Source organism: Microchirus variegatus (genome assembly GCF_963457635.1).
Source record: "Microchirus variegatus genome assembly, chromosome: 18".
Taxonomy (NCBI): Eukaryota; Metazoa; Chordata; class Actinopteri; order Pleuronectiformes; family Soleidae; genus Microchirus; species Microchirus variegatus.
Window position 1 is genome coordinate 9386699 of NC_139819.1, and position 144179 is coordinate 9530877.

The 144179-nt window shown below is 40.1% G+C and overlaps 10 protein-coding genes across 11 annotated transcripts in view; 5 read left to right on the plus strand and 5 right to left on the minus strand.

The window, feature by feature from the left end:
- Positions 1 to 6774: 6774 nt before the first annotated feature.
- agtpbp1 (ATP/GTP binding carboxypeptidase 1) lies at positions 6775 to 31175 on the minus strand. Its single transcript, XM_083905384.1, has 26 exons — positions 31065 to 31175; positions 28589 to 28647; positions 26530 to 26660; positions 24203 to 24270; positions 23907 to 23970; positions 23227 to 23373; positions 22536 to 22667; positions 22332 to 22425; positions 22180 to 22217; positions 21796 to 22004; positions 21531 to 21708; positions 20613 to 20713; positions 19782 to 19898; positions 18891 to 19669; positions 18559 to 18642; positions 18315 to 18404; positions 17994 to 18142; positions 17812 to 17899; positions 17093 to 17237; positions 16738 to 16888; positions 16338 to 16518; positions 16096 to 16225; positions 15519 to 15650; positions 14731 to 14907; positions 13737 to 13888; positions 6775 to 9588 (listed from the first exon to the last, which is right to left on the minus strand). Exons 2-26 carry the CDS (start codon positions 28618 to 28620, stop codon positions 9420 to 9422), a joined length of 3738 nt encoding a protein of 1245 aa, XP_083761510.1. The 5' UTR covers positions 28621 to 28647; positions 31065 to 31175; the 3' UTR covers positions 6775 to 9419.
- Positions 31176 to 31506: 331 nt separating this feature from the next.
- naa35 (N-alpha-acetyltransferase 35, NatC auxiliary subunit) lies at positions 31507 to 38600 on the plus strand. Its single transcript, XM_083904973.1, has 23 exons — positions 31507 to 31519; positions 32131 to 32256; positions 32342 to 32375; positions 32752 to 32866; positions 33004 to 33078; positions 33167 to 33334; positions 33544 to 33610; positions 33711 to 33754; positions 33865 to 33915; positions 34213 to 34296; positions 34394 to 34508; positions 34685 to 34863; positions 34948 to 35007; positions 35293 to 35399; positions 35497 to 35563; positions 36081 to 36179; positions 36301 to 36479; positions 36587 to 36723; positions 36846 to 36913; positions 37001 to 37141; positions 37241 to 37363; positions 37578 to 37658; positions 38215 to 38600. Exons 2-23 carry the CDS (start codon positions 32136 to 32138, stop codon positions 38272 to 38274), a joined length of 2175 nt encoding a protein of 724 aa, XP_083761099.1. The 5' UTR covers positions 31507 to 31519; positions 32131 to 32135; the 3' UTR covers positions 38275 to 38600.
- A 371-nt stretch (positions 38601 to 38971) lies between these two features.
- LOC310940226 (kallikrein-14-like) lies at positions 38972 to 40715 on the minus strand (the record flags this gene model as incomplete). Its single annotated transcript, XM_083905157.1, has 6 exons — positions 38972 to 39118; positions 39211 to 39344; positions 39441 to 39636; positions 39724 to 39727; positions 40379 to 40541; positions 40679 to 40715. 6 exons carry the CDS (start codon positions 40713 to 40715, stop codon positions 38972 to 38974), a joined length of 681 nt encoding a protein of 226 aa, XP_083761283.1.
- A 3654-nt stretch (positions 40716 to 44369) lies between these two features.
- On the minus strand, positions 44370 to 50334 carry golm1 (golgi membrane protein 1; the record flags this gene model as incomplete). Its single annotated transcript, XM_083904943.1, has 10 exons — positions 44370 to 44438; positions 45233 to 45331; positions 45411 to 45575; positions 45783 to 45995; positions 46118 to 46289; positions 47962 to 48085; positions 48207 to 48309; positions 48419 to 48473; positions 48662 to 48841; positions 50206 to 50334. 9 exons carry the CDS (start codon positions 50332 to 50334, stop codon positions 45234 to 45236), a joined length of 1239 nt encoding a protein of 412 aa, XP_083761069.1. The 3' UTR covers positions 44370 to 44438; position 45233.
- Positions 50335 to 52404: 2070 nt separating this feature from the next.
- Positions 52405 to 59750, minus strand: LOC310940449 (G-protein coupled receptor-associated protein LMBRD2B-like). Its single transcript, XM_083905426.1, has 18 exons — positions 59674 to 59750; positions 58698 to 58921; positions 58392 to 58492; positions 57355 to 57450; positions 57066 to 57233; positions 56770 to 56980; positions 56577 to 56651; positions 56407 to 56499; positions 56134 to 56317; positions 55413 to 55594; positions 55169 to 55302; positions 54793 to 54898; positions 54583 to 54680; positions 54180 to 54283; positions 53710 to 53756; positions 53486 to 53594; positions 53209 to 53302; positions 52405 to 53099 (listed from the first exon to the last, which is right to left on the minus strand). Exons 2-18 carry the CDS (start codon positions 58869 to 58871, stop codon positions 53030 to 53032), a joined length of 2046 nt encoding a protein of 681 aa, XP_083761552.1. The 5' UTR covers positions 58872 to 58921; positions 59674 to 59750; the 3' UTR covers positions 52405 to 53029.
- Positions 59751 to 68104: 8354 nt separating this feature from the next.
- On the plus strand, positions 68105 to 81482 carry LOC310940115 (excitatory amino acid transporter 1-like). The gene is made up of 10 exons (XM_083905045.1): positions 68105 to 68239; positions 68620 to 68917; positions 69437 to 69574; positions 75578 to 75782; positions 76035 to 76077; positions 76788 to 77056; positions 77139 to 77372; positions 77471 to 77665; positions 78217 to 78351; positions 79317 to 81482. The coding sequence occupies exons 2-10, from the start codon at positions 68734 to 68736 to the stop codon at positions 79522 to 79524; spliced, it is 1611 nt and encodes a 536-aa protein (XP_083761171.1). The 5' UTR covers positions 68105 to 68239; positions 68620 to 68733; the 3' UTR covers positions 79525 to 81482.
- A 1636-nt stretch (positions 81483 to 83118) lies between these two features.
- nipbla (NIPBL cohesin loading factor a) lies at positions 83119 to 106817 on the plus strand. The gene is made up of 49 exons (XM_083905205.1): positions 83119 to 83286; positions 84801 to 84872; positions 86052 to 86201; positions 86370 to 86535; positions 86718 to 86818; positions 86920 to 87028; positions 87209 to 87366; positions 87669 to 87817; positions 88379 to 88469; positions 88613 to 88834; positions 89056 to 89316; positions 89404 to 90155; positions 91354 to 91567; positions 91697 to 91873; positions 92011 to 92184; positions 92339 to 92500; positions 92589 to 92692; positions 92776 to 92862; positions 93556 to 93787; positions 94638 to 94789; positions 94881 to 94961; positions 95086 to 95186; positions 95319 to 95448; positions 95540 to 95622; positions 96039 to 96171; positions 97069 to 97212; positions 97399 to 97485; positions 97817 to 98037; positions 98168 to 98270; positions 98751 to 98849; positions 98973 to 99119; positions 100492 to 100626; positions 100790 to 100888; positions 100990 to 101043; positions 101142 to 101250; positions 101385 to 101515; positions 101734 to 101874; positions 102004 to 102097; positions 102321 to 102475; positions 102616 to 102706; positions 103201 to 103374; positions 103476 to 103666; positions 103915 to 104022; positions 104124 to 104324; positions 104464 to 104610; positions 104754 to 105127; positions 105235 to 105409; positions 105542 to 105739; positions 105826 to 106817. Exons 3-49 carry the CDS (start codon positions 86138 to 86140, stop codon positions 106174 to 106176), a joined length of 7632 nt encoding a protein of 2543 aa, XP_083761331.1. The 5' UTR covers positions 83119 to 83286; positions 84801 to 84872; positions 86052 to 86137; the 3' UTR covers positions 106177 to 106817.
- A 948-nt stretch (positions 106818 to 107765) lies between these two features.
- On the plus strand, positions 107766 to 115027 carry ndc80 (NDC80 kinetochore complex component; the record flags this gene model as incomplete). Its single annotated transcript, XM_083905158.1, has 17 exons — positions 107766 to 107773; positions 108257 to 108349; positions 109400 to 109480; positions 109774 to 109900; positions 110103 to 110275; positions 110365 to 110467; positions 110574 to 110663; positions 110843 to 110936; positions 111056 to 111156; positions 111475 to 111619; positions 112442 to 112647; positions 112864 to 113013; positions 113098 to 113187; positions 113271 to 113363; positions 113547 to 113677; positions 113785 to 113887; positions 114899 to 115027. The coding sequence occupies 17 exons, from the start codon at positions 107766 to 107768 to the stop codon at positions 115025 to 115027; spliced, it is 1917 nt and encodes a 638-aa protein (XP_083761284.1).
- A 14496-nt stretch (positions 115028 to 129523) lies between these two features.
- Positions 129524 to 131460, minus strand: LOC310940229 (glial cell line-derived neurotrophic factor-like; the record flags this gene model as incomplete). Its single annotated transcript, XM_083905160.1, has 2 exons — positions 129524 to 130071; positions 131241 to 131460. The coding sequence occupies 2 exons, from the start codon at positions 131458 to 131460 to the stop codon at positions 129524 to 129526; spliced, it is 768 nt and encodes a 255-aa protein (XP_083761286.1).
- A 6898-nt stretch (positions 131461 to 138358) lies between these two features.
- The window catches only part of egflam (EGF-like, fibronectin type III and laminin G domains), a gene marked incomplete at both ends in the record, with an annotated part of 24357 nt that continues 18536 nt past the window's right edge, over positions 138359 to 144179 (plus strand). For both annotated transcript variants that reach the window (XM_083904923.1, XM_083904924.1), the window contains 3 exons: positions 138359 to 138464; positions 141465 to 141574; positions 143552 to 143638. In XM_083904923.1, coding sequence (XP_083761049.1) covers positions 138359 to 138464; positions 141465 to 141574; positions 143552 to 143638 — 303 coding nt within the window. The remainder of the gene's footprint in view (positions 138465 to 141464; positions 141575 to 143551; positions 143639 to 144179) is intronic.

Consider the following 144179-nt stretch of genomic DNA (forward strand, 5'->3'; position numbering starts at 1 on the left):
TCATTTACAAGAGTGCAATACCTTATGTGCAATTCCCCGACAATGCTACACTGCAAATATCAAGTTCATGCTGTATTTAAATTGAATGTTTATCCTGTATACTCTCCCAATATTGTTCTGTATTGTATATTCATAGAGATGAAAATGCAGACCTTTACCTTGGCTGTGTTTTCTGCCGTTAAAATCTAAATGTCCCCTTTGTAGGACTAAAGACGCATCTTATCTCTTATCGTGTCGTGCTGTGCCATATCACACCGTACTGTGCCATGTATCGTACCGTACCGTGTTTCGCATCGTTCCGCGTATCGTATCGTATTGTATCATATCGTACCGTAACGTATCGTATCGTACCATACTGTACCGCGTATTGTATCGTAACGTAACATATCGTAACGTAACGATATCGTATCGTATCGTATCGTATCGTATCGTATCGTATCGTATCGTATCGTAACATAATGTATCGTATCGTACAATACCGTTCTGCGTATCGTATTGTATCATATCATACTGTACCGTATCGTACCATACCTCGTATCGTATCATATCGTATCGTATCGCATCGCATCGCATCGCATCGCATCGCATCGCATCGCATCGCATCTTATCGCATCGTATCGTATCGTATCGTATCGCATCGTATCGTAAAGTAGCGCAACGTAACGTAACGCAGCGCAACGTGACGTAGCGCAATGTAAAAAAACACACTGCATGCTTTATCAGCAGCTACTCATTCATGAGTGACTGCACCTGCTCCTACACTACCGCCTTTGTTTTGCAGGTGTCTTCATCCTGAAAATGAGTCTTTCATTGATGAGCAAACACACAGAAAAGCTCTGACACTTAAAGGTATAGATGAAGAAATGAAGTAGAGAAGAAGAACAGACGCCAGAGGAACAGGACTCTATTTGTGGACAGTATGTCATTAAACTGCAACGGCGACGTTTAGCAGTTTTGGTCACCACTAAAACGTGTATGTCTCTGTATCCATGTGAAAAGCAGCTTTGAGTGGACATCAAGACTAGAAAAATGCTATATAAATACAAACCATGCTATCATTTAACTCCTGCCGTTGACACACAGTGGTGTACGGTGTACATATTTCACTGGGGACCAAAGCAGGTTAATGTCATGTCTGTTGAATATTAAGATTGAGGCTAATGCATTTATGTTAATATTCTGCACAAACACTGACAACTTTGACAGTGACTTTGGTCCCCACTTAAAATGTTGCACTTTTTGAATTACTCAGATTTGGCAAGGTGGTTAGTAATCCATTTTCCAGTCGGGCGACAAAGTCAAAAGAGTATTTTTACCACTTAACATGGTCGTTTAATGTACAGTAATTATCTGAACTTTGCTTACACCCACTCAGAGATTTGTGTCGTATCATTATTATTTGGAAGCGTCTCGCTATGTTGCAGCCAACAAGTTTCTCAGCACCTCTGGGAACTCCTTCAACACTGTTGGAAAACCATTCCAGGTGACTGCCTCATGAAGCTGACTGAGAGAATGCCAAGAGCTGAGCAAAGCTGTTATCAAAGCAAACAGTGGCTACTCAGAAGAATAGAATATATAAACAAAAATACAGTATGTTGGTCTCTTTAACACGTTTTTGTTTACTACATAATTCCTCGTGACAAATTTATTTGTGACAAATAAAGAAAAAACATTGAATAATACTCCAAACTTTAGACTGAATGAATGTTGAGGACAGGTGAATGATAAGGACAGGTGAATGATAAGGACAGGTGAATGATAAGGACAGGTGAATGATAAGGACAGGTGAATGATGAGCACAGGTTAATAATAAGGACAGGTGAATGATAAGGACAGGTGAATGATAAGGACAGGTGAATGATGAGGACAGGTTAATAATAAGGACAGGTGAATGATGAGGACAAGCGAATGAATGTTGAGGACAGGTGAATGATAAGGACAGGTGAATGATGAGGACAGGTGAATGATGAGGACAAGCGAATGAATGTTGAGGACAGGTGAATGATGAGGACAAGGGAATGAATGTTGAGGACAGGTGAATGATAAGGACAGGTGAATGTTGAGGACAGGTGAATCATGAGGACAGGTTAATAATAAGGACAGGTGAATGATGAGGACAAGCGAATGAATGTTGAGGACAGGTGAATGATAAGGACAGGTGAATGATGAGGACAGGTGAATGATGAGGACAAGCGAATGAATGTTGAGGACAGGTGAATGATGAGGACAAGGGAATGAATGTTGAGGACAGGTGAATGATAAGGACAGGTGAATCATGAGGACAGTCGCACCATGAGGACAGGTGAATGATGAGGACAGGTGAATGATGAGGACAAGCAAATGAATGATGAGGACAGATGAATGATGAGGACAGGTGAATAATGAGAACAGGTGAACGGTGAGGACAAGTGAACGATGAGGACAGGCAAAAGATGAAGACAGGCGAACGATGAGGACAGGTGAATCATGAGGACAGTCGAACGATGAGGACAGTCGAATGAAGAGGACAGGTGAAAGATGAGGACAGGTGAATGATGAGGACAGGTGAATGATGAGGACAGGTGAATGATGAGGACAAGCAAATGAAAGATGAGGACAGATGAATGATGAGGACAGGTGAATAATGAGAACAGGTGAACGATGAGGACAAGTGAACGATGAGGACAGGTGAATGATGAGGACAGGCGAACGATGAAGACAGGCGAACGATGAGGACAGGTGAATCATGAGGACAGTCGAACGATGAGGACAGTCGAATGATGAGGACAGGTGAATGATGAGGACAGGTGAATGATGAGGACAGGTGAAAGATGAGGACAGGTGAATGATAAGGACAGGTGAATGATGAGGACAGGTGAAAGATGAGGACAGGTGAAAGATGAGGACAGGTGAATGAAGGATTAGGACAGGTGAATTGGTGTTTATTAAGGTCCCTGAGTGAGTGAGATAGTTAAAGCATTTGTGACCTTTGACCCATTTTGACTGATACATTGTGTTAACATATTTTATTTTGTCAGCACATTCATTTGTGAAGGTTTGCATTTAATTACAAACAATTAATGTGAGATTTATGTCCCCTTGTCTTTTTTGCACGACACACGAAACAAGCTATTTGTTTTTTTTCAATCAGTACTTTTACTTGTACTTAAGTAAAATCGTATCAAAGCAGTGGTAGTTTTACTTCAGTAGAATATTTCACTCGTCCTTCCAACTCTGCTAAGAGGGTGAATGTGTTTGATGTACACTTTTAACCATTCAACCATCTTCAAAAGCACTTCATATTACACTCTTTTTTTTTTGAGGACTCTCTCTCTTACGAACGCATGCACGCACGCACGCACGCACGCACGCACGCACGCACGCAAGCACGCACACACACACACACACACACAGGCACATGGTTGGTTACAGTGGTGTGTGCTGCTGTGACATTCAGCCTATACACGCAACGTCTTTGTCAGGCTGTTCTTTGTGGACTTGTACCTTTTCAGGGGGAACCATTGTGTCCCTCAGTAGGACCACCAGTAAGTTAGAGAGGCGGCCAAGTCGGACTCTGGCACTAATTGGCCACGCTATTAGAGGCCCACAGAGCCACACTTAGACTACAGAAGTAAGCTGGTCAGAGTGCAGATAGAGGCTGGGCACGGTGCCCGTGTGAATGCGCGAGACAAAGAGGTTCCAGAAGGAGAAAGATTTCTAATTGGGGGTCTCTGGAGGACATGAGAAACATACAGGAGCAGTTCAAAACCCTTCAACACACACACACACACACACACACACACACACACACACACACACACACACACACACACACACACACACACACACACACACACACACACACACACACACACACACACACACACTTGTCCTTTGAGTTGCGAGGACATTGTGAGGCGTCCTTACTGTTACCCTCACCATCTCAACTGCCCTGAAAAGGCCTTTTAAAGTTGTGAGGAGCTGCTCATAAAGACACAGAAACCTCCAATCCATAACCAGTTCATTGAATTGTTTATTGGTTTGTGGTGAGTTCAGTGTGTGTGTGTGTGTGTGTGTGTGTGTGTATGTGGCAGTGAGTCTTTTGTCTGATGCACTTCGTCTGCTTTGATTGACAGCAGGGACAGGAAGTGAGGGCGTGGGGCTGAGAGAGGGAAAATAGCTTTTTTTCCCCTCTCTCTCTCTACCCCCTTCCTCAGATTAACATTCTCCTCCACCTCTTCAAATTCCTGCTTTCTCTTCCTCTCCTCCTCCTTTCTCTCCGCGTCCCCCCCCCCTTTTGTCCATTATATCCGTTAACATTCAGCATCTCTCAGTCAGTCCTTCCTCATTGTCGCTGGCTCTTTTGTTTTGTTTTTGCTACACCACTCTCGTCATGTTCATTTCCTCAGAAGCAATAATGTATGAGGTTGCTCGGGTCTACTTGAGTTTCCACAACTGTGTCTTTGTGTTTTACTCTTACTGGCAACCCAAAAAAACCCAAAAATAATAATAATTTTTGAGCTGCAGTACTGTATTAAGAGGCGGATTGAGGAAAAGCATTTCATCATCATCACATTCTCCACACGTCAACATTTAACTGCTGCGTTTAGCCTGTGAAAATAAAAATAAAACATCCTCCCTCCTAAAACAAAACAAAAAAAAAAAAAACAGCAAACAAAAGGTCACAGGTTTGGATCCTGGAGAGTTAGATTCAGAATGTTGTACCTGTGTGCAGAGGCGATTCTAGAGTCTGTAGGGGCCCGAAGCAAAAAAGGGGGCTCTTCCAACCAGTGTTCATCACCATAATGTTATAAATAATCTGATAAAAATTTTTTTTCGAAATGAATGAAATGACATGGAAAAACCTTGTAATTAAAAAGTACGTGAAAATGTAAATGTAAAGAACAATAAAATACTGTAAATAGCTTTTAAAAAACTATATAAACTGAGTAAAAAAGATATGCATTACACTGTAAATAATCCTCTTCATTTTCCAACTTGCAGAACGATAACTTCACACAGGTTAACGTGTGGTGGGGCCACTTTAGGGAGGTTTCCGACTGAGATGTCATTGCAAATCGCCCATTGTTTTTTAAGGGGGACGGGGAGGCGGCTGGTCACTGCACATTTCAGTAAAAACAGCCCTCAGGGGCCCCAAGCAGTTGCCTGCCTTGCCTGTTCACAAGCTGCGCCTCTGCCTGTGTGTGTGTGTGTGTGTGTTTCTCCCACAGTCCAAAAACATGCAGTTGGGGGAGGGGGGGATAAAGATAAGATTGGACACTTGGACATCTGGACACTCTGACCTGGCTGTAGCTGTGAGTGCAGAGAGTGAATGGTTGTTTGTTAGCGACGGCCTTGAGCGGAGAACTCTCCAGGACAAAGCGCTAGAGAATGAATGAAAATCACGCAATCTGAGGCCTTTCAGTCAAAAAGAAGTTCTCAGCGCTTAGAGCCGGATGTATGTTCTTATAAAACTGGATGCAGTCCACCGTTGTTGCCCACTGCTGATCTGAGGACGGACAAAGAACAACGGTGCCAGGATCGGCCACATTAGGACAAATTGGAGACTAGATGTGGCCCTGTGATGGACCCCGCCTTTTACCTTATGTCAGCTGAGATTGGCACCAGCCAAGACCCTCATGTGGAGGATAAAGTGGTAGAAAATGGACGCATGGACATCCTCCTTGTTTGATCTGGCTGCTCACTCCAGTGTTTCGCTGTAACCGTAGCCGACTGGTGGAACTGGTGGTTCTGTAAGAAGCAACGACTGGGAAAGAATCAATATTGTAGCACAGTGAAGGATGAACAGCAGGGAAAATCCCCTCTAAGAACTCGACAAGTTGCTGATCTTGGAAACGGATTTGGTCAGATTTAAGGATGTGGAGATTCCCCCCCAGAGAGATTGGAGGTCTACCGCTGTCTGAGCACCGTACAACGGTCTGTTGACATGAATACAAGAGCATACATTTGGCAGCATTGAAGAAAAGTTCACGTCTCGCATATATCACATAGACGAGTTATTGCTCACTCTGAGATTGTTCCTCTCTTTCTTTACGAGCAGTGAAATCAGGTTTACTGTGGATGAGAGATAGAAAAGCAAGAGCTATTGTCTGGGAAATCGAGTCAATGTTTTCTTTTTCTTTTTATATCACATTTCTCTCTCTTTACACAGACCGTGTCCTTGCTGGCTGGTGGTTGGGAGGAATAATAATAATAGAAAAGGGGAATTTTGCACTAAAAAGACAACTACTGGACATTACAGAGTAAATGTATATGCCTAAAATGACCGAAGCCTTACTGGGATGGACTGTCCGCACAGTGGGAGGACGTCAGATTTTGTCATTTCACTGACGTTCAAGCCAAAGCCAACAAAAACATTTTATATACAACGCAAAAGAGGGCAACGAAAAACATGTTATTTATCTTAAAACAGTACACATACAACATATACATATCTATTTTCTCTCTCTAGTAAATGTGACTTTTCAACACGACTGGGAGAGAAAAAAGTGCTTAAAATGATTGTGTGTAGATGCGAGTATCGCTAATTTATTTCGTGAGAGACGTGACATTTTACGCCTCGTTAGTCGGGGTTCAAATCCTTTGCCGTACTTTTAATTTCAGTGTGTAAGTGATCATGAAAAATTGTAAAAAAAACAAACACAAAACGTGTCCCAAGTTGCATCTGGAAGAGACTTTTACCATAATTTAGGAGAATATTCGTCATGACAAAAGTCCACAGCACCACAGTTTTACCACATTCATATTTTATTTGTCACGTCTTAGCGTCCGTCTTCTGCTTCTATACAGTCAGCCTAAAAACCTGTTGCTATTTCCACCTTCAAACAAACATGTAACAAAAAGAAGCCGACACAGGTTAAGACCAACACAGATACACTGTAACAGCACCCACAATGCTCATGTGGCTCCAGCATGTTTTTCATCATATATTCCACACAAAGAAGACACACACACAACAAAAATAAAACACCTCCCCAGGTTTGCAGGACGTTCATGAGTAAATCTTAAAAAAAAAAAGGGAAGTAACTGAAAAAGACTGAACAAAACAAGAAATGAAAGAGGTTTAGAGGGAAGAGGAGAAAGCAAAAATGATTGGGGAGAGTGAGGCAAGGGATAATCAAATTGAAAGAAGAAACACTGTGTAAGAGCATTAGCTGAGCTGAATAATGGAATAACTTAAACTCCTGTGTGCACACACACACACACACACACACACACACGCATACACTCACACACAGACACACAAAAATGCCTCATATACATACAGGTTACATCCCAGAGACAATCCGTAATAAATTACAAAATAAAAACAACAGGAAATAGCCATGCGTTAGCTGTACAATCGCAAAAGAAACTCAATTTAAAAAAAATAAAACGTGTCAACACAAAGCACCGTCTCTTTTTAAGCATCAGTCTCTCAGTAATTCACAAGCGTGTTCACACGAGGAAAGAACAAAAAGAAATTCCAGTTTGCAAAAAAAGGTGAAGTTTTCCTTCCGTTTGATTCCATCTAGCAAGTATAGTGTGTTTATTGAAAGTGCAAAAGGGTTTTTTTTTCTGCTCGTCACAAGCTCGTGTAAGTGTTGATCGCTGCTGCCTAACATGATAATACTGTCTATTATTATTTTTAAAATCAATGAAAACACCAACAGTGCGTGTGGATGTTCTAACATTCCACCTCAATCTTTTTTTTTTTTACGTCTGTGCGCAACAAAGAGACAAACGACCAGTGTTAGTTTGTGTGTGTTCGTAACAGCGAGTTTTGTCTTCATAAAGACAAAAGTACATTCTACATTTGAGTGACGTTTAAGAGTTTCAGGTTAAGATACAGCAAGGCAAACAGCTTGTAGGTTTATTGGACCAAGCAACACTAGTCGTCCAAAAGGTACGGGTTACAGAGAGGAGAGGAAGTGAGGGCAAGTGTCGTCACATGATCGGCGTAGGTTTATTTAAAGGTCCCATATGATGCAAAATCAACTTTTTAATCATTTCAATCCTTCTATTTGGGACTGGAGGCCCTATCAGTAGGCAAAGTGTCCGCACTCACTAGGACGACGCAAGTGCTAAATTCCTGATTTGTCTCGGTGAGCTCCGCTTTGTCCGTAAAGCATGCGAGAGTGCTGGCGAGGACAACGGTATCCGAAAACCATTGGCTCCACAGTGCAGCACAGAGTCCTACACAAACTTCCAGCCTCAGAGGATTTATCTGTCCAGTAGATACATGTTATGACGGCAATGTGCCTGCTAAAGCCTGCAAATGATCACTTTTCCAAAAACTAACTGCTGTTAGCTCCCAGTAGCCTCTGTGGCTGATGGCATTTCCTGTCCCTTAAGTTCCATTTTCCTTTTTTTTTTTTAAGGTGGACCTAAAGAGATACTACTAAACGGAGCGTTCTGAACAGGCAGCGTTTTGGCAGGGTGATACCAAAGCATGCTACAGACATGTTCATTAGGACACCAGGGAACTAGGTTAACTTGGAGAAATAGGGTATAATATGGAACCTTTAAATGCGTTTTAACCAGCGAAGGGTGGGCGGGGTTTGTTAGTTTGACCCTCTACCACATTTAGTCACGAATACCCTGACCTGTCAGCAAGGAACAAATGCTGAAATTAACACATGGAGAGTTAAAAACTAAAAAAAAAAATGCAGGATGAGTGGATCAGATTCTACCAAACACAGAGCAGCAGTTAAAGAGGGGTTTCAAAAACAGTATAGAAAGAAGCTGCTGGCTTCGTTATTACATGGTACGTGGTTATATGTGCTGCTGCTATAATGAGAGCAGTGAGAGCATAATGGTGTCTGAGGTTTAAGTCAACGAGGGTTAGAGCGGAGGTGAAAGGTGAGAACATTCGTTGAATTCCATCCTGAATCTTACCAAGGGCTTACTGTATGATGCGTTCCATTTGTAGTCGGGACTCGGACTTTCCCCCCCGGAAAAAAACGCTGCTACTTTCACCGTTAATAGCACCTCTGTCGTATTTGTTTCACAGTTAATCAGACGTACACATAGTCGTGTGTTAAATGTTAAACCATGGACATGGTGCTACGCTGTTTTTGTTCATGACTGGAATTGCCCAATGATGCCGAGGCCAGAGAACGGTTTGCATTTCTGACTTCTCAACTGGAACTCCCGATTTCCCAAGTTCCGATGTAAATGAAACGCAACATCATATAAGGCTGTTGGAGCGACGCGGCAAAATTAATCTACCTGGGAAACGAGGACCTGACACAGCGTGACATATGTGTCTATATAGATCGGTCAAGTATATATATCTACATTTATTCATCGGTCAAAATGACAAGTATAAACACATATTTAACTTGCGATGCTTTGATCGGAGTGGAGCTAACAGTCTGAGCAGTGAATGGATAAAAGCATGAGCTGTGTGAAGGTAGATGAGACCTCATCCGTCCGCATCAATCCCTGTGATTGGTGTCAGTGTCCGACAGGTGGTCGGGATTCTTGTGGACTTCGACGGCGTCCTCGTTCTCCGGCTCGGCGTCCTCGTCGTTGCTCTCCGCGCTGTAGTCGATGGCCTCCAGGAAGGACGGCTCGTCCTCCTCCATCACGTAGGTGGTGGGGCAGCTGGGAAGGTAAAAACAAAAGCAGGTGTCACCCTAAGCTGACACCGAGAAAAGTCACCATCTATAAACTGATTGTTTTTCAGAGCTTGAAGATAAATAATGACAATTTATGAATTGATGCATATTTAATATAAAATTTTTCTACACAAACACATGGCTTCATCTACACGCACTGTATAGAATAGAACCCTCACTCAGGTTCTCATGGAAAAAACAAACACCCATGAAAATGAAACTGAAGGGAGTTTCATGGTCCTTGAAAATGTGGCGTTGAAAAGCATAAAAACACAAAACAAAACATGGCATGGATCGGTAAATCTACCATTAGGCTCTAAAAACCTGTAGCTATTTCACACTGTGATGAAGTCATACAAGGGCTGATGGTCATGTACTGATTTATTTCAGAAAGTTGAAAAAGAAAATGTATTTTTGTCCGGTTAACTATTAGAAAATGTCGAAACAGATAATATTTGACAATGATTTGTTGATAATTACCTCTGCTGAGGAGGTTCATGCTTTCAGTGCTGCCTCTCTCGTCTTTTTGTCTGGATCATTTTCATGAAATCTTGGAGCTGCTATGACTGAGGGCGTGGATGGAGGAATTGTATTTTTCTCTTTTTAACAGTCTTAATGGAGTCACTCGGTCTTAATGGAGACATGTGCCGTCACTACAGCAGCTGAGAGCAGCCAGGGTCGCTGATGTATTTTTTTTTTCAGTCCGTTATCCTGAGATCACGGAATAATCAATAATTAACGAGGTAAATTAGCGCGTTATCTCGAGATAACAAGGCTCGCTTTCCCCGCAATGACGAGATAACAAAAATTAGAGGTTGTTCCCTCTTTATCAGATCGGCAGTCGTCGTTTAAGGAGAAGATGATCCCAAGCTGGGGCTTTATGACACGTTTCCACCGAGTGGAGCAGTTTGGTACGGTATATGGTACGTATGTTTTTCATGTTTACATTAGGAATAGTACGAGAATAATCAACCCAACCATTTCATTTTTCAGGACCTTCCCTTGGGGTATCATAGTAATGGTTACAGTACGGTAGTTCAATGTCGTTGTCGCAACGGTACAACGTCACACACAAAATACTGTAACGTCAAGCTACAGCACACACCGCGCCTACCAAGTAAATGTACTGTTCACAGTCGAAACTCAAGCCTGATCTAGTGCTTAACAGTTCCAAACAGTACCCGTACCGTACTAAACCCAACTGTACCAAGATGGAAACGCGGCTTTCCAGACGATCGGACTTCAGCGACCCTGCAGGACCATGGACAGCGCCAATGTCGTTGACATTTGCAACAGACTGTTACCCTGCGATAACGAATTGATTATTCTGTGATTGCGAGACTAAAGAAAACATAGCAGCGACCGTGGCCGCTCTCGGCTTCATTGTCAGAGCAGCCTCCAGTAAGAATAGTTGCACAAACATATTAAAAATGTTATTATAAAATCATAACAAAACACAATAAAAGAGGTTGCTAACAAACTGCGCTCGTGTACTAGGACTGGCAAGGCTGGTTTTTTTTCTGAGGGGCTTAATGGTTAAATGGTTGCTGGTTCTTTGAGGTTTTAGTGGCTTTAGTGGGTTTTTAATGGTGTTAATGGGCTGAAATGTGATCCCAGGGAGACAGTCGATCAGGGGGCTCAGACAATGATCTTCCAAGTTTACTAGTGTGTGAGTGCACTGGAGAGAGGGAGGCAGGGAGTGAGTGTGTGTGTGTGTGCGTCAGTATACGTACAGTAAATGTGTGTGCGTGATAATGTTTTTTGTGTAATGATGTGAATGGACAGCATACTCTCCAAATAAATAATGAGAGTTGTGAGTTGAGCCAACCATTACAGACCATTATAGGAAGACCAGTCTCTACTTTCTTTGAGCTCCATTTTTACACTGAATCCCACTGAAGGACCGCTTTACAGTGTATATAATTGCATTAAAAGCACAATGAAACCTCCACATCTCCAAACATTCACATACAACATGCCAAAATAGATCTTTACACTCGGACAAAAGCACACCAGTGCCGGTATCCGCCCTTTAACGCACGCCGAGACACCCAGTTATCTGCAGACGCCTCCCAATGGCAACGATATTGTTGTGATGACCTATTAAACGGTAAGTGGTACCATACCAAGCCCCGCGCATCAACCCGTAAACCTGGGATGAGAGAGCAACCAATCCCAAAGGACGCTCAAACACACACACTTTGGGACTCCCTTAATGATCAGACGCATAAATGATGGATGAATATATCAATATGAGAGTAGAGAAGGTTTGTAAGAGAGAGAGAAACACTGCCAGACACACAGAGAAAGAGACATAAGTATTAAGTGGTCTTGAGTACGAGGCCGTTCTTCCAAATGTACTGCGTTAACAAATCTTTGGAGGGGAGAACGCCCAACAGCTTATGATGACCTTGGTGGTCACAAGTCAAGTTTGGCTAAGTTTAGTAATTTATTTCGAATGTTGAAGTGAGACACAGTCTAATCTGTGTGTTATTTCATATTTCTGAAGAGTGAACTTCACTGGTGATTTGATTTCTTTTAGATGAAGAAGAGTAATGTGCCGTCTTACTACTGTCTTTGAGTGAGCCTGGCTCATTTATACTCTGGTTTGGGGCTTTTTAGCTTAATTAAGAGCTAAAGAAGCATTGGTTTATCTACAGTACCTGATATTTTATGACTTTGTCTGTAATTTCATCAAATACACTGTCTGGCAAAGTACTTCATGATTTCAACTGGGTTACAATAAGCATGTTTCAAATAAGGCATCAGCAGGTGTGTATTCCTTTTAACAAACAGAGAAAAGAAGCATATCCTGACACTGGAGCAACTAGAAGCTGGAATCATTATTCCATGATAAATACAAACTTGTTTATTTTCTTCCAGATAACCAGACATATAGAGCTTTTCAGCATGAAGTGAGTGAGCATCGGTAGAAATAATAGGGCACACTCGATGTTGTTCTTTCTGCACCCTGTTATTGATTATGCTGATAAAAGAGCATTAAGCTGCAAGTTGTACAGAGCTCGATGAAGGTCCAACCGCAGACGACTGTACAGACTAGAGAGGCAGTTCGTTTACGTGTTCCGTGTGCTTTTCAGTTACACTGAATCGCCGGCGGCGGCTCGATGTCCTGAAAAACTCTAACTGAAGAAATTTGCTATTTACTTTTTTGGAGAAAAGAAATCACGCTTTACTGACAATTCTACACACCCATTATTCTCCTCTCATTTACTCCACTTTTCATTACATTCATCATTAACAACATTTCAATACTGCTTACGGGCCTTCATTTGTTTGACTGTCACACTGTTGAGTGTCAGTGCCATGGGGGACGTGAGAGGCACTAACGATGTTTGGTATATAACAAAAACAACAGTCAGTCACCATTTTAATATTTTCCAGGTACAATTTGAGCTACAGAAACCGCGTTTAAATCTCATATATGTATGAACGGTTGCATGAGGATAACACAGTAGTTGTATTATTCAAAAATACTGAGATTGTGTCTTATGTATAGTTTTAGCTTACTCATAAAATGACATTTCTGTCTTTTAAAGCAACCCTGATTGCCTGTGAATCGTCTCACCACATCTGCATGCATGAGCTAATACTGCCACTTTTAATTCAAAATGTGATTATTTAGTTTAACAGAGGATGGAGTTAATATTTGAACAGAAATGACTTGTAGAATTCAAAATGGGCACTCCAGAACTCATAAGTAAGGCCTGTGGTTTTCATTATTGTCCTCAAAGGACAATTACCACACTAAAGCATCCGCGGAAACTGTGTGCCAAAGTAACCGTTTGCCACCTACTACAAGGCCGTTAGTTGACTTTGCAACTGCTGCTGCTTTAAAGTACAACAACAAATTGGGAGGATTCACCCCCATCACCGCAGATAAACGGACCAATGTCAAGTATCCAACCTCTTCTCCCTGTCTCATTTTACACACTCAGCATTAGCAGGCTGCTTGCCAGAAGCTTGTAAATATGCCACCACGAAGAGATAACAAGATTTATACTCAAGGTTGTGTGGAGAGGTGGATTAGAGGGTGCGCAAAACAAATGTATACAATTTTTGGGAAAATATGAAACGGGATTCATTTGAGATGTACAGTGCTTGAGCATCGCTTACCTGACAACTTTGGTCTGCATCCCAATAATGTCGCTCTCCAGATCCAGCAAGTGCTGGTGGTTACGGAGCCCGGTCAGCCTCTTCAGTCTCAACAAGGCCACGCAGAACTGAGCTCCCATCTCCTCCAGCTCTCTGGTGCCGATCTGAAGACCCTGGAGATAAGATGCACGTGCACATCAGAGAGATGTTATATGCAGTTATATCCAAGGTTAAACAGCAGCCTACTTTAACATGTCAGAGCTGTAGTTACTTTTTATTGCTGCTGCTGTGTCAGTGTCCACCTTCAAACAGCCCAATTTTCAATGCTAGAAAACCCTCACTACAGAAACTTCTCACAGGGAAACAGGATCATAAATTTCAGCTGCATCAAGGACACATCCAGACAGACATGCACACATACATACAGCTCTAACAAAGTCTGCACAGCTTTATTCAATCATACAGGTACTGTGTGGTCTCTGACTCTTGGACCCCACTAAAAGTGAACAATAAAGCACAGACACACACATGCACGCAAACGTTCACGTTCCCTTTTTCTTTCAGCCAAACTCTAAACTCGGTGGCCTGGCCAGAGACCACAGTTCAGAGCATATTAGTTCCTGCACATCTGGACAAACACTTTTACAAAGAGCAGCGGGGGTGCAAATCGGGGCCAAAATGGCATCCAAGGACTACTGTTGGCTAGGTGTTGAAACTGGGATAATTCATTGGGGAAGAAACTCTTTGGGATGGAAAGTCAAGTCAGAGAAGAAGGGGAGGTAATCAGGTTAAAGGGGAAAGGGGAGAAAAGACAGAGATGAAGCAAGGAATAAAGAAAAGACTGCAGTGCCATCTGCTGGACACTTGGGTGATTTATGGACAGCCTTAAAAAGCAAATATTCTCTTTCTACACATGATTTCATATTCATAGTCATTCAAAAATAAAATTAAGCTCTACAAAAAGGTAGAAGTTTGTATCCAACTGTTTACAATGAGCAGACAAAAACACACTTACCTTATATTTACCCTGGTCACAACCACAGAGTGTGCTCTCCATAGTGTAACTGCGTTGCACTCCTATCTCTCTCCATACAACTACACGGGCAGTCGACTCTTTAGTGCGCTCCACAACAAAACTGCAACTCGCCATGCTGAAGGCCGGGGCAATCTGAGACAGGATCTTAGGAAGAGCCTAAAAAAACCATAGATGTAAAATGTAAAAAAAAAAAAAAAAAAAGCCTGAATGATTGTGTGTTCATTTATAGAAAAGGACAAATATCTTTGTAAAATTTAAGGGGAAATACTAAAGATGAGCATGTTTGTAAAATAAATGTTTGCGGGTTACAGGCAATCTTGGAACCCATCTGCTAAGCCGTCTGGTGACAAATTAGCCTTGGGCTTTCAGTGTAGACAGCAGATATATGGGCCAAGACTTTTGTTTACCATTCTTCTTCTTCTTATGCTCTGCTTGACTAGTAATGTGAGAATGAAGATGCAAGACATACGACTAAATTTCCCGCCAGATTTGTTTTTGCTTTTCTGTATTAAAAGCTAGCTACATATGATTACAGTTAAATTAAAAAAACACATTACTGATAGCCAATTCATTTCAATCCATCACCTCTTTTTCTCTCCACATGGACTGTGTGCATGTGGGCAACCATAGACAGCTCAAATGTGATTAAACTAGAAATAGAACCGATTCTGCATATTCAGAACATGCAGAATATGTTTATAGGTGTTACAGATTATGTTACAAGCACAGATGTGTGTGTGTGTGTGTGTGTGTGTGTGTGTTCTCACCCTGTATCCAAGGTCCTCCTGAAGGTCGCTGGATGTAGCAGTGATATTGGAGTGCCAGACGGTCTCCTTCACGCTGCAGCCGTACATAAAAACGTTTTTCTTTCTGGAATGACCGTGGTAGTCACAGAACACCTGCCCGAGTTCATCCACGTGTGCACACACACACACGCCGATGCATACATTGAAGGGAAGCAGAAAGAGACGGGACTGAAATCAGAATGCACTGCATATTGTGTTGTATATTCCTCATGTCTCCTTTTCTAAACTGCTGTAGTTTACTCAAATATGTAAAATGTTCTTAAATAAGGATGATATATTATAAATACATTTGATGTGCTAGGTCTGGAGGGACACCTTCAATAACTCAAATGTCAATTTTAATAAAAGGGCCAACATACACACTTGTTTAGCTCCACTTATGTCTTAATGTTGAGATACATCCGTACGGATGTGAAATTTAGTGGCCGTGCAGCTTAAGAGACTGAGCAGCTGAACAGGAGGGATGGCACCACCATTTACAACTGTGCACTTCCCAAAGGAAACATTATTATTTAGCTAAACTAATTTGAGGTCATACCAGTGGTGCCCTTTGTATGTGTACAAGGTACTGCAGCAGACTCTTAGTGTGGTAGATGGTAGGGTGGAGCTCAGGATTGGGGTTCTGCCACTGGCGATTCAAATCCTCTCCGCTAAGAGAACAGCGATGACTGCAGCGGAAAAGAGACAGTATAACACAAGAAGAGAATAAATCAACAGTCCTTCAATCTTAATATTCATACAGCTGTAACTTATACCAGACTAGAACATTACTTTACTGACTTTCCATTTACAACTCCATCAGGGTTGAGCATGGGGACTATCTTGAAGATGTAGGCCTCTCTCAGGCTGGCTGCCAGTGGGCTGGTGCCCATCAAGAACTCCAGTGTGCCCTTCATTACCCAGCTGGCATTGGTCTCTCCAGGGTGCACTCTGGCAGACAGGAAGATTATTGGACGGTTCCCTGGAGAGCGAGACAGGATGAGAGTGCACCTCAATCACAAATAGAGGAAGATGGAATAAAACAAGTTCTTTAATTTATAACACTTCAGAGCAGAGGCACAGCATAAACAAACTAAACTCGACAGCAGGAGGAACTGTTTGGAAAAGTAACAAAGGTCAACAAACCAAATCTTCAATCAATCAAGTGTACAGATGAAGAGATTTACACTGGTTCACTTACTAAACTGACAGATGTGATCATTTGAGTTGGACTCTGGCATGGCAGTGATGGTTAGAAGGGGGCAGCTGTTTCCTCCCAAGGTTTCACACAGGACGTCTTGTCTCAGGTAAATCTGAGGGGTTCGCAGGTCTTCCAGTTTGGACAGGTGCATCTGAGGATGACAGTGACCAAACATTCAAATAAGATTATCTCCAACTTCATCCCTCCTGGGCACTAAATGTAAATAACGATAATGATAGAAAAGAGAGCACAACTCAAATAAAATGTTAGAAATGGACAATGAGGACAAGAGGAGAAGACTGTGAGTGCTCTAACGTCCTCTAGATTACAACAAATAACAGGATTGTAATAGTACCTTAAGAGTGGAGTATGTATATGGGTAATGGTAGGCAAAGTAGCAGACGTCATCCTTGTGGCTGAAAGTTGTGCTGAAGGTCATTGAATAGTACGACTTTCCTTTCTGACCACCAGCTGCAACAGAGCTCCTTGCAAAATGATTCCTATGGAAAACGCGGAATCAGGACACATCGCACTCAGACACTGTATCAGATATGCTTGTACACATACTGTAAAAACTGCAATTCAATTACCTCGATTGCATATTCAATGTTAGGTTTTTAGTGTCACCGAGGTCTGTATTTGTATTAAAAATTGTGCTTCTTTCTAATATCCGGCCCTCGTAATGTAAAATTGGAATCAAAAACAGATTTGACATTACGGGGCAGAATCACATTAGACTTTATATCATCATACATGTTTAAACTTTTTATGTGGGGAACGTGCAGAAAGGCTGCGTCATCATTCCTTTCCCGAACAGACAATCACAGTGTAATACTGCCTCACAATAATTCTGTCAGGGTTGCGAGCCACATCGCAGTTGAGAGTGTTTTATAGCGATATAAAATGTAAAAAGATACGAGGCATTTAATTCAGTATCGTATAATAGGTGCTGAATGGACCATTTGTATGCTGCTTTGCATGCAGCATACAAATGGGGTATTTTTTTTACCCAAAGTAAGCCTTAACACTTCTAACAAAGGTAGTTTTTGCCTCTTTTCGTTTGAAAGAACCTACTTGTAGTAACAGATGTCTGCTCCTGTTCTGACCCAGCGAGGCCTGCCACTGATGGCCTCCTGCACAGAGTACATTAGCGGTTGCATACCTACACACACACGGTCAAAGGTCAGAGGTCAACACAGTATAATGTCATTTTTATGGAGAATTGTTTTCTGACTGGGCGTTGACGAGCATCTCACCATAGTTGAACTGGCTGTTCGACTTCTCACAGTTGATGATGTTGAAGCGGTACGTTGTTCCGACGCGCATGCCGCTCACCTCAAAGTAGAACCACTGGTGGTAGTGATTACTGTTGATATCTGAATTTAGCATCAGGTCATACTCATATCTGGAGGGGTACAAGATGTAAACACAGCTATAGTGAGAACTACAGAGACTGTGACAACTAAAGAATTTTGTTTTTATTCAAAACGTACACACTACAATGTTAAATAAATGCATGCAACACATACAGTATATATATATATGTTTATGCAGTTCATGCTGCAGTACATACTTACTTTCTAACCTGAACTGCCTTCCTGAGATTCCCACACTCAAACTGAGAGTTGAACTTAAGTGATTCGCCTTCATCTTCAATCACGGGACAACTGAAACGTGAGGAGGAACAAATGATACTTTTGAGAAGTCATTACGCCAATCGATATAAGGATGATAAATTGAGCTAACGTGAAGAGCAGCGCTCTACAGCTCCATTTACCCTGAGTGATGTTTGGGTTAGCGGACCCTGTGAGACAAACTTACCTTAACATGTCCAGGTCATAAACTACTTTATCCAGGATATCATTAGGATGAATCAACCTCTCGATGTCCTGGAATATCTTACACCTGTAGGTTTAGAGGCCACACAAATATTAATTGTTGATTTGAATTAAAATGCAACATCTTAACTGCAGCTACCAGATTGCAAAGCCAAATTCACTACAGTGAAGAACATACTGTATACTGTATATGTGTCTTCATATGTCTGGGGGCTTTTAAACTTTATTTGACTCACCTAATTTTAATGTTTTTCTTTATCTTTACCTATTTTCTTTTTTTTATAGATAATGACCAATGCTATTAAATCATCTCACCTCTGTACACCGTAGACTCTCTCCCAAAGGGGCTCTCTAAAGGTTGGTGCAACATGACCAAAGTAGTCTGGATATGCGACTTCAGCATAACGAGGTACAGAGTGCGTTCCCTTCACCATTTCCACGTACAGGTCAGGGTCATGCAGTGAGAGGAGCAATGCCGTGTCCGGCACCTCCAGAACTGCTCCTTCCCCTCCTTCATCCTCGGCACCCTCTGAACCACAATCTGAACCCCAGTTACTGCCACCTCCTCCGGAACGGCGCGTCACAATACCTTCTAAGAGCAGAGGAGACTGTATGAGTCTTGTGGAATTGACTGGAGACTCTGCTTGTTTGCCTCCCTTTATTCCATCTTCTTCATTTAGAGCCCCCTCCTCTTCTAGAGAGACACACTCTAACACACGTGCTAGCTCCTGTTCTATCATCTGCCCTTGAGAAGAAGGCTTAGCGAATGAAGACAAGGTCGCATCTCCATCTGTGGAAGGAATGTGGGACTCTGTTTTTTTGTCTTGGTCCTTGGCGAGGTGGACGTCGTCCAGTTTTAGAGGCGTTTGCGATGCAGGGGGAGGAGGAGCGGAAGCAGAGGGAGGCAGCTGAGTGTGTTGTTCTTTGGTATTATTGCAGAGCCCCTGAGAGGTTGGAATGGGGGTGTGTTTTGGGGACAGGGCTTGAGCTGTGGGCACTATGATTGGCCAAGAGGATCGACCTGAGGCTGATGATGAGAAGGATGGCGATGAAGCTGTAGTAGAGGCACTCTTTGAGCATTCAAAGTTATACCCCTGTAGGAACAGATATAATATATATGTAAGGCTTTTCCCCAACTGGCCATGTTGCATAAAATATTAATTCAATTATTGCAGGTAAATCTTAACACAAAAAAAGAAAACAGACCTGAAAGTCTTCAGATAGCTCCAGGAAGAACCTCTCATAGACTCTCAACTCCTCAAAAGAACGACCAGGACTCTTTTGGGGATGTAGTTTGTCGATGTCTGTCTCTATATCATCATTCTGGTTGTCAGACACAAAGAGAAAAAACAAGTTTGCTATACATATATAATTTGGCCCACTGCTCAAGTCTTGTTTCTCAATTATGATTTTGAGATGAAGGAATCAAGTAACAAAGAACTGTAGTGACAGCAATTAAAAAAAATAAAAAATAATTTGTGCAGACACTGATGAATAACTTAATTTCAAGTATAATGTTATAATGTTGTAACTTGGTGATTACTTTGTAATGTTTAAAAGTTCAAGGTCCATCTCACAGTATGAAGGGACAGAGCAAAAGTCTGATTTCATTAGACATCAGACATGGTGGACATGCCTGACATAGTGAAAGTGTTTGGCACTGGCTTGTGAGGTCATTGGGTTATGACTGCCCTCTGCTGGATTTTCAAAGGAGTGCGACTCGTATACACAACTGGGTCAACTTTAACAAAAACCCAAATCTTTCAGAAATTCTGCCCTCTAATGAGACAATCTGTAGAAATTAAAAGTTTCATTGAGTATTAAATGATTAACTAAATCACAAATTACTGGGATTTTAAGCCAATTGCCTTTTTACAACTACAATACATCAATCCACTGTGAATTTTCAATCACAATGTGAAAGCAATTAAAGACGTCATGGACATAAATCACTCTGCGCTGTCTCTATAACACCACGATGAAGCAGCAGCGACAAGATATGGAGCTCATGCTCTCCTGTGGATATGCGAGTATTACCGTGGTGCAGTGATTTTTCTCATCCTCCTCATTCTCGCTGTCGTTTTCTGAGTCTGCCTCCGCCTCCTCGTTGTCATCACTGTCATCTACAACATCGTCCACTGGGTCCATAACACAAAAACAGACAAAAAAAAATTGTCAGGTCAATAACAATTTATTTACCGTAGTATTTTTATATTTCGACATTTGTGTAGGGCTGGCACATGGCCAGAACAGCAGACCTTAGATGATATTGGTCACAGGGTCTCATTTGACGGGAATAAAGGAAAATGTTAACAAAGATTTGAGCAGCCATGATCAAGCAATGAGTGAGAGGCAGTGAATAAAGAGGAACTGTTGAGTATTTTGCAGAGCTCATAGTCTTACACAGTTCTCCATGTGACACCTTGTTTGGGAACAGCAGCACAATGATATATGTCATGTCTCAAGCTCAAACTCAAACAGTTATTGTGTCGCTGTTACCCAATTAGATATTTTGGAATTATGCCATAAGCCATTTTCTGTCAGATTTGGGACAATAAAAAGTATGATTTCAGTAAACCAACTAATGAATTTATCATCAAAAATAAAATAAGTTTTGTATGAGACTATTTTTTTATATTTCATGTAAAGTGAATGAGACAACAGTTGTGAGTGGCTCCATGTTGTCTGATGGGAGTTGTATCTTATGTACGTTTTACCCTTCTTTAAAAGGGCTTGTTGAAATTGTTCTTCATGTTGTTCCTGTAAGGCACATTGTGTGCAGCAGTGTCCTTATTGTTGAAATTACACTTTACTGATACGCCCTAATTAAAGGTGAATGTGTCTGTACTGTATAATTAACAATGTTAGGCATGTGTATACTAGTGTGTGAAAGATGAGGCACACACTAGCAAACTGTGTGTGTGTGTGTTGCTGAAGTTGCCTGTGTGTTCTTACCTCCAGCAGGCTGGCTGTACAGTTGCGCCACAGGTCCTACAACAGGAATTTGTGGCAACTGGTACTGGAAGGCCGACTTGATGGTGGGTAGAGGCAGACGGTTCTTGGGGAAACACTTCCTCATGATGAGACTGGATACATTCACCAGAGGATCCAGAGTCCGCACTGGGAGACATTCCTGGGGATATTATCACACAGAAAAATAGTCATTGTATGTAGGGTTCTTACAGTGTGTGGCGCATTTGTACATCATATTCTCACTCACAACGGATGAGTTGTAGAGGATTCTCATGCCATCGGCTTCTATGAACGCTCTTCTGCCCAGCTTGATATTGGTGATGTTTCTGATGCACACCAGAAACCCCTTGCGAATCAGCATATGGCGATGTCGTGTGTCATTCCGATGCCAATCCAGGTACAGAGAAAGCAAGACAGGCACATGTTTGCCGTCCACTGCACGACGGGCATTCGTTTCTGCAAGGGGAAGTGGGAGAAGAAGGACAAATCATTGACGGAAGCTAAAAGTGATAAAGATAAATACGAGTAGTTATTGAAAGGATTAATGGTGCGTATACAGCATAGACCCAAACACAAATCAAAGATCACCACTGACAGCTCAAACGTCAATACTACGAAGTAAATGACTTACTGGATTTGAGCAGTGCTCCCAGTGCATCCAGAGCTACTCTGTTGGTTTAGAAACAGAGGAAAATTGGTCCAGCGAGGTAAAAATCTATGGATGTCACTCATGTGTTAATGATATTCATGCTTTGAGATTCATCAACAGAGACAGATACTCACTTGAGCAGGGTGGTGTTCTTCTTATGGTATGGTGCAACAATCTTAATCATGAGCTCCACCACACCATTCTTGCCCAGTGAAATAGCGTTCACCACTGTACATAAAGAAATGCATAAATTGTGCAAAATCAGGCAAAGGTAGAAACAGGAGAGGAGCAACAAGGAGCATCTTAAGAAATGTATCATAAAGACTAAAATGACTCACAGTTGGTAGCGTAAACCCTGAGGACCTGCAGGCATGGCATGAGCAGTTTGGTATTCTGTAGTTTCTGTTTCATTAAGTTGACAGTGACAGTCAGAGCTCCACTCAAACGTGCCTTCACTCCAAACTTTCTGTCTGAACACAGGGGGCTGGCCATGTCAGTGTATACAAAATAATCACACACTTTATCTAACAGTTTGTTTCAAACTATTCTACTGACGTGGTGTCAATAACACAGAGAAGAGGACTATTCGCAAGGATATGAACAAAGGTAAGTTGACTTCCATATATTTTTGGAATCCAAATCATTCTAGGTGCCATATGAATACTGTCAAAATTATATATTTTTTTACAGTGAAATGCACAAAAATAGTATTCTGAGAATGATACCACAAATACACAATCACTATCCTCCAAACCATTACCCCAAAGGTTTTGCAAACGCTTCATGAGGAATGAAAATCATTTAAAATGCTTGTTGAACTCCAAATACTCAAAGTACTTTTGTGAGCGATACAAAAAAAGGTTTTACTTATTCCTAAGAAAACTCTACAAGGCACCAGCATAGATTAGGCTTCATCTGACATAATTGTGATTTAGATAGAAGACACAATTAAACTCAATTAGAGGGTCAACAAAAAAAAACTTGTGCTTGTACATAATGTTAACTATTAAGAAGTGTCATTAAGCATACCTTTTGGGCCAACCTTGGCCAGCAGTGAATGCAGCTGTAACATGAGTTCCTCACTGGGTGACAACTCCTTACTGGCAATGACCAGTATCTGGAATAATATTCCTGTTCCTCCTTTAGACACAAATACTGCTACCCTGCGACCTCTGCCTGATTGAAAAAAAATAACAAGCAATGCAACAACATTATTTCAGTCAGACAACTCACATTTGAATGTTAAACTGTTTATTGCATCAGAATACAAATGGTTATGTTTGGCGTACAGGCCCCGACTTAATTACTCCCCACACATTTTACATTGGCATATCGGGAAGTGATCAACAAACACCTTAAAGCCCTGTGGAACCTGCAGGTGGATGCTGGGTTTTAATGCATGACCAGCAATACTGGTACAGAGTAGCAGTAGCACTGACGAGCAGAGGGAGTTTTTTTATGAACATCAAAATGCAGCTCAAGTTGACTGCCTGAATTAGCCCTCAGGTGTGCTTCATTTGTGATCAACTTAAATTATGGTGGAATTAAAAAAACATAGAAGATACTTTGAATATAAAACATCCATCCATCCATTATCTACCGCTTCATCCTCCACCAGAGGGTCGCAGGGGGTGCTGTGCCCATCACAGCTGTGATAGGCGAGGTGATATAAAACATAATGGAGTAAAAAAAAACAATTAACAACTCACCCACAGTAAGCAGCTCACTGAGAATGGACAGGATGTTCAGGGTGGTCTGGACATCCTGCGTGTTCTGTCAGTCACAAACAGTGTCCTTGTTAAAATGACATACAGCTTTCAGTAGAGCAAATTGCAGAATATGGTGCAATGATTTCTTCGTCATCCCCAAAAGAGACAAATGTAAAAACCAGGAGGAGAGCCTCCTGCAGCTGGGGTATACACTTTTTACGATCTGATCGTTTCACACTTTCATAATCTGCAAATGTTGCAAAGTACAAGTGAGGTGAGTAGGTGAATGAGCTGACCTCTAATGAGGTCAGGATGACCTCCATGCCGCTGCAGCCTTTAGACATCACCTCTTTTCCACTCTTCTCTGCAATACAAACAAGGTCAAATTATCAAACAAGTTCAGAAATATCAAGGGCATATTCCAAGTAAAACAAGCTTGGTCTTAAACATAACAGATGTGTGTTGAAAGACATGTCGCAATGTTAAATAGGATCATCTTGGAATGTGTCAGCTGGTCTGATTTAACTGATAGTTAAAAAAAAGGACTGCTGTATTTCACAAACTACAGCTCTGATATCAGATTGTGTCAAATGATAGCTGTTGCGCACATGAACTTTACCATGTTCATCTTAGAAAACAAGACGTCAAGTAGGTAATGAGGTCTTCTTCCACACTTTTATTTAGACTCTTTCCTTTCACCACCTTCCCACCTCTTTAAACCTCATCCCTGCCCAGTAATTTGTGAGCTGACAGACTCCTGACCTTTTTGAAGCAGCTGCAGTGAGAGGTCCTGTCCTGAGACAAATGCAAACTCACAAATCACAAATTAATGGGTAAATGATCAGATACTAAGTATCTTTTAAGTTATACCTCCCCCTGGAACATACCTGGTGGGCAGCTTGGCAGTATCTCCTGAAGCAGTACTCCATTTCATAATAGTTCTCAAAGTTCTGGATGACATGTTTCCAGGTTCACTGCAAAGTTTTACAGGCCTGCTGTGAATCCAAATGACTGCACTGGTATCTCTCTGTCCATCTAAGGCTGGAAATAAAACTGTTCAACTTCTCCAAGTCTTTCCAAATGTGAACAAACACTGAGCTTGGGTGGGTCACTATAACCCTAATACTTTCCCTTGCATGCAACCACTAAGCCAACTACCACAAGTGGAGAGCTAACAAAGGTACAGCCAAGACACCTCACTCCTCATGTGTCCTCTCTTGTCAACGTTTTCTGAATCAGCAGGAGGGGGGAAAGAAGAGCTGCCAAACTCTCAAATGAAAACACGGACTGATTTTTTTGGACAGCAAACGGAGGGATAAACGAGGACATTAATTCTCCGAGTTGAAATTCGAAGGAATCAAACCATAACTATTGCAGTCTGAGAGATTTCTGTATTATCTGCATTTTTTCTGATATGTTCACACAACATCCTACACTCCACTAAGCACCCTGAACCTGAGACAAGAGTACAGCAAAGTCCTGATGGTGTATAGTTACCATGAATGGGGTCACAGACCCCCCGCTTCCCCAAACCAATGTCACACTGATACACTTTTCAAGTTGAGGTTGCAACCAGGGCGTGACAGTCAGCCAAGCAGGACATGAGAGAGCTGATATATGATGATTGTCAGGCTCACAGACAGGAGTTAATCCACTAAGGGCATCAATTTTACTTTAAAGAGGCATAAAGAGACCTATTATTGTGAGAGGGGACACAAAACCCAAAAAAATGACAGGAAAGAATTAGTCCAAAGACATACCCTCTTAAGAATATGCTGCTGCTCTATCACACCGACGTTAGACAGCATTTCTAGATCGGAAACTGAAGTTTGTGTCCGTAGAGAAAATCTGTATTTTTTTTTTTTACATAATGGCACACAGCAGTTGTTGAACCACTGCTGGAACTGGTAAATGTTAGCACTAATATTTGAATTGTGGTTTCATTAAGGTAGAAACTAATTAAGTTTAAGGTTAGGGACAAGGTCTTCTTTAGACTGTCCAAATGAACGAGGTCGAACAGCATCTTTTGAGGAACAAAAAAAAAATCTATAAACTGCAGGAATGGGGAAATTTTTTGAGCGTGAGGGCAATTTTGCTGGACCCCACTTTCTATCACACCTTAACCCTTTAAGATACACACCAAGAAAAAAGCAAAGGAAAAATTATTTCTTTGCATTTTTTATTATTTTCTGATTTTATGATAACAATAAGGACAATCAATATATATATATATATCTTTTTTTTAATTAGACGCTACAGTATTACAGATACAGGCCTCTACAACGGTTGAAACGTCTGTTCATAATAAACCTGGTTTGCATAATTCAAGTACAACATTCAGAACAAGTCACATTAAGTGTTAGTGAGTTCAGCTTGATGCATTTTTCAATGAGATATAGTTACTTAAAGTGTGGTCGACCAAATGGTTGAGTAGTACCTTGAAGGGTTAAAAGGGCTGTTAATGGACTTAAAAGACTTGGTTTTAGGGTTAGGTTAAGGTTTAGGGTGCAGCATTAAGTAGTGGTGGTAAAGGTTCAGGTAAGGGGCTAGAGAATGCATTATATCCATCATAGTCCTCACTAAGAATGCTGTAGGGTCTGGGTTAGAATGTGTGTGCTCTCACCCTGTGTCTGTATGAGATGCAGTATCTTTGCGGTGATCTGTCGAGATGTATCAACATCCTTAACCATGGCCTCTCCAGTCATCCTCTCCAGTTGACCCAGAAGCATCAGTATCCTGGAGTTACTGGGTACACTAGAAAAGCATACTCAGTTTTACCACTGGAAAGAATATATTTAACAGGATAACTTGATTTAATAATGGCCTCCTTTAGACAGAAAGAAAACATTGTGTATTCAAATGCATCTGAAAAGATCAGAGATCGGTGTGAGTGACATACAGCACTATGCTGCACGATGCTTTAAATGTCTTACTTACTTGCTCAAGTGAGTAAGATAGGAAATATATTTTCTTCAACAACAAAATAGCCCTTTTGGCATTTCAGAAATGAAATAGCACCTGAAAAACACATTTCTTAACCTACTGGCATCAATGCAATATAAATAAATTCTGAAGTCCTGGGATTAAGAATGGTGTGCCACAAGGTTCAATTCTAGGCCCATTGTTATTTATTCTGCGTATAAAGTCTTTGTACCACAGTTGACATATGCAAAGCACATTTTTGCAAAGCAAAGCACATGGTGGTTTGACACTGCTTGTTCCACAGATGACGAGTACGCCATGTCAAACCTTCAGTGTGCATCAGACTGTGTGCAAAAAGCCTAAAGACTAAAGTTATTATCTGTACCTCTTAATCTATATTTATTTGCCTTTTTGACATATGTTTAGTTGTTTTTAATGTTGTAATACCTTGCCTGAATGTACATTCAGGGCATTGCAGTAAAAAAAAAGCTTGATGCTCAGTCCATTTCCCTGAACAAATAATGGTCATACAAACCTCACCAGTATGATTTGGACATTCCTGACTAGGGGCACCAAATGCACCAATGATGTTGGTACTGTTCTGCAGTGTGTGAAAATCCAGTTATTCTGGAAAGACATGGTCAACCTGGTCTCATTATATTGGGGACCTCCCTTGAGGTGAAGCTATGTGAAAGCATTGTTGAAAAAGAAAAGATGGGAGATAGTGTCATGTCTTGCCTTGGAGCAATGCACTATTGTATTCAGAGGCAAATTAAACGCATTTAAGAGAATGAGACAGAAGTATTTGCCTCAAATAAATAGATATTTTATTATTGTTATGACTGTTGTTGTTGCTATTTTTAAGTTTGTTGTTTTTTCCCCTGAATGTTATATTTTTGGGGGTTGCGAACTGATAAACATTACTGTGTGTCTATTCTTGGCAATGCCAAAAACAATGTTAAACATGTTTGCACTCCACGTTTAACATAGTTTATATGGTTAAGAACTCTGATCACTTCATTTTAATAGAGCTGACGGTTGAGGTTGTTTCCTTGTGCGTCGACATTTCTGGATTCCTGACCCATTCTCCACTCATGATCTCAGCTCAGTGGTGCTCACATGGAAACATAGGGTTAGAAGTCAGTTGTTGGTTCAGCAACAGCAAACATGGGATAGCAAATCAAAACTCTGTGATTGTACCCAGTGGAGCAAAGTTTCTCATGTCCTTATAAAGACAAGAGGGAACGACAGAGAGAATGATTGTGTGTGTGCGCCAGAGACAACAAGGGGAAACACTACAGAAATGGAAAGGCTGTTAAAGAAGGGAGAATAAAGTAAGGAAAATATATCAAATGTGAAATACAGCCTGAAAATGCACACTGCACAAGACATACAGATTAAGAAAACAAAATAAGAGATGAACAAATACATCATTATGGTTCTAAAGAGAATCCACACACTCCTGATCCCTCACTCGATCAATAAAATACACATTTGATTTCATATAACACAGGTGAAGAAAGACAACAAACCATACAGAAAGTTCTATTGCAAAGAAAGTTAAACATTAAAATGGTACAAGTGCAGAATCTAAGCAGGGGGACCAAAGGTAAGAGGCATTGACATAGATGATATGGGAGCAGACGGTTGTGACAGAGGAGCTTTCACACAGACACATAACACAGCTTTTGCGTATACTAGGTGTTTGTGTACACAGATGGGAGTGTATTGGTTTGCATTGGAAGAGCAAAGTAACTCACCCTTTTTCTGTGGCCATTCTTGGTTTGTTCATTTTTACCAACTCAACATTTCATGTCGTCTGCAAAAGAAAGAAAATCATTTAAGATTTAAAATAGATGTAGCAAATCAAACGTAAACTTAACAAATTGAACTCCATGTGGCAAACTCAGGCTACAATATGACAATAAATGTAAAGTAATTTCTTGGTCTGTCCATATATATGTTCATCCTGTAATAAATGAGAAACCTGTATGGTATCTGCCACCTTCCACCACTAACACACTTTATATGGTGATTAATGTGTCTCCACAACATACTTTTAACTATTGGTTTACAATTTTGTTTTTCAGGTTAAGGTTTGGGATAAGGCTTTCGTTCAGGCTGTCCAATAAAGTCAACACAGAGTCCTTGAAAGGAAAGCTATGGAGTGTTCACTTCTGTTGTTGTTGATCAGTGTGGCACACTGACATTTGTATATGCTAAAGACTATAAAACAAATATTACATCTGGATCTGGACAGAGCCACAACCAGAACTGACAGACTTGGATAAAAATGTTAATGATTAATTTGCTTACTTTAAAACTTTAATGCGACTGCAAGTAGCCACTTCTGCATCTGTTAAAGTTGCACTTTTACATCTGGCACCTGCACAGTGTTCAAAAGCCCCCACGGACATGCCCGGTGCCATTGGTGTCAGTGGGGAGACTGAAAAGGTGGTTGGGCTTGGCTAGGACAACTGGCCACGAGTTCCTCATGCACAGTCTTCATTTGAGAGACCTGTCATCTAACCTGTTATAACCCTGATAACTCTGACTAACATTATATGGAGACATAAAATTATGCACATGCAAATACTCTCGACATGCTCCCTTTCAATTCTGTGCCTCTGATCTAGAAAGAATCCTTTGAAGTGAAACGGTATGAAGCATCAAGGAGAATACGGCGGAGAGAATGTATTAATTAACTGCATTTTATATAAGTGTATATTTATTAAGTTTAGAGTCATCTAGAGTAAGTTAAAGTCTTCACAGTCCTAGGAGGGTGGATGGAAGAAAATTGACTTGGAAGACCCATGAAGATCAAGTAAATATTAAATATCAAAAGGTGAATAACATTCTCCAAAGCGTCTCCGGTCACAAGTGATTTTCCTGGCAATCATAAGGTATGGGACACGGTACAAGACCCTTAGAATCTGCCCCAGCCTTACTTGATGACATGGGAGAATCCCCTCTAAAATCCAGAGGACGCAAACATGTCTGAGCTCGGTTGAGTGGCCTCAAGCACAAATCTACTGCAAAAGGCCCATTGGAAGAGTGCTCGGAGTTGGATGATACAAAGAAAAATCTCATTTCTTTCTTTCTACATAAGGCAGCTTAGCTTACACAATTTGTTGGGCTGGAGCAGTACACAGTAATTGGATCTGCCTGGTACCTGGTCCCATTCTGGTTTTGAAAGAGGGCTTGGCTATTCTTGAAGATAAATGGAATTTAACAAGTATACAAATCTACAGTAAGTCAGACAAGAATGTTTTCAGATTTTTACAAATGGGTCTAAGGATCGAGAATCTGGACAGGCTGGCTTTGGCGTGTTTGCTGCTAAATTTCAGATCAGACAGAGGCTTTGCATATCAGATCACTTATTTGTAAGACAGCCAGTAGATGTGACTGCAGCTGTTCTGATAGCATTAAGGGATGGGAAATCAAGGACCCAGCCTGACCTGATCGAAATCTTGTGTTGACTATTTAGGCTTGATAAAATGCATTGTAATAGAAAGGAAATTAAATGTCTGGTAAATGGCTAACTACATGCAATCAATGAAAAAACAAAGAGAAGGGGACCCCAAACATTTCCAGTCATTCCTATTGAGTTACACTGTTCTCTTAGAAAGTTTCGACTTTAACATTGAGGTACATTTTTGGTAATATCTATAATATTTTTGTTACATTAGATCATTGTTTTAAATGTGCACATAGAAAGATGTGTGTACTTTTTGGAACATTTTTCGAGCTCCCCCTTGTGACAATTTAAAATCAAAAACTTGGACTATGTTTTTTACAATTTACTTTTCAAGTCATTTGCAACAAAATATTGACGATTTTGCCCTTTCACAATCAACCCCATAGCTGCAACTCACCGCGATCAATGCCCCCCCTTTATCGCGGTGCGCGATAACATCGTATCTCGTCTCATCTCTTGGCTGAGCAGCTGTGATAACAGAAACCCACGGGATATGCGGGTTAGGTGAGCAGCTGCCTGTGTTTTAGCAAGCTTTACAACTACGCAATGCAGTTTTACAAAATGCACCGTTTGCCTGAGGCTGGTACGCCGCTGCACCTGCTGGGCGAATCACTCATTAACGACCGCCTGTCTGCACCAGCAGGCTAGCTAAAGGAATTATGTAGCACACAGTCATTTTACACAAACAGCATACAGGCAACGTTAGCTAACTCGATATACACGCGTATAATGTTGACAGAGACAAGGGTTTTACGTACCTGCATGGAAGATTAACTGTTATCGCGTTCAGGGCGGTCCTGTATCCGAGATAAGAGGGACTGTTTCTGTTTGAGAGCAGCCTGAAACGCCCTGGTGATGTTGTGGTGGTGACTGTCAGACAGAGGGGGCTGTCTTACGTGATTACGCTATACTACGTCTTTGTAGTCAGGACGAGGCTGGGAAGCTTCAAAACGAGACAAGCGCGACATTACATTGACCAAAATGTAACTCTGATGTAATAAATATAATAATGTGTATATATAATATGATACTTACACTGGTCTGGCTTTCAGCGTTTAACGGTTCACATCAGGCTCGCGCTCACCTCAAACATCAAACAATGCACAAGGACGACATTTCCCATGATGCCACTAACTTCTGACGTCAAAGCTGTGCGCCAATCATTACAATATACGAAGAAGCTGTGCATTAGCTGCAACACAAAAATAAAAAGGTAGGTGCATGTCCTTAACAAGAATCTAACGTTCACGTCCGTGTTGTATGAAGCGGAATAAATGTAATAACCTGTTAAAGTTGTGCCATTCAGGGTTTGTTCACAGGGGACAGGAGACTAACCCAGGCAACATTAGCTTGTTAGCACACGGTAATACAAGGTAATACAAGCTAATTCATCAACAACATCGATCTTTTTTCTCTCTTTTTTAATATCTGTTTTTTAATGACACGGCCGTTATCTGTGGTTATTAACAGTAGAAAGTAAAGGATAATTTCAATCAGATATACTTTGCTGACCTAAGAGGTATAATTGTGCTACCAAACAACGATTAACAACAAACATATACAATAAATGTAAACTGTTGACTACTATGGCTATAGCTTAAACATAGACTACACCTTTTAAACTCAAACATTCAGCAGATAGTTGACTTAGTAACCACTGGAATGTCTGGTGGAGAAAGTGGGTAGACCTAGTAAATGTGTGCAAATCAGGTTTCCATTTCATCCTGAGTAAAAACGTTAACATAACAACTTGCTACTACTTTTTTGTCAGTTTAGCTATCGTAACATAACTGAACAGTTTGTCGTTTTGCCTGTCTTTAATAGTGACCATGGTGATGAAGTCAGCAGTTGAGGATGATGATGCTGGCTGGGGGCTAGGCATCCCAGATAAGATGAAGAACAATGCTAACTGGGTTGATATTACACATGAATTCAAGTATGCATGCAAAGGTAAAGACAGACTGTGTGTGCATGTGTGTATGAAAGGGACTGACATGGTAACTCTTGATGCTCACTTTGTCTTTTGTCCATGCAGAACTGAACCTTGGGGAGTTGCTTCATGACAAACTGTGAGTAAGAAAAAAGCTTTTTGCAGACTTGCACTTTAGAGGGCTTCAGTTCACTGATATTACTATCGCAGCAATTAATACAGTATTGTTTACACTTGCCATTAAACGAACTTGAAGTGAGTCACCTGCTTATCCTCTAAAAACATTGATTAAAGCTGCAATTGATTTTAGTAGAGAAAGATATTTATTCAGCACTATGCAGCACTTTAAGCCACACCAACTCCTGAGCTAAGATAAACAAACATTTGCTGATGCTGTCCTGCTGAACATTATTTCACTTCTCTTGAACCTGGATCCTTCTTTTATTAGTTTTATAGTTTACAGCCGTCATAGAAAATGATTGAGCGTACACTAAATTGTCTACTAATTGTGACAGGTTTGGTTTGTTTGAGGCCATGTCAGCCATAGAGATGATGGATCCAAAGATGGACGCGGGAATGATTGGAAACCAGGTCAACAGAAAAGTGCTGAACTTTGAACAAGCTATTAAGGTACAGTAATGCTGCACAAAGCAAATCCTGTATTTGTCACCACAATTTTAAAGATTACCACCTTGCCTCATATTCTTGTATGTTTTATCTAATCATACAGGCAAGTACTTCAGTTATTCTTATATCTTGATTTTTAGGAAGGTGCCATCAAGGTTAAAGTCCTGACTCTTCCTGAACTCATAGGGATCATAGACACGTGTTTCTGTTGTTTGGTGAGTTTCTTGATTTATCTCCAACAAACCTTGCACCACTGTGGAAAACTTGTTTTTGGGTTGTTTACCTAAACATGTGTACATTTAGATCACATGGCTGGAGGGACACTCCCTGGCACAGACTGTCTTCACCTGTCTTTACGTCCACAACCCTGACCTTATTGAGGAGCCGGCCCTCAAAGCCTTTGCCCTCGGCATCCTGAAAGTGTGTGACATTGCACGAGAGAAAGTGAATAAGGCTGCTGTGTTCGAGGAGGTAAGCATTGCCGCAGTTTGTGTGACTGCATGTGTGTGATGCTGCACTGGAAGGCTTTAATATATGAGATTCAGCTTTTGTATTTCCTCTGAATCAGGTTCTATTTAGTAAACATTTAGGTGTTTCTGGCCATTGATATTGATGCAAACATTTATTTATAAATTGTTAAAGCTCAGTCTCAGACATTTATATCTTATACTTCTCTGTAGGAGGATTTCCAAGCCATGACTTACGGCTTCAAAATGGCCAATAATGTAACAGACTTGCGAGTGACAGGTACAAGTACTGCACTACTACTACTACTTAATGCATGCTGTGGATTCAGAGGACCAAACGACGCTGATGTCATCTGTCTCTCATTTGTTTATCCTACCAGGAATGCTAAAAGATGTGGAGGATGAGTTGCAGAGGAGAGTGAAGGTATTTGTTCTCGACCAATTGAAGTCCATGTCTTGGGGGTGAAAACCTACTGAAGTGCATTATATTGTGTGTAATGTTTTATATTCCTTGTTTATGACTTGCTCCCTCAGAGCACACGCAGTCGACAGGGTGAGCAGCGGAACCCAGATGTTGAGCTGGAAGTGAGTCATCATTCTTCGATGTCTGTTCATATTTTTGAGTACTTGTTTTTCCCCATGAAATCTACAAGCAGTAAAATAATTGTTACTGCTCGATCACACCCTTTAAATATCACATTTAAGTGACAAACTAAACCATGCCTCAACCTTCTCAGTCTCCTTCTGCTAATTATAAACTGTTTTTAATCTCCGGCCTTACATCGTGGGCTTCAGTTGACCTTTCCATCTGTTTTAATTATAGTATTGAAAATATAGGAAGAAGAAAAATGTATCTTTTGTTTTATGTTCTTTTCCTTTTAGCATCAACAGTGCTTGGCACTTTTTAACAGAATCAAATTCACACGCCTTCTACTGACTGCACTGATTGCCTTCACCAAAAAAGAGGTAATGCATTATACAAAAACAAGACTATTAGTTGACATAGAACATGTCAACATGACTGCATTTAGATATTTTGTGCAATTGTGTGATTCTTTATCAGACCAGCTCAGTGAGTGAGGCGCAGAAACTTGTGGCTCAGGCAGCTGACCTCTTATCAGCTATTCATTCCAGTATCCAGCACGGCATCCAGTCACAAAATGACACCACTAAAGGAGGTGAGACACACATACAGTACCTGTACCTCTGTCTATGTAAGGACTCGGGTACAAAGACAACGTACTATCTAACCCCAGCACAGCACATTTTCACACACAGCTAAAAACAAATGCAACAGCCACTTTCTAATCAGGAAGTGAGACCTCTGTTAACCTCATGAGTTTCTTTCTTGCAGACCATCCCATCATGATGGGCTTTGAGCCCCTGGTCAACCAGAGACTGCTGCCGCCTACATTTCCTCGTTACGCCAAGATCATCAAGCGAGAAGACATGGTGGCCTACTTCAGCAAACTTATAGAGCGAATCAAGACCGTCTGTGATGTGATCAACACCACCAACCTACATGGCATACTGGTAAACACACAATAATAAACACAGTGAACCACAAGTATTCCTTAAAGAAATGCTGTTGTTGACTTGAATTTTGTTTTTTTCCAGGATTTCTTCTGTGAGTTCAGTGAGCAGTCTCCCTGTGTCCTCTCCAGATCTCTGCTTCAAGTGAGTTAAAGGTTATTATGATCAGTGTCGGGCAAGTTACTCAGATATTGTTTCTTATTAGATTTTACTCATTAATAAAGTAATATTACTTAAAATTCTACTTGGTATCAGAAATAATATATTATATTACTCGTTATGTAACTGATACTTAACGAGTACATGACGCATGAGAAAACACTACATAATGTTGTTCAGGTACACATGCAGTATACACCGCTTAATGAAAAAGACTGTAAGAGTGTAGAAATCCAATTAAAATAAACTGATTATTTTCTGCGAATCCAGACGACGTTCCTGATCGATAACAAGAAAGTGTTTGGCACCCACCTCATGCAGGATATGATTAAAGATGCTTTGAGATACTTTGTCAGTCCACCTGTCCTCTCCTACAAGTAAGTCTGTCGTCTAAATATTACACACTGTCGGTTTTGTTTTTAATCTAATGTATTAAGTTTTTTTTTTTTTTTTTCACTCTCTCTCTCTCTCCAGGTGTTGTCTGTTTAACAACCACCAGGCCAAAGACTACATTGACTCCTTTGTAACGCACTGCTCCAGAGTAAGTCACCTTTACTCCTTAAAGATATTAAATCTGTTGCAGTTAAAGGTCCAGTGTGTAAGAATCAGTGAAATCTAACTCAGATTGCAAGAAACCAGGACTGCAGAGAATTACAGAGGTCCCACACATGGCAAAAAGCATGCAAACACTCTTTCACTTCTCACTCCACTCTGTGCCATTTCCTTGTTCTTTGTTAACTTTTTTTGAACTGGGTGTATGTGGATGGCGTACTAAGTAAGCCTCTGCATCGAAATGCCAAATACTCTGACTGGGTTGTCTGTTCAGACTGCAAACATGGCAGTAAAAATAGTACAATTAATTTATTATACACTGTTATACAAAATTAAAGTATTAACAATTACATGATAGATCTCTAAGTATATCTAATACATCAGGACAACACCATTGCCAGATTTGCTCTTATAGGATGATGGGTGTAACTCCCGAAAGTGTGGATTACTTGGAACGCCGAGCATGAATTTTTTATGTTTGTGTGTTTTTCCAATTTCCCCCGTAGCCATTTTGCAGTCTGATCCAGATCCACGGACACAACCGAGCTCGACAAAGGGACAAACTGGGTCACATTCTGGAGGAGTTTGCCACGCTGCAGGATGAGGTGACCTGCACCTGATTTCTCCCTTTTCCTTATTTTTGTCGTACAAATTAAGCTTAAATTTTACAATTTGAACATCATCCACTTAAAACCTGCTATTAAGCTAATTCTCTGTGCTCTGCAGGCAGAGAAGGTGGACGCAGCGTTGCATAGCTTACTGATGAAACTTGAGCCTCAGCGACAGCATCTGGCCTGTCTCGGCACATGGATCCTCTATCATAACCTCAGGATCATGATCCAGTACCTGCTGAGTGGCTTTGAGCTGGAACTGTACAGCATGCATGAGTACTACTACATCTACTGGTAGGAGAGTACACACTTGGCACAAATGCTCAGTGAACCTCACACACAGGTGCAGTTTTTGTTCATCTACATATTAATTAGTATGCGATGCATGTTTTTGCCCCCAGGTACCTGTCGGAGTTCCTTTACGCTTGGCTGATGTCCACCCTGAGCCGAGCCGACTCATCTCAGATGGCAGAGGAGCGGATTCTGGAGGAGCAGCTCAAAGGACGCAGCAGCAAAAAGACTAAGAAGAAGAAGAAAGGTAGACTGTTTTAATAAACCTCATATCCTGCAGATTCTCTCTTAAATTGTGTCAATGTCAACATGGTATCTCTCTCTATAGTTGTTAAAGATACTGATGATGTGTTTGTAACTACTTTGCAGTTCGTCCTCTCGGCAAGGAGATTACCATGAGTCAAGCATACCAGAACATGTGTGCTGGCATGTACAAGGTAAGGTTTGAACAAAAAATAAACAAACCTTGTGACTCTGTAGGCCCACTGAGACATCATCTGTCCTTTCTCTGCCTCTCACTCCAGACCATGGTAGCGTTGGACATGGACGGAAAGGTCCGTAAGCCTCAGTTCGAGCTGGACAGCGAGCAGGTCCGCTACGAGCATCGCTTCGCCCCCTTCAACAGTGTCGTCACCCCTCCGCCTGTGCACTACATCCAGTTTAAGGTAATCTTTCCCTTTCCCCCCTTTTTATCCAAACATTCCTCTTCATCCTCTCTCATCCACACTTCACTTTATTTGTGTTTCCTCTCTTGCTTGCTGCAGGAGATGTCCGATCTAAAGAAGTATAATCCTCCGCCAGGCTCGGCTGACCTCTACCTGGCAGCTAGTAAACACTTCCAGCAGGCCAAGCTTATCCTAGAAAATGTGTCCACCCCAGATCCTGAGGTCAGTTCATGAAACAGCTGTAAAATAAATACTTAATTGTTTGTATTCGGACATCTTTGAAGTACAATTTTAGTTGTATAATGCCTGCTGACCTTATTAGCCAACTATAAGGTTACCGAGAACGTGTATCATAGCATCTCAACTAGGAGAATCAGTTTTATGGAGTCACATTGTTTCTGAAAGATAGTTTGTTTTGCATATTTTCATTCAACAGGTGAACCGTATACTGAAGGTGGCCAAACCCAACATAGTGGTTATGAAGCTCCTAGCTGGAGGGCACAAGAAGGAGACTAAGGTAACAAGAACTGACAAAAGATTATCTCCACTACTGTTAAAAAGTTTGGGGTCACTTAGAAATGTTCTTATTTTTGAAGGAAAAGCACTTTTTTTTCAATGAATATAACATTAAATGAATCAGAAAAACACTCTATACATTGTTAATGTGGTAAACGACTATTCTAGCTGCAAATGTCTGGTTTTTAATGGACTATGTACATAGGTGTAAAGAGGCCCATTACCAGCAACCATCTGTCAAGTGTTCTAATGGTACATTGTCTTTCCTAATCGCGTTAGAAGGCTATTGGATGATTAGAAAACCCTTGAAAACCCCTGTGCAATGATGTTAGCACAGCTGAAAACCGTTTTGCTGGTTCTCAAATCATTATTTCTAATCTTGTCAATGTCTTGACTATATTTTCTATACATTTTGCAACTCTTGATAAATAACAGTGTGAATTTTAATGAAAAACACAATTGTAAAGGTGACCCCAAACTTTTGAACAGTAGTGTATATATTTCATCGACAGCCATTGTCGTCAGTTTAACTTCATGTGGTGCTTCCTTTTTCCTAGGTGCTCCCTGAATTTGACTTCTCGGCGCATAAGTACTTCCCCGTGGTCAAGATAATCTAACTCTGCATCAGAGGATGACCATTTCTGTGCATCCAGTGTGTGCAGTGGCACTGATCCAGTCATTGTCTCTGAGATTGTGTTTGTGAGAGAGAGAAAGGTACAGATCAGTCTGTATCTAACTGTAAAACTGTGTAAAGGAGTGTTAAAACACACTCTGCTCTGGTTTTTTTTTCCACCCAAACAAGAAATGCCACACCTGGACCTAAATGAGTGTCCGTACCCGTGTGTGTGTGTGTGTGTGTATATGTGTGTGTGTGTGTGTGCACGGACAGACACAAGTTGTGGCACTTTCAGTGCAAAGAACTGGCCATTGGAACATTTTTTAAGTTGCCTCCAGAACAGTTTGGTTAAGCCTTGAAATATTACTGAACTGACAAAAGGTGCATATTATTAAATGGTTTTAAACATTTCTGTGTTTTAATGTGCTTATTTGAATACAAATGTTAACAATTAGACATCTCTCATCCTGATCTCATCCTCATCTGTAAGCACTGCTCAGTGACAATAAAGTTTGATCTGATTTGATTTTATTGATCGGCAAATGTCCACATGCATGTAAATTACCATTGACCGAGTACAAACATGCTTCTGTACAAGATCCTTCCCCTTTTTACTCTTAATCAACACAACAGTGAACATAACCCGATTTTAAAGGAAAATATGAGCTTATTGTGATGCTTTAAAATGATGCATCGCATTACTTTTTACGCATGGTCTCGTCAATCCACTTCCTGTAGTGACAGACGTTGGCGATTACAATTGGGTTTGCACACTTGTCTACAGGGTTGCTCACAACAACCCCATGTAAGACATTTTTGTACTCCACAGCTGTGCCTCCATCGCCCTGGAAGAGACACAGATCAGAGTCACATATTTTTTTTTTTACTAATACAAAAGATTGTAGTTAAACAATGCATCAAATAGAAGTGTCCTTACATAGCAGGCCTCCACCCCTGGCTTAAAGGCACACATGGTGGTGTCCTCGTCACTGAAATACTTGTCACCAGGTTTGTCCTCCTCACCACACGTGGTAAGATCCGTTTTGCCACACTTTAAATTACTGGGTTTCTCTGAGTCGGAGGATTTAAAAGCAAAGAAAAGCATCAGAAAAGTTCTATTTTATTTTTGTTTATACACAAAAGTGTGAGCATCCTGGTTCCACTCACTCATCTTGTTCCCCGACTTGGATCCCCAGCCTCCGACCTCAAGCTGCTGACCTTCCTCTGGTTTGGAACATTCAGAGGGAGGAAGAGCGAGGACGGGAAGCTTTGCAGACACATCTTCGTTCAGTTTGATGAGCATGATGTCATGTTCGCGGCCCTCCTCGTCTTTGTAAGTAAACTGTTGCTCTTTCGTAATAGTCTGCGTCAGTGTTTTGTCTGTCTTAAAAAAAAACTTGACTTTTTTTAAAAATGGTAAATTGTTGTTTACACCAATTGTCAGAGTCACACTCCTGGGAAGAAAAAAAAGCAGAGGAAATTATTTTGTCAGGAGATAGATGTAAGAAAAATTATAATTTTTAAGTGCAAACATTTGTATCGTTTGTCTGATTTGACTTTTATCATTTTCATCATTTTTCTTTTTTTATTCTTTATAAGTAATTGTCAAATAGCAACTTAATTTCAGGAATCCAATCCAATTTCACTTTATTTATAAAGCACTTTGAGCTGTACATCAGAGATAAATGAAATAAATAAAATATAGAAACATAAAACCCAAGCGACCTAAAAAAACTATAAAACAGAAATTTAAACACTTTTGCTTTCATATGGAATAATGTATAATTCGCAATAAAAAGGTTAAAATATTCTATAAATAACAAAAACAGACAAACATGAACTAAATAGTAACATATGGATAACTAATTAAAACACTAAAGAATCTTGTAACATTATTTCAGGAATCCACTCCAATCCAATTTAACTTTATTTATAAAGCAGAAACACAGCACTGTACATCAGAGATAAATGAAAGAAATAAAATATAGAAACATAAGACCTGATGGACCCTAAAAAAAAAGCAATACAAATTGAATGCTGTGTCGAAATGGGTTTGCAGATGAAAACTAGAGTTGCATGAACATAACAAGATGAATGTTTCTTACTTTTCTCCACAGTGGGACGCAGTGATGACCCAGCGGGTGTTGAGCAGAGAGCCTCCGCACAGCCTCTCATCCTGGACAGACTTTATCTCGACGTGGTATTGCCTGTCGGTCCCGCAGGTTTTCCCCCCCACGAGCCTTTTCTGGATGGCTCCTGACGCGGCGCCTGATGTGAGGAGGAGGAGGAGGCAGAGCGGACACGCTGAGAAATGACTGCAGTTTTCAAATTGAGGCTTAAACTCTCATAGATATCCTTATACTGAAGAGGTTTAATAATAATAAAAATAATGAAAAAAAACTCACCAGCAAATAAGAGGATGAGGGTGACGGCAGGCTTCATGTTGTCACTTCAGGTGTCTGACTGACTCATTCTTCATCTTTATATATTATACCGAGTATCAGATTTTGCAGTACAGAGATAGAGGTTATTACCAATTATGGTCATGAGATGTTGGGGTTGGACACTGTAGGGCTGGGTTAGAGAACCACCAATGTCTTGATAATATTATACTCATTCAAATGGGATTTTCCATCCATCATTTCTTTAAACTGGATGGAACTGGAATTAATATAATAATAATAAAAAAATATTGTTCATCTAATGACGCAATTGGAAAGACTGGGAAATCATGTCTGTAACTAAAATCCTTCATGATTTCAGGATTTAAAATTGCAATTCTTTACTAATTTCCAGAGATAAATGTGTAATTTGATCATCAGCCAGTGGATGCAAGATACGCGTCTCATTCCCACAACAACAGAGGAAGTTGGGATTGAAAAAAAATAAATCAACCTCGCTTCCTTCAAAGGAAATAAAAGCCCCGACTCTTTACTGTGTTTCTGTCAAGTTTTACAAGTAAAAGATCTGGAAAAAATAAATGAAATAAATAATAAAAACTAAAGCGACGAACACAGCAGCATCACAAAGATTTTAAGTTTATTCTCCATTTGACCAAGTGGGGAATAAATGGATGAAACCTGCCATTTAAAGAACATTTAATTTTTTCTGTTAGCGTTTTATTACATTTCTTTCTTGTGAAAGACATCGAAGGTAATTGTGGGTAAAAGATTTTAAAACTAGATTTAACATTTTTTAAATTTATAGCAACAATAAGTTACATGTAGCAGCTATAGCAGTTTTGTTTGGTTTAAATGAATGCAACACTGTGGACCGCAGCGTGGTGAATCTCCATCAATAAATATTGAAATATCTTTTGCTTTGCAACTGATGAAATTTGAAAGCATAACTTTTTTTTTTTTTCCAGTCGGTGAAATTAATTTCCCACTTTCATCTTTTTCATTTTCGACCGGACGATTCTGCCATTGCAACTCCACTGCAGTTGTTTTTGAATAATGCTTTGATGAGAACAGAGTATTTGAAAACCACACACGATCACGCTCGGATATCAGCCCTCGTTTGAGTGTAAACTGCAAGTTGGATAACGAATACACCTTCTTCAAAATACGCAAACTCTTTCAACTGCCTTCCTGATAACCTGTCGTCATGCAAATAAATGAATGCAGCAAAGAGTAAAGCCCACGTATTAGTAATAAAAACAAATTTATTCTCTTTTTATGAATGATCAATATAGCCTATGATTATTTAAACCTTTCAGAAAATGTGTTCAGCAGTACAGAATACAATTAATCAAAAAAAAAACAAAAAAACGTTAGTCCACTTTATGAAAATCATAAAACATTTCTCTCTGAGTAAACGGATTCCCTGTTCAGAATTTACTTTGTCCCTACAATTAGACAAACAATGCATTCTGAGGGGGAAAAAAGCAACAACATCAACAACAACACAAAGCAGTAGTTGTCCAAACTGCAATTTCAGATAATTACAATAATAACATCTCTGGAAAAAAAATATATATATAACAAAACATTTCAGATTTCAGTCTTCAACATAACATAAGGGAGATAAAAGCAGGCAAAATGATGTTCATGATCAGCACTCGTGACTCTTATGTGTATGGTTACTCTGCAACATCATGAGGACGCTCATATTTCAATAACAGTAAAGCTGAAATAAATAAATGACGCTGATACGACTCGGGACAAAAGAGCAACTTTGAAATTCGATCTGCTTTAAAATCCACAGTAAACGCTATTTGGCGAGCGGTATCTTGTGTTAATTCATCTCCATTAAAGGTAATGCGTGCCGTTTTACTGTGGCTGTATCTTTACATCAAAAGGGCACCTGCTCACATGACCTTGTATTCACTTGCAAATGACCGTTGGTGATGATACCAAAAGTACTACAGTCAAATTCACCATGTTATAATCCTGGAAAAAAAAAATCATACTGTCCAGCAAAAAACACAAGGAAATAAAACATTCCTGTTCCTGTTACACTTTACCAGACTGATTCCAATCTTGGACAGTTTTTAAAATGAGCAGACGGACACGCTTTAGCACGGTTACCCAATTTGACTGCAGTAGACGAAGCACAACTATCTCTGATCCTAAACAAAGGATACGTCCTTCAAGAGATTACAGCAAAAAAAAAATCTCCCTTAACAAAGTTGTCCATCCAACCACTTCAGCAGAGTAGAGACAACGTCAAAAAACTGAGAGGAAAACTGAACTGAATTTGAATTTAAACCCCCTTTTTTTTGGATAGTGTGCAGAACACAGCACATTTCAAATGGTTAAATCTGAGATACAGCTGATTTATCAATTACTTATCAATCAGTTGATTGGAGTGTTTTTTTTCAATGAAAAGAAGTTCTCAGACTCTTAAGCTTCTAAAATGTGTACATTTTCTGGTTTCTTTGCTGCATATAACATAGAAATCATTGAAGAATAACTTTGGTTTGTGGACAAAACAAGACGTTTGAGAACATAATACAAATGTATCATAAAAAAAAAATCATGATTTGCAGTAATTACAACATGCGACAAGTAACAAGAATATCCATACATCTCCTTCATTTGCTGCTTTTATAACCCTTTTGTGGACGTTGTCGGCATCTTTCCATCAGAGACTGTACAGGATTAGCTTAAGGCGTTGTTGTTTAAGATGCTGTTGTATCTCAGAGAGAGAGAGTGAGCAGAGGCTCGTGCCTATTTCCTCATTTCCTACATAATTTGACACCTCCTAACCCTATAAGGGTCTTAACATTATCATCGAGTTACAGTCATTATGGAGTGAACACAAGCAACACACCTAATCCCCAAATACAAAAGGTACTGATTATTAGAAAATTCCTTTTATGTAACTTATTAAAATGAACGTGAGTGAATGAACGTCACCGACGACAGCAGGGCTACCTGTATGTATCGAAAAGCACACGAACTGTAAACAAGTACGGTCGACCGATGCCTGAATATTGCGAGAAATTACCATGTGCAACGACGGACGACATGAAAGCTCCCCATAGCAGAAGCGAAGCATTTTGGTTGCCCCCTGGTGGTAGCCATGAATAAACCCTTTTCAGACCGAGTAACATCTGTCCTAAGCGATCCCATCGTGTGCAGATTGCGCTAAAAATTGCAGATCGGAAAACACACCCAGTCCATCCTGAATGCATCATAAGCCACATCTGGAGGTGGTTTGAGGACACTGCATGAATGGAAAGCTGACGTCCTCCCACTAGCTATTGTTTTTTGTAGCCACAATATTAACAACGATCACCACAAGATTTTTTATTTCTACCGCTTAAAATCTTATTATCACGTCACAGCAGCATAAGTCGTGCTTCGATTCACGCAAGCGTCTCCCATCTCCTTCGCTTGCACAGACACAAACAGACAAACACTGACGCATCTGTACAGACGGATTAGCTAACAATATCAAGTGATTTTGTTTTATGCGAACAGATGAGATTTGTGTGCATTTGGATCCAATCAGCTCCGACAGTCGTACCTAGCGTTGAATCGCTGTAGGACACGTTACGACCACGTTCCAACTGCAATACGTTAAAGAAACAGGCGTGGACGAAATTCGGATGAAATAAATATAAATATCGCAAAATTTTCATTGGTAACCGTTTTGTGTTCGCTGTGTTTGGGGGGGGGGGGGGTGTTGCATTGACCTGCATCAAGTCCAAGGCCAGCCCTGCAATGAAAGGAAAATGTGTGAATGTCTTAATAAAAAGGTGATGCGAGCATACAGATGGAATTGTGCTAGATGCATTGTGATAAAAATGTTCTTAGCAGACAGTAATGTGACACTAGATTTGTTCTGTAAAACCTAATTATTACTTTATTTCAATTTGCCACAATTTGCCACTGCAACCAGACATATGAGCCGCCATTGCAAGTTCTATGCTTAGGATAATCACTCAAAACTCACACTACCATCTATTCCTCCTAGACCCATAAGAGTTGGTGTAGCTCTTTTTCAGAATTGTGCAAGAAACGGCAGCAAGGACAGAGGAGGTGTAGAGTCACTATGTATATTTTAGTTTGCTTTACAGTGTAGGGTGGGCCTTTCTGCATGGAGTTTGCAATTGGACACTTTAATGAGTGAGTGAGTTAAGTGCGAGTGTGAGAGTGGATGGCCCTGTGATGGACTGGCGACCTGTCCAGGGTGTACCCCACCTTTCACCCTATGTCAGCTAGGATTAGCACCAGCGACCGTCACGACCCTCACGTGGAGGATAATACGGTAGAAGACGAATGAGTATTTATTCTGCGAGTTTGCAGTTCATTTTGTAATTTATTTCTGCAGATAATTATCAACATCCCAAAGACAAACCTTCGTTTTTAGAACGATAGTTCTAAGGCCATATCATATGAACTGATCTCAACACACACATCTCTCCTGAAGTTCAGGACGAGATGAGGCGTTTTTGGTAACGTCAATGCATGAAAAGGTGAATCGCGGGTGAATGTCACGAGTTTGGTTACCTCAGTTTTGAGCAAGCTCCGCTTGTTTGTCTGCTTCAAACTCGCCCTCGTTATCGTCATTGCCGTTGTAGTCAGCCAGCTCCTCTTCCATGTCCTTGTCTGTCACACAGTACACAGCACAGTGCAGTTATTTCTTTGTCAGCATCACGAAATAGAGACCGATACAACAAACTCATACCTATATTTTCACCCTGTTTATTCTGCTGTTGTCTCTCCAGATCAACTCCTCCCACTATTTGCTCGTCGGCGTCATACTCCTCTGGCTCCTCCAACTTCTGATCAACAGGAGTCTCATCAGCCTTCCCCTGGCCAATCAGCATGCCTTCCATTCCAGGGTCAGCCTCTGGACACAAGACAGACATTCTACTTTATTACCCAGTCCACAACCTCTTTGCTGAGGCTTGTCCATGACTGACACTGCTGATACTCCAAGCTAGAGATGGCCCTTTTTTTTGGGGCATTGTCAGCCTGACAGTGAAAGTGTTAACCTGAACCTGTAACTACACAAGTGCTCCTGTATTTAATGTGCTTTATTCTCTGAACTCATTACCTTCTGTCTGAGTGTCCTCTTCATGAACATCCATCACCTCCATCTCTTTGAACTCAGTCAGATTATTCTTCTCAAGTTTGCTCGGCTCCGTGTCGGCCTCTTGCTTTTTGACTGCACCCTCTGGTGGCGGCAAAATGGTCTCCTTCGCAGCAGCAGCAGAGGGAACCGATTTTGACTCCATCTTAGCAACTTCATTCACAGGAGGCAGGTCCTCTGGTTCATCAGATATAAAAGGGTTATTATTTTGGATGTGCTTGAGGATATGTAGACGCATAAACACACTGTTCAGCATGTTTTTAATGGTTATATTGTAGTTAAGTACACCGAGCCTTTACCTTTGTCCACAATGATCTCATTTGTCAGCAGTTCAGACAGTTCTTTTCCTTCGTTTTCTCCATTAGGTTGGGAGAGGCCTTGAGTGTTGTTCACAAGTGTTGCCGTCTTCACTGTGTGAGCCACAGTCACCGCTGCTCCTTCCTGGTTTGCTACTCCAGGCAATGGGTTTTCCTGATGAGGAGAAAACATCATTACATCCACAGCATTCTGGTTTGTGGATAATGATGAGAAAGTGTTACAGTGATTCCATACAATAACATCTATTTATTACATACACCCAGTGGCCCAAGAATCAAAAAGGCAATAGCCAGTATATTCAGCTAATTGTTTGAGAAACACTTGAAGAGTTTTAACCCTTTAACACCGAGCACGTCACAGACGACATGTTTGCGCAAGTGCACTTTGTATTACCGAAATTACGTGACTGTTTGTGCTATCGGAAAAATTCCAGCTCTTTCTGAAAGATAAGAAGTTGCAAGTCAAGGTCAACACTTGGTTATTAGAGTAATTTCACTCGCACTGTTGCAGGAAGCAGGTGAATCAACGTTGTTATCAACAGAGAGGAGAGAATTGGAAAAGCGCTTGTACAGAGTTTCCATTTTTTGGCCCGTTTTTGGACATTGAGACAAAAACTCATACAAATCTTATATAAAACATGTTTTATACTGTTCAAATTTCAAATTTAACATGCAAAATCTGGTGTTCATGTACAACAACCGTGCATTTCTCAGTAAAACCTTTGGTTTTTCTTCATTTTAAATTGTTAATACAATATTTTAACATGTGGTAATTGAAAATAACTACCAGATATTGAAAGTTATTTTAGGGAAAATTTTCTGGCCCTTTTATGGTTAAAATAATAATTAAAAAAAACATGTGTGACAATTTTTTTGCCAAGAGAGATCAATTGATTATGATGAACAAAAGGGTGAGAAGATGGATCAGACTTCATGTCATCAATTTTTATTCATTTCCAAATGGAAATATACTGGACTGACCCACTAGCCTGATGCAAAATCACTGCAGAAAGACTCACAGAACATGACACAACATTAAGTTCAACCAAATAATTTGACTGGATGAGACAAGATTGACATTTATCCAGAAATAACACCGAGTTGAAAAAGCAGGATATTTCCATTTAAACACACACAGGGCTCAACGATTTATAATGTGCCATGAACAAAATAAACAGTCTAAATCCATGGTTGTCAACTGCAGAACTTAAAAAAAATACTGTTATACTGTACATAGCAGGGAATGCGAACGGAGTGGAGCTAAGAATTTTGAGTGCGTAGAAAATTAAACGAATAATGAATTACTAACTTCACTATACCAGTGTGAAGAATATGTGAGTAAGAGGGGGAAGATGAGAAAGCAAATTATCTTACTGGGAAAAGTCTGTAGCTGACTCAGCTCGGCCTATTCACACCACTGTATTTTAACGTTGGAGATAATGTTGTTACATCGATAGCTCAGTATTTTCTCAGGTGGTACTTAAATTGTATATAAAACGTTTGAGAACCACTGGTAGTTACCTGAGACCGTCTACAGAGAGTTGGAAACAATGGAGCAGCATGAAGTGGGATCGATCGTTAATCTGACAGATTCATACACACCACCGAAGCCACTCATTTGTATGTCTCCAATAAAAGGACATAAAAAATTTACGTACGTAAATCACAGAAGCAGACAAGACCTGCTGTAAAGTGGAAAATAATTGACCAAATAGAAATCTGATCATCTGTTGTAGCTAGTTACTGTCAATAAAATAGCATTTGTTGAACAGTTGCCGATAAACAGTTGTATAAACATAACTTTTTCAACAGCGAAGCCAACTCACGTGTGAGGAAGCACCAGGGGGAAGTACGAGCTTCTCCTTTTTTTTCTGAACTTCAAGCGTCGCAGCTGCCACTCTTTCGTCACACAACTCCTTCTGGGCCCGGACCTGAGAGTGACAGTGTGTCCTGCAGAAAAAGACACACACAAGAGACAAGAGACAACAAATGCCATAAATAAAAATAAAGCACTCCATCTTTATCTTTCAACCAACATCAACCAAGTAATAAGAGAAAATGTTTTTCTTACATGTCATACGCGAGTTTGTTGTTAAGAGTGTTGATATTGCCTTGCCAATTTTCTAGCTCTTTCTGCCGTTTCCCCAGGTCCTCATTCAGCTGGTTCAACTGGCCTAAAGTACAGACATACAGAAAACATTGAGAGCCGAACTATTGACACCTTAATTATATTTTTTTTCTATGGAGAGTTGTAGAGCAATAGGTTAAAATGTCAGCAGGTACCTTTGAGTTCTTGTGTGATTTTTGCAGAGGAGGAAATGTCCCGCTGGAGTTTGACCTAAAGGCAGAGACACAGCGATATTTCCTTAACGGTTTGTCAGTTTATTGTAAACTATAATAGGGAGCAAGTTAAGGAGGTATTTTATTTGGTCCTAATATCCTTTGCACATTTTTTCACAGTTTACATACAATTCATCTCTGTCACAATATGTTCTGTTAAACTTGAGGATTGGGGTTCGTGCACACCTTTTCTTGTTTGCATGAGTCCTGTTCCTGTTCCAGCTGCGTCCTATAGAGGTTTTCTATGTGGCTGATCTGGTCGCTCTGTCTCTGGATCTCCTCCTGAAGCTCGATCTTCTTCAACTCTGTCGCTCCTCGTTCTGTTGTTCCCCGTCTTACCTGGCCCTCCAACTCATACAGCCTAGTCTACATCACGTACAGAAAGAAAGAGTAAATGTTAGATCAGCAAATGTCCTAGTGACCCCATTCAGACCTAGGTATTAACATCCAACCTGAGTGATCTGATCACATCCAGATCATAATACAGGTCTGCACACTCCCAACACATGCTGAATGTATCCTCAGATCCAATCAAACACACATTTGAAGCAGATTTGAGGACACATGTCCATGTTTCTGACGTTTTGTGGTCACAGGGGACATATCCAGGATGCATTGGTGTAAATAGCCACACTTATGTGTTATCCACATGAGACCGGATCTTTGATTGATGTAAACACCGTCTCTGAATGGGGCATATATTTAAATACCTAACATGCAACATTTCTGCATTTAAATATTGCAACTATATACTTTTTCAGTAGATTATATCAACCACAATGTTCTGAAGTGCCCTTGAGCAAGGCACCTGACCCCCTCACTGCTCCCCGAGCGCCGCTGAATGCAGGCAGCTCACTGCTCTGGGTTAGCATGTACTTCACCTCACTGTGTGCTGTGTATGTTCACTAACTCACAGATGGGTTAAAATGCAGAGATTAGAAATTTCCCCACTGCGGGACTAATAAGGGAATCTTAATTTTAAAATTTAATTTAATTTTAATAAAAAATTAAATATATATATATATATATATATATATATATATATATATATATATATATATATATATATATATATATATATATACATATATACACATATATACATATATATATATACATATATACACATATATACATATATACATATATATATATATATATATATATATACATATATACATATATACACATATATACATATACACATATATACATATATACATATACACATATATACATATATACATATATATATATATATATATACATATATACATATATACACATATATACATATATATATATATATATATATATATATATTGACGAAGAGGATCAGTCACTTAAAAAGACAGCTGAAGCTCATGATCCCTTGCTGCCTCAAACATCGGCCGTTTGTCATTGTTTTGATTGAGAGATCCCTAGCAGCAGGAATTACATACTGTACATATACACAGAAGATATAGTATAACAATAACATTAACACTGGAAAAACCCTTGGTATTTTAAAGAAATATACAATCTTTTGGGGGTATTTATTGTGACCGTATTCATGAAGTTCAGTTGTAAAAGTACAACAGTAGAAATATTAGAATGGACTTTTCCTGATTTGCAATAGCTAATCTGTCAATAGACTATTTTGAAAGTTGTTTATGGCCATTGACACTCAAAGCTACATTGTACATTTGAAAACCACAGAATCACACACACAAATATAGGTTATAACTCACCTGTAGCTCCAAGTTCCGGGAGCTGGACATCCAATAGTTAAATCCCAGAACCAGGATACAGGCGATTAGAGCACCAATCAATAGAGGGGGTGATCTTACTCCACGACGTCCGTTCCCCAACCCACCCATGGCTGTCTAAAGACTGGAGACACAAACCACAGCTAAGGTCAACATAGCACACATTCACTACTTACATAAATAATACATGTGTGTGTGTGTTTTTGAGTGAGTTATGGGTAGTATATAAAGCTTGCCCAAGTGATGAAGGTTGAATAAAGTCAGACTTTAATAACAATAATAATACTTTTAGTCACAGCTACTTTGATACATAAACTGCAGCTCAAAGTTGTTTAGAAGATAAAACACACAAGAGGATAAAGTTACAATAGTGAATATTAAGTAGTTGCCGTTGACTAATGTCCATGCAACTAAAGCCCTTTCCCATGCTCTAGTTCCTAACAAACAAATAATCCAAGAGTGACTGTCCTAGATACAAATAACTGTTTAAATTGGTCAGTTAGTGCATGTTTCCCTACATGAAATCCAGGGCAGAATCATGATCATAAAGTAAATCGAACAGCAGCATATTGTTGTAACTTCAATAAATAATTATTTACTGTATTCTTTAAGAGATATGTTTTTTGTGCTATAGCCAATGCCAAATAAATCAGGGCAGCCAACAGCTGATATAAGATGTTATTTATCAATGTATTTATTTGCCTCCATAAAAAAGTGTAAATGTAACACCAAATTGCTTCAGCTTTATCATAATTATTAAACAACACGCATTTTGTAGCTGCACTAGAATTGTATGCACCAAATACTAAATACAAAAGCAGGTCGTCTAACAAGCTAAGTTTGTCAAATTTATGTTATATCATGTTATAAGACAGCATTCATCAAGTTTCTGATGAAACGAATAAATTACAATCTGCCAGTGCCTTTTTCTCTGCTTGCAAATGTCGCATATGAATGTTTTATCAGCTATATTGGTTGATGTTTAACTCGTAGGTAAACCCCACCCTACATAAATAAATACAGTCACATAAAAGATAATGATTGAAATAAGTACATAAGGTAATACACCATATATCGTGTTTACCTGGCGACTGTTGTTTACATTTAGAGAATGCAGGATGCGACAAATAAGAAATAAAACACTACGGGTGGCCCTGGTTACGAGAGTGACTGTCTTCTTTAGCATTTAAAAGCTACTTTCTTTGACCAGCGGCACACGGGTCAGGGAAGAGGTCGACTGTTGTCTGCTCAGGATGGATTAACAAGTCGGAAGATATATATAACTTCATTTAAAATGTGACGGTCAAACCGAGAGAGTGTGGCGACCAATGTGTTGCAATTTTTAATCACTGTTGTCAACCTATGCTCGCGTCGTTAGGCTAGCTTGATAGCTTGTCCGGTAACTACTTACCCTGGTCACTCGAGACACGAAGCAGGAAATAAGGGTTGGACTCAGGATGAGGAGATACGTTTCAGACCGTTTCGACGAGCTCGCAATTAGCCGCACATCACCGTTAGACAGTGTAATTCATTGTTTCCATACAGACAACACGGCATAGACCTACAGTCTGCAGTGCAGTGTGAACAAGCGGCGGTTCAGATTTTTCTTGCGTTGTAATTGTACTTACGGTAGTACGGGTGCTGGAAGAGGTCAAAAGTAACGCGGACTCAAAAGAAACGGGCATGATTTCTATAAACAGGTACATATTCTATGTAGACTTTAATCTTTTATTTATTTATTATTTTCAGTGACTTTGATATCATGTGAGCTACTGACTATAGTCAAAATAAGGCCAAATTATAACACACATGATTTAATAACTTCCCCTGCCATGGGACTTGTAAATGATTATTATCTATTATCTTATCTGACATTTTTTATTATATATATTTATATGTCGATCATTGGTTGTATGTCAGCCAAAGTTTAATATACAGGTTCTTATGTGTTATGAACATTAACATAATTTTAAAAAATCCACTGACGTGACATAGCATCAGTGCCTATTTATATTGATTCTGGACAAAGCATTCCTCTTTGTATTGGATTTTAGTGAAATTCCAGTACTATATACAGAAGAGGATAGTAATACATTTACTCATTCAACTTTCACTGAGAAAGATTTTTGTGTTGAGGAGAGACCACACAAGTAATGACCAATCCTGGAATCAGACTGAATTCACTTATTTATTTTAATTACTTGCAGATATTTTTCAACATGAAATATAGGATAAACGCAGGTTATACAACAACACATTTATAAAAAGCAAATTAAAATTAAATGTGCTTTTTGTTAGCCTTTATATTTATAAATAATCTACTTTATACTTTTTAGACCCGCGCTTTCACTTGTCCCTAAGTAAAATTTCAAAGAAATGTTACATTTATTCAACAACAATAAGAATAATAATAAAAAAAATATTTCCACCTGCAATATGAATATTAATTATTTTGTCATTGGCTTTCAAGTCATGCCCCACATCGACTCCAACACAAAAAATGTCATAACCCAAACAGAACACTGCTCTTTTTATTTAAATGTAATGCCCATAATATTTCCTATGAATATGAATATTTAAAAAAAACAATAGTCCCGTGACAGACTGGCTTCATGGCCAATATCAGTTTGGGTGCAGTACACTCATGTCTGCTTGACATAATAGTTGACTTTATAGTCACAGAAAACAATTGTTAAAAAGGTTTACTTTAACCCTTCACATTATAATACATTATATTCTTGTCACAGAATAATTGTCCTCTTTTTTCCTGAGATTTAACTGTTTGCATTCCCTTCAAGTCCTGAATCTAGCAAAACTCATCAAAGTTGGCCGTGCTAGACACTGACAGAGACTGGTACCGTCCTCCGGTAGATCGACTGTCAAAGTAAAACACAAAGAGAATTCTAAGATTTAGCTTATTTAGCCTTTTTAAATCACCAAATATGTCTAATAAATTTAGTGAAAACCAAAAAAAACAAAACGTACCTCCTGTTTGGTGAAGCGTCATCATTGGAGTCAACTTGCAGTAAGTTTGTTTGCTGCTCATCCGTTTCTCCGTCTCCTCTAATAAATGTAATTACTGAAAATAAAGGAAAGAAAAAAGATACAATAAATGCATTTATTTTTGGAAACGAAATATAGATCTAATTAATACAAGGATGAGGGAGGTTTGTTGTGATGCAGATTTTGCCACTGCTGTTGGACAGTATTATTCTGCTAACTTTCAACGTTCATGGTTACATTTGTTTTCTTTTATCCTTACCGCTTTTCTTGATCGCAGTCAAAGGGCTGCACTTGTTATCCTTGAACTCAGAGTAACCCTCTATGTTCTGCTCACTGGTCCCCTGGGCTCCATACCGCTCCCTCCAGGCCTGAAACACAAAACAAAACAGGTACATAAATACCTGGATGGAGCACTAACCAAGAGAGACAGTGAGACAACAGGATGGTTTGTATTAGCTTCTCAGGAGAATAAAAATTCCTAACCCATCTTCGATTTTCTCCATCTTCAGCTTTCTGTCTTTTCCTTCTTTCTGCGAGGAGGAGAAATATTTAACCATATTATGAAAAACATCCGCACATTTGTTCATAATTATAATCACTACTTTCATACATTCATCAACTTAATGCTAACTGATTATAAGAAAAAGATACACAAATATAACAGCTAGTATGTGTGTGTTTATATATATATATATATATATATATATATATATGTATGTATACGTGTGTGTGTGTTTTTGTCTCACCAGTTGTTGAATGACAATAATAATACCATAGGTATAATGGTGTTATCAATAATTAGAGCCACAATAACAATAGTACCTATTAAGAACTGTAAATGCTTATAGATATTAGATAATTAGATATTAGATTAGATATTAAATAACACTTGAGCTAACTCCAAAAATTAGAGGAGATCAGAAACAGAGTAATTGAGTTTCTGACAAATCTACCTCTTCTGATGAGTTCCGTGCCTTCATTCACCAAGTCTGAGGTCAAGTCATCATCAGTAATGTACTGATGGAAGCCCATGAGGTTCAAACAACGAGAGACCAATCTACAAATCCAAGCAAACACTTATGTCAAACATTTGTATTACAATGAAGATGCAGCTTAATTTTATACTATACACCACATATGCCATCAAAACATTGTTGCCTTCTCAGTAATGGATTTCTGAGGCCGCACATAAACTGTGTAATAGAAACAAATGTTATTTGTGTGCAGCCATGTGAGCGAATATCAGCTGATATACTGATCTAGCTTTAGTAAGCCAATAAGGTAAATGTGTACAATATTTTAATATTGTCTCTATATTACAATAATAACCAACATAGATTGTTTTGGTTTACTTACTTGTAAAAGCTGGCAAAGCACAGCAGTAAAATCAGTATGGGATAATAGATATAGAAGCCATCGGATATGAAGGAGAGCAGATGCATAGAGCCCATGATCTGGTACATGGAAAGAAACAGAGATATTATTCTTTTTGTGATCATATACTATAACATTTTACTACATTGATGTTATCTGCGATGGGTGCATAAATAAATGTTTTTAACCCACAGAAGTGTATGATGTTTGTATTCTGTCCTGGTGCGAGATGGCGGAGTCCATGTGAATCAGGCCCAGGAAGTTGAGGCACAAAGGTGGAGTGAGGCGACAAAACAACCTTAGCAGAGAAAATAAAGAGAAGACACACGATCATAACACAGGATGTGAAAATGCTGTGAAAAGGTCAGGATAAATTCTGCTTCTACTCAAAAGGTACAGTGGGCAGGATATTTTGGGCATTATTCATCGGAGAATAATGTAAATCATGGAAAGGTAGAGAGAATAAGTTTCTGTTTTCAGCCCAACAATAATAATGAATTATGTTAACGCATACACATTATATAAAGGAAATCTGTGAGCCGTTATTATTGCTTTGTGAGGTACATACATGCCGCTAAACAGCAGGCTGTAAGCATCGGTCTGGTGATGTGGCACCAGGTAATAGTAGTTGAAAATCCGTATCCTGAACACTGTGGAGTATACACACACACAGAGGAAGAAGATAGTGATGAAGCACGCCATCTGGTGAAGAGAAAGAGAATAACAGGTAGAGAATGGATGAGTTCAGTGCACTGCATTCAAAGAGCACACCGTTTTATTAAAGTACATTTAGGAAATATTATATTGCTCACCTCGATGGAAATGTAGTTGTATTTTTTTTCAGCGACCTGAATAAGGACAGCAAAGAGAGAAAGGACAGGGTGCGTGCTGAAGAAGGTGCACTCGGACCATACGACCGCAATGGAGAGTAGACACAGGAGCAGAGCCAGCAGCCTGTAGAAACCCTGCCTCAACACACACTCCCAGTACCACTCTGAGGACGACAAACGCACACAGACACACCAATTCAATCAATTTACACACATCTCATATCGCAGTCTCTATTCATGAATTCAAAAGGTTAGGGTTAATTCATTTTACCACCACAGAGACAGGCTGCACCTGATAAAATGTTTTAATTAAACAATCTTCCTGTGGAGGTGTAATAAATAAATGGCTCGTTATCAGGCTTCTGCAGTGCCTGCTGATGAGCTGACTATTTGATCGGGTGTGTTGGAGCAGGGAACCATCTTAAAATATGCCTTACCTTTCTTGCTGTGGCTAAAAATCACATCAACTTTAACCGATCATTAGAACATATAATACACATTTCCTTTCTAGCAGTTTAGAAATGTGTATTTTTAGTCATTTATCTGGCACCATGGGTCTACATTAATATTTATTAGAGGCCCAGAATGACTGGAAAAAGACGGTAGCACTACTATACAAGATTTAAAATGGTAAGAAGAATAAGTCAAAGAAATACAGACAGAAAAATTATAAATGTGTATTGACTTTAAACCCTCAACTTACCCACGGTAGGCGTGTAAATGAACCTACGGGTCCAGCTGTGTCCGTGTGTGGAGGGAGGGCTGTGGACAAAGTGTCTGACTGGGCTGTTCTGGGATTTCGCCACATCTTCAAGATAAAAAGCCTGGTCCAACAAGATCGACCACTGAACCCGAGTCTGACTTTGTCTCTGCACTGCGGATATAACCTGAAACACACACACACAGGCAACAAGTGACATGTTTACTTTACGTGCTGCTTTAACTCCACATTTAAAACAGTGTAATTGACAATTACTTTTTTATGAAGCCTAACGAGTCCATGTTCGGTGGGAGGGGCAGAAGTGGTTTCGCCGTCTCTTCCCAGGTCCTCTTGGTACTCAGTGGGACACTGAAAAGAGATGAGAAGCACATGAAGGACGTCCCACTACAAAAACTGAGAGCAATATGACAATTATTATTTCTCACCTTAGTCAAAATGGTGTCCACACATTTCCTGAGAGAATGGTTGTGCCTGACAGATTCATGGACAGCTGCCACCTCCTACATTTAACATTTAATAATCATCTTTTTAATAAAAACAAGCTGAAAATGCTTTCTAAACAAACAGGGTCAACTTTAATTTTTCAGCCTTCTCTCAACAGTACTGAACTGAACTCACCTCCATTACATCTGCTAGGTTCTCCTCAGCTGCTGCTTTCTCAGCAGCCAGTTTTGCTGCCTTGAAGTAGGCCTTTGCCAGCAGGTAACCATGGGAAGATGAGAGCCAATAAGAACGAGGGAGCTCAACCAGGCCATTGCCGAGCAACAGCACCAGAAGGAAGAGGCCCCAGGTGTTGGCAGCTGTAATACCGATGGTCTGGAGTTCTGACCTGCACAATTATTACACAGCATAATAGCACATAACTCACAAAATTATTTCTCGATTGATTCTCGAAGTTGCAATTCTCAACCTACCAGGTGAGTTTCCACTGTGGGTGAGCAGCCACGTAGATGAGCAGAGAGATGAAGATGAGGAGGTAGGTGCCGTAATAGATTGCATTTTCAATAAGAGCCGTTTTAATCTTTCCAACCCTGGAGAAAGCGCCGGACTGTGCATAAGACTGCATGAAGGGCAAGAGCAGCCTGTGTACACAGATACACAAAGAGAGAGTGGAAGACAGTCAATGTAGTGAAACACAACTGTCCAGATTATAAATAGACAATGGATGAGTGTGTGTGTGTATGTGTGTGTGTAAGACCTCACCAAGTAAGAAACTGGGAAGTCCAATAAACAACTCTCCAGAACACTGGGAGGACACCGTCGGGGATGTAACTCCAGGGCTTCTCACACTTTGGTACACTAACACATACATACACACACACACACAACACAGCCCATATATATATATACAATACAATTTCATTTGGGTGTCATTTCATTTCATTTCATTACATACTATTGTTGAAAAAACAAACCCTATTTCTTCAAATTAAATTTGTTTCAAAAAGGAATAGAACTAATTTATGAGCAGTCGTGCTGCGGCCAAGTTTTATAATTATTGTTTGCGGCACTATGAACACCATAAATAGAATACATTTAATCTTAAAATGAAGACTTTTGTTGGTACCAGTTAAGTGAAAACAAATAGACATTCTTTTTTAGTGTTTGATTTGGTGTTAATTATGTAAAAAAGACAATACAGACAAATTATTAGCAAACATACAGTGCTCAAGAAATGTATTAGACCACCACCCAGTGTGCCCTAAATTAACAGCATTTATAATTGTCAAAATCATTCTTTATGTTTCTGTAATGGTTAATACACCAGTATGTAGAAGTGCTTTAACCAAAATGATATGTTTAATGCTAAAATATAATTATTATTGTTAAACATGTACTGTTTTAGAAAAAAAAATAGTAAAGCTCATTATTTTTCTTGATTAAGAAAAAATATAGTTATTTACTTGCATTCCTGAACAGAAAAATTAGTTTTTCTGCGCTGGTTCAAAGACATGCGCTAGTTTTAAACACATTTTTGAAAAAAATATTCATGATTTCTGGTGGTATAACGTAATATAAATTAAAAATATTAATAACTGCTGAGGATAAAGTCCAATTGGAATAGTAAACAAAAAACAGTTTGTGTAGTTACTATCAACTGCAGATAAAAAAAAGAAGAAAAAAAAAAGAAAGATTATATTCTGTGTATGATGTTGAATGGGTTGGAATATAACATGTAGAATCAGACTGAACTGTAATGGTAGTCCAGGTACCAGTAAATCAAAAAGTGCTTTCCTTACCGCACAGATGGGTAAAGAGATGAGCTGAATTGAGTCTGATTATTCGGAGTTAAAGGCGTAGGTTGGTTTGAAGTGTCTAGAAGACACTGCCTGTAGACGGTCTAGGGGCAGAGTCAGGTAAACAGATAATGATAATAAAGACTCAAGATTCATCTCTTAACAATGGTATGGGTACATAAGGCAGGTGCAGTGTAAATAAAACTCAAGGACAATCAAATACACACCCACACATTTACATCCTGTTGATCCTGTTTTTGTCCCGAGAAAAATAAGTAACACTGGTTACCATGGTGGGAAACTTCCTACCGTGCTGACATCAAGTGGCAGGATGAAGACGATGAGAAAGCAGAGGTACCAGGAGAGCAGGGTCCCTAAGAGGACCATCCGCTGCTGCTTCCTCAGGTCTCCGTAGCGCTGGAGGAGGCATAGGGCCAAGAAGAAGACAACGACAACCACAACAGCCAGAGCAGCGCCGCTCATGTCGATGGACGAACCGGGGGCAGATGTCAGGAGGAGCTCATGGTGACAGACTGGAGAGGAGGAACAGAAAGATCAACAGAGGGAGACGAAGAAATAAATAAACAGCCAACTCACTGGATATCAGCTCTTATCTACAGATAACAGGGAGAATTTGTATGACACTCAGGGACTGGAAGCTGGAAGTAGAGGAGAGAGGGGAAATCACATAGAACGGTGTGAATGTGTGAGATTTGTACACAAATATCTAGATGTGTGTTTGTGTGTGTGTATACTTGGCATTCCTTGTGTTGTGAGGACACAAATCTGTTTACACAGTCCCATTATGGGGACTATTCTTCCTTATGGGGACACAAATCAAATCCCCATAATGTAAATTGCTACATTTTAAGGTGAAAGCATATTTTAAAGTCAGGGTTAAGATTAAGCCAGTAGTAGTTATGGTTAAGTTAAGTGTCCTCACTAAAAATGCTATACAAGAATATGTACAAATAGCATTATGTGTAAAAGAGTGACAATTATTTTGCTCAGCTGTTTCACTATTAGTTGATTAGGTCCATACAGCATCAGCCATTGCTGAAAGAATGACAACTTCCTAAAAATGTCTCGTCTTGTCACCAGACCAAATATATTCAGTTTACTGTCAAAGAGGAGCAAGTAATTCAAAATACATTTACCAAAGACTACAAAAAGTCATGTTTCAAGTTCAATTTCACAGACAGTCACTAAACTAAAGTTTTGTTTACTGAGTTTTCCCTTTCTTTAAGCACGCGGAACAGATTTAAAGTGATTTGTTTTGCTTTACCTTTCGAGATTGTTCTCTCAAACACGAGACGAGGGTCCACTTGTTGTTGTTGTTCTAACAGTCACGACGAGTCCGTTCTGTGCGCTGTCAAATGTACACAACCTTTGAAAGAACATTGTGTAACGAGCGTGCCTGCTCACGCCGGCGAAGCAGGGGCTTCTGGGTAATGTAGGCGAGACTCCAGGAAACTCTAGAAGGACTCGTCTCGACAAATACAGGGTTTTCGGGGCGTCATCGTACGGGGTTAAACTAAGGTCAACAAGATTATAAAGTTCACCAATAATTTATAGCCACATATGAGTTGCATAATCCCTTTTTGTGGGCATATAAAGATATATGTACATATCCGAATGTTTGAATTGGCAAAACAAAGTTAATAAATGTGTAATAAAGTAGTACAAATATTGTTCTTATGTGTTAAAGAAAAAAGTGTTTTAATTGTACACATGTAAAAACTTTAGTTTTACATGGATTTGTTTTCACATGGACACAAGATGATATATTTTACAAGCACCAAATGCACACAATCTTTTGCACTTCCTTTGTTTCCTGTTTTTATCATCGCAACTAAATCTGTCTGGTCATGGGTAGTTTTTAATCAGATTTACATAGAAATCTTAAAAAAAATTGAAATAGTCTCAAGCCTTTTACAGACAGCAGTCTTATAAGATAATTACAAATTGACGTAGGTTTAAAAACTTAGATACGTCATCAATTGATCATAATAATAAACTTTATTTTTATAGAACTTTGTAACAAATGTTACAAAGTTCAAATCTAACCTAATCAAATATTGACCTGCGTTTTGCCTGGTGAGCCAAAGAAAACAAAGAAACCCAACAATGAGCAAGCACTAGGTGTCAGTAGAGAGGCACAAACTGCCTTTTTATAGGAAGAAGATGGGTTTGGGGTCAATGCACATGGAGAACAGAGGCAAAGTAGCAATGAAATAAGGGGTATTGTATGTACTCTATGTTTGTATGATACAGTATGTGGACTGTACGATGATATTCTCAGTATATTCTCTGGAATTAAAGCTGGAACAATGCAGCACAACTGTTCTGTGAGTATTCTCTTCCAGTTTGATAAGAAAGCTCTATAATTCAATCCAATGAATAATGAATTAAATGAACGTGTAGCATTTAGCAGAAGCGAAGGTGTTAAAGTGAAAAGCAGCTCTTGTTATTCTCAGAAGTCATTTTTTTTGTGTTAAAGCAAAGGTGACACAACAAAGTGGACAAACTGCATGTCAAAGGAAGAGAGAATAAGAGCTTTGGATTTATCTCATGTCTACATTTTTGCAAAAATGTTTTTTAAACTGTCATTGCATCTTCAGACCATCTCAGTTTTGCAACAGCATCCATGCATACGGCTCGTCGGAGAACAGAGGGCCCAGCACATTGAAGCAGACACCTTGGTGTTCCAGTAAAAAATCCATGTGGTTCAGCAGATCCAGACACAGATGTCGTACAAGATTCAGACAAACAGACCAGTTCTCAGCTGCGCTAAACAGTCCCAGTGCATCCATCCAAACTGAGCCCAAAATGTCCAGGGATTCCGGCCACTCCTCGAGAATATTCTCCATCTTCAGGTGAGAAAAATCTGTCCTGTTTGTGTTCACATTTCTCTCTGTAGCTTCGCCTCAATAGCCCCGCAGTGCTCCAGGCTGATCGTGACAGTGACAGATAAAACCTGGCAGCGTTTGCAGGTGCTTACTTAGTGCTGCCATCTGTCAGCTTACATTCTCTCCTTAACCCACCCCACCATTCTTGGACTAATGTTAAAAGACAGCATGATCATTCAGGCCCTTATGTCATAAGTATTTTCACTGATAAATGACATTTTAGTCGACCATACATTGGAGAATATAGACTATTCTATTGGTATCCATGCACACCAAAGACAAATTTAACTTAATGTAATGAAGAGTCTAAATCAAATTGGACGTGTAGCCTGTATGTCTTACTGCTGTGTGAGGAAAAATTATGTCCAAATATGTGAATAAATAAATAAATAAATAAATAAATAAATAAATAAATAAATAAATAAATAAATAAATAAATAAAAACAATTATAAGCACATATAATTCACGCAGCTCTTCTTTTATAGTGGAATACTTAATATAATCCAGCAACAGTGCAGTTTAATCAATGCAGCAAATAAATACTTACCAATTCTAATATATATATACATAAAGAAAGACTGAAAACTAAAACAACATTTGAATAATCTGTGAGCAAATCTAGCAGGAAATGCATGTATACTGTTTTAAAGCTATGATCAGTTGCTACCACTAGATGGAGCTAGATGGTACAGCTCAGGTTCATCCCTCTATGGGGTTTGTATGGTTGCTTGGGGTTTTATGATTATGATGTTGATCCTGAAAAGTGCGTATTTGTATACTTTGTACAGTATGCATGGCTGCTGACTGTTTGTCTGTAACCTTGTTGTACTTGGTTTGATTGTAACTGTGCTGCTGACTTCATGTCTTTGGCCAGAACACACTTGGTTGAATAAATTAAAAAATATCTTTTAGAGATATATTACGTAACACTGATGTCCATCCATTACTTCTTAGGATCAGGTAAATTTGGACACTCTAATTGACTGTATAGGTGTGAACGTGAGAGTGGATTGTTGTTTGTCTCTATGTGTCCCTGTGATGGACTGGTTACCTGTGGTGTACCATGGTCGCCCCATATGTCAGCTGAGATTGTCAGCAGTGACCCTCATGTGGAGGAAAAGGCAGTAGAAAATGAATGGATTATAAAGTAATAAACACACTTTATAATAATAAATGTTGTACATGTTAATTTTGAGGAAAGTTCAGCTCAGAGGTGATGGGACAGTCTGTGTCTGAGATGCTGCGTCTGTGATAAGAGAAGACAGGGAGCTGAGTGTTTACAATGATATTGTCCTTCCTTTTTTTTATTGTTCACTTGTCAACATTATTAATCCACTTCAGACAGAGGGGGGTGTCGTATGTCGTATTTTATTTTGATAACATCAAACGCATCTTCAACAAAACTCGGTCAGATTTCCAGTCACTCCCCTTTGGCACCACGGGGCGCAGTTTATTTGGGAAACCTGGAACTTGAACCCATGTGTATCTGAAATCAGTTTCAGTTATATACCCTGGATTTTCTTTTGTTAAACATTGATATTATACGTATTTGTTTGGTTTCACAGTAAGATAATGAATCTTAGGGCATAGAGTGTACAAGTGGATGCTGATCAAAGAGGCCAGGACTTTCTCCTGCTTTAGAAGAGGCTGCACACTCTATTTATTTTTAAATAGAGTATTATATTATGTAATTTATTATTAAAATAATAAATTACATAATCTAATAAAATGTGTATTTTTAATATAACACTAAATATATAGATAAGTTCATACTGTCAGTGTGTGTGTACTATACTTTATGCTGATTAATCAACACCATGACAATTATGTTACTGTAACTACAACGAGTTCAGCTCCTGTATGGACCACATCCACAGAACCAACCACACTGGGACCAGGTCCAGCGTGGCTCCATTCAGACCGGTGAGAGTCTGTGTGTGTGTTTGTGTGTGTGTGTGTGAGCAGCCTTGGCTCCCATCGTGCCCATTGAACAACAGCTATGAGCGCACTGAGACCCCTGGGTTTGAAGTCTGTAACATCTGATCCATGGGAAACCCTCACGCACAATGATGCAGCTCAACAATGTGTCCCCAGTTCTGCGTGTCCCCAGAGGACCACTGTAGACTGCAGATCTTATAACCTGTCCTGGATACATCACCCTCCTGGGAGGGGACCACTCCCATCTTAGACAACCAGCACCGATGGAGGAGTTTGGAGCGGCTTGAGTTGCACACAGTCAGTTGTTGGGGAAATAGTCTGCGTTTATTTATTTTTGTATTGACTACATGTTTGTGGGAGAGTTTGTGACACCGGATCTTTTTTTTATTAAGCCTATATCCTGCTGATGTCATCATCAGCTTAATTTAACTCAAGTTATGTTTCGGTCTGTCTATATCTAGCTATCTTATTTAATCTTTAATTCTTTATTTAAGTGTGTTTATTATCACTTGGTCCCTCTTGTGTTTGTTTTCTGTAAATGTAAATAATATGGCTTGTATTAGATATATATGTCTATATGTATGATGATTATTATTGTACTTTTATTTATATGAAGGTTATGTGAGAACTAAATGACACTGACATGAATGAATGATATATTATGGTTAAAGGTGCCATATGTAGGAATGTGGCCAAAAATGGTTACTACATTCAAATTCAAAATACAGAGGTCTTTTAGGTTTAGTTTTCTAACATAACTGGCAACCCGTGGTTGCTCGGCAGCTGAGACTCTACTGACTGCAATGATTGGTAGACGGCGGTAGGTGGCGCCACATGCCAAAACATGATTTCAAAACATAAACATGATTTGCAGTCTGCAAAATATTTTTTTTAATGCAAATATTTTGGCTGTACTGTTGTTGTTGGTGAGTTCAGTTTGTCATATGAACATTATTCCTGAGTCTCTGTGACATGTTAGGAGGATTTTATGGCCAGTTGCTTTAGATTTATTACATAATGCACCTTTAATTATATATTGGGTGTATGTGAACACATCTCTCTATACAAAATTATGAAGCTGATTAAATATGTTAATTAGTAAGGGATGGAGGCGGGTACTCGTAAAGCAAAATGGCTGCAAACATCGTCGTTTCTGTTCACCAAGACCAAAGAGAGGCAGAATATTAACTTAAAAAAAACAAATACTACCAAAGCTCATGCACTGCAGTCTATACTGTTTTATATATGTTTTTTATGACTTTGGTGGCATGGATTCCTCAACATCTGAGTCTCCACTTTGATGTTTTCACAGTGTTCTGCGACACCATTGAGAGCACATGGCTCCTGTGGTCAACGCTGAATGAACAGAGTGTCCCAACGGGACATAAAACCTAATTACTGCTGTTTGTGTTGAGCAGAGTTGAGACCAAAATCTCTGCTGAAGTATTTAAGGCAATGTGGTCTCTTTCCATTCACAAAAGTTTTATGGGTAAGAGAAAAATGTCTTCTTTTTTTTTAAAACAGCCTGAAAATAATTATACAAGAATATGCTGTTGAGGGCAGAGGGACAGTGTATTTTTTTGTCCCCACATTGTGATAAAGTACATGCACAAGGCAACACGTTTTCTACCCAGCAGCCATGGTAATTTGTCCCATTCACCTGTTTCTCTGTGGTGTTTTATGGCAGGGCTCCTAATTCTTCTTCTTCTTCTTTTCCCCCCTTTCTTCAATTGACAAGTTCTGCTCTTCAGCCAACACCAGCCAATCCCTTCGCTTTGCCTGCAGAAGACAAAGGAGTCTGTTGTCTGTTGTTGCTTGTTGGGATAGCAGTGTGATGGATGCCATGTGGGTCGCTGTGGTGAGTGTAGGGAATGGAGAGGTTCTGACTTGAAGCTTTCCAGATGACTTGAGGTTTATTGATGAGAACGCCTGAATTTGGATTTGGTGTCAAGAAATTTTTTTTTGTTGTGCAAAATTTCTTTATAAAATAGTCTGGATTCTGCACAATTAAGACATTTATTGTATTTGTTTTAAATGAATGAATCATTTGCCCGTTGGCTGTGGTCAACCATCAACATTTTCACATTAGTTATTTCAGACACACACGCAGAGCAATGTGCTCAAGCCAGATTGTAAATATAGAGTTAAGTCAATGAATTACTTTGTGTTTCCTTGTGAGGAAAAAGCCAAATCCATTCCTGTCTGACAACGACTTACAGCGTAAATGTGTTATTTATTTAAAGATGAATTAACTGATAATAGTTTTTCACTTTTTATGTATATTTATGTTCTGGAATTTGTGAAATGTAAGCCTTCAGAAACATGCAGAGGGTGATAATATCTCCATGCAGCATCATGTGACAGTTAGTTGTGTCAGCAGACGTCTCCAGTTGATTCACTGAGGAAGTCTCTTTTGGCGGAGATAGAATATTTTTTAAGTATGTCTTAAAAGTTGTCACTAATTCTTAGGCACAGGACCTTAAAGATAATGGTCATTTTTTTGACAGTTGGGTTAAACTCACACTAAGATGAAAGATGGGACGACGCCGCCTTTTTGTGTCCGTTACTTATATCAATATCACAAAGACCATCCAAAGAGGTTGTAAGGGAAATATCAGAGTTTGTATTCTGGTACAGTAAGCAGTATTATTAACTCTGTTTACAGGTATAACAACAGTCTTTGAGAAGATGATTGTTGGTTCAGCGTCTTTTAATTAGTGTCTCAATGTAATTCCAGTAAATATAGAGGGATGTACAACCTTGACCATACAATGACCAACCGGCAAGCCAGTGACTCAGTCTGAAGACTGAATGGTTAAAGGATCGACTCTTCAGTGTTTCAGAGTACAAGAGGAACACCATAACACATTACATAGTTTGTTAAAAGATAATAATGGTTACCCAAAAAATCCCATTGTCTTATTTCTTGTTTATTCTGCGCTTTAATTGTCACAATATTTAATTCTTAATTAAACTTATAGACTCGTCAACCAGTATTGTTGACTCTATCGAGCAGATCGGTTTTCACACTCCCCTGTGTGTCTTACAGAAATTCCACATTGGGCAATGTTTCCAATTATGGGATTTAAAGGCACAAAAACCCTGGGAAAAATTTTGCGCTGAATGATTTTTTTTTCTTCTGCAGTTTGTACACTCAACAAAAACATAAACGCACAAAGAAAAACTTGTAGTCATTGTTACGTGACAAAACAGAGTAACTATCCAAAAACAACAGTACAACTTTATCAATAAAGAGGCTTTAATTTGCGAGCATTAGGATACATTTCAAAACAAAAGTCCTGGAGTATGATGATCCAAGTTCACAAATGTGTGTGTCCACCATTAGCCTCACACAGACGCATGGACATCACCCGGTTGTCGACCGTGGCCTGGAATGATCGTGGAATGACGCACATTCAGTTGTGTTGCCGCAGCTGTAACGCTCAAGCCAGCACTCAGCATGCCAATGGCACGCTCCCTCGTGATTTGTGACATCTGTGGCATATTGACAAGTGACAAAAGTCCACATTTTGGTGTGCCCTTTTATTGACCAGACCATAAGGAGTGTCTGTGTACTGGTGACGCATATTGACCACCACTCTGCCATGCTCCATGACTCTCGTGAGTTGAAATGCTCAATCTGAGATTGTAGTCAGTAGGAGTGGCCAAGTGACACTGGACTACTGGGTTTGAGCAAAACAAATCATTCCATAAACAAATGCATCAAGGATCTGAGCAAATATCATGACATTCTATTTTTGTTCACCATTTCAAGTTTGTCCGTTTATATTTTTGTTGAGTATGGGTCATGTTCCTGTCCATTCACGAAATTCCCTGTAAATTGGTTGAGTAGATTTTGACCAGAGGAGGTTCTGTGGACACTGTTGTGTTTTGTTTTTTTTTAAAACACAAAAACAAAAGCAATTGCTGAAAATTCCTTGTATAAATAATATGAAACAAATACAATCACACACCAGTTTTGTCACATTTTGAGTATATGTTACACCCATGCAAGTGCAGAAAATTAATAAATTGAAGATAAAAACTATGTTGGTGTGTTTATTCTTACAAATACCTCTACTTTGTGTGTGTGTGTGTGTGTGTGTGTGTGTGTATCCCTTCCAAAAATGGATTCCATTGGTATGAGTAAGAAAAGACAGACACACACAAACATGCTCACTCCTTTCACGCCCTCCTTTTTGACTTGACGAAATCCTTGAATTTCCCAGACAAAATAAACTCCTGACTGAATCACTATCCTTGGAGTTATTTTAAACCTTACAGAGTCATTATCACAGTATTCATCTTGTTTCCTCATAAACCTGCAGACTTCCAATGAACGTCCACAGCCCAAAAGGCGTGAGGAGGAGGAGTAGTTGCACCACTGGCACATGGTAAATATTGACTTGCCGTCACAATCGGTGGGGTTTTAAAAATGTGGGACAGTCCTTATGCCATATTCTTTGATGGATTTGTATTCTCCTCTGTTCGCTCACACTCCACAGTAATCTTCAATCCGGCTGAACTTATCAAGCGTGAAAAGCCATGTGAAAGGAAGGTCCAGAAGGACAGAAGGCCCTTTCTCCCTCTTTCCTGCTTGGAAAGCTCATTATTCGTCAAGCTCCCCCTCATCTGCAAACGCCCCCCCCCCCCCCTCCCCTCCCCCCCCTCCTCCTCTTCCTCCCTCTACCTTACTTCACTTTTTTTAGTCTCCGCCTGAACTCTCCACATGCCTTCATTAGTTTTTCTCTTACTATAGCACCGCCTCCGTCCTCTCACTGGCTCCCTCCTTTTCTCTCTCTCTCTCCTCCCCTCCCCTCTTTCTCTTCATTGCTGGTCGCCTACACGAGCCAGCTCACAGCCAAAGAACTTCCTGTCCTCCTCTAACAGACCGCGCTTTAAAAAAAAAAACTGAGCTTTTGCACCCCTGAAAACAAACAAACAAAACGAAATCAAAGAGCTGAGAAATTACCCCAAAGGAAGTTACTGACTCAAGTCTAAAGGTACAGAATCTACTTTTATTTCAGTATTCTACCATTTCTATATTTATACAGATGCTTTTTTTGGGGATTTGACCAGTAATCATTATGTGTGTGCATGTGTGGGAGTTTGAATGTGTGTCAGTGTGACCATTTCACTTTAACTACACGTGTATAGTGCAGAGAGCTTGGCATGCCTTTACAGTTGCAACACATGCTCTCTCTTCTGTGAATTTGCGTGGTTACGTCGAAAGATTGTAAATGATATGTCAGATGTTAGAGTTGGAGTGAGACCTTCATAGTTTCACTGCAGATTAAATACAGGGGATTACAGGAGGTTGTCAACATTTCCTTTTTAGTGTCCAAGTGTCTAAGTCTCATTCATGTCTTTCCTTCTCAATCAGGCAACTTTTAAGCCTCCAAACCAAAGGAGAGGAGTGAGACAAGTGAAGAAGCAGCACCATCAAGGTGTTCCAAAATCACACTTTAAAGGGAGTTCCGAGTTCCGGCGGCAAGCTATGACTCAACGCAATGGAGAGAACCCTCAGAGAACCCGCAGAGGTCTGGGACACATCCAGGACGGGATCCGTTCTCAGTGTCTGCTGGCCAGGAAGAGAGCGCAGAGCATCACGAGGGACGACGTGAAGAGATTCTTCCTGAAAAATGCCTTTGTGATATTAACGGTTGCTGCTGTCATCTTTGGTGAGTGGGGACGTTTATTAGACGCGACACTCAACTGGTAAATACTAATACTGTTATAGTTGATTGAAAACTTTTACTTTGCTTGGATGATCCATCATCCTGGTGTGACCAGGACAGAAGAAGGATAAAGAATAGAAATAAACTCACAAGAGAAAAAACCAGAGGAAACCAGATTAAGTTAGGGGACTGGTCTTTTTCCTGACCCTGTCGGTGACCTTTGCCCTTTTGCCATTAACCCCCTGGAACCTACTCTGTAGGAAGAGAGAATAGCCCACACATGGCCTGCACATCTGCTGCACGGCTAGAATTACACCATGCCATGCCAAATTCATTTACCTTCATGTTAAATGCAGGATATTCCCCACTACAAAGCCCTTGGCCAACCATTTTGGGCCTTTACAGCTGCGACTAACAATGGATGAAAGAACTTCTGCTGACCTTGTCAATAGAACAGCAACACATAAACACACCACCTCTTTTACGTATATGTTTTGACTTTATATTTGATTCTAACCACAGGTATAATCCTGGGATTTTCTCTGCGGCCATATAAGATGACTTACCGTGAAGTGACCTTCCTGTCTTTTCCTGGAGAGCTGCTGATGAGAATGCTCCAGATGCTGGTGCTGCCCCTGCTGGTTTCCAGTCTCATCACAGGTATGGACACCAAAGACACCAAAGTAACTTATGACTCTAACGCATGACGTTTTTTAACACGAACAAGTGTCTGATGAGTTCACACACACCACACCGATCAAGGTTATCAGCTCCACGAGTGTAGCGGGTTTTTTGATGTTATGTCTCACCTGGTGACATTCCCACGCTGCACACAACCCAAGCACTGGTCGAAACAGAGGAAATTACAATATTACACTAGAAAAAAAAGTGAGACAGCCGCAAACAGACTAAAGAATGACAAAAAAGTGACCACAAAAGTGTCCGAAATTACATCTACTACTCAAAATATGAATATACATAAGAATATACACTACCATTCAAGGGTTTGGGGTCACCTATACAATATTTTTACACTTTTATTCATCAAAAGAGTTGGAAAATATAGTCAAGACATTGACAAGATTAGAAATAATGTTTTCTATTCCAAATAATAATTTTGCCCACAATGTTAGAACACTGGAAATGGGCCTTTATACACCTTTGTATATTCCATTAAAATCCAGCAGCTAGAATAGTCGTTTACCCCATTAACAATGTATAGAGTGTATTTCTGATTCATTTTAATGTTATATTCATTGAAAAAAGTGCTTTTCCTTCAAAGATAAGGACTTTTCTAAGTGACCCCCAACTTTTGACCGGTAGTGTATATCTAAAATAATAATTTACTCATCATAAAAGATTAACCACAGCACTCCCGCTTAGTTGAAATTGTGCGGAAGTTGTCTTTGGCCTTTTTCCTTTAGTTAAACTATATCTAAAATGAACTCACACACAGCTTAGACTTTCACAGACCCTGAGGCACAATTCCAACTGTATGACATTGTTTTGGTTTAAATTAGCGTGAAACAACTCAGTCACCACACACAGCTCTGACTATTTTCTTGAATATCACAAACCTTCCAACATTTTCCCTCAGCTTGGCTCCACAGATTTCTCAGAAAAAAATATACTCTCTATACAAATAGCCCCATTACCCGGAAAACTCATTCCATCCTATAGCTCCTCCCGCCTGCGGAAAAGCCGGCAAAACAAGGGGATTCTGTCTGACTGTTTGCGTTAGAATATATGTAGGTAGAGTAGTGCGTGTCCTCTGTGTGAAAGGCTCGTACCAGTGACAGTGCTGTTTGTTGTTTTCCGGCTCCGATCTCCGACTCGTATCGTGAGCGGCAGAGAGTGAGTCAGTTGTTTGTTCAGCCTGATGCTGTTTGTTGGTTTTGGGCCCAGTGGTGGACGGGGTTAGGATAACGTCACGAGCTGAAGAGACAGACAGAGACAGATATAGAGAGAGATATGTTGAAACACACTTGGTCTCACACCTGATCAAATTCTTGTAGTAACACACAGTCCAGTCATTTTTGGTGTTTTGGTGGATTCATTTGAATGTTCAGAACATCAGAATAAATCTGGGCCTTTTCTTTCAGACAAAACTGTAAGATATGATCATGAATTCACTTCTGATGATCCAGGAATGGATATTTTATTTATCACCATTTACTGTATATGGCTCATTAATATAATCCCAGTTAGAGTAGGCCACTGGGTTAGGGTTTTTCAGTTTATAGATGTGATAAATGTGAGTTTTCAAAACCACCAACAAGCAGCAGCAGTGATTCAAACTGACACCAAAATGTCCACTTGTAGAACAGTCACTGACAGAGCAACAGGTCCGTCTCCTGAGGGGATGATAGAGAGACCCGATGTCCGATAATAACCTACTTTGTGCTGCAGCAGAGCGTAACATCAGCGTCCTCTGACATCATGTCACATGACCACAGCTACATGTGGAAAACAACAAAGATGTTCTGTAACCAAGGGATTCAGCACCGTGCGCGTATACGTGTGTGTGTGTGTGTGTGCGTGCACGCATCCTAATTGAATTCATCAGCTGTAATTCCTGCTTTACAAATGAAAAACAAAAGTCAACTTCGAACAAACTTTCCCTTGCTGTTGCCATGTTAAAAACGTTTGTTTCCCAGCCTCCAAAAAGAGACTTAAAGCCATCATTTTCATAATTGTATACTGTACAACAATTCTAGACTTCACATTCTTGCACCAGAGCGTCATGTATCCGCAACAGTCGATAATCGATCAAAAGAAAGAATGCCACGTATGCAGGAAACCAATTCAGCCGCAGCAAATGCACTGATATAAAGCCAACATATTTAATTGTTGCTCATCCACTGCTGCTGCCTTCTTCCAAACTGTAAAATCTTCTCTTGAAAGCCTCTTCTATCACAGCGTGGAACTATTGAGGCCAACTGTATGATCTGGTTACATTCTTCAGCAGGTTGTCGGAAAATCTGAGAATCTTCTTTTTCGTTCACCTTTGTTTCATACTTCTGCTGAAACTACTGTATGCCCTGGAGAATCAAGACAACCTAAAGACAAAAATGTATTTTTCGTGTGACTGCAACGTGTGATTCTTAAACATTCTGGAATTGACAGCTTCCAGAGGGACGCCGGAGGCTCGACATTGTTGGAATGACAGTCTGGTGCACAGACACGAGAGGATTGAAAAAAAAAAAAAATCCAGCTGCAGTGTTCTGCACTGATCTTCTTCATCCATAACCACATCTGCCCCACACGCGCTCACTCAAGCATCCACATCGCACTAACCCCCAGTCAATGTATGTTTTGCAACAAACAAATCCACATTGCCCGTGGAGGAAATCTGATCCACTGCCAAGTATTTATAGAGCGAGAGAGAGAGAGAGAGGGGGCTTGGCAGGAAGAAGGCAATAAAAAGAGGGAAAAGGATGATGATTATAGAGGAGGGACTTGGACCAACACGAGATGTAAAAAGCAGAGGATGTCGAAGACCGTGATATAAGTCAAGTTGTAATAGTAGCCAGTTTTGTTGTTTATTTCTTTATTTTCTAAACCTAAAGTTCAGATTTGCAAACTTCTGTGGATCCTCTTTTCCTGACAGTTTTATTCTCAATCCTGCTCCAACAAACGTGATTTAATTCCCCGCCACCAGGGGTTTTGCAGAACTCGTTGACGAGCTGACCATTTGAATATCAGGTGTGTTGGATTGCAGTGCGTCCCGAGAACCAGACACAACCAAAACACTGCCTTTACGTCGTTATCTGATGTCCTACATGCTACTGCATGAGAAGCATTCCCCCCTGCAGCCATTTGAGGGCGGTAAAATAGTTGTTGATAGAGCTGCTGCAGTGTCAGTGTGCGTAACCTGCAGTTTTATTAAATTATTGCAGGTTAAAAACAGATTAACCTGATTATTAAAAAACAGATTATTTTCTATAAAAATGATGGTATATCTGGCTGTATAGGTTTCCAGTAAAGTCAGACTTTCTCCAGTGTTAACTGCTTGAAGAGCCAGACCTCTTGGAGTTGCCCCCCTAAAGCCTACTTTTGTGTTTGATGAACATTCCCCTTATGAGAAAGAAAGTCATTCTCCCTGCACTCCTTCAGCCTTGATTATTTCACTCTTTTGAAAGGATGGAATTGGTGAGGCTGCGTCTGTTGTTGCCTGGTCAACAGGCCAGGGATCATTGTGCGTGTGTCAACAAGTTTTCCCAGGCCGGGGAAGGAAGAGGAGGAGGAGGAGGAGGGCAGTGGATGGAGGAGGAGGAGAGGGGGGTGGGTGGATGCTTGGGAGGAAAAAGGTAGCAATGAAAGAGGATTGCTGCAATAACATCAGCGTGCAAGAAAGAGTCGCACAGAGGCAAGATGTGGGGGAGGAAGAGGAGGAAGAGCACGAGAGGGTAACTACGTAAGAAGAACAAGGGGTAGTTGAGACGTGAGGTAAAGAATTTGGGTAGAGGACAATGAGGGAGGTAAAGGATGAGGAGGGGGAGGAAGAAGGATCAGAGAAGGATAAAAGATTCAAGACATGGGCGAGGGCCAAAGGAGGGGTCCTAGGTATACACACACACACATACACACACACACACACGGTTTCCATGACTTCAGAGGACATTGCATTGAGTTGATTATTAATTTGGTGGGCCACATGCAATTGATTTGGGGGCTGCATGTGGCCCGGGGCCGTCAGTTTGAGACCCCTGCTCTAGCCCCTTACCCTAACCCAACTTAAGTGATTAATCCTAACCAAGACCTTCACCCTAATTTAACCCTAACCCTCAAACCAGGTCTTAACCCTGAAAAAGGGGTGTCAGAATATGAGGACCATGCAGCCAAAATGTCCTAATTTTCCCAAAATGTCCTAATTTTCCCAAAATGTCCTAATTTTCCCAAAATGTCCTAATTTTCCCAAAATGTCCTTATTTCCTTAGCTATATACGTTTTGTTGGTCCTCACAAAGACACCCATACAAGAACACGCGCACACACACACCCAGTGGATTGAAGTACCATGTGTGAAAGGATCACATAGATCTCCCGTCACACAAAGCCCGCTTTGCCTTGTACCGCTTTGAATGAAAGAAAATGGCCATTATGGGACCTGACACTTTGAAAAAGAAATGCCACTGTCACGCCTATTGAGGCAGATTGTCTGTTTCCAAATCCAGATCCCTGAAAGGCTGTATTTCTTTTTTTTACTACCGTTATCCTTACAAAGTCCACTTAATACTATAAGAGCAGCGTAGGACGGGGCTCTGTGACTCCTCGAAATCTCTCTCTCTCTCCATCACTAGTTTGTCAGTTTTAAAAGTCTAAAACTCCCTCTCATGTTGCATGAAATTGCAGTGTTTAAGTCGGCCCGAGGAATCAAACTCACCACACAGTGCGGCGCACATACATATCCATTCTTCCATGTCAATTGTAGCCAACACAGAACGACCACAGGAGGCTATTTATCCGTCATCTGACCGTGAGCAGATATTTCAGAACCAGAATAACGCAGATGTTGCATTTTCACAGCTATGTTTCGTTTGCCGTGGCTTTGGCTTGACCTACATGCATACATACATTTCTGTGTATCATTGTATAATATAACTTATGCAGAGGTGGAGTACTGAAATATTCTACTCAAGTAAAAGTACCACTATTTTTGATCCAATTTTACTTAAGCAGAAGTACTGTACTGGTCTAAAAATGTACTCAAGTAAATTTTTTTTTTTTTTTTTTTAAAGTAGCTTGTTTAAAATGTACTTAATTGCTTTTTAACAAGGTTGGGGTTCTTTCTTGTGTCACACAAAAAGGACAAGGGGACACATATATCACATTAATTTTTTTAATTAAAGGCAAACCTTTACAAATTAAAGTGCTGAAAAAATAAAATACGTAAAACACATGATGTATCAGTCAAAATGGGTCAAAGGTCACAAAGGTCACTCACTCAAGGACCTTAATTAGCCCCAATTTACCTGTCCTCTTCATTCACCTGCTTATACTATACTATACTATACTATACTATACTATACTATACTATACTATACTACACTATACTATACTATACTATACTAGACTATACTATACTATACTATACTATACTATACTATACTATACTATGCTGTATATGAAGGCATTTGCATTTGTGATCTTCCTTTGGACACTGTCCAAAGAGCATGTGATTAAGATCAGAGTCAGATTATGTTTCCTCTCTCTTTTTGTTGTCGTGCAGCAGATGATCCAGATAGGTTTTTTTCTCATGCTATATACACTTACAGACACTTACATAACATATTACAACAACAACAACAAAGTAAGAAATGCAATATTTTTCAAACAGCCAGGCAAATTCTTTCAAATGAAATGAATGAGCTGTTTTTGGACCTCCCCCCAATGTCAATAATTACCACATGGAGCTCCCTCTAACATGAGGCTTCACAGTTGCTGCACTGCTGCTCCCTCTACAGGAACAACCTGGTATTCCTCCCCCACATGAAAGTTGAACAATGTCTGATGATATTGTCTTCCCATGTTTTTTGGTGTTTTTCAGCCAGTGACTTAAACCTTTATTCTTTTATTGCTGTATTGTTATGTATGTATATGTTAATCCAGTGTGAGCTACTTGTTTGACATTATTCTATGTTACGTGTACCTTCCTTCTCAGGTATGGCTGCTCTGGACAGCCGCGCCTCTGGCAAAATGGGCATGAAGGCGGTGATCTACTACACCACCACCACAGTCATTGCTGTGTTCATCGGCATCGTCATGGTGCTCATCATTCACCCTGGAAAAGGATCGAAGGACGAGTTCACGAAGCAGCAGGCAGTGGAGAAGGTCAGCCCCGCGGATGCCTTCCTGGATCTCATCAGGTACACACACGTACACACAAACACACACACGCACAATTTGACCTCTGCATTTAACCCATGTGTGCCTTGCCCCCAGCCCTTGAACCAGCAACCTTCCTGGTTACAAGCCCAATTCCTTTCCTCTTGGCCATGGGCTGCCCACAGAGAAAGAGATTTGTTGTAAAATTACGGCTTATGCTGCAGAATACAAATTAGCATCAAATTATGGATATACATACATACTCATACTCAGTTATTTCTTTGATTTTTCAGAAACATGTTTCCTCCCAACCTTGTTGAAGCGTGCACCAAACAAGTAAGTTACCTTCCACATTATCTGCCTCTCACTGCTTACATAAAATGTCGTTTTATTTATTATTCTTTCTAATATTATTATAGAACATCACAAAGGGGCTTGGACTTTATACATATTTACTTCATTTATCAAAACGCCACAGTGTATACTTGTGTAAGTTGGAGCTAATTTCTCTTACAGCAACATTGACATTTACACCAGAGGACTCAAACTCGCGGCCAGTGGGCCACTTGAGGCCCGCCAATCAATTGAATGCGGCCCTTTACTCAATATAAATTCATAATAATTAATCATTTTAATCAGATTCATTTTGCGTCATAAGTCCATTTTTTTATTGTAAATTGTTTAGTGTTCCATATAAAAACAAAGACTCTTATTTTGAAAATCTTTGAAGTATCATCACATATATCATTATTGCTATGTTGTGTTCATCAGTTTCACCATTTCAACGGCCCCTCTTGACCAGACTAGACCAGTCAGTTGAGTTTGAGACCCCTAATTTGCATGCAAAACATATAATACACAAAAAACTAAAGCACATCAACGATGCTTCAAGATATAATCGTCAGCACCACTGAGTGTCAGAATCACAGAGTGCAGAGCTGCATGCTTTCTTTGTCTTTGATGACCATGAATATCAAGTGTTCTTTCTCAAAGTGAGATGCTCTTCCCTGAATTAATCCTTTCTTGCTTTCCCTCCAAAAACGCAGTTTAAGACACAGTACGTGAAGAGAGTGGTCTTTGTGAAGATGACGGTGAATGACACAATATTCACGCTCAATGGTAGCCAGCAGTTGACCCACGAGGAGATGATTCCTGCACCGGGCTCAGTGAACGGAGTTAACGCTCTAGGCCTGGTGGTGTTTTCCATGTGCTTCGGTCTGATCATCAGCAGCATGAGGGAACAAGGAAAGCCCCTCAAAGACTTCTTTGACTGTCTCAATGAAGCCATCATGAGACTGGTTGCCATCATCATGTGGTAAGTGCAATGCAGGGGTTCTGACATTTGCATTCATTTTTTGGATAAGTTTGATAAATTCTCTATACTCTTCAATCCTCAGGTATGCCCCTGTTGGTATTTTGTTCTTGATTGCTGGTAAGATTGTGGAAATGGATGACATTTCATCCATGGGAGGCCAGTTGGCAATGTACACCGTGACAGTCATTTGTGGGCTGCTCATTCACGGCATCATCGTGCTGCCACTGCTGTACTTCGTCATCACGAGGAAAAACCCCATCGTTTTCATCGGAGGGCTGTTGCAGGCACTTGTCACTGCTCTGGGAACGTCCTCCAGGTATGTGTGTGTGCGTGTGTGTGATCGTTGGGTTAAAAGTCACTCATAGGCACTCCCTCCATCATCCCGCTTCTTCTTCTTCCTGTGTGCTTTTGCAGCTCGGCCACTTTGCCCATCACATTTAAATGTCTGGAGGAAAACAACCACGTGGACAAGCGTGTAACCCGCTTCGTGCTCCCTGTCGGCGCTACTATAAACATGGACGGTACGGCTCTCTATGAAGCCCTGGCGGCCATTTTCATCGCTCAGGTCAATAATTATGACCTTAACTTTGGACAGATTCTCACCATCAGGTATGTGAAGTAAACATTCTATGTTTTGTCTTGTGTTTGGGAGGTACAGTACATGAGAATATTTCCTTGTCTTTTATTATGGTATGAAATATTACTCAAAGGTCTTTTGTAAGATCTAGTAACATCTAATGGTGAGAGTGCAAACTGCAACAAAGAATGGAGTTATTTGCTCAGTAAACCCTTAAAAAACAGCAGGTTCCAACCAAAATTATTATAGAAAACTCTTGACAAAATGCTTATTATCTCCCTTTTGCACCTGGCAAACACTTCATATTACTAAAAACAAACACTAAAACTAGTCAAATCTAAACTAAAACTTAGCATTTGCCAAAAAAACCTGTATAAAAATGAGCAAAAATGAACCAAAACAAACTCATTTTCAAAACAAAAAGTGAAAATGACATTTTATATATATATATATATATATATATAATAACAATAATTATAATAATAATATAATATTATATATAATATATGATATTATTGAAATACAATCAATCGATTTCCTCTCCATCATTTATTTTCCTTTTGCACCCCCCCTCCTCCTCCAGCATCACAGCCACGGCAGCCAGCATTGGAGCAGCAGGAATCCCACAGGCAGGACTGGTTACCATGGTGATAGTGCTAACATCCGTTGGTCTGCCCACCGATGACATTACGCTCATCATTGCTGTGGATTGGTTCCTGTAAGTGTTGTCTGTACCACATATAAAACTCTCAAACCAGTAGCAACGAATCACATTACTGAAATATTGAGGAAAACGACTTTGAGAGTTTAATTGTTCAAATCAGGTCCATGATTTAGATCATTTAGTTCCACATTAAGGGAAGTCATGGATCAAATTCTCTTTTCATCCCTGACTTCAGAAACATTCCCTTTACATTCCAAGTCTCTCACTCCATCTGGTTTTTATTCAAACAGTATCCAATCAAAGTGAGACTGCCTCAACATCCTCACACACACACTGATGTGTTTCATCTGGTTTTCTTTTATCGTTTGCAGCCGTAACAGAAGCGTCTTCAGTGTTCTGATGATATGCAAACATGCTACACCAGTATACTCTTCAACATCTCCAGTAGAATTGTTTGAAATAGTTTATGCACTTGTTTTCAGTAGTTTTGTCCTCTTTTATCCTTTGTTTATTTTCTGTTTTCTCTTCTCCTCTATTATTTGGTTTATCTTGTCTTAAATCCTCGTGTTTGTTTTTCTTTTCTCTTGATTTATTTTGTTCTCTCTTTGCCCATTTTGTCTATTTCTAAACTTTTCTTTGGTCTTATTTTGTTTTAATGTCTCTTCTCGTGTGCCTGTCATGTCTTGTGGGTTTTGCCCTCTCTTGTTTTTGCATTGTCTTCTCTTGTCTTCTATTGCCACGTGTTGTTTTCTTGTCTCTTTTTTTTATCTTGTTTTCTCTTTCCCTGTTTCTTTTATTATTTTATGATGTCATCTTGCCTCTTCTCCTGTCTTATTTTGTCCACTTGTTTTCTCGTCTTTTGGCCTGTTTTGCCCTCTCTTATTTTGTCTTCTATTGTTGTTTTTTTTGTCTGTTCATCCATTCTGTGCCGTTCATCTTGTTTTGTTTGTTTGTTTTGTCTCCTCGTGACTTCTCATCTCTCTCGTGTCGACACCTGTCACCCCCCCGTCCTTCCTCAGAGACCGATTGCGCACCATGACCAACGTCCTCGGAGACTCGATCGGTGCCGGTATAGTGGAGCACCTGTCTCGCCACGAGTTGCAGCAAAAGGACCCTGAGGTGGGCAACTCGGTGGTGGAGGAGGCAGACAAGAAACCGTACCAGCTCATCCGCCAGGAGAACGAGTACGAGAACGAAAGGCCTTCTGACAGCGAGACCAAGATGTAGAAGCAAACCGGTGAATACATTCTTAGAAAAATCAACTGCACTGCATTGAACCACTAAATCGTCTTCGTTTGCAAGCCTACACGTTACATGATCGGAGTATGTAGTTCCACTACATCCAAGGCTTTCATGATGACCGATTGAAGTGGTTCATGTTGCATTGTTTTTCTAAGGGTTTGTACTATGATACTTCCTAAGTGTACTAAATGTGTCTGCCATGGGGTGGCAGCTGTTTACGAGTGAAAATGTACTGCTCTAAACCCCGGTGGTGGTCTGTGGCCTCCATGCAATATCCAACCTCTTTTAGAACTGTGATCACTGGCCTTGCCCACGAGAGGTCAGTATTATTCTAGGTCACATGTGTCAAACTCAAGGCCCGGGGGCCAGATGTGGCCCGCCACGTCATTTTATGTGGCCCGTGACTGATTAATTGGTCTTAAAAATCTGTGTTAAAATAGGTCTATGATGCTTTAAGTCATGCGTTGACCATAAACTACGTTTCCCACAACGCATGGCGATTGTTACCCGCAAAGTGACGGCATCCTGCCACTAGATCACAGTGTATAATTGTATATGCATCATTCGACGAGTGAAATTGAATAAGTAATAAATACAGAAAGTTATTTAGCAATATGTTACGGAGTAGTTACCTTTATTTTACATTATATTTGGTTACATTTATTCTGTATGACAGTTACATCTGGCCCTTTGAGGGTAACCATTATGCTGATGTGGCCCTCAGTGAAAATGAGTTTGACACCCCTGATCTAGGTCTTTACACCACAGCAGATTACAGTCCATACTTGAAAACACAGTTTTACAGCTTTATAGAGAAACAATTTTCCGTCATGCTGCTTTTCTGTCGTTTGAAGAAGTGAATGGGAAATCTCTTCCTGCAGACTGGAAAGTGTTGTATATCATGCTGATACACTGGAGGAACCAGGCCAATGTCTATGGGGGTTAAAAAGCTATATATATATATATATATATATATATATATACAAACTTCAGTAGCATCATCTGTGGCAATATTTTTCATATTTAGTCTAAAAGCTTCACCTGGATGTGTGGCATCAATGTTGTCAGTTTTTCAAACCAGTTTCAACAATCACAAAGACTGAAGAACCAAAATCTCTTAAGACACATTTTCATTTTGCAAATGTTCTCATCTGAGAATGGATTGTTGTCCGATCAGAATGAACCCATTCTATTTCAACCAAAAGAAAGCACCAAAATATTATCCAAATTTACCAATACCCAAAAACACATCACTAACCTGCACAGTAATGCAGACATAAACGATTGTATTTACCGATTGTGACTCAATTCCTCGTCGGCCCTCTAAAAATGACAATAGAACCAAAAGTTACATCGTTGAAAAACTCAATTTCCTGACAAGTTTTCATACACAAATGATTTGTTTTATATTAATTTCTAAAATGATAGTGGGTTGGGTGTACAATGCTCAAATGTGCCTCGATTTTATGCAACTCTTTTATTATTTTCACGTCAGCCTCCATTAGTTGTAGATAATATTACTTAACAATTTGATTTAACACGGACGCATGGATGGATTTCACTATCGTCGTTTTTATGACAGCAAGCTGGAATTTGTAAGTGCTGTTTTGAACTTGAATTAATTCAGTAACAAATGTAGCATCGGCATAGACGTTTTAGAGGAGATTTTCTGAATATACCGTATTTGTATAGAGATACTGTAGATAACGTGTACATTAACTGTGGATTTAAATTGTAAATTGTTACTTGGTGATTGTGTATATGCTGTAACCATTCTCTTATCAAACACCAAACTAACAATTCTTGCAATTCCTGTCATGAATTCAGAACTGGATGATTTAAAGGAGGAAACAGAATAGTTCTCTTTGTTTACAGCTGCTGGTGTCTGTTTTGTTTCTCCCGTGAATTCAGACGGAATAATAGTTGTAGTTTTATTTTGCATGGATGATTTTTTTTTATTATTAAAAAAAACAATAAAACCAGTGGTTGTTTTTCTTTTATTATTTTATCATGAACACCTGAGAGGTGATGAAATCCTGCTTTATTCAGGTTATTATTGCCTCTTGAAACAAAAAAAAAACCCCAGATCCCAAACAGATCTTTTTCTCAGAATAACCACCATATTTAACTCTGGTGCTGACACCTTGAGGTCAAACAGTGACTTGTTTTCAGCTTTTCACTGGTGTAAAAAGAAGTCTGTCAATTTGGCAATAGTGCAATAATCCTTCAGATAATCGGATCATATCATGCTTGTCCATTATCCTTATATACTAATCTGATCAAACCTTTTATTTTAATTCTAAAGTCTGAATATACAAATATAGCAACCCAAAATGAGATCTGAAAATGGACTAAAAATAGGTAATAAATTAGGTATTTCTATTCAACTATAAAATTGATTGCTCCTTTAATTCCTTTTTAAACTTCAATGCATGATTAAAACAGAAAATTGCAGTAGTTAGGCTGGTAGATGAAGCCCCTTTAACAACGTTAAATTTATGCTTACTGCGTCGATGTTAATAACAATCCAATAAAACAAGCATTTCTAAAACATATACATATACATCTTAACTAAAAGGTTAGGAAAATTCTGCAAAATTGTTGTTGGGGACAAAAATATCTCTTGCTCTTTTTTTTAACTTGTCCTATAACTACTGCAATGTGTGCATACAATATTTTAATTGTTATTATGCATTAGATTATAATTGGAAATTGTATTACTATACTGTGGATTTCAGTGGAAAATATATCATAAATTATTTACTGCGTAATGTTTACTTCTCTTCTACATTTATGGTCATTTGTAAGAACTCCAACTGATGTGCCCATACCTTTGAAAGAGTAGTCCATTGCTGATATTTAGCCCCTCTGAGGCTAATCCATGAGTAAATCAATTGTATTCACTAATATATCACAATTTTAATTGCAAATTTGATCTCTAATGTGTTTATTTAATCTATAAATTATTTAACCTTGTCTGGCTCTCAACTTTGACAATTGACTGTAATTGTGTTTGAACTTAACCCCAACCCACTCATATGTACCTTTTATAATGGAATCCAACTCTATATAAAGTCCCTAAAATTTATAAAATCAAAATATGTCATAGACCTTTCATCATTATTAAAGCATGACCTCACAAACGGAATAGTTTACGCCTTTTTCGTTTATACAACATATGTTTAAATGCCTTACAAGTTTTTTAAAGTAGAAGTCTAAATGAATACATGAATTGAAAAAAACAAAACAAAACGCTCATAGACAACGTTATCCTGCAGCGACCTCCAGTGGCACAAACACGAAACGTCGCATGGCATTTTGTTTGGCGCCGATGGAGGGAGTCACTCCTGAGATCTTTGGTCAGTCAGTCGGCAGAACTTCCGGTCGGCATTTTGTTCTACGAGAGGAGAGCCTCTTGATGATCGCAACAATCGTCATATTTCTCATTTAGTGTCGAAATTGGCTGAACTCCTTGTTTATGTCGGCGCAGACCGACTGAAACGCCGAAGAACGAATGTTTCCCAATGAATGTACGCTGAAACATTCGCCCTCGAGTGACGGAAGAAGTACGAATCAGCCCGACCCGGATTATTGTTGATAGCTAGCAAGCTAGCCTAGCAGCTAGCTGGCAAGCCAGTCGAGTTCCTTCTGGAGGAGCTGCGAGAGAAGAAAGGGGGAGCTAGAGATACGGACGCGGACACAAACCAAGCTAAAACATTCCCCTCCCTTTGAACGCAACACCCGAAGGTATATATCATCACTTATTTTTATTTATGGGGTGAACTTTTTAAATTGCGATTATTATAATTTTCACGTTGATATATGCTCTTCTGCAAGACCACCTACGGCGTCGTTAATCGTTGACCGGGAGGCAACGGAAGCTAGCGAACTAGCACAGCCGAGCTAGCTAGGTGTGTTTTTGCTCTGCCGAGGCGCACGGCCTGAACTGGATGTCATTCGTCGAGCCCGAGGATTGGGCCGTTGCCACGGATTTAGTACCCGTGCAGTTGCATTTGCATTTGCTAACTCAAACTCGCTACTTTTGCCCAGCGCAGCGGAATTTGACAAACATTTAAGAACAACAAACTGGCGCTTCCTTGTATTATCTGAATAGCCTTTCCTCTTTTGAACGGAGACAGTGTTAGAGGCTAACTAACAACAGTTCGTGCTAGTTAGCGCTACTAGCTAGCTACTATAACACGATTATTGTTATTGTGGAATATTAGACAGCTAGCATTAGTTATTCAGGCCGATACCCTCATTGGCAGCACTATCTTTGCAATTAGCCCGCAACATCTAGACAGCCAACTTCTTGGCACTACAGCGCTTGTGGTTTCGTTCGCTCGTAGCGGGCTGCAGCTGGTTATTCAGTTAAGATAAACACTTAAAACAATTCCTTCAGGAATTACGACACATCATGATTGTTAATTAAGCCATAATAACGGTGTGTTTTTGTTTTGCTTGATGTTTTGGCGGGGCTAATGTGGCTTTAGTTTGCTATCTTGTTTTGAAATGTTTTGATTATGTACAGGTTGCGCTGTCACAGCTTTAGTTACTTTTTCAATCAGAGTTGGGTAGAAATGGTCCTGTATTCACTGGTGGATCATAGATATTTTCTTGACCCCATCGAATACAGTGAAGTGGTTATCTGTGGCGTTTGTAGAATGCGTTGAAGCTGTAGCTACTGGAGGATGCAGCCCCCCACTACTGCCGCCACCATCACAGTGCATCTGTTCCTTTGTGCTGTCTCCTGCTTGTCAGTCTCACAGCTGTCAGCCAAGCCTCTGTGTACTGAGAGAGACCACATAGAGTGAGATTGCTAACAGTACTGCTAGATAATGCTATGTTTATAATATCCATCTGTTGATCCATGATACAGTTGTGACATGCAGAAGTAGTTTTCATGCATTCACTGTTTGCCCTCAGTGATCTGCTCCCACTCAGGTCTGGTTGCAACCTTGTTTACAGATTTTTCATGACAACAGTAGCATGCTGAAGTTTCTGTAAAAGTTTTGTATTTGGTTAGTTGTGATTTCATCATTTGACTGTCTTGCATGCAAGGTCAACAGTGATACATGTTGTTGCATCTTTAGTTTGAAGACTGTACAAAATGTAATTCTGTATATGTTGTTGTATTGCTATTGTACACAAATGTCTATTTAACTCCTGTATACATGGTGTTTTCCTGAAATTGTCCTGAAGAAAAACAAGATCTAATTTTATGTTGCAGTCTGATTCATAGCCATGTTCTCTTTCAACAGATTGAAGGAGTAGGAATTTTTATTTGAAATGTCAGTGAGTCCACCCGAGACTGCACAGGATTCTTCAAAAAGGTATTTTTATAATGGCTATTCATCATTTCACAGAATGGCTATTCGTAATAATAATAACATTGAAACAACTGATGATGATGATATCCTCATTGAGATGAGGATAGTGTGTGTGAACACTTGTTTTTATTTTGTATCTGAGTGAATAAAATAGATAAGAATGTGTCCCTTTTCACTTGCCTGCTTCGGCTTGTTGTAGCAATTAGGTCCATTAAGCGTGGGCTGCGTTTAGGTTTTCTGAAAATTGCAGCTGGCCTTTTCCTCTGATTTTCTGTGACCTCCTTTACATTCTTCCCTGACAAGTCAAGGACATTTAACTGGCTAAGGGAGTTTAGACATGAAGTATTACTTCACAAAACTACTTATTCAGTTTCATGGTAGTGGTGCTATTAAATATGCATATTTGTAAAATCAAGTGGAGAGAGGAATTGAAGACACAGAATGTTTGTAAATATCCACACATGTATAGTATCTACTGTATTACTTGTTCAAGCAGAACACACAGGCCTATTCACTGGAAAACCTTATTGCCATGATGGTTTAATATTGTATACTGTTATTCTGGTGGAATTGGGGCATAGTATCGACCTGATAAACATTCTGCTCTGTTAATATTGTGTTTACAACTGCACACAATGCATTGGTTGCCCTTTAATGGCAGTCACCAATATTTACCTGTGTATTTTGCATGTACATAGCTTTGAAAGTGTATCAAAACTCAATATAATTTAAATACTTTGATTATTGATGCAGTGTTTTATGAATGAATATGTGATTGGTTGGTGTATATAGTTTTTCCTGGTATAATAAAATAGTACACAACAGCAGGATGGTCTCATAGTTGGAGACCTCTAAACATTTTGCCAAAATGCGATCGTTTAATAATGTGCATGTTGTTTTTAAAACATTGCCCCTGTATGATTACTGCATGTAGAAACTGTACCAATCTTTCTTGGTTGATGATATGATACATGAGACACAGCAGTATATGTTGTTGCATATATCCTATTATTCATTTGATTCATTTTGATAATTTAATAATATTAATGGTAATGTCAATTCATCTCCTTCTTGTCTTTTTATCCACTCTTTTCTCGGCTGCTTTCACTGTCTTTTTCCACCCCTCCTCTTCATCCCTCATACTCGCCCTTCTATTCAATCTCTTTCCAACCTCTCTCTTAGGTGTCGGGAGATGTGAGGACGGGAGCTGTCCATCGACCCCCTGATCTACCTGTGTATCAACACACTCCCCCACCCCCACCTTCAGTATGAATGGGGATATGCCTCATGTTCCCATCACCACTCTTGCTGGGATCGCTAGTTTAACAGACTGTGAGTAACACCGCTTTCATGCAAACACAATGTCCCCTTTTTGTGTCCTCGTCCAATGCAAAGAGTTTGAAAATATTCTGTTTAAATTATACAAATGTGATTGCATATCCACTCTCTTCTGAGTGTTTATTTATCTCCTGCAATTCTATCATCTCTCCATCACCTCAGTGCTGAACCAACTACCCCTCCCTTCCCCTCTCCCTGCTACCACCACTAAGAGCCTCCTCTACAATGGGAGGATCGCAGAGGAGGTTACCTGCCTGTTGGGCTGTCGGGATGAGAATCTGGCCTCCCAGCTAGCCCATGGCCTCAACCAGGTCTCCACTGAGCACATGTAAGTGTAAAAGAGTGTCTTGTAATGGCACAATTGTGTTTCACTTCAGGTAAATGAATGCAGTCATGCATGATTTTGGTACACAAATACACACTTTTTAATCATTATGCTCAAGTCTCTGTTTCTACTTAATGCTACCAATATTTACTTGCTCTCTTCATTTTTACTTTGCGTGTTTTCAGAGAGCTAAAGGACAACCTGGGTAGCGATGAGCCAGAGGGAGATGCACCACTGTTGCTGCAGACCATGCTGGCCAGGAACCCTGGCATTTTCAGGGAGAAAAGTATGGAGCACATCCTCAACATGGTTGCATTCAATGTCATAGTCAATCTTTGTGTCAATGTGTATAATAAATGTTTTTTTTGTTTTTTTTATTCAAAACAGATGTTATGCAGCAACCAATGGTGCCACAATTCAAGATCACACAGAATTCCATGCATAGCCCTGCCCAGTCTGCAAACTTCCAGCCTGCAATTTCCCCAAGTCCATCAAGGTAGGTCAAACAGCAAGAATGATCCTAATTTGTCATTACATACATATATTAGTAATCATTTAATTGTTTTATACATGTCTAAAGAATGATAGTTGGATAACCTGTTGATCTTTGTGTTAACACATGTCTCTACATACTTGCTGACTTTGTACCTTCCTGTTCCGTCTCTACTTTGTCCAGTCGGTTTGTGGCGCCTCAGACTGGGTCCAGTAGTCGGTATATGGGCCAGCAGAACAGTCCGGTACCCAGCCCCTACACTCCCCAAAGCCCCGCCACTGGTTACATACAGCAGTATCAACAACCACCCAGCTATAACCAACACCAACAGATACAACAAGGTGAGATTTATTTGTTTATTTGGTTATTTGTGTGTGTTGAACGTCTGTGGGCATGCGTCAGAGTATAATAGTTATTACTAGCTGATTGCCACATTATTATTGACATGCAAATTATGATGAATATTTGTGCTTAATGTTTCAAAATGATAGCAGTAGTTACTGAGTTCTTCATTGGTTGACTTTGTGATTTGTTGTTTTATGCATAGTCGAGGGTATTATATTTGTTTTCATTTGGTTGTTAGTACACAAAATTAAATATATATATTTTTTTTAATAATGACCTATTTCTATTCATCTGGCAGTGTCTGTGGCCAGTCCGATGGTTCCAGGAGGCATACGAAATATCCACGAGGTGAAAGTATCAGGGCAGATGGCCAATGCTGCCAACCACCACTCAGACAGGCATGGCACTGAGGACTACCTTAACATTGTACACCGACTGGGCAGTGAGGTAGGATTGATAAGGTCTTGAATGGATATCATAGAAAGTATAATTTAATGTAATGTTAAGTGCTATTTTCCTGAGGTACATTATGTGACATTAATCAACCAAACATTGGATTTACTTGGTAAAAGTTGTCATGGATTTGTAAATTGGGGATTTGTTTTCTATTGGTGTATTAGTGTTTTCAGTTATTATTTTACAACTGACACCAACACCGACAGGAGTCTTTTCCACTGATGGAAGATTTTAAAGACAAAATGTTTTAGGAAATTTAGAACACACACTAATAGTGTGCAAACAGCGGTGGTGTTCTGCTTCATTATTAGGTGTAATTAATTAATTCAGCACTATGCTTCTGACTTCTGGGAGAGTTTATTGGAGATCAGTGCACCCTAGAAGCTGTATTAGTGATGGATGAGCAAAACTGACTGCCTGTCAAATCTAATCAAAATACAAGTTATTTGTATAGTGCCAAATCAAAACATACCATGTCTCAAGGCACAAGTGTATTAAGAAATTTGTCTGAAAGTGCACTGTAAATCTTAAGCATATCTGCTCTATTTCCAGGAGGGTGACTCCACCATGAGGAATCCTTCTTTCCCTCTGAGGTCTCCGCAGTCCAGCTGCTCCCCAGCAGGCAGTGAAGGAACACCCAAATGTAAGGCCAGGAAAAAGTCCACACTGATTTCCATTTTACTTGTAATAGTCACCTTGGTATGTTACATTGTACTGGTAGTTAAGTACTCATCTATATGCATTGATGGATAACTTTCGTCTCTATTTTGTGTCGCTCCTTAATAGCAGGTTCACGCCCCCCACTGATTCTACAGTCACCACCTCCCTATGCCACCTCACCAAGGGAGGGAGGACCTGACCAGAAACAGCAGTCCCAGCTAAGGAAGAAAAACCCTGCGGTGAAAGAGGAGAAGGACATGTATGACATTGTCAGCTCTCCAAACAAGGACTCTAAGAAACTCACCCTCAAACTGTCCAGGGTCAAGTCCAATGAGTCTGATACCCCAGGTAAGAGAAGATTTTGTATCTTATATAGTTAAGATAGTTATAGTTAGATTGAAAATTAATGGCTTTCAATATTCATTTGAGGTATGCTGCACTTAGATTTGTGCAAGCATATAATTCTTGTTATTCTGAACTTTTGGAGTACTATAAACCATTAGCCCTCTGTAATACAACTCTTATATATATATATATATATATATATTTTTTTTTAATAAATGTTTCAGGTGATGGTGTGCCAGGTATGGACCAGAACTCAGAAAACATGGAGGCAGAGCTTGGTTTCCAACAGGTGCCTGTTCTCCAGCAAACTCTAGCAGCCCGGCTGCAACAACAGCAAGTTTCCCAGCAAGCGGGCGGTGGCAGTGGTCTCCAGCCTCCCAGTTCACCAGTTTATGATGAGGCAGAGCTTGATGCCCTTGCTGAAATTGAGAGGATAGAACGAGAAGCGGCGAGTGAGAAATGCTCCAAAGAAGTACAAGATAAAGGTGTGTGGAGTAATTTAAATATGTCATCATGAATGTAACGTGAGTTGAGAAAATCGGTCTAATATTATTTGGGTTTTACTTTTACAGACAAGCCACTGAAGAAGAGAAAACAGGACTCTTTTCCACTGGAGCCAGGAGCGGGGGGACCAGGTGGCCCCACAGGTGCACCAGGGAGTGGAGCAACAGGCGGAGGCAACGCTGGCAAATTGACGCCGCAAGAGGCCACCGCAGCTGGGAACGGTGCCAGCCGCCCTCCCCTTATGGTGAGCATCGACCTCCAGCAGGCAGGCCGAGCTGATGGCCAGCTCGACCCCTGTCTGGCTGCCCCTATTCCAGCCCTTGAGGCCCAACGCTGGCCTGAAGAACCAGCTAGCGGGCCGGCTACTGTGGAGGGTTCTGACACAGCTTTGCAGCTGAAACCAGATGGACGACCGGAAGTGATCAAGAATAGGGTCGATAAACACGACAGCAGGAGAGAAGGTCGGGAGTCATCGAAGCATCGAAATGACGATAAATCCTCAGACAGACGGGGAGAGATGCCAAAATCATCAAACCGCGGAGAACACGGCAGAGACAGGGACCGAGAAGCTGAAAGAGATAGGAGGCATCGGAGTGAGACTAGTGGTCGAGACCGACGCTCCCCCGATTCTCGCTGCCGAAGCGACCGAGATAGACCTGGCTTTCGGGGTTCTTCTACTGGAGAGCCTGGTCGGACCACCAGTAGGCAGGATGGTTCCAAACCAGCATCATCTGCTTCTGGTGCTAAACTTCCAGATTCTTTTCCTGCTCACCTCCTGGGAGGGCATAGTGGCGCACTGAAGAACTTCCAGATCCCTAAGGTGATCTGGCCTGACCCAAACAAAATCTACTCATCTACCAATCAATCATTCAACTGTCACTGCTTTCAATCTCACAAACCAAAATATACCCCTGCTCGTGTTTTGTTTTGTCTTTGTTTTCCCATTCATAAGCATTTACTTTATTACTCGAATTGGTCTTAAATTCTGTTCATCATTAACCCCCACCTAATCATCTGTTAAAAGTAGAAACTGTTTTATTTTATTAGATTGAGGTTGTGTCCTGTGCATACAAAAGCATCTTAAAGAAATGCTCCGTTTCTGTTCTGCATATGGGTAAATGCCCAAACTGAAGGGGTTTGCTGTTGTATGTTTGCTTACAATAACACAGCATGATTTCACACCTCTTTATATGTATTGAGAACAGTGGCTTCTTTTGCACTGCCTTGAAGGGTCTTGTATGGCAAAGGTCAAAGTTCATGTGCTGTTGTAGTTGCACAACTGCTTTATCAAAGCCGTATTTAACCTTAAACAAAACAAAAAATTACACGGCTAGATGTTAAATTTCACAGTCGATCTAATCTATTGCTATTGACTTAAGCGGTTTAGGGCTGATCTTAACTGGCTGTGCACTCTGTGGAGGTTCGAAATGCAACACTGATTAAGAGGCCTCTGGTTTAGGTCAGTAAGAATGAACTAGAATCAGAGCAACAGTTTGTATGTGTTTTGTTGTGAAAGCCGCACTCTGTACCTTTCTGTAAAACAAAGCATGGAAGTGATTAAAATGTCAATTGACAATGTTTGGATATATGCAGGGCATCACAATTTGTGAACAATTGGTAAAATAATAGTTTTCTGTGAAATTCAATCCACAATATTTATCACCAAAATTTGCAGTTTTGAAATGTCCTGAACTGAATGAGTCTAAATTACTTTATTTAGAAGTAAACATTATTTACTAAAACCTCTTTGACCTTGCTGGGCTATTGAGTGAGTTGGTATAGCTCTTGTTTCTGTGTGCACTGTATATATTGTTTGTCAGGTGTGCACAACAAAAAATGTATACAGATGAAGTTGTGAAAATGGTGGAGCATTTCTTTAAGATACTTATCAGAACTATTTTGGAAACTAAAAATCACCAATCTCATGTCACATTTTTTTTTTAAAGTATTGTATTGTGTTCTAATTAACTTAGAGAAAAGAAACTAACCTGGATCTCTATCTTCTTTATTTCCCTCAGATTAAACGCGATAAGGACAGCAGTGGGTCAAACGAAGGCCAAATGTGGGGTCAGCCCAAGGTTAAACTCGAGAGGCTGGGTTTGGTGAAGGACTTTGAGAAGAGGCCGAAGCCTGTCGTGGTTCTGAAAAAGCTCTCCGTCGACCAGATTCAGAGCATCATCCGGCACAGCAAGTCTGGAAAGAACAGGATCTCATCGGGAAAGTCTGGCAAAAGTAAGACGGAGAAACTGTTGGGTTAGTTCAACTACGTATATCAAGTCCACCATCATTTTTATCAACAATTAATTTACATAAAGAATTTGATTTTTTCTAATAGCTTTAAATTGTATGATTAAATTGAAGGTGGAATGGACCCAGCAGTTCTGAAAGAGCTGCCCCCAGAGCTTCTTGCAGAGATTGAGTCAACCATGCCCCTGTGTGAAAGAGTAAAGATGAACAAGAGGAAACGAAGCACTGTAAATGACAAGCCCAAATATGCCGAGGTCAGCTCGGATGACGACTTTGATCCTAACGGAGAGTGTGAGTCAAATTGCTTCAATTGGTGTTGTTTCTTGCTGCTATTCTTTGCACAAGGTTTTAGTCATTTGATTTTTTTTTTTTATTTTTTTGAAATATTCTTAACTTTAAAACCTTTATGGCCTTTATGTTCTCTACAGCTGCAAGGAAGCGACAACGGAGAGAGAAAGACCGGTCCTGGGAGTTTGAGGAGAGGGAGCGTCGCGGTTCAGGGGAACATCGGAAAAGTGGGCAACGGGACGGCCGACGAGGCTCTGGAAGTCGCTACAGAGATTCCGAGGAGGAGGATTCGCCACCACCAAGCATAAGTGAAGGTCTGTATTAAAGTTAATGCAAAATAAATACAAATATACTGTCAAAGGCTAGGAACCATAATCATTTTTTTAAATAAATAATACACTTAAAGACAGTTGGTAATGGCATACAATGAAAACAGTCCCAACAATAATGATGAATTCTCCCTTACAGTTGCTAGAAAAATGAAGATGAAGGAGAAGCAGAAGAAACGTAAAGCATACGAACCCAAGTTGACCCAAGAAGAGTTGATGGATTCGTCTACATTCAAGAGGTTCTTGACGAGCATTGACAACATACTGGAGAATCTGGAGGATGTGGATTTTACTACCATGGGTAAATATCATTGCTGACTGACTTTCAAACCTCTTTATATTTTAGTGTGACTGTGGAATGTTTTGTAATGTTTTCTGTTTCCTGGCAGTAGATGATGATGAGATACCTCAGGAACTTCTGCTCGGTAAACACCAATTGAATGAACTGGGCAGCGAGTCTGCCAAGATCAAAGCTATGGGCATCTCTAACAGGGTAATGTATATTAACGAAGACACTGTTGACAGACTATTGCTGATTAGTGACACTGGTCTAAATAATATGCTCTGTTATTACAGATTCCATCAGACAAGCTGGTGAAGCTGCTGAACATACTGGAAAAGAATATCCTGGACGGGTCAAAGCTCTCTACCCTGATGAACCATGTGAGCTCCACTTTTCTCTTCCATTATCTGTTTTTAATGGTATTTTCAGTTTTGTTGAATTATAACTGGGATATTATCAAAATCTGCAAAGTATCCATTTAAAGAATAAAAACTGTAATACTGTCACTGACGGCAAAAGTATTTAGTATACATTTTTATTAAATATATATATATGTATATATAATGAATGAATGGATTGATTGATTGATTGATTGATTGATTGATTAATTAATTAATTAATTAAAACAGACTTGTCTATTTTATTATTATGCTTCAATTTGGTCTGTATGAACAGTGACAATGTAACTTGTATGAAATTATTTGTATGCTGCATCCTTCATCTCAAAACAGGCTCTGTCAAGCAATACTATCAGACCTGATTAAGGGAGTGTCTGTATACAATGGAAGTCATTCTAAAACCTGTTTGCAGCTGCCCTACTTCACTAGCGCAGTGTTGCTGTCGCCTATTTTTGTCTCGACATAAAACAAATCACTTCCTGTGTGCAGCACGGAAATGTCACCAGTCAACATGAGATCTTAACACGGCTTTACTTAGAAACAAAGAGAGTCACGTGAAGCTGATGTTTGTGTAAATTTAAAAGCTGTACACTACAGATTGTTCAGCATTTGTCCTTCTGAGAGTGTTTTGTATGCGTAAAATGTATTCAAGTTCTTTTTCCCTTCTCACCCCAGGACCATGATGCTGAAGATGAGGAGAAACTCTGGAGAGACCTCATCATGGAGAGAGTCACAAAATCTGCGGACGCCTGTCTTACAGCACTTAACATCATGACCTCGGGACACATGCCGAAGGCTGTCTATATAGAGGACGTCATAGAGCGGGTGCTACAGTACACCAAGTTCCATCTCCAGAACAGCCTGTATCCACAGTATGATCCAGTCTACAGGGTGGATCCACATGGAGGTGAGGATGTGTCTCTTTTGGCAACCTGCATCTTTTCTGGTTACATTTTTGCAAATGTGGCGGAGCATTAAAATGTATATTTTATTCTTTAATTATGCTTAATTCGAAAATTAAATAACTGCACTTGGTCATAGAACCTCAAAAGGTCCATCAGATTTTTACCTGGCCTGTCCGTCTATGTATCTGTATCTTTACAGCATGCATTGTGTGTTGCATTTGTTATCTTTTCTGGCATAAACACTGACCTTGTCAGGACCAGTAGTCCTCATGGGGACCAAAACCTGATCCAAATCAGGCAGAACCTCATTTCAGAGGACCTATCTGAAGCCATGTTTCCACTGAATGGAAACGGTTTATTTTGGTACAGTCTGGTACGTATTTGTTTGCGTTTCCTTTAGGAATAGTACCAAAGTATCCATTCCCAAGTATTCTATTCTTTGGCACCTCTCCCTTGGGGTACCAGAGTAAAATGGTATGGTATGGTCAAGGTAGAGCAAGACCAGTTCTACCCACGACAGTCAGCTGATTGGGCAACAGAAGTCAAGGCAAATATCCACAGTCTATTCTCATACAAAGCTGAAGTCTTGTTGAGACAAACAGCCACAAATTGGGCAGAAAAAAAGAGCTGCTGGATGTCCTTCATTTTGGTCTGTTGTGTTGCGTTTGATGATGTTGCACCAGCCCGACGTCACATTAGTGCCTTCAGGCACAGCAACATAATGTAAACTTCTTAAATACAGTTTAAGGTGTTTATCAAGCTGTTAGCTTTGTCGTGATGTATAGCGTCTGTGCCTCGGGTGACTACAAGATATTGTAGCTTGTTTTAACAGTGTCACTCTTGTCCCTTTAGGTGGCCTGTTGAGTTCTAAGGCGAAGCGTGCAAAATGTTCCACACATAAGCAGCGTGTGATTGTCATGTTGTACAATAAAGTGTGCGACATTGTCAGCAACATTTCTGAGCTGCTAGAGATCCAACTGCTTACAGACACCACCATCCTCCAGGTAAAAACCTCAAGTGTGTAACAACAATGTCATAAGTCAAGCACTCCTTTGAAAACCAGGTGATAACTCGTGCTATTTCCATTTTACCTAGGTCTCTTCTATGGGAATTACTCCATTCTTTGTGGAGAATGTCAGTGAGCTGCAGTTGTGTGCCATTAAACTAGTTACAGCAGTAAGTCTCTTATGAATCACATTATTGAGTTCTACATTGCAGTGTTCCTTTCTGTTCAATGCAAACATTAAAAGCAGAAACTGTGAAGGTAGAGACTAACGGCTTTATCAAATCCTGTCTCCAGGTGTTTTCTCGTTATGAGAAGCATCGACAGCTAATCTTGGAGGAGATCTTTACGTCTTTGGCCAGACTGCCCACCAGCAAACGCTCACTCAGGAATTTCAGGTAATTTCTTTTTTATTAATTCACAGGGACTGAGGCATCAAACTTCCACTGCAGCAATATTAGTAACATCTTCTATGATAAGCCGTTGTCCTGAATAACGCCTACTATATTATCCTAATCTCTTGTTTTTAGGCTGAACAGCTCAGACAAAGATGGAGAGCCCATGTACATCCAAATGGTGACGGCTCTGGTGCTGCAGCTGATTCAGTGTGTGGTCCACCTCCCGAGTGATAGGGACGTATTTGAAGAGAACGACAGCAAGGTAGGCGAAACATGCAAAAAATGTTATATATACAAATAAAAACACATATCATCATTTGCTCACAAGTTCTTTTGCCCCTCTTTTTTTTTAGATCGATCAAGATGTGCTGATAACCAACTCGTATGAGACGGCAATGAGAACCGCACAAAATTTCCTCTCAGTCTTCCTCAAAAAGTAAGTACAATTTAATTGATTATTGGCTTGAAGTGTGAAATGTATTGCTGCACTGTACTTGAGTTATTCTCTCTCATGTCATGTATTTAATAACAGACATACAATACACAATGCTGAAAGTGCTTGCTGGTAGTGTTACTACAGTTAATACATCAAACTACCCATCATTGCTGTGTGTTTTAAAAAGTCAAACATTTTAGGGTTTAGTGGACTGCAGGCTTCTCTAGCCATACTAATGTCTTTAGTATGGCTAGAGAAGCCTGCAGTCCACTGAATATCCTGTTTTCTTCGTGGACCTTGGATGACCTATGGTCAAATTTAACACCATGCTCATGGTTCCTGTGGTTCCTGTTACTTCCCTGTGATGACCCTTTCTCCTTCTCTACCTCTGTCTTCCCCTCTTTCCCTACTCTCAGGTGTGGCAGTAAGCAGGGAGAAGAAGATTACCGGCCGCTGTTTGAGAACTTTGTCCAGGACCTGCTTTCAACAGTAAACAAACCCGAGTGGCCTGCTGCAGAGCTGCTGCTCAGTCTGCTTGGTCGACTACTGGTTAGTATGACACATCCCTTTTTTTTATTTGTGCTGGTGTGTCTAAGAATAGATGATCTGAGGTGACAGTTGTATGGTCCTTTTTTTTTTTTTTTTTTTTTTTTTTTTAAAAAGAAGTTTGTTGTCATTTGGAAAATGTCATACTTCTTTGCATCTGAAGTGTTTACTGTTATTTTAGGCTTACTTGAATAGGATTACCATTTAATTTGTTTTTTATGCATTAATGAGGGTTTCTGAATGGGTTAGGCGTTAGCTGGACATTGTAATCATACGTCTTGGATTTGGGCGGTTATGATATTTATATAGACATTATTACAGTAATGTTAAACAATCACTCGTTCACAGATGAAGTGCTATGTCCTAAAGTAATCCACTGAAGCATCACCATCACCCACTTCTGCTCATTTAATTATTTTCTCTTAGAATTGATACTTTGCAGATGCTAGTCTCTGTGCTCATCGTCTGATGACTGTAACTCTTGGCTGCTTGACATATTTTCTTCTTTTTTCTCACTCTGTGCCTCAGTCATCATGACTTTATTTCCACCAGCCTTCACAGACTCCTGCAAATTAAACTGGACCAAATAAATATTATTCACCCTGATTACTCCTTAAAGGCTGACCAGAAAGCACTCACAAGCATCATGATTAAATATTATGTGTCAAAGACTGGTGGAACTGGCACTGGCACTGGCATGATTTAAAAAAATAAAATAAAGTGAGAGAACCCCTTATTTTTCTAATTCAGAAACAATCTTTTTTTTTAGGGCCAACCTGATTTCTACTCCTCAAGGAGAATCCGCTGATACAAGTGTTATTTTTATTGCATGGATGTCTAGGTTTTTGTCTTGCTGGCATCTCTTCATTTTCTATTTGCTTTCTTTCTGTCTCTGCATAGGTTCACCAGTTCAGTAATAAACAGACTGAGATGGCTCTGAGAGTAGCATCTCTTGACTACCTGGGCACAGTGGCTGCCCGTCTGAGGAAAGACGCAGTCACTAGCAGGATGGACCAGAAATCAATTGATCGTATTCTACAACAGGTAGAGGGGCATCTGCATATATAATTATGTCCATTTTAATGTGTAATTTAATTGATACAATGACAGGAAATAACAGGAAATATGTTACAGTTTAGATCTTTTGATGTTTTGCATTCTTGTCTTTTTTCCTGTTTTTTTTATTTTTTATTGTGAATTATATTTTTTTATTCCTGTGTGATAATTTAGTCTCAAGGTAACGATGAGACCCAGCAGCTGCAGAAGGCTCTATTGGACTACTTGGAAGACAATGCTGAGACAGATGCCTCTTTGGTGGTGAGTTTTCAGTCGACTTTTAATAACCTGGCACTCTTCAGTGTCACATTGACTTTTCTTCGATTGTTCAAACAAGTTATTTGTTCTTCTGTAGAAGCACCTTGCTAGATTACACTCCATAAGAGAACAGAAACACAGAATTAAAGTAGTTAAATTGATGAACTTTTAACTGCTTGAATTACTTGAGTATTCTATAGCATTTAAAAGCTGTACATTAAAGACCTGCAATATTGGTTTTACACAATCAATCACATTTCTCCATCAATTTCATTGCTCTAAAGAAGTAATAGAACTCTGTGAATCATCTAATGGTTCCCGATTTGTTCTTCAGTTTGCCAGAAAGTTCTACATTGCCCAGTGGTTTCGGGACGCCACTACAGAGGCTGAGAAGTCTATGCGGAACCAAAATTCAAAGGATGATGACTCATCGGATGGACCGCAACATGCCAAGGAGATGGAGAGCACTGGTGAAATCATGCAGCGGGCTGAGAAGCGCAAGAAGTTCCTGCGCAATATCATCAAGACTATTCCGTCTCATTTCGCTACACTGAAGTAAGGATTGGATTGTTTGTTTGGTTTTTCTCATTTTCATGCGTCTTTTTTGGTCGTTGCCTGCGAGTTACAGTCGCCAGTTGAATGACAAGATGATCTTATAGTATTCCTTTATATCTTTCTCTTACAGAATGAACTCTGACACTGTGGACTATGAAGACTCCTGTCTGATCGTGCGTTATTTGGCCTCCATGAGGCCGTTCGCCCAGAGCTTTGATATTTATTTAACACAGGTATTGTTAAATATTCTTACCGTAAATAACTTTATAATAAAGCACAGCAGCTACACACAATAATATATATAAAAAATATACATACATGATTCAAGGGCGGTTGGCCATCTTCCATAAGTTAATTAAGTTGATTGGCACATTTGGTCACAAATAAAACTACCACTTCATGTCGTAGCGCTATCTTGAGTCTGCTGTTGTGATGACAGACCAAGATATGTGCCACCCACAGCCAGGTAAAGAGATGGTTCTTTGAGTTTATATACAGACTACTGCCATCTGTTGGTTAGGAAAAACATTTCTCCTCATATTGTTGTGGAATGTGGGTGCTGGTTGCTTTTCAGCTGTAATCAGTTGATGCAATGTTGCAGCTGCTTTTCATTCCTTGCGATTAGCTGATCAACTGGCTAGTGTGTAACAGGCTTATATTGTAACATTTGTGTAACCATAGTTTTTTTGTTGTTTCTTTTTTTTTAAAAATAGATTTTGCGAGTCCTTGGGGAAAGTGCCATCGCTGTGAGGACTAAAGCCATGAAGTGTCTGTCTGAGGTTGTAGCTGTGGACCCCAGTATACTCGCAAGGGTATGTGAGAGGCATTCATTTCAAAAACTACATTGCATTGCCCGTTTTCCTACTCTTGTTCTTTCTCAATGTGCAGGTAATCTTAAAACTTAAACTATGCACTGGCTCTTTCCTCTTCTGCAGTCGGACATGCAGCGTGGCGTCCATGGTCGTTTGATGGACAACTCCACCAGTGTGAGAGAGGCCGCTGTTGAGCTGTTGGGCAAATTTGTCCTCAGCAGACCCCAACTCACTGAGCAGTACTACGACATGCTTATAGAGAGGATACTGGTAGGTTGCCCATTTATATTATTATTGCTTTGTGAGGATTAACTCTAAATACTGTGTGTGCATACAGTAGTTATGTACTCCATGATGTCAGTGGTTGAGCTTTGTTTTTAGTGATGTGTTGAGGTGTCCAGTGTTCCCACAGTGGTGATCTGTGGGTATGTATCACTCAGTGCATTTACATGCATAAAAGTCGGATTTTAGTCCGACTAATGCAATAATTTGGTTTTCTTAATGTAGTGTAAACAAGATAGTCCGACTAAAAAACACCCAGTCTTAGTTGGACTAACATACCTGGATAATGTGTTTCATAGAACCACAGTTGCCTGTCTTAGTCAGACTAGGGCTTTGGCTCGATTAAACTGTGCATGAAAACGTTTGAGTTCAGTTCTCTTTAAAGAACTACATGTTCCCTACCATTCTAAGCACTTTTATGTATGTTGTGCCATGCCTGATTGCAAATGTGGTGATGTGGTTAGACATTATTTTATCAGAACAGACATTTTGTCATCGCTGCAATGATTTTTACTCCATATACTACTGTTGTGTGATTCTGCCTTGAACACTTCTAATGTCAGTCATTTCATTGTGGACTGCAAATTGATCATGACATTATTTTTGATCAGACATATTTTAGTCATCGTCAATTCATGGTGCAATTCTGTGGTTGTCGCCCCTTCTAAAACCAGTTTACATGAATCCTTTAAGCCCATTCTCTGTAAACAAATAACATAAAGAGGCTGTCTGGAATTTGCTGTTTCATGGACCTGCTTAATACATATGTAAAGCCAGATTAAAAATTATTTGTTAATTGCATTGTTAATCATGTTCGTTTGTTTTTAAATTTGAAAGTCATTTGAATAATTAAACCATTTGAAAACAATATACAGTCTAGGATTGTACACGTGTCATTATAATATATTTATATTGAAACGCATTCCAATACAAAAGCATTGTCCTTTTTCTTTCTTCTCAGCATCTTGTCTCAGAAGTTAACACATTGAAATTGTTGTCTGTTGTCATGGAAATGCTCAGAAGGGTTCATGAGAAGTTCACTCTTCATTATGGTCTTGTACTGCCACCTATTGGCAAAAACCTGCAATTGCACCACATGCAAATGTGTAAACTAGCACAGTGTTAATGCCAAACTGTTCCACATATGTCTGTCTGGACTTTGTGATTTAATTGACTAGTCTGATAGTCTGCACTAATCTAATACAATGTGTTTTTGACAGAAATGTTGAAAAGTATAAGCACTTGTAGACAATTATATAAATAAAAACAGACGTAGGTGAAAATCTGAAATATAAAAAAAATGGAAATTAGAGCCTTGATTTGCAAAGCCTTTGTGAAGTAATTTGCTTTTGTTGCACAGGACACTGGTATCAGCGTACGAAAACGAGTGATCAAGATCCTCAGAGACATCTGTCTGGAGCAGCCCACCTTCAGTAAGATTACTGAGATGTGTGTGAGGATGATCCGCAGAGTCAACGATGAAGAGGGTATCAAGGTAAGGATTAACTGCACCCGAGTTTTTTAAAAATTTTATTTGGTGATTATAATATTTTGATAAATATTTGTATTACCATCATATACATCATGGAATGGGGGGCTTAAAAGATTTGTGCAAATTGTTGATCCAAAGTAATGACTCTCAAACTTGTCACTGATAGAAACTGGTGAACGAGACATTCCAGAAGTTGTGGTTTATGCCAACTCCAGCGCATGACAAAGAGACCATGACCAGAAAGATCCTGAACATCACTGACGTGGTAAGTATAACGATTAAAATGGTAATAAGCAAAACAAAAACAGAATATTTTATCAAACTTTAACCATCATTATTGTACCGTCTCGTGTCTGATCACTTTAGGTTGCAGCGTGTCGAGACACTGGCTACGACTGGTTTGAACAACTTCTCCAAAATGTAAGAATTTGATTTTGAATGAGGGCTTCACATTGTGCGGAACATGTCGCTCTTTAAAATCTTTAAAATGAACTGTCAAAATGTCTCTTGTGCCCCAGCTTCTCAAGTCTGAAGAGGATGCATCATACAAACCAGCCAAAAAGGCCTGTGTTCAGCTAGTTGACAATCTGGTAGAACACATCCTAAAGTACGAGGAGTCGCTTGCAGGTATAGAACTGTATAATTTGACTTCTAGGAGTTTCTTTTGAAACTTTGATGATAATAAAGGGACATATTAATGCTGAAAGTCTACATGTGAATGTCAGAAGTCACATTTTTACTTTTTCCTCTTTCCCCTTTAGAGAACAAAGGTGTAAACTCAACACGACTTGTGGCGTGTATCACTACCTTGTACTTGTTCAGCAAGATCAGGGCCCAGCTAATGGTCAAACATGCCATGACCATGCAACCTTACCTGACCACAAAGTGTAACGTAAGTGATGTTTACCAAATGTGTTTCTTGTTAAAAATATTTTCAATTCATTATTAATGACACGTTACCACAGGGAGGAAGAATTACGGAATGAATTGAATTTAGTATTTAGAACAGAGTGCCTATTTGACCTTTGCAATAAATTAGGGCCTCCAGTGGCTTCATTTGTGATGCTTTATCTATCAGCTATTTCTTTATTCATATTGTTTTCCCCGCAGACTGCCAATGACTTCATGGTCATATGTAACGTGGCAAAGATCTTGGAACTTGTGGTACCACTGATGGAGCACCCCAGTGAAACGTTCCTGGCCACCATTGAAGAAGACCTCATGAAGCTCATCATCAAATATGGCATGACTGTACGTACCAGTGTGTTTTTTTGTTCGTTTGTTTTTAAATGTATACTGCACAGCTGAAGAGCCCGGTTCGCTCTGAAGTTTAAAGTGCAGTCAGATATGTTGAAGCTGTTTTGTCCTCTTTATGCCAAGGTGGTCCAGCACTGTGTGAGCTGTCTTGGAGCAGTCGTCAACAAAGTGACACACAACTATAAGTTTGTCTGGGCTTGCTTCAACAGATTCTATGGTGAGTCTGATTTATAGCACTGTTGTTTCAAAGATAATGTTAGTCTGCAATGATGTGCGTTGAAGTGCTGTTTTCATGACGGTCATAATGAAGGCACTAAAATTGTATTTCAATGTTTGAAGTAGGTCCATTGTTGTTTTACTATTACAAATCACATTTAAAGGGTGGATTATCCTAGTCACCAGTGGTTTTTGTACTCTATAATTATTTTTCTTTTGTCCAGGTGCACTTAACAAGCTCAAGGTTCAGCATCAGGAGGATCCTAACAGTGCAACATTGGTAGCAAACAAGCCTTTCCTGCTGCGATCGCTCTTCACTGTGGGTGCACTGGCCCGACACTTTGATTTCGACCTGGAAGAGTTTAAGGGCGCCACCAAGGTAATACAACAGTTTATTTGTAATGATATTGAACATTTCAAATCTAGAGTGAGGTACAGATCGCAACTTAAAACAAGTCCTTTTTATAGAAATAATAAAATGTCTGTTGTCTTACCATTTTGTCATTGTAATTTGTACAGGTTGAAATCAAGGAAAAAGTTCTCGAGCTTCTGCTGTACTTCACCAAACATGAAGATGAGGAGGTCAAGACCAAAGCCATCATTGGCTTAGGCAAGAACATTTATCAAATATGGTCAAATATGGTTTTGACAGATGTAAAGACCAACATATATCTACTATATTAGCCACTGAGTGTTTGGAAAGGTTGAAATAAAATATAAATAATACAATTAAATCCAGTCAGTTTAAAGAATTAAATAGTTTAATATATATTGATATTATAAAGATGAATGGTAGAAAGATGACACTCTACATGCTACCAACCAGCAGCCAGCTACAAGCTGTGACATATTGGATAATAAGTCGGACAATCAGTCGATTCCCTGCTATTGATTATAAAAACACTGGGATAAGGACAGTATCCAATTTAATAGTGACTATTATCTTGAATTAATTGGTCAAGGAAAGTGTGTGCAACTATCAGAACTGCAAAGGTAGGGCCAGTAATGTGCTACAGGCTGTTCCACCAGTTGGACATCTTGTAACTGGAGCTTTTGTTATTTATATGGTCTTATTGGTTGGTATTGTTTGTTCCCTTGCTTCAGGCTTCCTTGTGATCATGCATCCCAGCCAGATGTTCATGCCTGAGGTGAAGTCCTTGTACAATGGCATCCTGGCTGACAGCTCCTCTTCCATCAACCTCAAAATCCAGATCCTCAAAAACCTCCAGACATACCTTCAGGAGGAAGACACGCGGATGCAGGAAGCGGACAGAGAATGTAAGAGTAGCTGTGGTTGATGCTGCTGTTTATAAACACATTTTGATTTTGCATGTGAGAATTGACTTCCATGATAACCTTGTGACTTTTCATCCTTGTAGGGAAGAAACTGTCCAAACAGGAGGATCTGAAGGAGATGGGAGACATTTCTTCAGGGATGAGCAGCTCTATAATGCAGCTCTATCTAAAACAGGTTCTGGAGGCGTTCTTCCACACCCAGTCCAGTGTACGGCACTTTGCTCTGAACGTCATCGCTCTGACACTCAACCAGGGTCTCATCCATCCTGTGCAGGTAAGAAAGGAGCACCAGCACCTGACAAACCACTAGTAATAATGAATGAATAGATAGTCCAACATTTAAGAAAATAAATACATAAATAAATAATAATTAGAATTTGTGATTTATAGAAACTAGTTAATTGATTCAGCTGGAAACATCATACTCTACCCTAACTTTCTTTCTTTTAAGCTTCCCATTGCTTATCAAAGTCATATAAAGATGCATGTGAATATAACATTATTTGTCTACCTGTCGTACAGTGTGTACCCTACCTCATTGCAATGGGAACAGATCCAGAGCCCAGTATGAGAAACAAGGCTGACCAGCAGCTGGTGGAGATTGACAAGAAGTACACAGGATTCATCCATGTGAGTAAATTAAAGGTTTTTTCGTTGTTTTTTTTTCAAATTATAACCGGTTATTGTATTGTAACATTATTTTTCAAACATCTCTTGACATATTTTCACAGATGAAGGCAGTTGCTGGGATGAAGATGTCCTATAATTTGCAGAAGGCCATCGCTTCATCTCGCAGGAGCATCATAAGAGGCTTCAGACAGGATGAGACCCACTCAGCACTCTGCTCGCACCTCTTCAGCATGATCCGGGGGAACCGGCAGCATCGCAGGGCTTTCCTTATCTCACTGCTGAACCTCTTTGATGACAGTTCTGTGAGTGAACCTCCATGAGCCTTAACACATGGAATCTTCATTTATGTACATGTCTTTTAGACATTTTCTAGCAGCGGTGCTCTACAGCACACAGATAAAAACCTGTATTTAACCTTGCTTGTTTTATTTATCTCCGTAGAAGTCGGAAGTGAACATGCTGCTGTTTGTAGCAGACAATCTCGCCTGTTTCCCGTTCCAGAGCCAGGAGGAGCCGCTCTTCATCATGCATCACATAGACATCACCCTGTCTGTTTCTGGGAGCAACCTGTTGCAAACCTTTCGAGAGGTTGGTTAGCATTTCAAATAAAACCTGGAATTATTGCTGATTTAAATTGTGTGTTGAGCATTGCAGTTGAAGAAATTCTGAAAAGCAGAAAGTATTAAATATTACTTGCTTATTTATTGATTTCTTTTTTTCTGTCTGCACAGCTTTTGTTAAAGGAGCCAAGGCGAAAGGAGAAGAAGGTAAAGAAGGTGCGGAGGAACACATCAGATGGGGAGGATGAAGAGGAAAAGATGAACTGTGACTCTCCCAGGAGCAACGACGAAGCAAACGGCAACAGTGATGACAATGATGAAGTGGTACGGCGGCCTAAAAAGGCTCGAAAACCTGTTGCAGACTCAGAAACCTCGGAGTCGGAGTCTGATCTCGATGATTTGGATGTGGACGATGCGGAAAAAGTAATGAGGCTCCTCCCAGACAATCCCGTTGGTCTCTTGGATTTTGCTAATGCTGTTCAGGGCATCCTGTTGTTGCTGGTGCTCAAGCAGCACCTGAAGAACCAGTATGGTTTCTCTGACAGGTAAGACATACATCACCATTGTTTCTTAAGCCTTTGTCCAAAAAAAACGACATTCACTTTACATTGCAATCACCAATTTAAACTCTAACTGAAACTTCTTCCAACAGTAAAATTCAGAAGTACTCACCAACAGAGTCAGCCAAGATCTATGATAAAGCAGTGAACAGAAAAAGCACTGTTCACTTCCATCCGCGGCAAACCCTCGACTTTATCTCCAACAACATTGCTCATGCTTCATTGACAGAAGATGTCAAGAAGCGAATAGTCAAACAGTACCTTGACGTAAGTAATTAAGTCCTATTTAACTTGGCCTTAATTCTTCTGAAATCCTTGGGATATGTATGCTGCTTTTTAAAATAATATTACCTACACTCAAGTCGTTCCTTTCTTTCTTTTTTTTCCTACACTACACAGTTCAAGGTTCTAATGGAACATCTGGACCCAGATGAAGAGGACGAGGAGGGTGAAGCCTCTGCCATTGCTAACATCAGAAATAAAGCCATAAACGCCCTTCTGGGAGGCCCTGGGCCCATGTCGGGACCCAGTCCACGCAATCAGGCAGGACCAGAGACAGATGATGATTACAGTGATGGCGATGAAAGGACCCCAGGGGTGAGATATTGGCTGACACACCGTCTTAAAAATGAATTGAAAAGAGTTAGACTAACTAAAAGACGTGTTATCTCTCTTACCTGCAGTCCTCTCGAAGGTCAAGGCGAGCAGACCCCGGCCATATGAGTGAAGTGGTGGATTCAATGGATGTGATTGCTCTTTGTTGCCCCAAATACAAGGACCGGCCACAAATAGCTCGAGTCATCAACAAGACTTCCAGTGGTTATAGCATCCACTGGATGGCTGGCTCCTACTCGGGGCCGTGGGCAGAAGCCAAGAAACGGGATGGCCGCAAACTGGTGCCTTGGGTGGACACTATAAAGGAGTCGGACATCATTTACAAGAAGATTGCCTTGACCAGCAACCACAAACTGAGCAACAAAGTAGTACAGACTTTACGCTCACTGTATGCAGTGCGGGAAGGAGGGGCTAGCTAATGGCTCCCGAGTGGTGTTTTGTTTTTGTTTGTTTTTTTACCCCCTGCTCAATTTCTACTTTATCAGAGAATCATCTTTTTTCCCTGCTCCTGCTCCTCCTCCTCAAACCTGCCATCTCCAACGAACGCCAAACTTCACTGGATTACCACCCTCCTCACCTTCCTCCTTTTTCTAAGAAAACACAAGAGGGCAAGAATATTTGACACTACATACTTTTACATGAGTTATTCTTGCAAAAATGACACAAAACATAAGACTTATTATATTAGAGGGACTGCTCATGTTTTGTTTGTGTATACGTTCAGAGGATAGAATCCAGAAGGCATTAAAGGAATAATTCACCCAAATTATCCCTTAAAAGGCTATCGGAAAAGAGACCTGGAGGGAAATGTTTTGTCAACATTGTTGTGGGAGCTCCTTCGCTGTTGTGCAGCAGATTCTAGTCGCTCATTTCTACTCCCACTGTATAATAGTTTAACACAACAAAAACTAAAATGTTTATATCTCTGAAGACAAAAAAGCTGTAAAAAAAAGAATAAAACCTTAAGTGAATGTTGGAAATTAGTCTTTTTGATGTTCTTATTAAAGTGTTTTTGGAGTTTATTATACTACTAGCACCCTGATGGTTTTTTCCTTTTAGCTTTTAGATATTTGAAAGAAAAAGATATAAAAAAAAAAAAAAAGATTTTTTATTTTTGTTCACTTTTATTTGTCCATGCTGTACAATGGCAGAGTCCTCTGAATATAATTTATTCTATTTCGAACTACGCATGCAGTATATGTGGCCTATTGCAGGAGGATATTTTGTAAATGTAGATTTTGTTGTATTAGGTCACCCTAGTAATAAGAGGAAAGGGATTCATACCCTTTTGGTGGAACAAATACTGCAATAAATTTTCTACTTTGTCACTTGTCTGCTCAAAGTGTTAATCTGATCTTTATTTTGCAGAAGAAGAAAAATATAGGACCTGGACGTCATGTTTAAACCAACTAGCCTAATTTCACAGAATGTGTCACAAGGGAGATGATTAATGGTGCCGATATCCATCCATTTTCTACTGCTTATATATATATATATATATATTTATATATTTTTTATCACAGGGGGCTGGAGCTAGTATAATGCCAGACAACCTTTGTAATATATAATCAATAATTTTACATTTGAAAAGAAACAATTTGATTTGTTATTTCACCTGTTTCTGTATTATTTGAAATAGCATCATGTAATTACTTTTTGTGACAAACAACATACAAACCACGTGTTTTGCTATGTTGTCTAATTGGATATCCTTATACAGATACCTGTAGTTTGATCCCTGACACATTTGCCAGGTTAACTCAGGAATATTTGCTATACAGCCAGAAAATACTGAATATTGACCCAAAAGAAAAACAAGACTAGATTTACTTGCTAAACAAGAATGCACTCGCTTCTGTCTATTTTTGCGTCACGGCACAATTTTGGACCACACGACTCACCGTAGACATAATGACGTCACCGCGTCCGGTATATTTGTATTGTTTTGGCGGGTGCGTCCGTTGGTCCTGTTTGAGTTCACTTCGTCCAAACTGATTCTCTACCAACCATGGACCGGTATGTCTCAAATACATATACAGTGCAAATTGTAATAATATAATGCTGTGCTTTAAGTCGGTGTACTGTTAAAATATGCAGAAATAGCGTTGTGTTTTTTGTAACTTCGCTTAGATACAGCCAGACAGTCTCCGTAATGCTAACACTAGTAGCGACCATTGCTAACGGTGATCATTTGTTGGGAGTTTTCGTACTAACGACTAGTTTAATTTCCGCGAAAACGTCTCTAATCCCAACATGTTTATCCCCGTAATGTTAGTTTACCAGAATAAGACTATAGCTACAGCTACCCCATAATACACAGTGGAAATCTGACAGATTATACTGCTACTGTTAGACTGTTTGGACGTGTTTGGGTTTAGATGTAACCGGCATTATCACAACAGTTTGCGGGCTCATGTGTTTTATGATTCGTGTGTCTTTTTTCTGAGCGACTGTTCAATAACGTCAGTTAACGAGCCAATAATGATTACTTGTGTGCAGTGGAAGGATGAGTCGAGTCAGCAGACATTCAGAGCAGCCGATGCGAGTGCAGGACCCCAACAGGATAAGCATGATGTACACAACGCCCCAGAGGTTTGTTTGAAATCACATCAATTGAAACCACCCATCCATACTTTACCCTTTTGTTATATTATTTGTGGTTGATGTCGCCTAATGTGACACTTTGTAATAAATGTAAAGCAACTGGCCATAAAATCCTCTTATTGTGTCACAGAGACTCAGGAATAATGTTCATATAACATACTGAACTCACCAACAACAACAGTACAGCCAAAATATTCACATTAAAAAAAATATTTTGCAGACTGCAAATCATGTTTATGTTTTGAAATCATGTTTTGGCATGTGGTGCCATCTACCACCGTCAACCAATCATTGCAGTCAGTAGAGTCTCAGCTTCCGAGCAACCACGGGTATCCAGTAACGTCACAAAACTAAACCTAAAAGACCTCTGTATTTTGAATTTGAATGTAGAAACCGTTTTTGGCCACATTCTTACATATGGCACCTGTAATAATGCACTTTTTTAAAATGTATTTTTGAAAAAAATCTTTGTTTCCAGACAGGGATATTTCCTTGTGACTTATTATGATCTCAGTGAATTCATTATTTTCACTAAAGTATCTTTTATATGTGCATTGTTTCTGACCATAAGTGCAGACAGAAGATTAAGAATCTATAAAAGTTATAATTAAACATGTTTTTTAGTCATCTCAATAATATCATGAATCGCAATTATTATGGTCACGTTAATCATGGTGGGAAACTTTTACATCGTCCCATGCCTACTGCACGGATTAGATATAGCATAAAATCACCAATTAGTTCATTTTATACCGCTTTAATCTCCAAATGAAGGTCATTGGGAGAGCTGGGGTAAATCCCAGCTGACACAGGGCAAAAGGTGGGGTTGAAAAAATAATGTTATTCCTGTCATGTCAGTGATAATTAGTGTACCTGTATGAAAAACTGTTACTGTAAACAAAGATTTTACGGGATGCAAACAAGAGGCCATAAAAAAATATTTCTATGTAGGATGAAAGCAGGATGAAAGCAGCTTTGAATGTGAGTTCGGCAAGGTGAACGACTTCTGTTTGTACAGTTTTGTTTTTTTGTTTACAGTAAGCCTTCCTTTGGAAAGCTCAACATAGCCAAACCCCAGTCAGGGACTTCTGAAAGACGGACCAGTTTCTTTGGCACACGGTAGGTGAACTTTTTTTTTTTTTTTTTTTTTGCAGAAAATTACAATTGCATCACAACATAATGACTGAACAGAATGAGACATTAATAAAGGGAGTGTAACACACGTTGTACCAGCTCAAGAACATGTCTATATGTTAATGTCCTGTGATGAATATACATTTTACATGTGAAAAATGTGTGACAATTATTGTGGTAAAAGGTAAATTTGATCAACTGAAATAAAACTGTGCAGTCTTTATTTATTATTCTAAATTAAATGTTTAATATCTTGTTTGTTCATATTTTGCCTGCAGGACTAGTGGAGCTGGCATGCCTCGCAATAGCACCATGTCCGGCTTTGGAGCAACTGAGAAGATCAAAGATGCCAGGCCTCTGCATGACAAATCTTATGTTCAGCAGTGCATCAGGCAGCTGCATGAGGTAAAAACCCAAGGCACAATACAAGTGTCTTTGCTAGTTTCAGAATTGAAACTGTTATAATTTTGCTTTTCACTTGTTTTGTTTATGAAATTAATTTTAAACATATCCTGTTACACATTTGTGGACATTTTTATATTACAGTTATGATCTTGGACTCTAGTTATATATTTATATTCAGCCACTCTTTCTTATATCTTTCTAGTTCTTGACAGAGCAAAGTTACCCTGGCACTTTGTCGGCCAAGACACTCCAGTCTCCCTCTACCAAGGAGTTTGTGAAGATGTTTGAGTTCATCTATTGCCAGCTGGATCCAACCTTTGAGATGCCAAACTCAAAAGTTGAGGAAGAGGTTCCAGCTATCTTAAAATCCTTGAGGTAAAACACATTTGGTTTGAAGTATATTATCTAGTTATTTAATATAGTAAATAAATTACCTATTCATTTGTTTTTGTTTATGTTTTAAGGTATCCTTTTGTGCTCTCCAAGAGTTCGATGTACTCTGTTGGAGCTCCCCATACATGGCCTCAGGCCCTGGGTGCTCTCATGTGGTTAATTGACAACGTCAAGGTGAGAAGCAAGCATCAGTGCACTCTTTTCTTTTTAAACTATGTTCATGAGTGTAGGATTAATTCAATAATAAAGAATGTTCAAATAAAGAATGCTTGTGTTTCAGATCATTTGGAGTTTTAGTAAACAAGATATGCTGTTCAGCGACTTCTTTGAAGACAATGACAATATTGAGGATGGGGCCGAGTTTAATAAGGTATTTTGTTGTTGGAAAAAAGATGTACCTGTAACACAATTAACAGTTTGTGTATTCATAAAGATACCGTTTTTGTTATAAACCTATTCTTAATTTCCTTTGCTTGTTAACTGGAGTCCACAGCATACAGTTTTTCTTGATCCTTATCTCTCTATTTAACCTTTTTTTAATGTGTTCAGCTCTTCCTGGATTTCACAGCTGAAACATACTCCAAGTACATGCAGGGTGATGACACATTTGAACATGAGGATGAAACATTCTTCACAAAACTAAGTAAACACAGCATATTTATAGAAAATATAATTAATAACAATTATGCATTTTTCTTTTAATTCCTCAGATTTTTCTGTTGTTGGAAATTTAACAAGAGGTGTGTGTTTGTATCTTCACAGAGAAGCTTTACAATGTCGATGAAGGCTTGCTGGCCTCGATGCAGGAGAAACACAGAATACTCAGTGATGAGCTTGAACAACTGGAAAAGGAAAGCCACACGGTAAGAGCAGTCGTTATCATGCAGGCAAATTAGATTCTGACTTTAAATGCCATTAACATTATTTATATTAAGCAAGGGTATTTGTACAGCACTGATCCTCAGTAGGAAAAAGTGAGAACATAAACACTAACATTAAAAACTACACAAAGGGAAAGACAATGGAGAAAACTGACTAATGTTTCAAATTTAGCTGTGGCTAAAATATATTTTAGCGTTTGGGTTTTGAAAAATTGCATTTGACTGTGCTCTGCTCACTCAATAATATGTAGGCAGGAACAACTAACCATACGGAATATTTACTGTATCTCTCATGGATAGGATCGTTTAATGACCAAGAGGATGGCAAAAGTGAAGCTGCAAGCAGACCTCAAGAAAGTCAAGAGTTATCGGAGCAACCTGGAGTCTTTTAAAGCTAACATGGAAAACAAAGCTTCAGAACTGAATGATGAGCTGGAAACCACAGGTAAACATAATAGTCAGCCAAGTCTTTGGCAGGATGTACATGTGTTTTACAGGTCTAAGTATAATAGGGGCTGTAGTTTTGGGTGTACTGGTATATATATATAGTCTGGTATTATATCCTGGCTGAGATCCTGTCTTCATTTGAAACCCTGTTTAAAGTCCCTGTGTTAGAAATATATGTATTTTTTATATGGGGCGGTGGGGGCGTGGCCACACTATTTTGGTCTACCAGCTCAAATGGGGACCAGAGTCCCCGTTTCGTCAGTGTTTGTACACAATATTTGCATAACAGTAACGTGCATATACATTAAATTCCACCATTTTGGTCGCAGTTTAACGACAATGCACATAAACTAGTTTAGCAGCAGTCCTCCACCCTCTCTCTCCCTCTTCCTGTTTATCAGCAGCACCTGCAGCCTTCTGCTTCTCTACTTCATTTCCTCATCTGTAGGAAATGGAAATTCTGTGTGTTTTTTATTATGGTAAGTCACATTCTCAGAACGAAGACATCTTAGCTAGCTCCTGAACCAAAGGCAGTCGTGTAGGAGCAGATGCAGTTACTGGCAGCAAACGGGCAAACTGTTTGCAAAGTGTGCAGAGGGTTTTTATATCGCATTACAGCATTTGAGGAGGAGTTATTCTAGCTGTCAGCGAGCCATATTTATAGACATGCCTTAAAAATCCTCAACAGAACAATGAAGGGAAAGTGAAACAGCACCTAAAATGGCCAACTGCTATTTAAAAAGCAGCAACATCTGTTTCCAATCTGAACTGTGGATCAGTTGTGATGAACTATAAGCGTATCTCCTCATTCATTTTGCAGTCAGTCATCTGGAGTCTCTAAAACACGAGCAGGATGAACTGCAGCACCGGCTGCGAAATCAGAAGTTTACTCCAGCTGACGTCGAGAGGATCAACAGAGAGAAAAGAGAACTCCAGCAGACCATCTCCAGTCTCGCCAAGTCTCTCGAGGAAGCTGAACAGCACAAGTGGAATGAAGAGATTGCTCTGGCCAAAGTGAAAGAGAAGGTACTTTATTCGTAGTGTGTAAGGAGCAGGGTTTGATTTATTTTGTGATGAACACGATGTATGCGTCATGCGATATTCTGAAATTGTCTAGCATTCTCTGACTTGAAATCTGTATTTTTATACAAATGGATGATGGTTTGACTGGAAAAGGTCGACTTGGGAATCATCAGATGTGGCTCATAATATTTTGACCTTGTTTTGTTTATTTCCCTCTAGGCTGAGTTGAAGGTAGCAGAGTACCACAAGCTGGCACGCAAACTCAAGCTGATACCAGTGTCTGCAGAAAATGCTTGTGGTCATGATTTTGAGATCAAACCATTTGATTGTGGACCCAGCAGCACGGTTCAGCATAAAACACATATACAGGTACATCCACCGTACAGCATTTCATGTTTAAATTCAATTCTCAATGCACAAGAACAAACTATTTTACGTTATTATTTGTGATAGATTTCTCTGAGAAAACTGATCAGTGATGTTGAAGAGGAGAACACTCGATTAACCAACATGAACCTCAGTCTGGAAGAGTCCTGTGAACAGGTAATGAAGCTGTTACACTGCTGTTTTTGTCTCCAGACAACGTGATTGTGAATCAACACCGTTTGTGTGCTTTTGTGTTTTAGTTGTATTCTAATATTTTGGACAAGTCCAATGATCTGAAGCAGCTGAGGGAGCAGGTTCGCAAGCTGGATGAACGGTTGGATGCTGACATGCAGGTAAAGTAAAAATGTCATGTGATGTGACACCGCTGGGTTTTTGTTGAACACGCATAATGTAAACAGTGCTTCACAAATGAAATATAGAAAGCCAGATAGAAAGAATGGTTTGTGGCCCAAAATGCACAATCAATTCATAAGATGTACTTGATTCTAGTTTCTCAAATGTTTATGTCTGTGCAGGAGCTGGCACGAGAGGAACAGGAATGGGCAGAAGAGATGGAGTCTGTGGAAAATCATCGTAAACTCCTGGAGAAGAAAGTAAACTATGGTTATGATGAAGCAGTGCAACAGATGAAGGCAGCACAGCAACAGTAAGTGACCTTTTAATAAATAATGTGTGAGCTTTAACATATTAGGGGCTGCTTGTTTCTTCAGTCTTACTTTGACAGTGAAAGACCTGTGATCCTGTCTTCTCCAGGTACCACCTGGTATTGCAGGAGACCAACGAGGAGAGGCGAACGGTAGCCAACAACCTGGCTTCTGTGTTTACCACAGTTGCTAACCGCGTGTCAATCACAGAGGTAACTTTCTTGCACCACCATGTCTGTTTCAAGTGCTGTGAGGAAGGATCTGTGTTGGAAAAGGTCTGAAATATTCGTAGCGCAGACATCTGTACACAAAGCGTGTCTCAAATCGAATGATTGTCCAACAGAGCAGCGTTACAGCTCCTTGTCAGAGATGATCTGTGTCCACACTATAGCCTCTTTCACACTAAAATCAGTGATTTTTAAATTCGGGGGAAGCTGCTTTAAAAAATGCAGTTAACACTAAATCCAACCCAGTGCCACTGGAAAAATAAACAGGTTTTAAAGGTCCCGTATAAGGCAAAATCAACTTTTTAATCATTTAAATCCTTATATTTGGGACTCTGGAGGTCCTATCAGTCAGCAAAGTGTGAGAAAAGATGACTCACTCATGTTTTTGTGCTCCTCCTCAGTCTAAGTACAGGAGATAAAACACGCAATGTTGACTTCTGCACTCATTGGGAGGTCAGATTGTGCGAAATTCCTGGAATTCCGCGAAAAGTTCTACTCTTGGCTCCACAGTGCAGCACAGAGTTCTACACAAACTTCCAGCCTCAGAGGATTTATCTGTCCAGTGGATACATGTTATATATGACGGCAATGTGCCTGCTAGAGCCTGCAAATGATCACTTTTCCTTCACTTTTAACTTTTTTTTTTTTTCTACATTACATTACATACCAATTATGTTTCATGTGTGTACACTGGGCATGTGTGGAGGAGATGAACTGCTTATCTCCTTCACAGTTTATTATTTAGTTTAAAAAAGAAAAAATTGGGTCACTGCGTTGTCTCTGACAAAAGGTCTTAGTGCATCCTTTTTCCCAAGCATAGTCAAGTTGAGCATAACCATTTGAAGCATTTCTTTGGTCAGTCCTTCACCAAACATCTTACAGTTTTACGCCCAGAAATAACATTTATCCAGAGACCTGCATTAGTATCGGGGTAAGGCGGTGTGGCTGTTCTCAGCTGTTCTCACCTCTGTCCCTCATGGATTCTTTGTCTTACAGAAGTGCTTGGAGGATCTGCACCGGAAAGTACAGCGTGTCTGTTCTAAGGCCGGAGAAGAAGATGCATCTGCTATTCAGAGGATGCAGGAAACGTTGAAGAGTTTCAAGTCTAAGGCAGCAAGTTTGTAAAGAGAGATAACAGCACAGAGGCCTCAAGGTCATTTGTATTTTTTTAGTTTTTATCTTTGAAAGAAGAAAAAACTTTGTCATCAATTAATTGATTAAAACTCTCTTCAACTCCCTTCATTGTTAGCTTGGCAATTAGACATATTATGTCATATATTATATGACTCATAACCTGAGATAAACAGAAAGTGTGTTTTTGCAGTCATTGTACATACACAGCAATTGTGTTAAGCTGTTTGAATTGATCAGTTTTATTATATATTTACAGGTTTTCATGTCTTATCTTATCAAAACGTTTCTTTTTGATTGTTGCATTAATAAACATTTGCAAAATAAAAATGACTAGACACCAGATAAAAAAGGCCGGGTTTTTTTTGTATGTTTTAAAATGAAATTCTTTGGTATTAAAAGTTAAGATGCAAGCAAGAGAATTGTTTTGTTTTTTGCTCTTTCTTTGCTTTCTCTAGTTATTTTAATCAGATATTTTAAATGATCAGAAAACGTTCTGTAATATCTTTGTCAGTATGTTGTCTATAAAGCCTTTCTTGGTTTGTGATTGCAGGATGGAGCGTCAGTCCTTCGTCACTGGTCACACTCTTCCTCAGTAGGTGGTTCAAGCCACTAGAAGGCAGCACACACCACTGCTAAGAGACACAGTTGGTTGTTGGAAACATGCATGTTCTTTCTGTTTCCCTTTTATTTTCATGTAGGGTGTTATGTTAAAGAAGCACATTTGGTGTCGGTGTCACTTTGGGAATAACGGAATAATAACATTAACAACATCCACTGTCTGAGCAGCTTTAATAATCGGTTTGTGTTCTTTTGATATATTATTCCAAACTTTCTTAACTGTTCACTTATGTTGCTAAATCCAGCTTTTTGTAAGATGTTTCTTGGTTTGATCACAATGGAAAAGCACCACCACCAGCACCAAAAGTTTAGTCAGTTTAAATGTTTTACTCTTTGTTCTGCACTTTGTAATCTGTTTACATTTCACTGCAATGCTTTGTCAAACTGTCTTATAAAAATTTCAGGCTCCAGAGAACCAAGTAATCTTGTCGACGTTGATATTCAGCTGCTCCTCTTGGTCGTGATGATGTCGGTAAACCGTTTCAGAAAAGTACTTTTCAATAACTAAGTTTCACTGAAATGATAAGGACGTTGATTTAAATGTTCACTTTCCTATAATGAATCGTTAACATTTTAAACATTCAGAGCCTCTTCTCATGTAAAAGTGCCCCAAAATAGACTTTTAAATGCGACTATATTGTGAGGATGAGTCTTTCATTAATATTTCATAGATTAGCAAAATTATATGCTGATGAATTGGCAATGAAAACAATTGTAAACTGAAATCCATACAGTATATCTGTGAAGTTATTTCCTTTTTGAAAGTGTTTCAAGCCAGGCTCACCGTGTCATCCTGGGATTTACCGTGATGGAACCAAATTTGGAAAAATTGACCTCATGTCGATAAAGTAGCGTCTAGGACGTTTTCACAGGAGGAATGTTTAAAATCTGTCGGAGGTGTGAAGCGTGAGAAAGGTTTTTGGCAGACATGGTGAGGAGAGATGAGGTGATGGTGAGGGCCTCCATGGAGAGAGTGGGGATGAAAAATGTGATGGATAACTTCCACCGCTGTGTGGGTGCTTGTATCTGTTACTTCTTTAGGACTTTTTCTGGCCTCAACACTGACCTTGTTAGGATCGGTAGACCTCCTGAAGACCAAAAACCTGGTCCTAATGAGGCAGAATCTCTTTCTTAGGAACTGGTTAAGTTTAGATCTAAGTTTTGAATTGTTCAGTTACAATTAGACTAACGCTTTGTTTAGGCTGTTTGAATGAATTGAAGTCAATCCAAAGAGGAATAGCTGCATAAGTCTGTGTGTGTGTGAGCTGGTGCTCTTTGTTGACAGCTACAGAGACTTTATTCAACTAAACTAAGGCAGACTTCTTGTGTATTTACCACATCTCACATGGACAGGTGGCATCCATACGATCCAATCGGCCTGAAATCGGAAGACGTCCACGATTGTTGGAAAGGCCAAATCGGGACCGCAGTGTGGCCAATTGTTGTTTAGTGTGGAGCAGGATTGAGCCTTTCAGCTCTCTGGTTCTCAAAATAGCGTTGTTTAGATCTTGCGTCACCCAGTGACACTGTATACACACAAATGCTCCATCTGTAAATGTAATGTTTCATCTGAATCAGGTGTGTTGGAGCAGGGCAACATCTAAAACATGGCAGGGCAGTGTTCCCTGAGGACCAGGGTTGGGGAAACACTGGTTTAAGGCATAGATTTAGGCATGAGGTATGAGTCAGTCCCTTAATGCAAATGAATGTCAATATAGTGATTCTGAATTATCATCATATTGTGTTTTGCCTATGGCCCTCAGTCTGTGTGGACCCGTTTAATGATGGATCGCTGCAGTCAAAGACATGCACCATGAATTCTTAAACCACTGCATGTTCCTGCTCTCACACAGGGGAAGTGAGTGTGACCTGGCTGAGGGCAAAGTCTTCACTATTCCAGGGATTGTGTGTGAATAACTGCCGAGGGGCCTCTAAAAGAGCGAGTTGTGAGGAGGAGGAGGAGGTTATGTGATGTGTGGTGTGCACATGAGACCTAGGTACCATGAAAAGGGTTATCTTCTGTGACCTGCAGGGTGCATGTTGCTTCTTTGACATTTACCACAAGGCTTTCAGTAGCTAATCCTTCATATCAGCGTCTGGCAGACAAAGTGGTGCAGCAAGGTGCTAATGTGGAGTCTTATTTGGGGTTAATTTCGCTCGTCTGCCACTAGAATATGTTCTGCAGATGTGGGGGGAAACGGGTGCAGAGAGTTAGAGGGAGATAAAGAGAGGAAGCAAACTCTTGTCTCGCTGTGCTATGCTTTCTCCTATTTTCTTTCCCCTACCTGTCAAAACACTGTTGTGCAGCTGAAATCCATCTTTGCTGAGACCGACATGATGACTTGCTCTGGCATTTTGAGTCCTGTTCCAGCAGCTAATTGTGTCCAGATTTAGAAGACAAATCAACTGGTGCTGTTGTAGCTGTGTGGCAAAACCGCACTAGTGCTGCAACGATTTTCAGACGTGACGAAGGTTATTATCTTTCTTGGTGCACAGCACAGACTGTTGTTCATTTTGTGCATAACTCTGCCATAGCCAGATTATTACTGTGTAAGTATTTGGTGCTTGATTTAAACCGATTTTGCACACTTCAGTAGTTTAAGTACTTGCTATTTTTAACTTCACACCTTATGCATTTGGCACTTGAATATGCAAGTGCTGCTATAATTGCATCGCAGTTATCGGTGTGTTTTTGTTATGGATGTGTGCTTTCAGTTAGGGATGGGAATTTCTTACTATCTCACGATTCTGATTTTTGGGGCTACGATTCGATTGCGTCAATCTATAGTTGTGCAACAGATGATCAATTCCAGTCTGCTTTGCAAGGCAGAATGACAAATGGAGACATTAAAGTTTCTTTTTCAGGTTTATTAAGTTTAACACATTTATCTGTGCTTAGATGGAATTGTTGTAACTGCTGCATAAAAGCAATATCACATATTTATGGTGGCCCTTAGGTGCAAAATGCAAATCAAAAAACACAAACGCAAAAACATAAATGCAAATCAAAAAGCACAAATGCAAATCAAAAAACACAAATGCAAAACCAAAAAACACAAATGCAAAACCAAAAAACATAAATGCAAAACCACAAACGCAAATCGGAAAACACAAATGTAAATCAAAAAACACAAACGCAAATCACAAGACACAAGCGCAAAACAAAAAACTCAAATCACAATACACATATGCAAGAGGCAGCGTTGAACTCACCTTGTTGAGGCTACAGTCTTCACTGCAGGTTTTAATCCCGCATCGAGCAGAAAACACAAAAACATTAACTCAACGGAAGAGGTCTGTTTCGTGATTTCCATTTCGAGTGCAGACAAAAAGACACCTGATGTGATGTGATTTGATTTTTTTTTTTTTCACACCATAGTCTATACTTTATTTCATGAGAAAACAAACAAGAAAAGCATAACTTCCTTCGAAGGGTTGAAATATGATTTTGCAACATTTCGCTCTTTGTGAAGTGCAATTTTTTGGAGCTCTCATGTGTTTTGTGCAGTTTTCACGGTGGCAGCCTCGCGAGGAAAAGACAGCGTCTGCTTGTCTGCCCTGACGTTTGTAAGTACATATCTTCACAGATAAGTACTTGTGCAGACATTATGTGAGATGCAAACTCCCGCGTTTGGCAAGATCTTTTCAGCATAATTCCTCTGACAACAGGTCGTCATGTGATGAGAGGAAAAGAACACTAAAAATAAAACTACTGAACCCTACCTGTCATCACAAGTGTTTGTCTGACAGCTTTTTCCAGTCTCCCCTCAGTGCTCCTGATGCATGCGAGGCCTCCTCCTTGTTGTGTCTCCTTTGATGACGCTGCCCTTTGTTGACATTATGTCGGCTTCCTCCACAACTTCATGGCACGTGTTGACAGTTCGCTGTGTGCTCAGACTCCGCGTGAAGTGCTGCAATCAGGGTGTCTTTTGTTGAATAAATAGACGTAGTGAGTGACCAGGTTTGAGGCACAGCAGGTTTTTCCATTTCACTTCACTCATAATCCAGCCAAGGCACAAAAAACCTGCCACAAATCTGCCACAGATCGAGGCCGAAAACACTACAAAGTATGTCCCTTAGTGATGTAACAGATGTCGGGTGCTGCAGAAAGTAAATGGTAGCGACATTTGACTATTAATGCTAGTGCAGTGCCCGTAGGAACTATCTATTCCTATAGTGGGAGCTGAAGAAGATATGGTAATGCATGATAAGGAACATAAAGGCTAACAGTACAAACACTGTGCAACTTCATTAGGCACAACACAACTTGCGTGGCTGACAGTCACAACGGCTAGCTACGCTAATGCTAATTGAAAATCAAAACATTTGCGTTGTGCCTAATGAGGTTGCACAGTGTTTGCTTTATGTTAGCCCTACGCTAATCGTTGCGAGCTTGCATTTGGAAATGGGTTCGCCAAGTTAGCCGCAAAGTAGTAGCATGCTAATGCAAAATAAATATGTGCTCGCGTATTGCTGAATGGAAACCGACTTCGTCGTTTCAGTATAACACCATGTTCTGAGGTGAACCGTGTGAAAATGTCTCACCCACCGTGAGGACAGCCTCTTCACTCCCACCTCCCCGTTCCAGACAGCGCAGCTGCTGCTGATGAGCCGCTGCCTGGTGTAAAGTATTCAGTTGTTTTCCTTTAAATTTAGTTTCCCCAAAGGAGCATTTATATTTGTAGGTAGGTGATGCATAAAACTCCTCAGGGGTGAACATACACATCATTTAAAATATACAGAAAAGTGTATTAAATGTCAAGTTTAATGCAGAGAATATTTTTTTGTGCAGTCTTACATGCTAATGAAAAAGCTGGGCAAAATGTCTAAACAACAGCAGGTGAGGCAGATGCATCCTGACCTATAATCCCCCCTGGAGACTCTTCTGGAACTCCTATTCCTAGAACAATATGACTTGAATTAGTTACCGTGCCTGGAGAGGAAATAGTATAGCATGTTGGTGCAGAAAATTGGGTGAAAAGATTCAACTTATAGGCTTCGAGTTTTGCCAAAGTATGATGTGCGGTGCTGGTTTTCGTTTTTTCCCACACGGAGTAGAGACGAGCACTTTTTTTTTTTCAGTCAACTCTGTGTACCTCAAAAGGTTAAAAGCACAGCAGAGACATTACAGAGGTCAATGTTTTTATTTCCTGTTCTGGTCTTCTGTCCTAAAGAGTTATCCAATTTACGGTGGCGTTTAAAGCACTTTTTCCCGCCATATGGCATAACTTAAACGATTCGGAGGGCAAATAAACATGACATGCTATGATTCTCCTTCTGCTCTGCACTTGTTTTTCCTGTGAAATAGCCTTTAAACGTGTGTGTTCATATACATCTATATCTATATATAGATATAGATATATATTCTACTTGCAAATAGATTTTTGTCAGAGTTTGATGATGTGTGTGAGTGAATTGTCGGGCAGCAGCCGAACAGCAGATATCACATTTCCATCAGTTGTGTCTCGGCTCACTCAGGCCTGCATGGGTGTTATTAAGGCACTACGAGGAGTCATAGGAAGGTCATTGCAAACCATCAAAGGTCACCGCGGGGTTATAAAGGGGCCGTGAGTCAGAGGTTTGAACTGTTTGCTCCCTGCTTTTGCTCTGTGAGTCATTTTCTGGCTTAGTGGGATTCATTTCAGGGTCCATTCACCTCAGAGAGAGAGGGAGGGAGGGGGGGTAACAGATGTCTGTTCTGGGATCAAAAGGCTTGTAAATACTTGTGAACGTATATCTAAGGATCTTACGCGCTAATGTTTGCAATCTTTGCTTGTCGCTGTGCCTCCCAAATCATTTATATTCCGTTCGAGTGCCAAAATGTGACGTCTTGCTTTTAATGAGCACCTGGTGGCTCTTTACATCGGATGTAAACGTCTCGGACGACCTGGACTTTGGTCTGGCTTTTGCATCTTTTCTCTGAGAGGGAATCTTGAATGGTAAAACTGTAATGTTTATTTATTATTTATTATTTCTTTTAGGTGCGTCTCCTTTTCTAACTTAAAACATATTGAACCTTTTCGCTTCGAGGGGAAACACTTGTGCAATGCCGCAGCTTTCGTGGAGGAATGCTCGCTCACTTTGAGTGGAGGAGCCCATATTGTTTTAGAATCATGATGAGCAGCAGATTTATGAACACACACACACATGGCTCGGCGGTATGTCAGTTGTTGGCAGTCGTCCGTTCTCCTCCTCTTGGCTGGACTTGAACGCTGAACGTGGTTTGTGTGAGAAGATAATGACGCCGTTCGTACGGGACTCTTTGTATTTGTCACGCTGTCGATTAACTCATGTAATGTGGGACTTCCCCTTTAATACCCAAGTTATGTTCAAAGGTCTAGTTATATGCACAGGCTTCACAAGCATTAAAGGCGCAATATGTAGGAATGTGGCCAAAAATGGTTACTACACTCAAATTCAAAATACCGAGGTCTTTTAGGTTTCTTTTTCTCCGCCATTGTAGCTCAGACATAACTGGCAACCCGTGGTTGCTCGGCAGCTGAGACTCTACTGACTGCAATGATTGGTAGACGGTGGTAGGTGGCGCCACATGCCAAAACATGATTTCAAAACATAAACATGATTTGCAGTCTGCAAAATATATTTTTTTTAATGCGAATATTTTGTCTGTACTGTTGTTGTTGGTGAGTTCAGTTTGTTATATGAACATTATTCCTTTGTGACATATTAGGAGGGTTTTACACAAGAAGGCTGTCTTTGACATCATTAAACAATAATGAGTGCATTACAGAACAGAGAAAAAAAACGAATCAAATAAAGTCTCCGATGTTGCAGTATATGCATGATTCTGTCACATTAATTAAATAAAATCAATCCAATCCAGTTGATTTAGAAATCCCATTTAAAACAGCATAGTTGACCAAAGTGCTGTATAGTAACAAAGCAAACGGAACGACACATTCCAAGTGAGAAGCAAGAACATGTCAAATGCAAAAGCAGAAAATGTGTGTTTTTTAAAGACAGAAACAGGAAATGATGAGGCCTGCCGGTCTGATCATTCCACACTTTGGGAGCTGATACCGCGAAGGCCTGATCCCCCCCCGAGCTTCAGTTTTGTTTTGGTACGACCAAGAGCAGCTGATCAGCTCATCTTAAGTCGGTATGAATGAGAACCTAGTCTGTGAGTGTGTGTTCTTTCATCTTTTAATACCGGGGATCATGAAGAACTTTTAGTAACCTGCGTTGTCCTTTTATTTTACAGAGCGTAATTACAGATATGACGGAATCCGAAGCTACAGATCCTTTCTCATATACCGCTGAGGTGTTTACGCAGGATGTAAGCAGTTCCTCCCTTTAACACCGAGGGGAATATGTGGACTCGCAGAGGTACGTGAGGATTTACACACACCAAAACAGATGCAGATGGCGAGCCAAGTCCTGCTTTTATGCACGAGGGTGGTGGTGGTGGGGGGGAGATAGAGAGAGAGAGGGAAGAAGAAAACAGAAGGATGGAGAGCTGAAAGAGGGGACACGAGGGTGAGGAGGGGTGTAGAGATGTGGAAGGTGGTGAAAGACACAAGGAGGATGAAGGGATAGAGGGGAACACGAAAGGGACAAATGTAGGTCGGGTTTATCCTCTCATGAGGGCAGGATGGATGGTGATGTGGGGCCTGGTTTGCATCCTGGGATCTTAGACACACACACACACACACACACACACACTGCTGTGTTTACAGAGGAGATTAGGGTAGAGTTCCATTCCTCAACATAGCAGAGGTAATTCTGAGCCATATGTATAAACTATAAGAGCGATGTTCGCTGATGTGTGACGATGTATGTTATGTAGATTTTGCGTAACATTTATAACTTTTATGGACCCAGTGGGAACTCTCATATGCATGCGTTATACATTAAGTAGCGGGGTTACGTACGGGAGGAGCAAATAAGGCTATTGGAGGTTTGACTTTTTGAATTATTTTGCAGATAATATGATGTCAGAAAGACTATGTTGAGCCAACTCTTCCTCTTCTTTGGGCAAGGGATCCTCTGCCTCCATCTCTGTCCTTTGTGTCCTCTCCTGTTACATCAGCTGTCCTCATGTCCTCCTTCACAACGTCCATGAACCTTCTGTGTGTGGTCTCCTCTCCGCTTTTTTCAACATGCTTTGAATACAATCCAAACCAACTGACCTTAACGCGCTATATTTTTCTTACAATCAACTTAACTTATCTTAAGCTGAACTTAAACAGCTCTCGTGTCTGTTTCACCCTTCCAAATTACAGATTGGCACAGTCCATGTCAGAAAACATAGACGCACATGTGATGGATGTGTATATATAGCACAGGTGTAAAGCAGAGAGAAAGAGAGAGAGAGAACACTGTAACGCACGTTCTCAGGTTTCAAGTAAATATTTAAACATCTGAGCTTTAACACCTCTCTCACACACACACACACACCAACACCCAGGTGATAGTGTTACATTCACACTCACCGTCTCCCCTCGTCGGCCAATAACTTAAACATATCCAGTTCATAAAGCTGACAGAGCATATAATTGATCTAAAAAAAAAATTCAGACCATCTTTTCGTCACGGCTTCTTCTATTATTTCCAGGTTTTCGCTGATGTTTGGAACTGGAAGGTTCACATGCAGAGGCACAGTAGCTCTTATCACCGTAACCTTAACCTAACCACAATTCAAAAGTGAGCCCTAAACTTCACCACACTCTTAGAAATAAGGGTTCCAATAGGGTCCTTCTACAAGGGCTGAGGTTCTACCTGGAACCATTTGCTTCTGAAAAACCCTTTCCTTAAATAAATGGTTTTAAAAGGGTTCTTGGTGGAACCCTCCAAAAGGGTTCTCCTATGAGGACAAGCCGAAGAACCTTATATGTATCTACTTAGCACTTTTATTTCTAAGCTACTCAGAAATGATGAGGTTTGGCCATATTATGGACCAGGTTTTGGTCTCCATTGGGACTCCAGGTCCTGACAAAGAACACACACACACACACACTTTTTCACATGCACATCATCGTGTGTGTGTGTGTGAGCCGGGTTAGTCCAAGTTCAAAGAAGACCAAGTAAATCGGACTTTGTTGATGTTCTCGTCTCACCGATGTTACGTAGCTGAACGTGTGTGTTCTCTCTGACTGATAACAGGGCGTGTTGGTCTGTGTGTGTGTGTGTGTGTGGTAACAACAGTTGTGAGTCGGGAGTCTGAGTCTGATGATCCAGACTGGAGGTTTTGGCACTGGGCCACGCAGTGAAGGGGTGATCAGTGCGAGCGCAGTCACGGCTCCATGTTTAATCCCCTCTTGCCTCTGCTTTGTGTTGCAGCCAGTGTGATGACAGCGCAGCAGTGATTCCTTAATTTTGATTGAACCAACAATACTTGTGTTTTCTATTATCTGCAACTTTTCACTCTTCTTCTTCTTCCTCCTGTGTTTTTGTTCGTCATCCTTCAGGCCTTTTCACTCTGTGTCAACTGTTGAGACGGCATCAGACATTCATGCATCTTGACTTGACTGGTGGTATTGTTCCCATGGTTGATGCCTCTCTCTCTTTTCTCCTCCTGTGGTTGTGTTTACAGATGTCTCATCACAGAGCTCGACAGATTCCAGGGAAGCGGCGCAAAGACGTTCTTGTGGTTTTTTCGCCAATCTCCCGATATGGCCGTGATTGCGTTTTAGGTCGTCCTGTGTGTCTTTTCTCATGCTCGCTGACACAAAGGGGGGGGGGGGGGGGGATGGGGGGTAAACACGGGCTCTGCCCACAATTGCTTCTTCCTGTAAACAAACTGGTGACTGATTCGAATTTGAACGATGAGAATTTGAGCGACCGCAAAGAGACGCAAAGAAGGCTCTTGTTAAAGTCTTAGGTCGACTTTTAACGGAGGTGATTGGCTTAGAATCGAAACGTTATTGTTATGCATTCAAGTTGAATGTTATCATTGTGCGTCTTTGAGATGGAGGTCACAGCACTCGAAGCCAATACACGTCATTTGTGTAAAATAGATAGTGTTGCATAAGTTGTTTAGAAGCTGCTTCATGTGTAGCCAGCAAGAGAATGTGGCCTGTACATGCACACACACACACACACACACACAAAAATGGCCTCAAAAACAACACAAATACTGTGTTTGTGGATTAGTATGTGGTTTGGTCAGAGAGTTTCCTTTTTTGTTTTTGCAGCAGACCTCTGACAGAGCTCTGTCTGGCAGTCGAGACGTTGCCTCTCGACGTAAACATTCCTGTCATCTACGTATTTGTAAATTTCCATTATGCCTTGCATATTTCAAGGGAAATTCCACCGAGTACTGAGTATTAGTGGCAAACTGAAGAGGAGAGGAAAAAAAACGGATCTTTTGAGAATAAAGTCATCATTATTATTTTAGAGTCAAGCTATATTTTGGTTTGGGCTTCACAAATAAGGAAATTTGAAAAGATTGTGCAAGAAACAGAGGGCCAATTCCAATTCTTATCTTAACCTTCAAGCTCAACCCTTAATCTTAACTGGCCCTCAAAACCAAGTGTTGAGGGTTATATGTCACTTAGAAATGGGACACCCCTTAAATGCAGATACGTCTTCAGCCTGTGGGGGGCATAATAACGCGAAAGCTGCATCCAGTCTGTCAACTCCAAAAAAGAAGAAGAACACATTTACGTCACAGTTAATTTCATAATTTTTATATCTCTATTAACAAAGAAAATAGTTCATTTGTAGCGTACTCGTTTTGCTGCTTTCGGTGCCATCTTTGTTATGTCAAAACACGCAATGCATTCCGGGTAGCCCTTGCTCCCAAGGATGGTCTCGGAAAATCTCAATATTGAGGGCGATACAGCCCTTAAACTCGCCCCTCAACTTAATTTTTCTGGGAATCGGGACAGCACTTGCACTAGAGGGAGCGTGCATTTTTGAGATTGAGGGTTAAGCAAGGAATTGGAATTCACCCAGAGTCTGTTTTCGAAGAAAGAATCACACAGACGGTCATCTCTTTTGTGGAGGAGGAGCTAGTGGTTGACTGCTGGTTACCTGTGCATTGTGTTGCTATTTAATAATAATAATAATAATTACAATAATACATTTAATTAACGATAAAAGTCTTGTAATATTCCGAATCATTCTCGTCTTACGATATCTCGTTTGGCCCCTATAGAGTGGAATCATGTCATCGACAACAACAACACAGTCACTTAACTGTTACATAATCCCCGCGAATTGACCCACATCACTTCTAAGTGTGACATGGCTACGCCAGTATTTAGCACATGTTTGGAAAGCCAAAACCCCTTTAACTTGCAAATACTTGTGTTACACCCGCAGTGCAACATCATCCTTCATTACAAGCTCAACCTGACACCGTGGACAAAAGAGCCGAGGACACACATCTGACTAATGACACCGTCTTCTCCCGACTGTCAGCGACTGCTCACGATTTCCTCCTCTGACTTCAAAAATGCATGTAAATGAGCTCCCAGGAGCCACGATTCACACATTTTTTTTTTTCTTTGACTGTCATTTTGATGGAAGACTTAATTTGTCTGCCATCGTTCTTCACATTTAAACTCTTACAGATCAAAATGTCAAGCACGGGGATCTTCGGGAGACAAGTGTTGAGCTAAAACCCCGTTGCGGTGAATCTGTCAAACAGCGTCAGGACATTCAGCTTCTCAGAGTCTCTGTGGATCTGTTGAATCAGACTCGCGGAAGAAATGTGAGAGAGCAAACGGCGGCGGTTCAGGTATCCACAGAACCACACGTTACTTAAGCAAGACTTTGTGCTCTCGTGTTCTCCGACACCTTTGTCTCATTTGGATATTCTCTCTTTTAATCATGCCGTCTTTTTACTCTTCAAACGTACACTATGTCCTTTCTTCTCATTGTTTTCTTTATGTTGTTAAAAAATCTTTTATTAACACTTGTTTTTTTTCTTTCTTTCTTTCTTTCTTTCATCCTCCACTCTCGGTCTCACCTTCCACCTGTTCTCATACTGCAGATGTAGGTAAGGATACTCCGTTCCCCCTGCTTTATGTCTGTCCTCGTCATTTGATCCCATCGGTTTTTGCTTTTCTCTCATATTGAATGACACACTTTTGTTCCCTCCTGTACACAAAAGTAACAGAAAAATGCTGATTAATTACTGCCACCGTTATAGAAATAGGTTCAAAGTAGACAGATTTACACCTGCGTGGTGTTTAACGACAAATCCACGCACATCCATTCATTGAGGAAAGGGTCATTTAAAAGCGAATGCTGTATAGAATAACTAAATGTGAACCATCAGCGATTCCTCTAACCCAGGGGTCTCAAACTCAGGGCCCACCAGTCGATATTTACATATGATTATGTAATATTATTATATTTATTCATTACAATTGTCTACATGTACGTATATGTTGATTTAATCTTTAAATGATGTTTTATTTCTGTCTGTTTTTGTTTTTTACAGAGTATTTTTGTGTCATGAATACTAGAAGTTCATTGGCCCCTGATCTAACCATACACTCTTAGAAATAAAAGTGCTAAGTAGAACCATATAAGGTTCTTCGGCTTGTCCTCATAGGAGAACCCATTTAGGCTCCAGGTAGAACCTTTATAAAACCCTATATTCAGGAAAGGAGTTTAATAGGGTTCTCTGGATCAAAACGGTTCTTACTGGAACCATTAGTGTTACCAAGAACCCTTGAAAAACCCTTTCTTCGGAAAAAGGGTTTTTCAGAAGCAACTGGTTCCAAGTAGAACCTCAGTCCTTGTAGAAGGACCCTTTTAGAACCCGTATTTCTAAGAGTTTGCTCCCTCCCTGTAATTTTCTGTGACCGAAGATTTTAAAGGCAATATTTGACCCCGAGTGGTGCTATTAAGCAAACACCGGGTTCCTTTTGTTCTGAAATGTAAAAACATAACATTGCAGTGTTGAACCATGCAGTATTTTGCTAGTAATATATGGAAAATACATTTGGCACACTCCAAAACATCACATACCAGTAATAAATAACATTTATTTACTTTTATATATATATAAAAACCCCAGAAAATAAATAGGAATAAGTTAATACATTCAACATTTTTTTATAAATACTTGTTGTCCATGATTGGGTAGAGACTGTCACGACATGTTCATGCAGTTAAGTCGAGCTGTGGTTGGAGCTCCACGACTGTCCCGGGTATTCAAGTACTGGTCAGGGAATCTAGCTACAGGTGGCCCCTTTTTCAGATTTGTTAGTGTTTGGTGTTTCCTGGATGACCCAATTAAGCACTATTCCACGTCTTTCTACTATCCACTAACTTCAATTTGACAGTTTTTCTAACCGTAATCCTCTTCTGTGTAGTGGATTCTTCTGTAATTTCTGCATCGAAGCTCAGGGGCAGGAACTGTGCCGCATGCACGGATTACCTGGGCTAGATTGAGTCCAGTTGAACACATGCATGCAGTAGTAATCTGATTCACAATCGCATTATCTGGGTGTTTTTGTCTGATTTAGTACAATTTCAGTCAGGGAAAACATCCATGCATCCATCCTATATCCTCCACATGAGGGTTGTGAGTCAGCTGACATAGGGCGGGAAAGCGGGGGTACATCCCTGGGACACATAGAGACGACAACCATCCACTCTCACGGTCAATTTAGAGTGTCCAATTCACCTAATCCCCATATTGCATGTTTTTGCACTGTGGAGAGGAGAACATTCATACTCCATTCAGAAAGGCCCTTGTTTTCTACTGCCATGTGACTGTACTGTGTGACGAACATCGCGACTCTTCCCCTTATATTACTTGATGAGCTGAGGTCATACACGGTTCCTTGCAATGTAAAAAAAAATCTACAAAAAAAACAAACAAACACTCAATAGCATACACTTTAAAGTGGGAGTTACCCAAAACCCGACACTCGTTCGCCACGGTCCCTAAACGCAACCACATTTCCTGGCCGAGTGTTTTTTCAGCGTGTGGTAAACGAGGTTGTCGTCCAGAAACGAGACGTCGTCGTCGAACGCCGTCGGCCGGCAGCAGGCGCGAGAGGGCGTGTCCCTGGGGGGGAACCTTCTGTTGTGAGCCAGGTTGTAGAGGATTTTGTCATAATTGGCCTCAGACTTCCTGCAGGGTCCTGAGCAGTACCTGAATATCATTTCCTCACCGGAGCGGTAGCCTAGACCCAGATCTGTCACATTGAGGTGGATCTGTTTGAGTACACAGCCCTGTCCTCGTCCTCCTCCTCCTCCTCCTCTCTCCCTCCTGCCTTTTCCACTCTGCAGGCTTCCCCCACTTTTCTTCTCCCTTCTGTGACGACTGCTACTGCTCAAGTTTTCTTTGGAAGGGGACGGGGTTGTGGTGGTGGTGGTGGAGGAGGAGGAGGTAGATGAGGACACAGAGGAGCGACGTATCCTCCTGATGGTCACTTTGATGAAGTCCACTAAATCTTGGAAATCGCTGGGGAGCGGCTCCTCCGCGGTGGCTGAAACACATCAAGCAGCAGAGTTGTGTAAGACAGACTGAAAAGAGAGCACACGATGTTTGTGTTTTGAGCTCCAAGTTACTAATGGATCCCATTCTTCTTCATCCACCAGATCTTTTTTTTTTTTTCTTCACATGGACTTCATTAAAGCTACAACAGCCAAAAATGTTCCCTAGAGCCACAATTGCGAATCCATTTCTGTATTTTGACAGCTATTTAAAGAATGAATTTAGAAGTAATTGTGATGGCAAATAGTCTAAATATTCAACTCAACACTTCAACTTGTGCTTTGAGTTTCTTATTGTTGTCTTATTTAGTCACTTGGTCGATAAATCTGGTCATTTATACCCCCTTTTTAATAATTGGCATTGATAAATATTATTTAATTCACTGGACTTTTATTACTTTCTTGTACGTTTACACATTTGTTCCTCGAAACTTCAGCCAAGTCCACTAAAATGTTGTTGTTTTTTGATGGTGTCATGTATTTTAGTTTTTTTTTCCAGTCCAGATAAACTACAGACTATATAGACTGGAGTGTAAATATTTATTCAAGTTTGTTGTGTTTAGTTTCTCTATTTTATCAGATAGAGAGAAATAGGGGAAATTAATAATAACATCATATGTGAGTACACTCTTAGAAATAAAAGTGCTAAGTAGAACCATAAGGTTCTTCAGCTTCTTCCAGGTAGAACTTTTTTTTTTTTTTTTTTAAACGTTCCACCTGGAAACATTTTGGAGGGTTCCACCAAGAACCTTTTTAAAACCCTTTATTCAGGAAAGGGGTTTTAAAGAGCTCTGGATCAAAAATGGTTCTTACTGGAACCATTAGTGTTACCAAGAACCCTTTTCGGAAGCAAATGGTTCCAAGTAGAACCTCAGACCCTTTTGGAACCCTTATTTCTAAGAGTGTAGTGTAAACGGTAGAGTCAATACTAGCTCTGTGAACTAACACACAACTGTTTACAGTATACACTGTTCCATGTGGAAAATGTACAGAGACACCAAAGATCCATTGGTCTGGATGAGGTAAGTGATTTTTTTAGTTGACTGAGAATTGATTAATTCATTATAAACATCCAAATGTCTCCTATATCGTTCTGCTATGTGTTTCAGGAATACAACAGAAAGACAAATGTCGTCTTCTCTTGGCCTCGGCAGTCTCTTACATTGTCCTCCCGCAGTCTGCGTCTCTTCCCACTCCGCCGTGTCCGTGGCAGTGACAGACACTCGGATGTGGAGCTGCTGCGGCGGCTCCCGTGGAGTCTCGTGGGCCACGCGCTCTCTCCTCCTGGCGGGCACGGACTGCTGTCGGCTCCGCGCCATCGGACTGGCGCGCACGGAACTCAGCAGGATCAAACAAGTGGTCAGACTATCCCATAACTTCATTGTCCACTTTGGTCCGACAGAGGGACATGGCGCGAGGGAAACTCGTTACTGCTCATCTGATAAACATCAACATTTGAAGACGTTTACACACTTTGGAGAGGGAACGCGGAATCGGTCAGGATCAGCGTGGTGTCATTGCCTGCGTATTGTGCACAGCACGCTATCGCTTACGCGCCAGCTGCGTCTGCGGCTTGGCGCAACATCCAAAAGACGCACTGAACCAAAGCCAGAAGCGCGAAACAACTCCTGCCTCTGAAGTTATTGTTGGATCCAGTGAAGAAAAAAATACAACAACAAAAAAACTCCCAGTTTACAGTCCTTCATTCAGTCCTGGGTGGGTTCTGTTGCACAATGCGGTGACGCAGACTCCTGCTCATCTCCACTCACCATCAACCCTGACAGGGAGAAGAGAGAGGACTGAGAGAGAGAGAGAGAGACGGTGGTGATGACGTCCAAAAGTCCATCCTCTGTCTCCTCCAGTCTCCTCCCATGTAGACTAACACAGAGGGATGGAGTTCCAAAATCTGGACTGAACTCCAGAGTTGAGTCGAGGAAGAGGACATAGCTCAGTCTGTCTGAAGAAGGGGGCGGAGAGAGAGAGAGAGAGAGGAGTTTCACACTTTCCACTAACAATTCATCAGATTCCATTTCCTGCTGCTTCTGGTGTTCGGATGATACTGCACGGATGGAAATGTGTTTCCAATTAAGCAGTCAGAGAAAAGAATGAGGTTATAGGTTGTGTTGCGGTTTCTAGAACCAACAGGTGATACTTTTCAGTAACGGCTTTGTTTGAGGTGATGTTTATTGTTACAGCTGAACGTGCAAATCAGACAGTAATCTTTGTTAAACATACTGTATTGTCCCTCCTTCAGTTAGAAAGAAAGAACCGAGTGAAGAAAGTGTCCATCCAAATCCAATCGCCTTTATCTACACTCTCTGTGATGCAAGGAGAACTTTCACAGAGCCAACTCAATGATGCACACTGAGAATCTTCTGTGTTTTTAAGCACAGGGCCGGGCCCAAACCTTTATGGGGCCCTAAGCAGAATTTGATTAGGGGGGCCCCCCCTCTTATCACCTTTGTTATTATTGAAGATTATACGAATGTAACACTATACGTTACAGTTGTGTTATTTACACCAAACGAGTGTCACTCAGTAAAATAAAAAATGTGGCCGGCACGGCACGACTTGGCACATTTTTTTTTTTGCTTTTCCATTAGCGATAGTACCCGGTACCTGAACAACAAAAGCCCCTTTTTCCACCTATGGTCCCAGCTTGTATCGCCTCACCACGGCACGGCACGGCACGGCACACAGTCACAGTCCAGGTACTATGCGAGTGGAATCGCAACTTAACCGCGCCGAGGCGAGTCAAGCCGCTGGAAACGCGGCAAAAGTCACGGCAGTTTCATGCGGGCATTGCTATGATGACTCCGCCCACGTTGAGGAGGTACTATAATAATGGAAAACCATACCGAAGCCGGCGAGGCGAGGCATGCCAGGACTGTGTAGTGGAAAAGCACCAAAGACATGGTGAGTTTAAAAACTCTGTTTTAGCATTAATAATGTGCATTTATGTTGTTACATGGTGTGTGACGATGTTGACGTTATCAGGAAAAAGTCCTAATCAGGTGTTTTTTTTCCTACCAGGAAAGGGCTATCATCATCACCTCCACATGGCCTCATTTGAGTGTATAAAAACACTATCATATGTAATATCATCATAAATAATGTGATTTCCATTCCAAAAGGTGTGCTCATGTCTCTGCAGGCCGAAGAAAGACCACTTCCCGTTTGTCTCATCTGTTGCCTGTGTTCGTCTGCTCTCTGTTGTAATGTTTTCAGAGAATAACAAAGGGGGGAGATGTGTGTGTGCGGCGCATGAGAACCATGGGAAATGATTGGAAGCAGCCAGAGTGAAGTGAGAGTGATCTGACGAGAGTTCATGTGCCTGCGTGTCAAGTGCTCTCCTTCCAAGGAGAGTTGAACGTTGCTTATTTCACTTTAGTCTCACAGTAAAACGGACACACACACACACACACACACACACACACACAGCTGTAATGCTTGAAGGCATTTTATGTGCAGGGTAAGCAGAACAAATTGTATATATACATATATATATGTATAGAAACAGTAGATTATAATGTATACCACATGATTGTATTGGATTTAGACGGATCATGTTCCTACACTCTTAGAAATAAAAGTGCTAAGTAGAACCATATAAGGTTCTTCGGATTGTCCTCATAGGAGAACCCTTTTTGGCTCCCTTTTGGAGGGTTCCACCAAGAACCAAGCAACAACAAGCAAAATGGTTCCAGGAAGAACCTCAGCCCTTGTAGAAGGACACTTTTGGAACCCTTATTTCTAAGAGTGTATACAGTTCCAGAAAATAGATTTAATGGTATATAGATTTAGGTTTGCAAATTTTGTTCAAATTTTTGTCTGCTGAGGACTTCTCAGCGTGCACATCTTTCCTCTGTGCTGTAACCATAACTTTAAATCTCTATATACATCTGCTATGGCCTCACAAACCTTTTATCAATGCTCTTTCTCCATTTCCTTTCCATTTTATCAGCTTTAATAGCTTAACCTTAAACACGGGTTAATGTGAAATACACACTGTGTACAGCCATGGATATTTTAATGCATATGTGTGCACGTGCACCCTTCTCCTGTAGTGACTCATGTTTGTGTCAGTGCGTGCACACACGTTAGCCACATTGTATTGTCATCACTTGAATATGCAAAAAAAACAAAACAATTCTAAATATGCTTTTATTGCACATAAATCCAGTTGTTTTCTGCTTTTGTATTTAAAAAAATGAGACTATTTTTCACTCAAAAGCAGCTTCCCGTTGCACTGACATCGCTCCCTCTGCTGTGTGGAAATACCTCATCCTCAAGCAATTACACTCTCGCCAAGTAGCGAATACACCAAACAGATGTCCGATTCCCTCCTTGAAAGGCACACAAGGGCTTAATCGTGAGTCTGATCTGCAATTTACTTCAGACGTTTTTTTTTTTTGGAGGGGCATGTAAAAGGCTAATTGCACAGGTCATTCCATCCGTCATTATCGGCCACCGTGAAACTGTAGCCCCCAGAGTGGCCTGTGAGAGGGAGGAGCTGGCAGCTGATTTGGATTGAATGACTCCTGGTGTTGTAGTAATTAGCCAAAAAGTGAATATTTTGACTTCGACAGTGGGAGAAAGATGGTTGCAATAATGTCTTTTTTAATTTTTTTTTTCACCCCCCAGCCTTTGCAAGTGGTTTGATGTTACAGTTAAGAAAGTGTTTTTTATCAGACTGGAGGCGCAACATGTTCCCCGCTGAAATATCCTAACAATGCTTTGATGGATTGCTATGAAATGGGATCCACTGTACACGGCGCTCAAGGGGTAATTATAATAACTTTTGTGATCCGTGCATTTTAATCCCCACACTCTTGTGGAGTGAAAAGTAATCATGCTAATTAATAGAGTTTTCATCAGCCTGATGTTTTGTGTTTACTGTTAATAAGTCAGTGTTAGTGCTCACGGACTAAGCCGAAAACAATTGCGTTAAGTTAATATGCTTCCTCATACATGTTAGTAATGTGACGAAGCATTAGTTTGCTGACCTTAAAGGTGCATTATGTAATAAATCTAAAGCAACTGGCCGTAAAATCCTCCTAATATGTCACAGAGACTCAGGAATAATGTTCATATAACAAACTGAACTCACCAACAACAACAGTACAGACAAAATATTTGCATTTAAAAAAATCTTTTACAGACTGCAAATCATGTTTATGTTTTGAAATCATGTTTTTGGCATGTGGCGCCACCTACCGCCGTCTACCAATCATTGCAGTCAGTAGAGGACCTAAAAGACCTCGGTATTTTGAATTTGAATGTAGTAACATTCCTAATGCAACTGTATAGGTTTATTTACAATGCCTCTTGTACATGCCTCAAATGTTTCCTCTTCATTTTAATCTCACAGCGACGACCACTTCATGAAAAACGACCCAGCTTCAATTCTCGAACAAGCCTCCATTTCGGTGTATGGGCATATGGATGTATGGACGTGTACTATAAGTGTAGAAAAGACACACACAAACACACACACGCGTTTGTGCGTCATTCATAGTGAGGACCCTCATAGACATAATGCATTCCCTAGCCCCTTACCCTTACCTTAACCATCACAACTAAATACCTAACCCTGACCTTTAACCTAACCCTAAAACAAGCTCTTAACCCTGGAAAAAGCCCTGTAAAGAAGTTTGCCAAAATGTCTTCACTCTGTTGGTCAAATGTGGCATTATTGTCCACACATGACTCTTATTTGACGAGTACACGAGTAATTCCTTCTACAGGAGGAGATTACTACTTGCAGATGTGCTGATTCCTCACACATGTGCACGCAGGACTTAAAAATTGCCACTAGTAGGCGCTGTTTGCCTCTGCTGCTGTTATGAATGTGTTGTGACTGCACATAAGTCTTGGTTTTCTGTGGTTTGATGAGGAGGAAGAAATGATTTCCTCTGAAATGTGATGTCTCTTTTAACTCGAGGCTGTTCTCCTCAATGATTTAAATACAATGAATGATTTGTTTATCAGTGGCTACACCTGAGAGAATGATGGTTTCTATTTCTCTTTCCTTTTAGTCTCTCCATCTTCTTTTGTGTGTTTGTATTTAGCATATAAATGTGTAAATGTGTTGTGACAGCAGTGGAAAAGTAAAATATATAAGGCAACAATAAGTAATCATAAATCATGAATTACATCTGCAAACAGCGTTTACTGGGTGAACTCATGCACACTAGGGCGGCATTTGTCTCCATTCACTTTCAATGGAAACAGAAATAAAGATATATTAAATGTTAATAATAATAGAAAAATAAATGTAATGTACTGAATGTTGGTAAGGTTTTATCAGTTTGCACGTTCAAGTCCCTAAAATGTGTTTATTTAGGTAGAATTATTATTATTATAATAATAATAATCAGAGGAAAACATAAGTATGCATAAATATATTTGTCCAGGAGGTGGAACCAGTTCCTCATCCTCATATTTACCCTTGAGATCCTGATATACAGCATGACCTTACTCAGCTGATAAGACACTTTTATAGTGTTCAGATTTGTTGTGCCTGTGAATGTAACCTAATCCTATCATTAAATAGGTTTAAAGTTATACAGAGTGCCCGCAGATAAGCCAAAATTAAGTTTATATCAAAATAGAAAATTATGTCAAACTGCATGGGCACTCGTGCCACTCCAGTGCCATTTCTCTGAGACGTTTCAAATGCTGCTGAAAAGGTGAAGGACACTGCTGAGTCTGATTATCCTTTTAATCAGTGCTCACTGGGAACATGACAATGAGATGTGGTTGTGTAATAATAACCTTCATCGCAGTGATACAATATGAATAAAAGCCCTGTGATCTGAATAATGAAAATACAAATAGCTTGGATAAATGAGTCTACATGTCTGCCATAGCGTCTCTGATAGAATAGAAACTCTGAATAATAATGTGGACAGTTTTATCAGGGTCAATAGTGCTTTAGTATAATACTACACTTCCTCTTGATAGTTCTCTCCCTCTTATTCTTAAGTGTGAGAGAACCTTTTTTTTTTTTTCAATTTGCAACAGGACAGTCGTACATTTATGAGTTCACGGCAACGTTGATTCATCGATTTATCCTCATGGTCAAAGTTGTACCCTCAAGCAGTCAATCACACACATACACACTTGTTTTAATAGAAATAATGCATTCCCTAGCCCCTTATCCTAACCTTTACCATCACAAGTGCCTAAAATCCACGTTTTTAACTCTGAAAAAGTCCTTCAAAGTTGTGGGACCTGGATGAAATGTCCCTATGGATCCAAATGTCCCCACAAAGATAGTTTTCTTTACATTTTTTGGACATTTTAAGACTTGTGTTGACTTCCATTCATACGGACAGCCTACCCAAGGCCTTATCCCTAACCAGTTAATGCATAACTCTAAATCAAATGTTAGCCCTTAACTCAGAAATGAGGTTCTGCCACAATATGAAACAGTTTGTTGGTCTCCATTAGCACAAAAGGGTCAGTGTTTATGTCAGAAAAGGTCCTAAATAGACAATCAACACACACTTGTTTTTATATCCTAGTGAGGACACGTCATTAACCTAACCTTAAACATCACAAAGTGCCTAACCTAAATAACCCTATAACCCTAAAACCAGGTATTAACCCTCAAAGGCCATTTAAATGTGTGGGGCTCAGACAAAATGTCCCCACAAAGATAGTTTTTTAAGGTTTATTTTTAACCTCACAAAGCTATAATTAAGCACACACACACACACATAGACAGAGGCTGTCGCTGCTCTCCATCTGTGTCCAGTGCGCGGATTAGACGCTCGTTATCCTCTTAGCGCTAAATGGCCCCCACGTTCTTGCACTTCACTCATCTGCTGTCTAAGACGCGGGCGACGCGTAACAACACGAAAGCGCTCGGGATTTGTGCGTAAAAAACGGATCGTGTGAAGCATTCGGTTGCTGTGGAAATTACGCGTGGATTTGTCAGGGGGGCAACCACCGGGTCCACCCATCCATCCTCTGTCAGTCAGCCTTTGCGCGCCTGTGTCGTGGAAGTGTGTCAGTCGGTGTGTCTGTGTCCGTGCGTTACTGTGCCAAACCCACTGATCTTTTACAGACAGTAATCTTCTCACTGTCAAAGCGTCGCTGCCTTTTCCTCTCGGGTCAGTTTTTTTTTGGATGGCGTTTGCGCAAAACGGGGAAACTTTTTTTTTTTACCAGCGACCTGCTCCGCTCCATGTACAATCAAAGACGTGGTGGAATCTGTGATAAAAAAAAATAATGAGCATTTGACCGTTTTCAAACTTTCCAACTGAAGAAGACATGGATTCTACCTGTAAAGAGAGGAGTCTTCTGTATTTACTACTCTTTATAATGTGCACAGCCAGCGTTTGCTTCTGTGCAAGACGATCAAATGCTCGGAGATCTGGTAAGTACATCAACTGAAGAACACAGGTGCAATAATGATAATAATAATAATAATAATCATGATAATAGTAATAATAAACCCTAGACATGGTAAAAAATTCCAGTAGATCAGCCGTTTCTGAAGTATCATCAGCACATATGTCACTAACATACACACCTCATTCAAAGTCACATAAATCATCTTTATTTGAGTTTAACTTCTCTCACTTCTTCTTCAGCAGGTCGTCATGACCACGTCTACGTGTCTAAATGAACTGAGTTGCTTCCATGGTTGATTAGATATTGATGTGGACAAGCTGTTGAGAACAAGTGTACCTCATAAAGTAGTCATTACTAAACAGCCAGCCTTGTAAGTCAAAGCTGTAGAACCTGAAATAGTGCAACTAACTCATCCAGGAAATATGACTTTATCTCCAAATTTGGTCATTTAGGTGGTCACGTAGGCTATTTCATCCATCCATCCATTGTCTACCGCTTCATCCTCCACATGAGGGTCGCAAGGGGGCCCTGGGGCCAATCCCTGCTGATGTAGAGCAAAACATGGGGAACACCCTGTACAGATCCAGACCTCTCTCAAAACACATTAACACCTATGGTCAATTTAGAGTGTCCCAATTGACCTAATCCCCATGTTGCATGTTTTTGGACTGTGTGGGAGGAAACCGGAGAACCCAGAGAACTCGCTTGTTTCACTTAGCGTTAACTTCTGCCGGCCCCCCCCTCTTCTGTGATTACATGTCCTGCACTCATTACGTCCACCTGTGTTCACTTAGGTTCACATTACTCCCATTGCTCTCAGTCTGTCTGTTCACATTTGTCTGAAGCTGGAGACACACTATCTCACAACTGTCAAAGTCGTGACTGATTTTGAAAAAAATACTTGGGAGTCTAAGACGAACCGACTTTAGCTGCTTTTAGCAGACTGGGAAAGACTGATGATCACATGTTTAATGACTGCACCTGATGAGGATCACAGACTACATGATTTGTCAAACCAACTGAATGCGAACTCTCGTGAGAGCGACCATGTCTGCAGTATGAGAGTGACGGTTTAAAGGGTAAACAGACATTATTTGTTTGGTCTTCTGATGCTATTTCCTGTGTAGACCTTTTTTGGAATTGCCTTGCCATGCCGACTAGTACTGACTGGTGCAGACTCTGCCCAACTGTGAATTGTGGGTAAAATGGGAGCAAAATAAATCTTGTAGTGTGTCTCCACTTTTAGGGTTTCCATAGTGTCTGTGCTGCATCTGAGTCATCGACCTCTTTTACAGTTAATAAACCTTATCGTTTATTAAATTTGAACCAAATGGAATGATTCACTTGCATACCTGTTGCTAAGTGACCCTTCAAACTGCACTGTTCATTATGACAACGTTTAGTTTAGTGTTTCCCCAACACGTGATTTTATCTGAATCCTAATACGATTTCATTTTTCATCACTAGGACTGAGCTTATACGATACTCTGCTGAGTCATGTTGTGGACTGTTTATTTCTGCTTTATGGGAGAAGACTATTTGTTACGCAGTTGGAGAATTTTGTCTTTGCAATAACTTGAAATGGCACAAATGTGTTGTTGACAGCTTCATGGTTTGAAATGTCTCACATTGAGATATCAGTGGTATCATGCCATCCCTACCAATCACACTCTTAGAAATAAAAGTGCTAAGTGGCTTTGGCTTGTCCTCACAGGAGAACCCTGTTTGGCTCCCATTAGAACCTTTTTATAACCTTTATTCAGTAAAGGGGTTTCAAAGGTTTCTCTGGATCAAAATGGTTCTTACTGGAACCATTAGTGTTACCAAGAACCCTTGAAAAACCCTTTCTTCTGGAAAGGGTTTTTCAGAAGCAAATGGTTCCAGGTAGAACCTCAGCCCTTGTAGAAGGACCCTTTTGTAACCCTTATTTCTAAAAGTGCACCATCTTTTGAGTGGTGCTCCTCAAACGATGCGATAAGCTCAAGAACAGTTTGATTAACTCCAGCGAGGGGCCTCCTCCTGAGACGCAATCTCTTACTAACCAAACACAATCCACCACTGTTGGAGGTTTATATTAAGATTATATTGATTACAGATAATGGCTCAATTTCAATCTCTCTGGCAATTACAATTTGTGCCGACTCCACTCCTGTTTTTTTTTTATACCACTGAGTGATGGCCAAAAAGATGATATTTTTAGAAAAAAAACCCCTTCACTAAATGTAAGTTCAGCTCATGGGATTGTTCACTGGGCCACAACGCGCCCCTGCAGAGACGTGCAGCATCGGGGGAATTCAGCTGACACATTGCATTATCTGCTCGGGTGGAGGAACTGGGAGGAGGGCAGGAGACGGGAGGAGATGTGTCGACAGGAGAGGAGTCAGAGGCACAGGAGTGAGGTCGACGTAAGGAAAGAGACAGAGATGAGAGAAAGGGCAGGGGGTTGAAAAGATCAGTGCTGTAGCAGTGTGAGCTGTCAGGTTTCTGACTTCTGTCTTGCTATTTTTAGATCTTCAGGTCACTTGATTAATGTAATTTTGTCACTGAAAAAATAAAAGAGCACTTCGAGCTGGTACAAAATTCAAACTCAACTAAATGTGACAATCGTGCGCAGACCAAAAAGGTCATATCTGAATCTTCTCTTGTAAGGTAGGAGCCCTTTGTCACCTAACCACCTGATTCATCTGTTTTTAATATTCTCTCACACAATTTTAGCTATTGAGGAAACTATGTGGCTGTTTTATAACTGCTAAATCCTTTGATCAATTTCCAGAAAACGTTGCCTGTCATGGCTACGAACAATACTAAACAGTGAGGGTAATCAAGAACAGTAAAGCTGTAAAGTCCAGTTTCAATGTTAACTGAAGCAAATATGTATACAAGTTGATAATATCTGTCTCTCTGTGTGTGTGTGTGTGTGTGTGTGTGTGTGTGTGTGTGTGTGTGTGTGTGTGTGTGTGTGTGTGTGTGTGTGTGTGTGTGTGTGTGTGTGTGTGTGTGTGTGTGTGTGTGTGTCCACCAGATCGTCTGAGTCCTCCGTTGGACATCCAGCTGGAGACAATCAACTGCACAGCTTTCAGCGTGCGATGGAAGATGCCACGGCGACATGTCAGCACCATCACAGGATATAAGGTGTGTGATTTTTTTTTTAACGTAGAATGCACTGATGCACACGAGCAATGCTCCCTCTTGTCCTTCCTGTGCCCCATTTTTCCTTTCACCCCAACTGGTCGTGGGACATCTAGTTCTCTAAAGTAGAGGGTTTTTTTTCTCTCTCCACCGATGCCTAGTCCTTGCTCATTGTGTGAGTTCTCTGCCCTCGATAATGTTGTCTATGTGCAGTGCCTTGAGATGATGTACGGTGTGATTCGGCGCTGTACAAAATACAATTGAGTTGAGTTGAATTGAATGAACAGTGATGCAACTGTGTGCTATTATCAGACATCGCCTATAACCTAGTTTACATTTAACACAATAAAAAAACACCATTTTGATTACATAGGTTTATAAGTGCATACATTTATTTATTTTCTGTTTCTTTCAGTATTTCATATTTATAAATAGGTTTAAGTAGAATCCACACTTTTAGGTGTACATTCACAGAAGCCCCTGGCTCGATTGGACAGTAGTCATGTCGAAAGTACAATATTTTCAATATTTTCATCGTACATCTGTTAGGTTCATGTGGCCTTTCTCATCAGGACTGCATGCATGAAACTTGGAGCTGCATGGTGGAGGAACAGCAGCAGCAGCTCTGTTTGGCACATGTAGGCATGTCGTTATAGGAAAGTTGTTTGGGGGAGAGTGCAATTTGCTTTCTATTGGCAGAGCATGCATTTTCAATATCGGTCACATTCATTGAACGATGAGAAGCCAAAATCATGATCATGATTTAAACTGAAAGTCAATTTTTTTTAGCAGTGGAATCCACTTTTTTAAAGGTTTGATTTGCATCATACTTCAACTATATGCAGCCGTCGCCAGTAGTAACAGAATTTGATGCGTAGTGTAAAATACAGAAAAAGCTAATTTAACAATGGCTTGAATATAGCAGACTTTCATTTATGTTTAAAAGTTGCGTATAAAAGCGATGTGTCTCCTTCAAAATACACAGCAAGTTTTCAGCTAGACATCTATAAGAAAAAATAAAATAATAATAAAAAACACAAGTTTGAGTGGAGTTTACATGTTCCATGTTTTCTTCCCACAGTCCAAAAACATGCATATTTGCGGATGAGACAAATTGGACACTCTAAATTGACTGTAGCTGTGAGTGTCTCTATATGTTGGTCCTGTGATGGACTGGCGATCTGTCCAGTGTGTGACCCCGCCTTTCGCTCCTATGTCAGCTGGGATTGGCACCAGCGACCCTCATGAGCAAGCGAGCTACTCCCCAAATCAAATGACCGAATGGATGCTCTTCTCCCCCTGACGTGGGTGGCATCCACACTCTTCCTGCTTTTTTTTAAAGTGCCTTTTAAAACTCACTGTCCATGCAGCGAGGCGACCTTGGTAGCTTCTGAGCTCAGATTGATGGATTCTACATTTGCTGGTGTTTTGTAACGTCTCCACTAAGTGTACATGCTGAGGCAGTGCAGTTGTGAAACATGTTGAATTTTCAGGTAGCACCGTAAATGCACCGACTGTGTCGACGTTTTTAGGCTTTTCAGTTTTATTGAAGCACAAAATGTGACTGAACTCTGGAAGCTTCCTTTTTGTATTTTTAGTTAACATAGTATGGATCACTTTGACTGTGTGTGTGTGTGTGTGTGTGTGTGTGTGCGCGTTGCTTTTGACCATATGTCTCCTCTAAGAGGATTAGTCAGCTACCCAGCTTCCCCACTTCCCACAGATAAACATGTGTTTATTTAGCCACTTACTTTGGAGGTTCACACATAATTAGGCAGAGTTTAACAGGTTTCCTCACAGTGTTTCTTCTCTGTTTACACTGTGAATGACACAGTCATGATATCGTAGTGACAGACGTCTTTCGAAAATGAGAACTCCGGCCAAAAAACCAAGAGTTTTCACTTTAGTGGAATGGAAATAGTCCGACACGTTTTCCTGTAAATCTGTGTTTACGTCTGTCTCTTTGTTTGACTTTTTCAGGTCTTTTATACGGAGATCAGGAATGGTCAGGCACTGGGTTCAGCATCTTTGATGGAGGTGCCTCTCAGCTTAGACATGCTCACCACAGTGAGTATAAAGCCCCTTTTCCACCTATGGTCCCAGCTCGCATCGCCTCGGCGCGGTTTAGGTTGGTTTTCCAGGACAAAATAGTACCTACTCAACGTGGGTAGAGTCATCACTGCTCGGCTGTAGGAAACTGTTGTTAAATGATGAGGTTTTAGACATTTCTTTGGTAATTGTTGGAGATAAACCCATGTTTTTTAGGATTGTTAAAGGTCCCATATTATGCAAAATCAACTTTTTAATCATTTTAATACTTATATTTTGGACTCTGGAGGCCCTACCAGCCGCCAAAGTGTGAAGTCACTCATGTTTTTGTGGTCCTCCTCAGTCTAAGTACAGGAGATAAAACATGCGATGTTGACTTCCGCGCTCACTGGGACGTCACACTACGCTAAATTCCTGGAATTCTTGTCTCTTTGTCCGTAAAACACGCGAGAGTGCTGGCGAGGGCAACGGTATCCGAAAACCGGAAGTCCGCAAAGTCCAAGAAAAGTTCTGTTCTTGGCTCCACAGTGCAGCACAGAGTTCTACACAAACTTCCAGC

Excerpts from the sequence above, each read along its gene's own strand:
- LOC310940115 (XM_083905045.1), top strand. The coding sequence starts at position 68,734 with ATGACTCAACGCAATGGAGAGAACCCTCAGAGAACCCGCAGAGGTCTG. Across the intron at positions 75,783-76,034 it reads GCCTTCCTGGATCTCATCAG|AAACATGTTTCCTCCCAACC; the intron begins GTACACACACGT and ends TTGATTTTTCAG. Across the intron at positions 78,352-79,316 it reads ATTGCTGTGGATTGGTTCCT|AGACCGATTGCGCACCATGA; the intron begins GTAAGTGTTGTC and ends GTCCTTCCTCAG.
- agtpbp1 (XM_083905384.1), bottom strand. The coding sequence starts at position 28,620 with ATGAACAAACCAAGAATGGCCACAGAAAAAGG. Across the intron at positions 23,374-23,906 it reads CAGTGAGCTGCTTACTGTGG|GCAGAGGTCGCAGGGTAGCA; the intron begins GTGAGTTGTTAA and ends TTTTTCAATCAG. Across the intron at positions 18,405-18,558 it reads TATGACCTGGACATGTTAAG|TTGTCCCGTGATTGAAGATG; the intron begins GTAAGTTTGTCT and ends CTCACGTTTCAG.
- LOC310940449 (XM_083905426.1), bottom strand. The coding sequence starts at position 58,871 with ATGAGCGGCGCTGCTCTGGCTGTTGTGGTTGTCGTTGTCTTCTTCTTG. Across the intron at positions 58,493-58,697 it reads TGCCACTTGATGTCAGCACG|ACCGTCTACAGGCAGTGTCT; the intron begins GTAGGAAGTTTC and ends CTCTGCCCCTAG. Across the intron at positions 53,303-53,485 it reads GACTGCGATCAAGAAAAGCG|TAATTACATTTATTAGAGGA; the intron begins GTAAGGATAAAA and ends CTTTATTTTCAG.
- naa35 (XM_083904973.1), top strand. The coding sequence starts at position 32,136 with ATGGTGATGAAGTCAGCAGTTGAGGATGATGATGCTGGCTGGGGGCTA. Across the intron at positions 33,079-33,166 it reads ACACGTGTTTCTGTTGTTTG|ATCACATGGCTGGAGGGACA; the intron begins GTGAGTTTCTTG and ends GTGTACATTTAG. Across the intron at positions 35,400-35,496 it reads CCACCTGTCCTCTCCTACAA|GTGTTGTCTGTTTAACAACC; the intron begins GTAAGTCTGTCG and ends CTCTCTCTCCAG.
- nipbla (XM_083905205.1), top strand. The coding sequence starts at position 86,138 with ATGAATGGGGATATGCCTCATGTTCCCATCACCACTCTTGCTGGGATC. Across the intron at positions 95,187-95,318 it reads CGCTCACTCAGGAATTTCAG|GCTGAACAGCTCAGACAAAG; the intron begins GTAATTTCTTTT and ends TCTTGTTTTTAG. Across the intron at positions 97,213-97,398 it reads TTGATCGTATTCTACAACAG|TCTCAAGGTAACGATGAGAC; the intron begins GTAGAGGGGCAT and ends GTGATAATTTAG.